Source organism: Lepidochelys kempii, chromosome 2 (genome assembly GCF_965140285.1).
Source record: "Lepidochelys kempii isolate rLepKem1 chromosome 2, rLepKem1.hap1, whole genome shotgun sequence".
Classification (NCBI taxonomy): Eukaryota; Metazoa; Chordata; order Testudines; family Cheloniidae; genus Lepidochelys; species Lepidochelys kempii.
In genome coordinates, this window is record NC_136381.1 from 213981464 (window position 1) to 214125642 (window position 144179).

The window sequence follows — 144179 nt, forward strand, 5'->3', positions numbered from 1 at the left end:
TGTTTGCAGTGTCCTCTCATTGATTTTCCTGTGCCCATGGTTCAGAGTAGTTCAGAAATCCTCACCCCTAGACGCTTCAGGGAGACAGAGCCCACCACAGATCAGCTTTGTTGCCTTCCTTAGCACACAAGACACACCACAGCTCCAGCGACTGGCTGCTTTCTTCCTGTGTGTTACAGGTGGCCCTGCATTGAAGGACTAACAGATAGAACCACTTTTTTCTTAGCTCTCTGACTACCTGGTTTGCTGAATTTCAGTGACTCTCCATCCTGTTAAACCTATTTTCCTTAAGTCAGCAGTGCCAAAACCAGAAAACTTCCTGGCTCTGTGCTATCTGGGATTAGATAATATTCTCATTTAAGTGGATGAAACTCCACTGAGTCAATGGAGCCATGCCCGTTCACACCAGTAAAGTATTTGGCCCATAGTTAATAATGATCTTGTAAAATTACAGTTAAGTCTGTAACTGTGGAACAAACCATGTCATACCAAAAAATAACTGAACATAAAACTAGCAACATTGTTTTTAGAAAGAATTCAAACTCTCATTCTAGTCCAATAGACAACTGGTCCTGAACAGGTTGCCAGGTATTTTCCAAAGAACTTATGGGCTTGTCTTGACTAGAATATAATGTGTGTTAGTTCTAAAATTCTATAGACATGTCAATGCAGGCTTTTGCTCCCTGGTTGAGTTGTAGCCTACTGGGAAGCCCAGCCAGCACATGCTAATGCTTACATAGCCTTGTCTAGACTCGCGTTCTAAAACATTATTTTGAACATGATCTTGTAGATGTTCATGACAGTATCGTAACTGAAATCTAATGGGAACCATTTTCCATGAGTGCATGAACATGAGAGCAATGGCATACACAATTGTGTTTGCATCCAAAGAGAAGACAGGATTACAAACAAACAAACAAAGGGGTTAATAAATAGTTAATCTGAGGTTCTCTGTGTTTTATGAATTGAAGAAAGGACTTTAAAAGCATGGTTATCTCGGGGACTTGCAATAACACATTTGAAAACAAGCTTTTTAAAAGACCATAAATTTTATTAGAACCATGTTTAGTTTTGTTTTTAAAACCAACATTTTGGCCTGTAAACTCTATCTTTATGGGAAATAAATGAGTACTGCTCATAGCTGGATTCAATTTCTAAGAAGCTACAGTAGTTGGAAACTATCTTTTGATGAACAGCTAAAGATCAGTTGTGAATTTATCATGCAGCATTGGTTCAAGTTTGTGCAGGCTCAGTAATGCCTTCCACTATGTTACTGAAAGATAATTCAAGAATTATTTGCATAATTAGTTGCAATGAGTATTTGTATTTTTTGGTTCACAGAGATGATGCTAACTGGACTATGAACAATGTCTGCGGTCTTCAAAGGAGTCTGAGAGAGTTAGACACCCAAGAAGTTCGACACCCAAGAAGTTCAACACCCAACTTGCAATGGGAGTTGTGTATCTAACTCCCATAGGCTTTGCCTTGATTGTCATTTAAATGTGTGCAGTTAGAATGTGTTTAGCTAGCAGAAAAGAATGGTTCACACTGGATGTCAGTTGTGATTCTCTCATGGACACCTACAATGTGTAAGTGGCAGTAGTAGGAAGCCACTGGCTCACAAATAACATCAACATTCTGGGCCCCTTGCTCCCAAACCATGAGCAGGATTGTCAATCTGGGTAACATGAAAGATTAGCCCCTGTCAAGAAAAAGCTCCCCATTCTGCCTCCAGCTCTCTTGGTATCTCTCCAGCTGGGGATGCATGAAGAAGAGCACAAAGGTAGCTGAAAAGATGTGAGCAGAGTGCAATGGTGACTGAGTACACAAGGCTGATCCCTGCCACATCTTTCACAGAGTAATGTGGACTACTGGAAAATATTGTCCAGACTGCTTCCATCCATCATCTAAATTCCCAATAATGTGGGCTCAAGGGTGGGAGAAGAGGTGAAGAGGAATGGGATCTTGGGAATGAGGAGGAGAGATGCTGGATTAAGCCTGCAGGAGGATCTGATAGGAGGTTGATTTACTGAGTCCTCAGAATTTTGATACTTCTTGGGCCCTTCACCTTAAAGTGTGGTGCTACTCTGAAAATATGGCATCATGGGGTTCCATGTTGTAGAATCAGCATGTTTGCTATGGAAATTATGAGACATGAGTAAAAAGATGCTTTTGCTAACCTCAGAGTCAATCTGGAATTTGAAAGTCAAGCTGGGTTTCATCTTGTGCATCATCACCAGCAGTAAAGCTTCTGCAAACCAAATTATGCCCTCATCGCTAGCCATGAAACCCCATTCTCCTCAAATGTGCTCTCTGTGAGATCTGTGGAATCTCAGTCAGCAGAGTTAGACTGGGGTAAGCATATTGAACTTGGTAAACAATTCTGTTGATGATGCTTAAGAAAGACTAGAATCCAGCTGCTTTAGCACATTTTACAGAAGCTAAAAATAATAGATATAGGATGAGGACCTGTGGCTGAAGAGGATCCTAATGGAAGCAGGAAAGGATCCACTGATTGTCCTTCAAGTAGGAACAAATGAAACTGCTAGGTTCTCACTGGAACACATCAAAGGAGACTATGACAGGCTGGTGAAGACACTTAAAGAAATGGAGGCTCAGGTGATCTTCAGTGGGCATCTACTTGTCCCTAGATGAGGAAAGCAAAAGCAGGACAAGTTTATGATGATCAACAGATGGCGTAGGCAATGGTGCTATAAGGAAGGATCTGGGATGTCTGACCACTTGGAGGCATTCATGGACAGAGAACTGTTTTTATGGGCTGGACTCCATCTGAGTAGGGAGGGGAAAAGACTTCTGAGATGGAGGTTGGCACAAATTATTAAATCTGGGGGAGACAATTTAGAGATATTTACATAATCTCCACACCTGATCTGAATATTGAGCAGAAGCAAAATTGGGCAAGGGAGGACACAGCAAGGGAGAAAGGAACAACAGAGGGTAGGAGAATGGACAAGAAGAAGAAAGCCAGTGCCGATACCAATTACAGTAACAGTCAGGAAGGTGATACTGGCAGTAAAATGGCTGTACCTAACTGGGCAAAGAATCTGGGCTAAGCGAAGCAGAAACAACTGTGAGGTCTGTATGCCAATTCAAGGAGCCTTGGAGGAACTAGAATTACTGGTGCAGGAAGTGAAACCAGATATTATAGGGATAACAGAAACATGATGGAATAGGTTAGTCATGACTGGAGTGTAGGTATGGACGGGTATGGGCTGTTCAAGGAAGACAGAAATAAAGGCAAAAGTAGTAAAGTAGCTTAGTATATTAATGAGGAGGTAAACTGTAAAGAAATTAGAAGTAATGGAATGGATAAAATGGAATCTGTTAAGGCCAAAATCAATTTGCCTCAACAGAAGGTCCACTTGGGGTCTACTACAGACCCCCAGAACCCTATTTGGATATGGATAGAGACCTCTTTAATATTTTAATGAAATAAATACTACTGGGAATTGTGTGATTATTGGAAACTTCATTATTCCAGATATAAATTAGAAGACAAATGCTACTAATAATGGTAGGGCTCAGATATTCCTGGACATGATAGCAGACAGATTTATTCACCAAAGAGTCACTGAACCTACAAGACCTGATGCATTTTAAATTTAGTAGTGGTAAGTAACGAGGACCTCATAAAACAGATGGTTGTAGAGGACAACCTTGGTTTGTGTGATCATGAACTAGTTCAGTTTAAACTAAATGGCAGGCTAAACAAAAAAAAAATAGGTCTTCAACTAGGTCCTTGATTTCAAAAGGGAAAACGTTAAAAAATTAAGGGAATTAGGGAAGTAGATTGGACTGAAGAATGTAAGGATCTGAATTGCAGGAGACTTGGAATTACTTTAAGTCAAAGTTGCAGAAACTATCTGAAGCCTGCATCCCAAGCAAGGGAAAAAATTCATAGTGAAGGGTTGCAGGCCAAACTGGATGAACAAGCATTTCAAACAGGTGATTAAGAGATATCAGAAAGTCTACAAGGAATGGAAGATGGCATGGCTCAACAAGGACAGCTACCTCTGAGAGGTCAGAAAGTGTAGGGAGAAGGTGAGAACTGCCAAAGCCAAGCAGAGATGGACCTTGCAAAGAAAATTAAAACCAACAGTAAAAGTTTCTTTAGCCATATAAATAAAAATAAAACAGGGAAAAGAGAAGTGGGAGCACTAAACACTTAGGGTAGGCTAGAGATTCAAGATAAACTAGGCATTGTTCAACACCTAAATGAATATTTTGCCTCAGTTTTTAATAAAGGTAATGAGCTGCTTAGGGGTAGTGGCAAGGTGGAATTATAAATTATCACATCTGTGGTGGAAGTTAAATTCAAACACCTTAATGGGACCAATCAGGGGCTTTGGATAATCTCCATCCATGAATATAAAAGGAACTGGCTCAGGAAATTGCAAGCCCAATAGCAAGGATTTTAATGAATCCATAAACTTGGGGTTATATTCTATGACTGGGGAATTGCTAATTTAGTACCTAGTTTTAAGAAAGGAAAAAAGTGAGCCAGGAAACTATAGGCCCATCACTTTGACCTGAATTGAATGCAAAGTCTTGGAACAAATTTTGAAAGAGAAACTAAAGGACATAGAAGTAAACAGTAATTAGGATAAAATACATGGTTTTACAAAAGGTAGGTCATGCCAGACCAACCTAATCTCTTTCTTTGAGAAAATAACTGATTTTTTAGACAAAGTAAATGCAGTAGATCTAATCTACCTGGATATGGGAAATTATTAGTTACATTGGAGAAGATGGGGATTAATATGAGAATTGGAACATGGGTAAGTAGCTGGTTAAAGGGGAAACTACAACAGGTCATGCTGAAAGCTGAACTGTCAGATTGGAGGAGGGTTACTAGTGGAGTTCCTCAGGGATCAATCTTGGGACCAATTTTATTTAACATTTTCATTAGTGACTTTGGCACAAAAAGTGAGAGTGTGCTAATAAAACTTGCAGATGACACAAAGTTGGAAGCTATTGCCAATACAGAGTAGGATTGGAATATCATACAAGAAGATCTGGATGACCTTGAAAACTGGAGTAACAGAAATGGGATGCAAAGGTCATGCACTTAGGGACTAACAACAAGAATTTTTGCTATAAACTGGGGACACATCAATTGGAAGAGACTGAGGAGGAGAAAGACCTGGTTGATCACAGGATGATTTTGACCCATCAATATGATGTGAAAAAGGGTAAGGCAATCCTTGGATATATCAGGTGAGGTATTTTTGTTACAGATGGGGAAGTATTATTACTATTAGATCAGGGACTGGTGAGATTCCATCTGAAATACCATGTGCAATTCTGGTCTCTCCGTTTTAAGAAAGAAGAATTCTTGAACTGGAACAGGTGCAGAGAAGGGCTACCAGGATGATCTGAGGAATGGAGAATCTACCTTATGAGAGGAAATTTAAGGAGCTTGACTTGTTTAGCCTAACCAAATGAAGGTTGAGGGGAGATATGATTGCTGTCTATAGACACATCAGTGGGATAAACAACCAGAGAAGCAGAGGAATTATTTAAATTAAGGACCAGAGTTGCCACAAGAACAAATTGATACAAACTGGCCATCAGCAAGTTTAGGCTTGAAGTTAAACAAAAAATTTCTAACCATTAGAGGAGTGAAGTTCTGGAACAGCTTTCCAAGGGGAGAAGTGGGGGCAAAAAACCTAACTGGTTTCAAGTTAGAGCTTGATAAGTTTATGGAGGGGATGGTATGATGGAACTGCCTACAATGGCATGTGACCCATCTGCTACTGCTAGTAGCAAATATCTCCAGCGATGGGACAGTAGATGGGGAGGGGTCTGAGTTACAACAGTGAATTCTTTCCCAGGTTCCTGGCTAGTGGGTCTTGCAGACATGGTCAAGGTCTAACTGATCATCACATTAGAGGTAGGGAAGGAATTCCCCCCTCCCACTCCCGAGTCAGATTGGCAGAGACTATGGGTTTCCCACCTTCCTCTGCAGCATGAGGGACAGGCCATTTGCTGGCTTTAACTAGAGTAAGAGGTGGACTCTCTGTAACTTTACTTTAAATCATGATTTGAGGACTTCAGTAACTCAGCCAGAGGTTAGGGGTCTATTACAGGAGTGGGTGGGTGAGATTCTGTAGCCCGTGGTATGCAGGAAGTCAGACTAGATGATCATGATGGTCCTTTATTCACTCTGGTGTGGATCTGAGTACCCACAAAGAGAAATTTTTTAATAGACCTGGATGCAGACCAGTAATTCCAGTTGGGAATGTAAACAAAAACTTTCCAAATTCTCTGCAAAACAGAAATTCAAATTCTAATCCAAAAATTGGGGAGCCAGGAAACTCTGGGAGCCCCAATAGAGCCAGGAGCATGCCAGGGCTTCCAGCTCCCTTGCAGCCTATCTGGCGGGCTGCCCCAGAACCAGGACCTCTGACTGTGAGGTAGTCCACTTTGCAGGTTGCCCTGGAACCACAGACCATGGAAGCCCTGGCAGCTCAGGCTGCTGACTGGCTCTGAGTTTAGGAGTCAGGACTCCCAGGTGTCCAGGCTCCCAGCTCCCTGCCAGCTCCCATTTTTGAGTAGTGCTACACTTTAATCCACCATGGAGCGACAAAGATTCAACTACGCTTTCTTGGCCGGAAACTCACACGCATATTTGAGTGGTCCAAGGTGCAGAGTAGTGTTAGGCATGAATACAGGATTTTTCATCGTTCCTGGTATTAAATGTGAGCATGTTACAAACTTCAGGCCAAGGCCCATATTTGTACAATATATTCCACTTATGTTGAAATAACATCACGTGACCTATTCTGTTCTGAATTACTGACTGGAAAAATCAGGCAGCACCAGTATATTTCCATTCAAAACCAAAAATGGCTCATAGCAAGCCCACGCTCTCATTTCAGATGACTCTCCACATACGATTTTTCACCATTCCCATTACATTCATTCACTTTAACAACAAAAAATAAAACACTGACATGTCTTGACTAGGCAGCTGTATATATTATTTTCCCTGAGATTAAAAAAACAATAACTGTGTCTCAGTTGTGAAACATTAGCTTTAGTTTTTGGCTTTAGTCCTTACTTTATTTATTGTATTTCAATTAAGTAACTTTTCGACCTGAAGGGTAACAGAAAAATTAGTTTTGTTGTTCTAAGGTATTCACATTTTGTAAAAAATGGTTATTCAGTTTGGCTGGTTTTGTGCTTGTCTAACAAAAATGACTAGTTAAAAATATTTTGGCACATTATCAGTGCATAATATAATTTATTGCTTTTGGAGTTTTGGAAAATAAACACTGCTAAGATATTGTGGTCTGAAAATTGGCTATAGTAAGTTTTGCATATACGTATACTTTCATAGGAATTTTGTTATAATGGACCACAGCCAATCTGCATTTGTAATGATGTGATAGTTTGCCTTTTAGCTATATAATATGTCTTAAAAATTGTGGGGAAACTTTTCAGCAGGTGTCAATGGAGTAGCTCCATTTACACGTCCTCAGGATCTGGCCCCATATTGCTATTAAGACTACAAAACTTTTGAAATCAAAACGATGAATCAGGTATTTAGGCAAGAGACCAGAACAGTATTTGCATTTTATAAACTTTCTGTAAAGAATATGCTGTCTCTCAAAAGTTCTGTTTCTCTGAAATATTAAATATAAGAAAGAGAGAGAAATTTCACATGGGGCCATCTTTCTGTTCTGTGTTTGCACAGTGTCGAGCAAAACTGAGTCATGGTCCATGGCTGGGGTTCCAAGGTTAGTCAAATAGTAAAGGTTGGCACCCCATTTTATAACATACTGTGACAGACTGAAATATCCTTAACAAATCTAATGGGATTAAGATAAACTTTATTGAATTAAGCTAAACCTCATTGAATTAGGGTTCGGCCCTTTGGGGTACACTGAATGAAAAATGCAATTGTGTATGCATTATTGTGGCTTTGTATGTGCAGTCTGTAGTTGGGAGGGGAGAATGCTAATGAACTTCCTCTGTTATCAGCCTGTGAAGCTCCTGCCCCCCTTCCCCCCAGGAGATATGTATACACTAGTTCAAAACTGGAGTCTCCAGAGATCAACAGACAAAGAGAGAAAAGTTTTGGATAAAAAGCCTGGATATTAAACTGACTCAGTGCCTTCTTCCTGATCCAGCAAAGGGAGAAGACTCCTTGTCCCTGGAGGGCCCCAATCCTATGGGAAGATTGGAAGGACTTGGCCTACTGGGGCTTCATAAGACTGTGTGCTTATTATGAGTTGAAGCTCTGATGAACTTGTAACCTCAAAAAAAACCAACACCTTAGTGTGGGGTGGTAGCTGGTAGGTTTATTAGTATTACAGTGACCAGACATCCCATTTTTAAAGGGACAGTCCCGTATTTAAACCCTCCTGCTGGTGTCCCAACTTTTTCTTAAAAATGGGCAAATTGTCCTGTATTTTCTGTCTCCCCTCCCCATCAGTACTGGCGGATCCTGCTGCTGGATTGATCCCTGCTCACTAGCCACCCACCCCCAGTGGTAAGTGGGGGGGTCCAGTGGATGACGGTGGGGGTGGTGTGCAAGGCTGGTGGTGGGGTGAAGATACAGTGCACAGGGCTGGCCATGCCCCCTGCCAGTCTGTCAGTGCAGCCCCCACTTCATGCCGGCTCTTGGCCAGCAGGGCCCCACCCCACCCCCCCATCCCATTTCCAGCCAGCATTGGCTGCGATCTGTGGCAGCCAGTTACGTGTTGCCTCTGCTGCCCACTTATCGGTCCTTTACTTGCTTCCCCTCTTGCTATCCTCTCCCTGATTCGTCCCCCACCACCCACCACTATCCCCACTGCTCCTCCATATCCCCACTGGTGGGGCGCATCCTGCTCCCAGCGCTGTGCGGAGAACCAGTCCCTGGTCGGAGCGCTCAGCTCACCAGCAGCCTGGCCTGCAGACGCCTTACTTCCCCCACTGCCTCTGGCTGGGCCGACGCCCAGGGAAAGCCCAAGATCCTCCGGCCCAAGGCGCTGACCAGGAGAAGCCGAGCCCTGCATGTCCCAAAACCCCACACAGTGCTAGCACAGGACGCCTCTCCGCCCCACAGCTCGGCTCTGGAGTGGTGTGTGGCAGGGGAGAAAGCGATTTCCTGCCTGTTCACACCCCCGAACCTGCAGGTTCCACACCAGCCCCCAGGGCAGGGGCTTAGCACCCTCTTCATCTGTGCCAACCTCCCCACCCCTACCTTGGGTCCTGCCCCCAGGAAGCACAGGGCTGTTCCATCCCCTAGGCACCCTCCCCTGCTGAGCCACCTCTCTGGCCATGTTGCCTGAAGCCCCTGCAGTCAGGTTCCCTGGGCCCTGGTGCACAATGCATCCTTAGGGCTTAGGCCCTTCCTGCCCACACTGTAGCTGGGGGACAGGAGGCATTGGGTCATGCCGGTGGCCAGCAGCAGTCTAGAGGTGTTAGCTGCCTTTCAACACTGTGTGGCCAGGAAGGGATAAGCTGCTTCCAGCCACTGGTGTGGTGGTGGAGTGGGGGGAGGGGGAGGGGGAGGGGAGAGAAGTGGGGCTGGGAGACGAGCTCTGCAAAGTCATGGGCCAGGTCATCCTTTCCTCCACCACCTCCTCCCCTGGAAGCAGCTCCCATCCCTTCCCACCCACATAGTGCAGAAAGGTTGCTGCTGGCCACGTACTGGTGTTTGGAAAATCCCTGGAAGAAATCTGGGGGGGAGGGGAGCATATGACCTTGTGTGCCCCCCACCCATGTATTGCCTTGGGAAGACGTGGCACCAGGTACCAGGAGAGGCCAGTCTGTCCCGGGGGCCCAGCCAGGCATGCAGGGCAGAGAGCACTGGGCAGGGAGGGTCGGGTCGGTCAGTTCCCCCTACGCCCATGTGAGAGAGCTGTACGGGAGTGTGTGTGTGACCTCTCCCCGTGTGTGTGTATGGGGGGGAGGAGTAGGGGTGTGTGTCACCTCTCCCAGTGTCAATCCTAAAGCCTTAAAGAAGGTAAATAAAATGAATCCAACTACACAGTATTCCTTTTTAACAGGGACTCAGTCAACTCGATATTAATTTAAATGTTTGCCGTTGAACTTGCTTGAATATGAGTAATTTTACCAGGTGTCCCGTATTCAGAATAGGGAAATATGGTCACCCTAATTAGCATGCATGTAGGTTCTTTTATTGTTTATCACGTGCTTGCTCTGTAATGCTTTTTACCTTAAGAATAAAGAAGGTTTGCTTAGAAAGAACTGTGTGACAACGTATATCTGTAGCAATCACTGTTGTCATTCTCTAAAAAGAAAGCAAGTGGCTCTGTTTAGGCAGACTGTCTGCTTGGAAATACACAGTGAAAGCAGGGAACTAGACAGCCTGGTAATATCCAGGTCAGAAGGGAGAGAGACACTGGTCTCCACCCAGAAAGACAACAACTGAGAAGCTGGTGGCTGAGCCAGGTGCTCTGCTGAACCACAGAGGGAAAATACAGGTGCAGTTGTCCTGAACTGTGACACGTACTAGGTGCCTTCTTCCCTCTGTGATCCTGCAGTGACCTCAACTGCTGGGCCCAGTTTTTTGCAGAGTTCCCTTTATCATTGGTGGGAATTCCTTGCCACCATCACAGAAAAATAGCTTAACAAGGGTAGAGAACAGAGAAAGCAGGAACAGAGATGATAGAAGTTAACAGGCAATGTTCCAGAGTGAGTGATTCTAATAGCATTCTAGAAACAACACATTCTGGATTTCTAGTCGTGGCTGACTGAAAATTTATTTGACTCTGGTGATCTTTGCAAGTCATGGAGTGCCTGATAAAGTGTTTTGAAATACTGGTCCAAAATATATTTGTGCATAATTGAAAGCACTGGATTTTAATTGGTTATATATGGTCCTAGTCCCAGGTGCTAAGTACGTTAGCAGAACAAACTTTTCAAATTGTCAAAAACACACTCAAGAAAAAAGAAAATAAAGACAACCTGGATCCTCTGTCTTTGTATCTCAAGTATATTGAAATATGTGAAATACATCCCAATACATCTAAAATCAAAGATTGCTAATTCCAATTAATATGCTTCTCAAAAGGAACAATATATCTATTAAGCAATAGTCGGCAGCTCATAAAACAGATAGCAGTAAGTTATTATGACAGGACAACAATGCTCCTCTTCTCTTTGAATACTGGTAACCAAGTGAGAATACCGCAAGGAAACATGAAGAACTTGTTAAACTGCTGGTCAAAGACAATGCTCCCAGATCCTATGTAGTTCAACTGCCTAATGGATGCGAGTTTAGAAGGAAACAGAAAACCTGTATTAATTATTATTCTTGACTATTATTGTTATTATTTTATTATTATTTATTTTATGTATGTGTATTACCATAGGGTCTAAAAGCCCCAGTCATGGATCGGGATCCCATTGTGCTACACACTGTACAAATACAGAACAAGCAGATGGTCCCTGCCCCAAGGAACATGCAGTATAAAGCGAAGGTTCCTGTAGACTCAGAGATATATAGCAGAAAAATCACCATCTGCAGTGACAATGGAATCTCCACCATTTACAGTGGAATATAGTGCTATAAATACTGCGACACACAGAGAAATGAGACAGCTGATGTTAAAAGTGACAAGGTAAATCAGGGACTTAGTTATACACTGAAAAAGCTATTGCAGCTACTGTACACAGAACAGCTGAATAATTAGACTTTCTAAAAGTCAATTATTATAGTGTTAGTGGGTGTAAGGGGACGGCTGCCAGAATATAATTGTTTGTTACTGCTTTAAGTTACACTGTATGTAGAGCTGAGGTGCGATATAGATATAGTGGGTGTAACTGGAAACTACTGTGATGATTCTTATAAGTGGAATGTCGCATTGGGGAATACAACTGAGAAAGATGAGATACAAAGGCAAGAAGATATGAGGAGAGTGAACCTGTATATCAAAAGTATGTACCGTGCCAGTCAGATATAATTTGACAATCATATTAGAATAATTATGCTACCCTTTGACACTGGGTCTCTTTTTGCGTTGTGACAGCCACAGCATCTGGAGTCTAGCTTTTTCCCTCCAGCTCTGGCCAAGTTGTCTCTGTCCTGATTCACTGTTAACTCACAGCACAATTAACTGAATGGCCTATTAGTCTGTTGGTTACTCTGTTGTATGATGAACTGCACTGTTGGTTTACTGCTAGTTGATATTTCCTGCCATTAGTTTTCCACCAGGGATACCTCATTCACTGCCTCGTTGTTCCCTCTCCTCTCCTTCTGGTCAGGTCCCTTCCCTTATTCCCTATCAGCTCCATCTCCCTATCCCTTTTACTATCTCCCTTTCTTACTCACACCACCTCTACGCCCATCCATCCGTATTCCCAATCCCCTTCTACTCCTAACAAATTCTAATCTCACTTCTGCATTTTCTGGCAGCAGCTGCTCCAAACCCAGCTCTTCTTGCCTCCCCATTCTTTCCATTTCCCCTACCTTTCTCTGACACCAGCTATGCCCTGCTGGACCCTCCCTTGACAACCTCACACATACCTCCACCGTTAAAAATATACTAAGGCCATCTTTTGCTTTAGGGTTTCATTTATGATTCCACAAGGATTTCCAGGCTGCAGAACCAATTCAGTCTCTGCTCCCCAGACTTTTGGCAGGGCCACTGGCCCCCAGCAGAAATGAGGCATGTCACATGGTAACTGCAGATTCCAAACTCCTGTGCAGCTTTTCTATGAGGTGTTTCCCTCCTGAAAGTGTTTAGGTTTGAGGGGATCACAAGCATCTATATATATTGTACACTATATCAAGTAATTTCATGGCATTATGTATTTTTTCCAGTATTTACAGTAAACAAATCTAGTGCAGATCTTAACCAGTTCCCAACTGTAAAATGCTTTCAATACAGAGCATTCACATTTAACATTATATGTTTTTGCAATAGTTCAAAGCACTCATAATTAACATCTGGTTTTTGTTTTTTCAGATTTACCATTGTTTTTCATGAATATCGAAGCCACCATGACTAAGCTGTGTTGTAATTCTGAAACATAGCTGCTGACAGTATAAAACACTAAAAAGAACATTTATACAAAAAGTAAATTAACTTACCACTAAACCACAGCATATTTTCTAATGAAACATGACTGTCCCTCAAGCCATTCATTTACCACCCTGTGAAATAAAATGAAAATGAACCTAATTAAAACAGGGCTCAGGACAATCTACAAAATAATGATGCTGACAAATTCAGAAGAATTGGCATGATTTTCTTGGGGTTTTGCCCATGTAATTCTATTTACTTCAGTGGAGTTACTCCTCATTTACATGAGTGTGGCCAAGAGGCCATACATAAAGCACTGACCTGGGTCCTGTTGCCATCTCTGGTACTGGCCTGCAAGGTGACTTTGGGCAATTCACTGCCTCTCTGTGTGCCTCAGTTTCTTCATCTGTAAAATAGCAATAATGACACTGAAGTGCTTCGAGATCTACAGATGGACTTCACTGGAGAAGAGCTGGCTATTACTATTATATTTCTGTAGTCAATGAGAAATCATCTCAAAGAATAGCTTCTGTAAACCACATACAGATGCATTCCCACCATATACAAAATGGTGTATTTCTAAAAAAAAATAGTCTATTGGGGCTATAAGGAGAAAGGAGGGAAGGCAAATCATTAGGCTTTTAAGGATCTCCAGAAGAACTGGAAGGGCTGTGTCATTCTCATCAGACTAATAGAAAAAATGTATTAAGACTATATTCTAATGAAAAAGACCGATAATATTGTTAGGGGGTTTATTCCTTCACCCGCTTACTTCCCTGGTCCTTCTTACATGAACAGAGAGCAACAATACCCGAAGTCCAAAGGTGCAAACAATTTGATGTATATTGGGGTGAACTTCCAGCAAGCATGATTCCAGTTTCCTTCCTTAGTGTCCCCCTTCCTAGCTCTGACACCACAGAGCCTTACCTGTGGCCCTGTTCCCATTCCCCCACCCTTAGCAAAACATGATTCCAATTCCCCAATTCCCCCCCCTTACTTCCTGATTGACTGCAGACTATATAGTAAAACGTGAGTTCTGCTTAGCTATACCTTAACCAATCATTTTCCTGAAATTTAACTAACCAATCCTAACATATTGTAACATGATTATTTAACCAATTATATCCCACCACCTTTATTAGTTTACACCCAGCAAAATTAATTATACAGCAGACAGGAACAATCACAGAACCAGACAGAGATTATACAGACAAACAATAGCAAAGTGGGAACTATAATGACAAACAATACAGAAGTGAGGATTTCACATCCCAGCTATTGATAAGTGAGTTCTTGCCAGACAGGATGCTATCAAACTAAGTTTCCTTTTACATCTTCTGGGCACTTCCCTTTCTCTGGAGGCAATAGGCATTATCAGGACAGGATTGTATTCCTAACAGCCCAATAGCACCTTCTTTCAATGTGACTAGTTTGGAATGTGAGGATGTGACCATTTGCTTCCCAGTTTATGGCTGCCTCTGCTGCTTAGCCAAAGGCCTTAGCCTAAGCACAGGGCCTCAGACTGTCACAGTAAGAGAAGACCCTTACACCAGCAGACAGTGATTTTGATTCTTTCTTTTATACCTCTATAACTAGCTAAGTGTTAAGAATACACCTAAATTCTTAGAGTTTGGCCTTTACAGACAGGCCTGAATATGTACATCCTAACAAATATCTTTAACTATTTTCACTGCTGACTTGTCTGAAAAGAATGTGTACACATGCCAATAACGGTGTAGCATATCCGAGAGCATAACACAAAACCCTTAATTAAACCTGAGACTCTTTCAAGACAAACTTTGGAAAACAAATGGAATTTTCCTCACTCTTTGTATAATAAAATTAAACTCCACACTAGGAGCCTGACACTTTCCTAACTAAAACAGCGATGGCTTTTGTAACCTGACTTGGTATGAATTACTACAGATAGACGTTTATTCCCCACCTCACTGAAGCAAAAATCAGAGGATTCAACTTCTTGCCAGTCACCGAATGTTGCTCCAGTACAAGGAATAAGCACTTTCAAAATAGATTCCTATGGCAATATTGAATAGTGGGTTATACAAATCTGGGAGTCTCCTGCAATGTACTAATTTAATATACACTGGTTAAAATGAAGTTAAAAACTTAGGTCAGACAGCTTGCTGACCTGATGACACTTCTTACTGCATTAACTGTAGTAGGTGAACGAGCTGTAACAATTTTGTGATTAAATAGTATCATATTTTAAATCCACAGTTGAGAAAAATTGGAAGGTTCAGCGGACAGGTAATGGGAGATGGAATCTTTCATCTCTATGTAGCTGGTCTGAATCAGGCCAGGTCAGTAATAACCAAAGGTTTTTATGATCTTTGATAAAGATCTCTTGAAGTCTGTTTTCCGAGTAAGTGAAACAAGCTAGTGGTTTCAAGACAGATCCACATAACAAAATAAATCTCTCACTAATCACAGGGCCCTTTGTTGGCTGTCTCAGCAAGGGGACCAAGGGTTCACCATTCATGCATATATATTTACCTCTCACACCTAGAAGTAACCCCTTGAGGATTAATTTTGCACTGGTGGTATAAGGAAGCTTATTGTGGCAGAATTCAGTAGTGAGAAGTTTTACGTTTCCAGCACTATCAAATTGGGGACATTTCACACTCAGTAAATTCACTTTGAAATGAACAAATTACTTCAGGTGAAATATTCTTTATTTTACCTAATCTGTACTGATCCTAGATGAAATTTGGAAGAGTTAATGGGCTGAATTCAGAAGTGATAGAAAGGTTGTAAATTATATGTTGATAAGTGAATGTATCATGCAGAAGAGGAAGCAAACAGTAGGGAGTAAAAAGAAAAGGAGTATTTGTGGCACCTTTGAGACTAACAAATTTATCTGAGCGTAAGCTTTCATGAGCTACAGCTTATGCGCAAATACATTTGTTAGTCTCTAAGGTGCCACAAGTACTCCTTTTCTTTTTGTGAATACAGACTAACACGGCTGATACTCTGAAACCTGCCAGTGGGGCGTAGGAAGACTCTCCCCTGCCTGTTGGTTATTGTTCTGCCAGTCCCTCTATACCTTAGCTTGTAAATTACATGCACTTATTGATCTGTATATGTCAGTTGCCTCTGAATTTAGTCTAGTCAGAGCAAAGGCCAGCATGATAATTTTGAATGAAAAATACACTTTCTTCCCTCAGGGAGAGACAAGTTTTTATGCTTTGATCTTCCTGTAAGCCGCCGAGCTAGAAGGCTTTATGGGGAAAAGTAGCTCTCTGAGAAAGAGTTAAAAATAGCTCTGGCAGGCTTAATTTACATGAATTGTAATATTGCCCAAATGCATTGTTGTACAGTGTTTTATGTTGTATTGTTGGGAGTTTTTGTTCTGTTTTTGGAAATGCTATTATATGGTGCATGGATACAGAGTTATGAGCATGGGGAGAAATTTATAGATTCACATATTCAAAACCCAGAAGGGACCATTATGATCATCTAGACTGACCTCCTGTGTAACACAGGCCATAGAACTTCCCCAAAAAATAATTCCTAGAGCAGATCTTTTAGACATCTCAATTTACAAATTGTCAGTGATGAAGAATTCACTCGTGTTCCAAAGGTAAGTACTCACATCACTAAACATGTATACCTTTTTTTTCAGTCTGAATTTGTCTAGCCTCAACTTCCAATCATTGGATCATCTCATACCTTTCTCTGCTAGATTGAAGAGCCCATTATTAAATATTTGTTCTCTGTGTAGTTACTTATAGACTATCATGCAGTCACCCCTTTACCTTGTCTTTGTTAAGCTAAATAAGAAATTAATAATCATATATCCTAGGAGAAGTGAGTGACTCCCTAAGTTAATGGCTAGTGGACTCTGGTTGGTTAAGAAACCCAGTTCAAAAAAGGGAAGTTGAGAGGCTCTCTCTAAGAGATCAGGGATTGCTCCAGAGTTCTTCCTTTGCACTAGGTTTCCCACTCTAAATCATGCATAAAGCTTGCTGCTGCCATCACCACAAGACTACAATGGTGGTAACGGATCGGTGGAGCTGACTTTGTGAAACTGGACTGCATATTTGAAGGTCATGACTCTGAACCAGTGGGTCTCCTTTGTGGACTGTAGCAACCAGTTGAAAGAGAGCTGCCTTCTGATGCCCACTTGACCATGACTGAGTCTACTTGGATATGTAAGTGGGGTTATAGGTGGTTGGGGATTGCCTTGTGAATAAGTATTCTTGTGACTCAACTAGCCATGCAATTAATTGTAGGAACTGTGGGGTTGGCCATACTCCTAATACACTGTGTTTAAGCTTTCAGATTTTATTTTTATGTAGGTATATAGTGTGTATTTCCCCAAATAAAGAAGTATTTGTGGTTTCTTAAACCCAAAAATTCCAGGGGGCTTGTGGGTGGAGAAGAAAAATGTCAGAAAAGATGACTGGGGAGGGTGGCACAACAAAGGAGGGAGGTTGTTGGGAGCTGGTTACAGATTCCATTTTTCTCTACCCCAGCCCAAGCTCAGCTTGAGTATGATTCTCTAGGAATTTTACGTCAGTTAAAGATAGTCAGCACCTAACATACCATGGCTGCTTTCCCTCCCTTTCCATGCCATGTTCCCTGAACAGGGGACTGAGGGGAGGGAAGCATATGCACCAGCTCTATGCCTATTGGGGATGACTTCATGCTGGAAGTGGTCCCTGGCAGGAGACAAAGGGGAGGTTTCTGCTTCTCTGAGCCACCTGCACCATGGAATGGGCAAGCACTGGAGCAGATAATCTGTTCACCTCTTTTCATAAGGTGCATAGGACAATCTCAGTTCAGGATTCAGGCTTTCAGAATATAAGCAAAGTCAGCAAGGCCTTGAAAAATAAAGTAGTTTAAGAAATTAAGCCAAGTACATAAACAAGCATTTCTGGAAAGCTATTGGTGAAGAAGAGGAGGAGGAGGAGATTAAAGGGTCATTCTTAAATAGAGAACAACATCAAATCACATTTTAAAATGCTAATATATGAAGCTATTACTCTTTTTAAAATGAAAGCTAGAGTCTGCAACTATGCCCTTTGGTGTTCGTGGCTAAACTCTAAGTTTGTAAAAGAATAAATCTGATTATAACAAAGCTGACTCCAAGCCAAGCAGGGAAATGAAAAGAACACACATTAAAAGTATTATTTAGATCACCCTGAACGTGAACCCCATCATGAACTGTAATGGACTCTGCTTTGGCTGTGGTGTTGTGCAAGAACTCATCTGATGTTATATGTTGTATGTATCTGTAATTATAGGTTAAAGTTACATGTTTATTAAAAGAAGAGCTACAGGGCTTAGCTAGTATATGATCATCCTAGATAAAAGCTGATTCGTTTTGGCCCAAGGGCAGAATCGCTGAAATAATTCTTCTAAGCGCTAAAATCAGAGAGAATCAAAGCTTCAAATCTGGCATGCAAGAGCTTTAATCTAGAAGCACTATATACAATGTATTATAGTTTGGATTTTAATGTACTCATTGCTTGGAAAAACATCTGCTTTACATTATGACTGCAGTGAAGATTACATTGATTTCATTGCATTTCTATGCAGAATAAAAATTACTGGACTCTATGCCATTTTTAAAATAACTTTTGATAAGAGTAGAACAACTGCTCTCATATTGGCATGGTATAAGATCCTAAAACAATATTTTGAAACCATAGTTCAGACCTGTTGCAGTCATTTTTAATTTAAGTTAGCCTGTAGTCTGACCACTGGTTATCTGCAATGGCCACTGAGCGATTTGACTGGAACATTTCCCTCATTGTATTGACAATTCCCTAAAGTAATAGGAAGAGAGACTGACCTTGAATAGATAGGTTTTTCAAGCTATGGGGCATGAACCTATTCTTCCCCGACAGAATGTAAATTATAGCAGAATTCAGCACTGTTTTGGATTTTCAAGAACTTTAAACAGTGAGTATTTGTGGGTTTTAGACTTATGTAAAATTAGATGTCAGACTGCTGATTGTAACAGGGCTTCTGAAGCCAACCTTAAAAGTAAATCGAGCGTGTAAAGGGTTTACAAACAAAATAAGCAGCAGCTTCTGCCATAGAGGCAACCATAACTTGCTGGAATTTTCAGGGAGAGTGAGAAAGACTCAATGATGGTGATACTTTGATTATACATGTTACTGTACACATAGTGAATGACTATAGCACACAATCCTATAACAGCTGAAGAATATTTTTATTATGTCACCGGCCAGCGTAGAGAGGGAAAGTAGCCTAGGACAATGCTGCCAATGTCAACCTTACCTTTTATCATAAATTCTCCACTGCTCTTACAGAGAACAGACAAGTTGCTCTGTGGAGTTAAAGTTAATGCACTATACAGAATAATTTGGAGGACTGAAGCCTGGAAGTGCTGTTAGAGTCAAAACTCAAATCTTGAACTATTTCTCCTGTCAGGGGTCAATGCAGAGATGCTGTGGCTAGGATCCCCTCTACCAACACTTGATAATCATTAGGCCAACAACTATTAGCACCGGATCCATATGTCTAATATAGACATAACCCAACTTCATGACATAAAACCATTCATTAGCATTATCAAGACATAGCGTTGGACAAACATGCCACAGAGATTGTAAAAAATAGCCCAGAACAAGGCTGAAACCTTGAGCAAAGGTCACACCCAAACACCACATCACAATAGCTATACAGGTAAAAAATTAGATCTTGTGTATGTTAAGTTGTTTACTGAAGAAGCCCTAGTTTTGATGGAGCTTTTGGCTAATACGTTTGATTGTTTTAACCAGTATCTGGTTATATCAGCTTCTGGTGGATCATTAACCAGTATCTGGTATCATATCAGCTTCTGGTGGATCATGTTTAAAACAGCTGTTCAATGTTAGCTAAACATTTTATGGTACATAAAATGCATAAGTGAGTTTCTTTAAGAAAAGAAGTAATTGGAAAACACTTTGAAAAATGAAGGGTTCCTACCTGGAATGTAAGGAGGAGACATGAAAGCATTTGTTTTGAGTTTACTTAAGGAGGTTTTGGATCTAAGTCCAGAGATAAATGTACAACTAAATTAATCTTAGTAACATGACAAGAAATGTTTTCACAACTAGAAATCTCTGAGGATGGGAGATGTAATTATATTAAATGTTTTCTTATGTCTTATTGATGGAATGGGTCTTGAGACAACACTAAAAGTGAACATTTATATTAGATTGGTTGGCACAGACAAGGCTGATTCATCCATTATTCTGTAAATCATAAGGAAGCTTCAGGCATTCAAAAATATTAGTCCTAGATACTAGGATCTGCAGACATCCTGTAAAAGGAACGTAAAAATGATTCTTCTCCTCATTCCGGATAAAATAAAGGGTTCCTGCATCAGTTTAATTTGGGAACGAATGCCAGTTGCTACATTCTGGGTTGTGTTGGAGACTGGCTCAGTTGGGTGTTTGTGTGTAGTATGTTTAAGTGCTTCAACTATGAGTAACAAATATATTAAAAAAAATAGTCCATGTCCATATTATTTATTGGCTTTTTATTTAGTTATTACAAATGTGTATGTGAATTTAGTGCTGTTCATTAGTAGTGAATTGACAGCATGGGAATTAAGTCTTCTAGCCATGGAACAGATTTAGTAGAAGTACAAGTTTTCCCCTTCACTACCCAGCCATTGTACTGCAACTTGATCTGAAGAATCCATCCATCCATCCAGATGAAAAGGGCAGTTCAATCTCCATTCCAGTTCAGGCCTTTGAGCCTTTTTCCATCTGCAAGTTCTGGTGGCTGTGTTCATGATGTGGTTTTAGATGGAGACCCAGCCCATTTCACAGAGGTCACAGAACAGCTATCTGATGATAATTACTTTCCCTCACTACTGTTATGGGTTCCACAGTATTATTACCATAGCCCATTACAGTGATCCAGCCCATACTTTCAAACATTCATTTTTTTTTCATTTTTTTTCAAACATTCAAATTTTTTTTCTTTCTCTTCAGAGTTGCAGGCCTGTAATCTGATGAGTTCTAGCTCAGCACATATATGCAGTAGCTGGCCACCCTCTAGTAGATCTTATTTTTATGCTGGTATTGGAGTTGAGGTTGTTGGGTGGATGTTACATCCCTCTCACTATTTTCTCCATTTTGCATACAAGGCACAACTCTTGCATTGCACAGGTAGTAAGCCCTACTTTACCAGTCCGCCTATGGACACTACTGGAATATGGTGTCAGGTGGCCTTAAGGAAGACTTACATGCAACCAATGGACCATTCCAGTGATGGCGTGATGTGACATTATGCCCATCTTTATTTGCTACAGAGGTCCCAAATGCCCACTTTTTTTGTACTGTCCTCACAGGCCACTGTGTTATACAGGCAACCTGTGACAGATGAATCAGAATGGATGGAGGGCTGAGCACTGGTGGCAGAGAGCAAACTCTGACTTCCACTAAATGTGACATATAGTGGAAAAATGAGAATCAGGAAGGGGGAGCTCTCACAGCATCAGTTAAGGAGGGTGGGGCATGGCAGGGAGGGACAAACTGCTTACGTAAACCAGGGAGAGGAAGGGGAAATGTTATTCCATGACTATATTAACCATGAAGGATGAGTCTCCTGCTACATACACCAATAGCCTCTGTTACGTCCTAGTCAGCATAACAAATCTGCTGTATGGCCAGCCTGGGGACTATGATGTCACTGTAATGAGCAAATCATTAAGTGTAGAACTTGCAGGTCATTGCAGCATACAGGCTTAAAATAAATGAGCTTTCTGGCATGTAGCACATCTGCATTTAAAGCAAACCTTGTTTTAAATTTTTTTTTTGAAAAATGCACTAGACCCTTTAATGAATTGTGCCTTTGTGTCAGGCTTTGAGCCAGAGAAAATGCTGTACCACTGGCTTTTCAGGGAAAGACCAAAGTTATTATTCATGGGTGTGGGGCAGCTACTATACACTGCTTTGAAGTGAAACCTTTCAAAGACAGTTTAAAGCTTCAGGTAAGCCACATTTATTTTTTAATATAAAATGTTCTCAGCCAGTAAAACTATGTGTAGCGTGTCAGTAAGAAACCTTTAAAAGGAACAGTTTTATCAGAGGCAGGGAGAGGTGGCTTCCATGAGTGGTTCACTTCTGTGGGAGCTGAGAGTAGCCTCAACACCTTGCGGAATCAGGCTCTAGGTCTAACTTTTCCATATGTATTTGTATTTATCTAGAGTGAAATGCACCCCTGAGCAGAGGGCCAGCCCAAAGTCTATGCCCATGGGTCGTGGTAGAAACACCTATGGAGCTCTACGTTCCATTCCAAGGATAGTGTCTTTGGACACAGAAATGCCATCCAGCAACCTGCTGAAATAAGTCTCTGTGATGATCAGATATGCTTGGGGAGGTTCCCCTGCTCTGTCATAGTACCTTGAACTTCCTGAGATCAATATCCTGTTGTCCTGAACATCACTGCTTCAATACGGTGGTGTCATTTTGGTCCCCTGCTGGGTGAGTAGTTGCTTCTGCAAACCAACTTCCAGGAGCATCAGATGAGCATCTGACAAGGCCCTGCTCCCTACTCATGTCCAGGCCACCTGGCCAGTGGCTTGGCATGAGCAACTCTAAGGCTTGTAACTATGATAACAACCTTGCAGAACCTCCTTGTGTGTATGAATGAATGTGTGAATAAATAGGAGATTGAATGGAATGTTATAGCTATAACTAACTGCTTACTATGATTCTTTCTGTAGTCACAATAAATGTGGTATTTTGCCTTTTCCCCTTTAATAAGATCCTGCTGGTTTTTATTTTATTGGTATAACAGAAGGTCTCTGGTTGTCTGTCATGGACCCTCTTCATGATAGCAGCAAACATGCTCTGCTGTCTGAAAGTACAAACACTAGATCTCAGCTGGGGCGTAAACACCCTCCCCTTCTTCCAACATTTCTGGGGAGATTTGGAAAGAGTATTTGGCTGGTGAACTTTTAAATTTTTTTGTTTGACTTTTGAAAAATGTACAAAAAATGAAATGTGGTAGGCGAATCCAAATTCTTCAGTCTCTCTCTCTCCTCTCACTCTCTCACACACACACCCACCCACCCACTCTTTACATCTCAGGAGCTGCATGAACATGGGTTTCCCAATAGACTGAAAGATCCATTCATGGATTCTAAGCACATGTATCATAGCATCATAAATTAAAGATGGGAGAAACCCATTACGTCAACTAGTCCATCCCCAGAGCACAAGATGGTTCAGTCTATTTTTAAATGTCCTAATCGACAGAGCCTCCTTTGCAGACTCTTTCACAACCTAACAGATTTTACTGTTGGGAATTTTCCTTATACTTAGTCTACTCCTTTTTCTTAATTTCATCCAAATATTCCCAGCCAGATTATCTGGTACCAGGCTAATTCCTCCCTTATTTGGTATTTATACCCTTCAAGGAATCACAGCCAGATGTCTCTTCTTTAGTTAGCAGTTACTATGTCTGTTCCTACACAGAGGGGAATCATTGGAAAAAGAAACACCTGTAAGACAGCAATGGACAAAGAGAGGCTTTGGAGAGCAAATCAAATATGAGCTTGCAATGTAATATGCAGTAAACCCAGACCAATGCAATGCTGGCATGCATGAGGAATTATCTCCTGGAACAGGGAGCTAGGGAGTGGTTCTATCCATCCAGATACTATTATAATGTGATGAGTACTTAGGGCTTGTCTTTACTACTGTGCCACATCGGTGCAGCTGCGCCTGGTGACCACACACTATGTTGAGAGGAGAGCACTCTCCCATAGACATAGGTACTCCACCTCAATGAGAGGTGGAAGCTATGTTGGTGGGAGAGCATCTCTGCTGACATAGCATGGTGTAGACACCACTTTAAGTTGATGTAACTTAAGTCACTCAGAAGCATTTTTTTTTCACACCCCGGAGAGCCGTAAGTTACAATCGACTTAAGTGGAAGTGTAGACCTACCTTGAGACCTTCTGTCTGGAGTGACAGTACCTGAAATATCATTTTCAGTTTCAGAAAAACCTTGCCAAAGTGGGGGAGTTTAGAGAACAACAATAAACATGGGTGGGCAAGGGGCAGAAGGGATTTATTTATGAGGAAGATTAAATATGGTTTCTTCTGACCTAATAGGTATTTGGAATATTAACGTTTAAGGTAGCTCTTCACCCAGATTATTATGTTGAGACATGAGGAGAAAAAATAAAAGCTCTCTCTATGCTGCACTGCAGTGCAGACTCTGGGGTGGGGGGGTGAATTGCAGAGCACCCTAAACTGTTCTGCTCCCACTGCTCTATGTGGAGGTTCCTAGCATGAACTAAAAGATAGCTGATCCTGGTTGAAAGAGGACTATGCTCACACAACCTCGGTACCTTTCATTTTGCACAAGCAGCAGCTACATAGGGCACTTAGAGCACAGCATGCTAGTAGTAAAGATCTTAGAGTAAAATATGCCCAGCTTGGCTAAGCAACAGCCAAGTGGGAAGGGCATGAGAACAGTTACATAGTGTGTGGTGTAAATATCCAGGAGAAAGAGGAAACATTTGATATAATGAACAGTGTATAACGAAAGGTAATGGGAAGAAATTAAGAAAGGGAAAACTTAGCCTGAACACAGGGAAATCTTCCTGCCAGTGAGAACTATTAGGGGTTGACAGATCTCTCAAGCGAAGTAGTGGAATCCCCATTGCCTGGCACCGTTAAACTTCTACTGAACAAAGCTTTAGTACAACAACAAGCAATTCTGCACTCCCAGCAAGATGACATAATAGGTTTTTACTATATCTAGATTTTATAATTCATCAGTAACATTTCAGTTTCTTTGATCTGTCTAAAGGCAGTTTAAAAATCAGGTAGATGTGGTTAAGAAATCCAGTGAAATCATAATGTTGGGCAACCTTATTAAAACAGGGGTGTATCACAACATATTCTAACATGGTTTGGTTTTGGCTTACATCTCTGATGTAGGTAACATGGCTGCCTTAATATGGTTTGGACTGGTCTGCATAAATAAAAAAAAATCCATGTTATAAGACAGTTGGAGCATTGTAACGGGGTTCCCCAGTTACACAGTTGTTTAGATAATTCTTTAATTATCAAAGTGAGGCAGCTGGCAAATGGGAACTTTGATTGATGTCTGCCCTAAAATACAAATTAAGCAATGCCTTGATATTTGGCTGAAGCTGAAGTACAACCACCATGAGCATATAAAATGGCATGACAGTCACAGATACAGCTAATTCAAATTAATCCGATAAAGCAGTTCTACTCAATACTTCATTGTGAAACCAAAAATTTAGATTTTCATGATTGTAAGGAGAGATTTAACAGATTTTGTTGATTAAAGCCTTGAAACACTGTTTGATTGTTGGAATTTGCTCTGCAAATGTAGCTACCCTGCAAATGCTCACCCGAAATAATATGACAAAAAGAATTTAAGCAGTGCTATGCTTAGTAAGCACAGTATCACAGTACTTGTGTTTTAGGAATACTGGAAGCTAAAAATACACAAGGCTCTGAGCCATTAAGAGAATCACAAAAATCAGAACAGGATGTAATCTATCCCACACGGTCAAAAAAGTTCTTTTTAATGTAACCTTAATGGAAATATACTAACATTCATCTGGTATGAATGACTATTTAGGCAGATTAAAAAATCCAAAAAGCCACTAACTGATATGTGGTTACAAATGAGCATGCCCCCAAAAAGTCTAAAGTAAATGATCCATTCAACAACATTCTCAGGTCTTCCAACTAATTTCCCCTTCTGCTACTAGGCAAAATGTGCACTTGAACACCAACAAGATTAATTTATGCTGGGTTGTATAAAGAGCAGTTGTGGGACCTTTCAGCTATGCTATAGTCTCCACCAGAACCACAATCATTTTATTTGTAAATGAAGGAGCATATTTGGTTTATAATACCAACTAGCCAGGAATTTGCTTGCTAACATGGGCATTTTATGCATGAATTAGTATGTTGAGTGCCAAGTAATTTTATCCTAAAATATACTATTAAAATACAGTATGGAGAAGCAAAGGTTTTGCTAGATCAAATTATTAATTGACTCATGATTTCAATTCCAGGGGGTTATTTTATTCTTTGTCACACGATTTTTATATAGTAAGGGGTACTATGACTCAGAGAAGGAAAAATTCAAAGTTATAGAGTTTTCTTTATAAAAGAAAATAGATAGTAAGTAATGGAAGTGTTAATGTGAAAATCTGTTCTCTTACTACTTCATACAACTGAAATTAATACCTTTTATATGTATGAAACCCATTTACCACGGATTCGTCTCTGGTTAGACATAGTTCATATCCCAAATCAATAGGTGGATTCTGTTTTCTTATCATAGATAATCCAAGCAATTTATAGAAATATTGTCCCCCAGAAGTAAGTCCAAGAATCATATAGGTGCCAGCTTGCCTTGAGAAATTCAGTATCTGTTGGAGATTCGTCAACAAGTTACTTCAAGAAGCTATTGGAAGACTATTCACTTAAAAAGAGAGGTTACTTACCTTATACAGTAACTGGAGTTCTTTGAGATGTGGGGTCCCATGTTTATTCTTTTTGAAGTGCACATGCACCTGGAACTGGAAGATTTTTCACCAGCCGTGTCCATTAATCCACACCTGAGACTTCTTCCTCCTGGTGTCCAAATTAAGGGTATAAAGAGCAGTGTGTGCTGACTGCTTCTCCAGTTTCTTCTCTATCACAAATAATCTTCAGGGTGAGGATCTGAAGCAGAGGGGAAGGAGGGCAGGTAATGGACTACATACTGGAACCACACATCTCAAATGCCTGTTACTGTACCTGGTAAGTAACTTCTTTCTTGTTTGATTGGTGTGTATTCAGTTGAAGCGACTCTCAAGCAGTGTTCGCTGAGCAGGAGGGTGAAAGGAACCCTGCTGTGCCACGGATTGGAGAACCATTGATCTGAAGGATGTGTATGCTGTAGAAGCTGATACCAGGCTGTCATGTCTTGCTAAGGTACCCACAGAGCCCCAATTTGCTACTCTACAGCCCTCCAGAAGGGGAACATCACGGAGTGAAGCTACCAACATAGCCTGGGCTCTGATCAAGTAGGATCTCACACCTTGTGGGGGAGAGGTTGCAGCAGGATGCAGCCTGAGTTCCATTTAGAGAGTCTCTGTAAAGAGATTGTGATTCCTCTTATGCATTCAGCAGAGACAAATAATTTGGGAGAGTTCCTGAAGGGTTTTGTCCTTTGCAGATAGAATGCTGAAGTTCAATGGCCATCCAAAGAGTGGAGTTTCCTGTCTGTCCTGCTGGCATGGGTTTTCAGATAGAAGACAGGCAGGTGGATGAGCTGGTTAAGATGACATTCTGAGATTACCTTCAGAATAAATTTAGGGTTTAACCTCAAGGAAACTTTAACCTTGTGGGAGACTGCACAGGAAGGGTCCACCATGAGACCTACTCTTCTGACTAAGGTGATTACAACCAGAAAGGCAACCTTCACAGATAGAGGAGCAAAGGAGCATGAGGCTAATGGCCTGAATGGAGGGTTTTTAATACTGAAAGAACTAGATTGAGATCCCATGATGGTATAGATTTCAGCATCAGAGGTAAGGTTCTGTCAGATCCCTTCTGAAATCTCACAGTAGTAGAATGGGCCAAGACCAGAGGGTGAATGGCACTGCCAGGCGTACTTGCAAGAAGCTAAAGGATAGCCCTGACATTTTTAGAGATAGGAGTTAGTCCAAAATAGTAGGGATTTCAGAATAATTTGGGGTCATTTGATGATTCTGGCACCAGATACAGAATCTTTTCCATTTTGCTGTGTCACATTTTCTTGTGAAATCTTCTCTCTTATTGCTAATGATGGATTGCATAGCTTCTGTGCAAGACCTCTTAGATTCATCAGCCATCCAAACACCAAGCTGTTAGCTGGAGAGATGCTGGGTTGGGATGGAGGATCTTGCCCCTTTCCTGGGTCTGGGAAGTACTGGCTGGGGATGTGTGGGCACAAGGACTACTGAGGGATGCTGATGAACCAGAACTGCCTTGGCCACCATGGAGCCACTAGGATCTCCGTCACTGTGTCTTGTTTGATCTTCATCAGGACTCAGGTAAGAGGGGGATGGGTGGAAATGCACATGTCAGCAGTTATGATCATATCCACTCTGGATTTGTGGCCCTTGACTCCTGGATGCTTGGAGTAGGCCAGGCATCTCTTGTTCTCTTGAGATGCAAAAAGATATCCCATGGCAGAAATCCCTACTGTTGAAGGATGATCTGGACTTGTGAATTGTGTAGTTTCCACTCCTAGTCTATGGCGAGAGCTCTGTTGGGGCTGTCTGCCAGAGTACTGTGAACTCCAGAAGGGGCTCTGCTAAGATGGTGACCTGGCGATGGATGCACCAATTCTAGAGATTGACGTCTTCTATGCAGAGGTAAGTCCCTCCCTGTTTGCTTTGTTGATATAATAAACTACTGTCATGTTGTCCAACATGATTTGAATATGTAGGGTCAGAATAAATGGCAGGGACCATTTGCAGGCTTCATGTACTGCCCCCAGTTTCAGGTGGTTTGTGTGCAACTTGGATATTCTTGGGTTCTGTGCTCATCTAGATATGCTCCCGATATGCAGGGAGGCATATGTAATCAATTTTTTCATGGACAGAAGGTGCAGGGGTGGGGAGAAGGAAGGACCCCCCCACACACACACATTCTCCCATCAGCTGAATGAAATCAGAATGCTGTGGTGGAGACAGACCTGTTTGTCCAGACTGTGCTTGCTTGGCACATAGATTATCTGCAGATAACGCAGACAAAATCTCACAGAGGGGCATCACATAAGTGCACAAAGCCATGTAGCCTGGAAAGACAAGGCAAGATCCCACTGTCAACTGAGGGCTCAGTCAAAGATGAGTGATGAGATCCTTCATAGCTTGGAACATGTCTTGAAGTAAGTATGCTTTGGCTCTGATAGCATCCAGAGTCATTCCATTGAAGTCTATAGCAGGTGTGGCCAAACTTACTGACCCACTGAGCTGCATACGACAATCTTCAGAAGTTTGAGAGCTGGGGTGCACCTGCGAGGTCTTGGGGCTTCAGCCCTGCTCCTGCTGAAACCCCAACCCCCAGCAGGTGCACCCCGCTGGGCAAAAGCCCTGAGACCTCCCTCTCCACTGGTGAGAAGCCCCTACCCCACCACCCTGCTGCAAGGGAGGGGTCCCAAGCTCCCATGCAGTCCGGTAGGTTGAGAATGGGGGGCAGGGGGAGTGCCTAGGGGGGTTCCACAAGCCTCACTTTATTGGGAAAAGAGCCGCATGTGGCTCGCGAGCCACAGTTTGGCCACCTCTGGTCTATAGTCTGCATAAGTGGTCTTTTCTATGTTTACTTGGAGTCCTAACCATCATGGCTGGGATACGGTTGCTATCTGCAGTTCTTGAGGACTTCCCTGTGAGCAGCCAGTCATCAAGGCATGGTAATACTGACATATCTTGATGATGCAGGTGAGTTTCCATGAATGATGATGCCTTTGTAAACACTCTTAGCACCGTCAAAAGGCTGAAAGGGAGCATTCTGTACTGGTAGTGATCTAGGCCTATGGTGAATCATAGGAACCTCCTGAGTGCGGGTGGATATCTGCGTAGAAAAAAAGTGACCTTCAAATCAAGAGCTGTAAACCAATCACCTTTGTATAATCCCCTGAATAAACAGGCCAGCGTGATCATTCTGAACCTCAGGCAGTGGATGAAGATGTTCAGTTGACTAAGATCCAGTATAAGTCTCCAGCTCCTTTCTTGGGGATGAGGAAATGTCTTGAGTAAAAGCCTTTCCCCCTGGGTTGCAGAAGCTTCCAGAGGGAGCAAGGCTTCTAATTCCTGTCTGAGCATCTTCTCATTAACAGGATCCCTGAAGAGGGACAGGGGTAGAGTTTTTTGAAGAGGGATAGACAGGAATTATTTTGTGTTACTGGCAGTGATTATCTCCAGCACCCATCTGTCTGATCCTATATGGCGGAGGAAGAGTGAATTAAGTGGCCAACAAATGGGGGTGAAGGAATCTAGTCTGAGTGGATTTGGTAGGAGCACTGATTTTCTGCTCTCAAAGGCCACATCAAAAGGACATCTTGCAGAGAGACTGGGGATGACAAGAGAATGAAGGGAGAACATTTTGCTTACTGAACTGCATTCTTTGGTATTTCCTAGGAGTTCTGTAAGCCCTCTGGTAGCAAAATGGTAGGGGAGCTAGTCATTGTCTGTAAGTGCTGAGATAAAGATATCCAGAGAGCAAAGCAGTGTTCTTGAGTGCTTGACGGTGTGTAATGATTCATATTTGCTCATTAAGTTTATTTCCCTCAGAAGTCAGATCCTCCGTGGTGGATTGAATTTCTTTGGGAAATCCAGAGAATTGGAGCAACGAGGTCTGCTTCATAACCATGGATGCTTCCATCGAGCAGGAAGCTGTATTTGATGCGTCCACTGATGGAAACCTGGAAGGCAGAGCCGGCTATCAATTTACCTTCTTTGATGATTGCTTGGAATTGACGTCTGTGTTCTTGCAGCCCTTTGTTGGTGAATTCCAGAAAACATATCTTAATATCATGTGTGACCATCAAAGCCTTGTAGTTTGCTAAGCAGAACTGTAAACTTGCCAAAGTTAAGCTCTTTTCCCCAAAGAGGTCTAGACATTGGCCTCTTTGTCTGTGGGTGTAGATCTAGGTTAGTGCTGCTTGTTTCTTTCAGTGACAATGTGCATGTAAGAGTTTGGAGCAAGGAGGGAAAATATGTATTCCACCCCTTTTAGCTGGTACAAAGTATTTTTTCTTTGCTCTTTTCAGAGTGAGCGCACAGGTGGCTGGAGTGTGAGAAACCATGATGACCTATTCTAAGATGACCTCACTGATTTGCAAGTGCCACTGTATGAAAGACCCGCACTCTGCAAGATATTCAGTAGCTTAGGAGGGGTTGGCTGTGCTTCCTTGAGGGGGATCTAGAGCATATTCATGATTCTCCTCAGGAGGTTCTGGAATTGTCTATAGTAGTTAGGCAGTGATGGTGAGGCTGGCATGAGTGCCTCATCTGGTGAGGATGATGATAACCCTGCAGGGGCAAGTGGGTCCAGCTGATCAAATGGTTCCTGTTCAAGAGCATTTCTGAGTTGAAGTTCCTCCCCCCACCTAATCATCATCAGGATTTGGAACATCTCATATCTGGATCCCAAGGCCACTGGGAAGGTGTGAGACACTGTACCTCAGAATGGCACCCTGCAACCCCTATATTCATTATTCATATACGGTTGTAATATTTCATACAAAGCCTGCCATGTAAGCTATCCTATGAAAGGTCATGATCTGCTGAAGCCCATTCTGTCCAAATATGTATAGCATTAGTGTGTATAGAGCTATGAGATTATGCTTTATGGTTCTTAGTAAAATGCTGTAAATTTGCTAGTAGCATGCCAAGGATCCCTGCCCAGATAGGTGTTGACTGTCCATTAATCATCTGAGAGACTCAAGTAGGCAAGCCCCACATAATGGGAACTGATCCATCACTGAGACTCAGGGGCTGCTTGTTCACTGTAACTCAGCAAAGCCCACCAGGACATGCCTGGGCTAGTGTCTGCCAGGCACATGGGCCAAGGGTATAAAATAAGAAACAGTGCAGCATAAGGGGGACTTTCTCCTCTACCACCTATGCTGGAAACAATCACAATGCCAAGATGATGACGATCAGCTGAGGAGACTGGTCCAGACTTCAGGAGGGAAGTCTGTGCATTAAGGACTATAATATCTAGCGGGTGAGACTATTACTTGATTCAAATTTTGTTTAGTTTCTAGAATACAGATTAGGTGCTTATTATTTTCTTTGGTGAGCATCTTGATCCTTTTATGCCTACCACTTAAAATCAATTTTTCTGTAGTTAATAAACTGGTTTTATATTTTGCCTAAAACAGTGTGCTTTGCTTGAAATGCTTGGGAAACAAGGCATTCCACTGCCTGTGGGTCTGATCCCATAGGTGTGCTCCGAGCTTGCAGACAGGCTCGGGCTCCCAACAAAAAACATCCAGTAAAGAGCAGGTTGGGAATTTTTGTACGTGTTCCAACAGTCCAGTGGCTAGGACACTCACCTTAGACACGGGGAGTCAGGTTGAAATTCCTGCCCAGACTTATTTTAAAGCAGGGACTTGAACTCATATCCACAACCCAGTGCCCTAACTACTGGACTATCTCAGACAGGTTGGGCTGGATCTTTTGCAAATCTCCCCTGCTGAAGCTGCTCTACTTTGTATAAAATAGTTAAATACTAATTGGGCACTAAGGAGGAGTAACTTCATAGTTGAGTGGCTAGTACACTCTCTTGGGAGACCCAGCTTCCAGTCTACACTCGAGTGAACACAAGTATTTTATACAAAGCAGGAGAGATCAGAAAAGAGTAGGGTTGGAAGAGACCTCAGGAGATCTAGTCCAATCCCCTGCTCAAAGCAGGACCAACTAAATCATCCCAGCCAGGGCTTTGTCAAGCCAGCCCTTAAAAACCTCTAAGGATGGAGATTCTACCACCTCCCTAGGTAACCAGTGTTTCACCACCCTCCTAGTGAAATAGTTTTTCCTAATATCCAACCTAGACCTCCTCCACTGCAACTTGAGATCATTGCTCCTTGTTCCATCATCTGCCGCCCCTGAGAACAGCCTAGCTCCATCTAGATGGAGAGAAACCCTCCACTCAGAGGACTAGATGACAAGAGGGAAAATGACCAGTACCTGGACAAGTTATTGCCAAACAGTTCCCAGTAGTTACATAATAAAGTGAAGCCTAGCATCTTGTGTGTCTTCCTGCAGTGCCTGGAACAAAGGATAAATGGAATGACTCAGGTAACCACAGGCTGATTAGCTTGACATGGATATCAGATAAAACCATGGCAAGGTTAACACAGACACAATCAGTAAAGAATTAAAGGATGGTAGCATACTTGATACCACTTGCCATCATTTAATGGAAAATAGGTCTTCTGAAACTCATGTCAGTTTTTTTGCTTATGAGTTTGGTTGACAAAGTGCATTAACATAAGAGACTTCTGTAAGACATTTGACTTTGCACTATACAAAGTCAATACATAATAAGTGGTCAGGCTGATGAATATTCTCTTTTGATGATTTGCATTCTATCTCATGAGGATGCTTTTAGTGGGGTCTCCACAGTGATCTGTTCTTGGCCCAATGGTATTGAATATCTCTATCCGTGATCTGGAAGAAAATATAAAAGCATTGCTGATAAAGTTGGGGAGTGGAAAATAATCATAAGGTCAGGGCTGTTCTGCAGAGTGATCTGGATCACATGGTAAGCTGGGGCTTACTTGGAGAACATGTGATTGTAATACAATTAAATGTAAGGTCATACTTCTAGGAAGGGAGGCTCTATATTGGATGTCAGGAACTCAGAGAAGACTTAGGGAGGACATAGTTGACAAACAGCTGAACATTAACACAGTGTGATGTGATGGCTAAGAAAGCAAATGCAATCCGTGCATGTATAAATAGAGAAACATCAAGCAGAAGTAGGAGGGTGTTAACACTGATGCCATTACTACAATACTGTATCCAGTTGTGTCCACACTTTAAAAAGGATGTTAACAAATTGGAAAGTATTCAGAAAAGAGATAAGAATGACTTCCTTACAGAACCTAATTTACAGGAAGAGATTAAAAAAGCGCAATCTATTGGATTTACTTTAAAAAAGGTTCAGAACTTACTTGGTATCAGTCTATAGTTACACAATGTGAAGATTTCTGATACTAGACTCTGAAGATATTGCTAGCCTGAATTTGTCTAAGACGGAATTTTTAAATCAAGGTTGGATGTCTTTCTAAAAGAAATGATTTAGCTCACCCTGAAGTTATGGCCTTGATGCAAGAACCACTTATTGAAAGTCTTTTGGTCTTAAAATCTAGTAACCTGATGGATGGCCTTTGAGTGTATTCATTTTAAATTAGCCAAAAATTGTGTTAAAATACTCAGACTGTGGGTTATTTGCAAATTGTTCACACCAACCAGACATCCTTAATTTGCACAAGGAGAGCAATGACTGGAACATGTTAGGATGAATAATCATTTGTGCTAAAATTAGTGAGACATTTGAGATTTATTAACATTTTAAAATGCTCAGCAGCCATCCAAATAGTCAGACAGCCTTACTCCAGGAATATTTGAGATCACTTTCACTATTCAACTAGTTGTAATACTACAGAGCATGGACAGAATATTCTCTTTTTGATAGCGATTGATAACTCCCTTTAATGCTAAGGGCCATATTCCTCTATGTACTGAGAAGCAGAAGAGGGAAAGTACAAGGCTTGTGTATCACTTAAGCCCTCCTCTGTGTGAGGAGGAAGGAAGTGACTTTTTCTAAAAGGAGGCAAGGATGACTATATGACTCACAAATGGAAAACTCATGAGTTGTCATGCCATCTCTAACTCACCAAAGAAAGGCATATTCCAGAAGAATAAATGCATTTTTCCTTTTATAGCAGACTTTGTTCAGTATTTTTTTTTTATTAAAAGAGCACAAGATCAAGGGTTTTTTTTGTTTTATATTTATTAAAAGGTTCTGACTGATTTATAATCTCTTTGAAGACAACAGTTCTCCTATTAAACTCTTTCCTCATATGCACATATCTCTTACTTTAAAATAACTGCTTGTCACTTTGTACATACTCAAAAAAACCTGATTTTTTTCCCCTCAGAGGAAATGTTTACACATTTTTCATTCAGAATATGGAGCCCTATAAAACAAAGTGAACACAAAAGTGTTAAGTCAAATATTGGGCCTATCAAACTCAGGTTTCCTGGTATCAGACTATCTGGTTAGCAAGTGGTGTCTAATCCAACACAACTGTTAATTGTTGCTGACTATTTAAAATGTTGATAAGCTGCCAGTTACCATTCTCTGTGTCATTCTGATACAGAACTACAGTTCAAATGTATGTTTTTATATACAGCACCAAATTGTCTCCATGTGCTTGTGTCTAACACTTTGGAAATTCCAAAGTCCACAGTGGTGAAATCACAAAGCTTTTGCCATAGACAAAGAACTGTTTGTAGTGAAAGAACATACATATCAGCTACATTCATATGATTATTTTATTACCATATATTATGTTTTACAAACATTGCTGAAGGTTAGTAAGAACACTACAAAAAACATACCCTAAGCCAAGAAACGTACAGCATGGCATGTGCAGGCATCGCAAATCAGAAATAAGAACTTAAAGCAAAACAAGCCAAGAAAACTGGTACAAAAATGGGTAATAATACTGATTAACAATGGGTTATATCTTATATCATAACAGAACTGGAGGGCTAATGAAGACATTCAAAATTTCCTGTGCACTTTTGAAGTAATTTGGTGTAGATTAATAGTTCACTAATACACAGTCAATCATGGGTTTGTTGTAGGCACAGCTACAGAAAAAAACTGATATTATGTATAACACAAAACTAATGTTTATAATAAGGTAGTACACTAGTACTGCTGCTTCCTTGGCACTTAGTGATAGAACAAGAAGGTTTTGGTTTAGCTAGACTGATCAGATACATTTTTATTTATACTGATGTAAAAATGTACATTATCCCTTTGAATCTTTCAGTTTTACAGAATTTATATAACAGATTGTCAAATTCACTCTCTTAAAAAGTGATACACTAACTAGAAATGCAAGAAATTGGTTAAAACTTACCTTAAATTAAAAATTTAAATGTTAAAATGTGAATCCAGATGCTATTAAAATCAAAACTTTTTGTTTTCAGCATGAGATATCACAAAGTTTGAAACTTTTAAAATTTTAATTTCATGTCCCAAGCCAATTTCTTTTTAGGGCTTTCCTGAATAATGAAGAGTATTAATACAAGTTATTTCCTTGACATCCGTTTCTCCCTTGGTAACTTTATTTAAAGGAACTGGTAGAGTCATGCATCTGAAATTCTACAACTGAATTTGATATTCTGTCTAGCAGATCATATTACACTATAGAAGGAAATGAGTTTTACTTTTGGAGAGTGTGTTTCAAAGAAGAAATCAAAGAAATGGGATGAAAATCTAATGCACAGTATTTAGCTTTGTAGTTATTTCAGTGCAGATTGCACAAATGGTGGAATGAAAGCTCCCGCATCATATTTTCAACAATTTTGCAAAATATTCTCTCTCCTCAAGTTAAAAAACTCCAATAGTCCTTGTATTAAACAATATGAACATCAACCAGGAGGAAGGTGGTTTATTTTTGTTTCCTTTTTAACAAACTGCCTACACTGTAATTTATATTTATACATAACGAATGTAAACATTTCATCTTTATATATATGATGTAACACTTTAAAATTAACTGTTTTAAAATATTTTACAAAGACATTACATATGAACAATACAGCACACAAGAGTATGCAATAATTTGAACATATACACGTTTCTGTATTTTTCCATTATGCTACTGTTTTGCACCAAACATTGGTGTCTACAATTCTAGCAATTCTCTCAAATAAAAAACCCAAAGCAATATTTTTAGCTTTTCTGAAAACAAAAAATACAAACATCTTTTTCATTACTAGGATAATCTCTAATTTGAACTAATTTTTTTTTCAATTTTATATTTTGCACATAGCTCTTTTCAAGTGGGTTCACAAATGAAAAAATGATCACTTTCTTTAGAGTGCAATTTATCAGGGATAACATTTAATAATAGCAGACCCTCCCTTCCCCCCTGCAATGTTAAAAACTGCAATCAATCGAACTTTGACCATCAGTGAAGACATTTTTTTACAAAAGTAAACCTCAATACTATTTACTATTGAGACAGCTCTTCCCCCATAATTTAAAAGTTAATCCTTTTTGATAACCATTCTAGTGAAAGTATTTGCATAGAGCAGCCTTGTTCTTTTATTTCCGAAGAACATTACAAGTGTTTTAACACAAGATAAGGCACATGTTTTTCAGCCTTGAAAATCTGAAACTAATCTTGAGGAATCCTCCCCCATGCAAAATCTCTGTTTTTACCCTGTTTTACCTGAAGAAAGCAGATGTGTAGTACAGAACAACAAAACCCTTTACTTGAACTAAATGTAAAACATTTACATCTCCAGATAAGTGTTACAACTCTGCAGACTCAGAACTGAGTCTAATTCGAAACAGCAATAGCTAAAAACTTTATAGAAAAAAGAAAGCCAATAGCACTGTATATGTTACTTAAAAGTTCACACAATGTCGATGACTAATTTATGGTGAATGTTTTCCACAACAAGCTTCCTTTCAGAAATAAGGTAGCTAAGTTGTGAGGCACTTAAGATTGTCAGTAAAGGAGGAATGCAATGGATTTGTTTATATAAAACCTCAAATTGCATATCAAATCCTTGTTTTAATCCATCTATTAAAGTGCTAGAACTGGAAATTAAAACAAAAGGAGCTAAAATAACAAGCAATTAATCAAAGGAAAAAGCTTAGTATGCAGTAAAAAATAAGTGCTTCTGATGCTCTTAAATTTAGATCATTCTTTTTAAATTTCAATTTTTAAAAAATAAAATCTGGCAATAATTCAAGCGTGAAAACATTTTCCTTTGTGCCATTACTAGGTAGGTCGTCAAAGTGCCCATTTATTTTCTAAATAATAAAACCATTTACCTTATCTTATGTTCTACAACGCGATGTATGTAGTACATAATCCATATTGCAGCAACATCACGTTTTCAATCTGACTGACAACAGCGCATGCACACTTTTAGTCAAAGTATAGTTCCTATTCCTTCCCCAAAAAGTCAGGTTTTGGTTTACATGTCCTATTGGTATATAGTGCAACCAGCCTCAACTACTCAAAATGTATTCGGGGCTTTTAAGCCCAGTGTCCATAGCCTTATCAAGCTCTCCTTCACAGGCCAAGGTGACAGCCATCAAAAACCACAAATGGGATATTGGCTCTGAATTACATAAATCCATTGGATGCCAAATCTGAGAAAGGTCTGGATTCTGTTGGATGATGAAGCGGCTGAAGGTGTGTAGCAGTCTGTGTGTTATTGATGACATCTAACTGAGAGGGATATGCTTCATGTAAGTTTATTTCACCGAAACCATTTTGGAACTGGAAAAAAAAATTACAAGGATTATGGACTGCTTTCTTTAAAAAACTTCAAAAGCATTTAGTAAAATGCACAAGGAAGATTAGAGATTCCTAATCCTAAAATAAAAAGGGACTCTTTCTGCATTCTCTGCCTAAGCTTCTGGTGGTGTTTACCCGCCCCCGCCCCCCAAAACCCCACTACAATCCTGAAAGAAATGCTTCTTCTATAGGGGCAGAAACTAGTCATAATCAGCTAACCTAGCTCCAGGTCCACAAAGTGACTCAGGTGCCTAAACCCAAGATTTAGGCACCACTGCAATCCACAAAACCCACGATAAGTGGCTATCGAACCATGTAAGTGTCTAAACTTACTTGAGGACTATATTTTTTTCTGTAAAAGTCCCCTAGGTGCCTAAGTTTCTGTACGTGACTGGATGCCTATCTCAGACCTAAGACAGGACTAGATCTTAGTTCTTTGAAAGTGGACTAGTCCTAACTGGCACATTAATGAAAAGTTAATGTGCATCAGCATGGTACCCACCACAGCTAGAGCACAGTAGGCTAGTGCAGAGTAGATTCATACCTTACTGCAAACTAAATACGCTTGTAGACAAGCCCTTTGCATTATGGCTGGGGCCAATAGAGAGATACAACATGTTGGGATGGGTAAAGAGGGAAGTACAGACACAGTAAAACAGTCATGTTTAACATAAGCAGAAGTCACAGCACAGAAGGCAAACTCATGGTCCTGTCAACAAGCCTTAAGTCTATAAGCTACAGGCAGGGATTGTCTTTACTACAGGTGTGTACAACCTCAAGCACAGATGGATCTTGACCCTTAATTGAGGCCTGTAGGCACTGCTGCAATACAAATAGTAAATTAACCATCACCACACTTGGGTATGTCTGATATCTAAAGGGAATGGTCTAGCTATTTCTTTTTGTTGAACTCAGTAAAATATTTCAATCATACCTTTCAATAAAAGTTTTTATGCGATACCCAATAAAGGATTAAAAGCTTAATACTGTATACAGAAAAATCCTATACTGTGTCTGATAGCAACTATGTGTCACCTTATGAATTGGACATGTGAATCCATGAGAGCTATCTATGGAAAAGAAAAGAACTCAGTCCCCCAATAATACATTTTTCATATTTCCATACATCTCAAAGATTACCCTAGTCAGGGGCAAGAACTGCTTTTGCTTAGGACAGAGTTTGTGGACTTATGTTTTTCCCCCACCTCTCGTTCTTCCCCCCAAATTAAGATTACACAAAGATCACAGACAATATTTTAGGATTATGAAAACTTTTCTGGCATCTAAAATTAAAAAGGAGTTGGCCGTTCCAGAAATTCTGAAACTGGTTCTGAAGAATTAATTATCAAACTTCTGAAGTAGTAAAATAAGCTTAGTGGTTTTTGAATGTAAAGCATTCTTAATGGCACAAGACTCAAGTATTTCATTTTATAAATAATAGATATTTAAAATGTTAAAAGTTTATTTTCCCCTATATCCTCAAGACTGTTTGGGGGACTTTTTTTTAGAAAAATATTAATAGGGGTTCCTATATATAAATATATTTTGGTTCTGCACTGCAAATCTGCGGTCATTTTTTAAAATAAAAAATTTTCAGTATGCCTTGAAACTTGTTCAGTTCTAACTTTTTTTTAATAGTAAATACTAACACTGCACATGTTGCATAATAAAATCATAATAAATCCTGATTTCTGTGGTCAGTTGCAAACAGAACACACTGGACTAGTGAGAGAAATGGAAAGTTAAACAAAGATCATGGGCACAATCCTACTTTTGTTGAAGTTAATGGGAGTTTTGTCACGGACTCCAATGACAGAAAGAGCAGACACCTAGGTCTTGAAAGTTTCTCAAAATCAGATTTTTAGTGTGATTTTTTCCCCTCACCTCAACACTACCAATTTCCTTGTCAAGAATGTTACAATTTCAAAATCCACCTAAGGTCCTATTTTTGAGTGTGTGGTGGTGGTCAGCTTTTATGGTTCTTCCGTGAGTGCGTATTCAGTTCACTTATAAATTGGAACGTACCCCACTTAATGCAGTTGGGTTTTTTTGAATGACTGACGATGATCATCACCATATCTAACAAAATCAAGTGAGAGTGCTGAATTTTTTTTATTAGTCTTGACATACTGCATTTCAACAATTCTCTTCAAAAGCATTCCCCCTCACCCCCTGGATTATTTTAATCATTTATATGCAAAAAAATCATTATATGCACAAATATTCCATATATTAGTGGAAAATAAAGCAAAATACTTTAAAAATTACATGAACTCTTTACAAACTAGCCTTGATTTAACAGGGCATGAGGTGCAGCCAAATTAGTTAAGGCCTGCCTTAAAATAGCACATACTTGATACTACAAGCCATGCAAGTGTGCACAGCTCTTTTCACTCTTGAGTTTCTAATGACTACCGGCAGTAGCTGTGGATTTAGCTGATTTTCTGACTGTGACAAATCCTTCTGAGAGTATTTCTCTTTAGAAATATTCACAGAATCTTAAATCAGAGATGGAAAATATCTACTAAGTCACTAGGACAGGATTATTTCAATGTTTTTTACTAAATCCATTTTGTGGTGAGATCACTTAGTAATATGTGCATTGTCTGGCAGACTTTGCTGAGCATATAGTAGTAATTAGTAAGGGGGAGTAGTCCCTGTTTACTAAAAGGACACTGGTCTTACAACCATTGGAAGAACTTTCCAAAGGTTGTGGTAGCTTCTTAATCACTAGAAACTTTAAAATCAAGTTTGAAGATTTTTCTAAAAGACATGCTCTAATTTAACCAGGAATTAATTCAGAGAACTCCTATGGCCTGTGTTATGCAGGAGGTCAGACTAGATATGCTCAGTGTATGACTACACTGTGATAAAAACACCCATGGCACTGAGTCTCAGACCCCAGGTTAGCTGACTCATGTTCATGAGGCTCAGGGGCTACAAAATTGCAATGTAAACATTTGGGCTCAGGCTGGGACCCAAGCTCTGAGACACTCCCCACTGCAATTTTATAGCCCTGCAAGCTTGAGTCAGCTGCCCTGGGCCAAACATAGCTGTGCCATGCATCTGCATGGCTTTTATTGCAGTGTAGACATAGACACAGCAGTCCCTTCTGGACCTTAACTACAAATCTTGTCATATAGAAACTAACTAGGGATAGAAGGATCATAAAAAGGGTAACTGACACAAAATGCTTGTCCATACACTTTTTCCCACCTGTTTTATTACTGTAACCATTGATAACTTCTCCCTATCTACAGTAACCATGTCTCAAATTCATTTTATTTACAGTCATGGTTTTGGAACGGAACTTATTTCATGTCATTACGACTACAAGTATACACCCATTTCTCTCTCACATACACTTGTTTGGAATCATTCACTCTTCTGACAGCCACAGTAAATATAGACATGACATAAATATATTTTAACATAAGACTGTCCTGGTTGCTCGTCTCCCTTTGATGCATTAACATTACTACAAAAAGGTGAAAGCAGAACACAGTATTCTAGCGGTTTAACCATTTTCATGGACTAACAACTAGATTTAATTTTAACTATTTATAATATCCTATTAAGTATGACAGTACATTTTGTTAGTACTGTGACAATCCACTAGAGTACTCTGGCATGATATCTTTGCTGAGGAGCGGGAAGAGAAAAAATTTCAAAATGAAGTTACAAAAATGGGAAATAATTAGAATGGCTATGAGTATTATAGTGAGAAATTAACAACCTACAAGTTAAAAAAGAAAATTTAAATTGGTTATTAAAAATAGGCATCAACATAACAATGCTCAAGAGTATGTGTGTAAATGACAATCCTGTACTATTGGAAGGAGATTAACTTGGATGATGCAGGAGATGCTTTCCAACACTATTATCTAGGACTATGAAGGATTAATAGCACCGACTAGAGTGAGACACAGTGCAGCCAAGTGTTGTGTAAGTTTCCTTACTGAACTTTGCCAAAGTATAGTCATGCTATTCCAGTCATGGGTCTCTCAAGCAAAAGCTATTAACCTTGCAGAAGCATGCTACATTTTAAAGGAAGTTTTATAATTTTATAATTATATTTTATTTAATTAATGAAAGAATTAAGAAACGTAACAAGTCTTCATTTTCCTTCTGATATGATGTAATATAGACTGTACATTTTCTGATTGTATTCTTCTTCCTTGCTCTGTGTATGTTACATGCCAGTTAATGCTTTAATTCTGCAAATACCTACACGCATGTGCACAAGCATTTGTAGGATCATGGCCTTAGAATGTACACTCTTTGGAAAAAGAATCATGCCTTTGTATTTTTGCTGCTATTACAGTCAAATGATTGTATTGAAATTGGAAGGTTTTTTTCCAAAGCTGCTAATGTACTCAATTCTACCCAGGAAGAATTTTGCTGAAGATGTCCTCTAAAGAATGGCTACACTATTTTAATGTGTTACATTATTTTGTTTTGCACTCTCCTTGGCAAAATATGGATATGGCTACCATTTTCAATGTTCAGATAATTCTTCCTTTCTGTTGCATATAAACAAAACAAAAAAGGTAGAGAAGACCTGGGTTTTTAAATCAGTAACTTGAGGAACAGGAAATAATTGTTTTGACCTTTTTCTGCTGCCGTATCATTCCTCTTTCACTGAGGTGCAATATAGCTAGTGACTTTGCACATTCAAAACAATTAGCACATAACTCCTAGTTTAAATCAGTATTCAGTCTGGTTTTGCTTGAATGTGCCCTAAAGAGCAAACTTTTCTGTAGCATTAAGGTATGCTTCTGAATAACCTTTTAACCCTTTTAACAGTTTTCTCTTTTGGAAGTTTTTTAAACTAAAAATTGTATACTCCTAAAGAAAGGAAAATTGTGTTTTTATAGATAGGTGTATCTTAAAATAATTTATGTTCATGCTCTGCTTAGAACTTCCTCCACTAAGATAATTAGTCCCACCAATCAAGGCCTAACCAATATTTAATTTTTATTTTTGTGTGTATGCCCTATTTATGTAGCTTGTGCTAATTTTTCTCATATTCTTAACATTGCTCTAAACGCTGCAAAAGAAATACTTTAAATTTTTACAAAAGTACATGTATAACATATTTATAAGTCTTAGTTCTTAAAAATGTTGTGGTATTTCATGAGTAAAATATGTATAGGCCAGTTTCTCAACTTAATGGTGTACCACATGTTGCCCCACAGTTTGAAACCACTCTCACAATACCTCCACATATGTAGGACAGGGATTCATATGATTCCATGCAAGTTATGTAAAATCAAAATTTGTATGTTAATGTGGTCTTTAAAATATATTAAATTAAGCAGTGAGATTCTGTTGATTTAAAGAGAAGATTTGTATTTTAAGAATCCAAACAATGAAAGTTTACCTTTCTTATTGTAAAGTAATGAATTGACAATTAAATGTGCCAGACAATTGTACAGTCACCAATCTATTTACCTACAAAATAGATACACACATACTCCAAGCTTCTGCCACACTTCTCAGCCTTGGCCTGGAAGAACTAATTTTAGGTTTGAGAGGAAGCATATTTTGTAAGTATAAGTTTGACAGAGGTAGAGGTTCCTGTGATATGGACACATCCCCTGGGACCTGGACTGAGCATGGCTCATGTCAGGCTAATGAACAGAAGTTACAGTACCTCTCATTCATTACTACAACTGCATCAGTTTCAGATCCAATGACTTATAAGGTCTGTATCCCATAAACCATCTAGTTTCCTGCTAAAAACTATTAGAACATGGAAGAAAATTTAACAATGCCCTTTATCATACCTTATTTAACAATAGTTGACCCTCCATCATAGAATTATATTGCATTTGATCCATAGGGTTGGGTTGAGTTTCTGGAACACACTGGTACATAGACACAGCACCTGCATAGCTTGTTTGAGGAGTTACCATAACTGGCTGAGAGTTTATTCCACACTCTTGATTCTCGGGGACTTGTTGTGAACAACTGAGAAAATCCTCCATGCTTGAAGAACCAGGATAGATTGATCTGTCAAAATGTCCAATGGGGAAATCTATTTGGGTAAAACTAGAGAGCTGTGCTACAGGGGTTGTGGGCTGTTTATAAGGCATAAACTCCTGCCTACATTCATGAGGTGGAGGGTTGACTTCTGATTTGTAAGCGAACTCTTGAGTAGTACCATGCATGTCAGAAAAAACATATTGCACTGGCTGCTGCTGTGAACAGCTAAAAGGCACACTACTACCAGAGTTCCAATTTGTGAACATCCCATTGACTTGCATATACTTCATCTTCTGACATAACTGCTGCTGCTGCTCAACCACTTGTTTTTGGTGCTGATTAAGTTGCTGCTTATCCAAATGTTGCTGTACCAAACAGACAGAGTTCTGAACCGTTGTCTGTTGCTGATGGCAACCTGAATACAAGAAGTCAGGCTTATTATTTAGAGAATCCTCAACATAGGTCAGGATTTCATCAGTTATGTTGATGTCTCCAATATCATCCACACAAGAAAATTCAGCTTTAAAAAACTCCTCATCCTGCTGAATACATTTTATATCTTCAAAGTCAATACCCAGACTTCTCATGATGTTGTACAAGTCACTATTTTTATTATCTTGAAAGAGCTCTGCACTGTCCTCAGTAAGCATTAAGTTGCTTTCCTGGGGACAGTTGGTTTGTTCCCGTTTCAGGATGTTATTTCCAGTTGGTAAGAGATTATCTTGCCAGTCACTGGTAACAATGTTGCCCAATTCATCGGTGGTGTCCGTAAACAAGTTTCTCTCAAAAGAAAGTTTATCTGAAGCGGGAGGACAGAGATATACAGACTCATCTTGTCTTAACATGACACCCAGAAGTGAGTTTGGATCAACATATTCTTTATGTAGTGTAGCTTTGGCAGGAGGTCCTTTCACCTTGGTGCTTTTAACCTTTGTCTGCAAGGGATCCATTAGGCCAGGCAAAGGGAAAGTTACCTCATACAACACAGCCTCACCAGTTGCAAACATAAAAGGCACCATCATGTTTCGCTTCCGTAAATGCTCTTCCCCTTCTTCTTCTCTGAAATTGACAAAAAAAATACAGTACTTTATTACAGTATTGTAGTAATTACAATAAAATAGTATAGTTTGTTTCCTCGAATTGATGCATTAAAAAAGTGAACTATTCTATTTGTAGGCACTTGAAAAGTGCCAGTCATGAAGGAATCTATTAAAACTTAACTTTAGTGGGTAAAATGAGCAACAGATCTTGGTAGAAGGAGTTTATTTACTGTAATACTTCTACATAGGTTAATCAATATAATGTGCAATTCAATAAACCTAAATGACATACTTCATATTCTACTATTCTTGCCTTGCTGGGAGTATGGATCTTTTCAGCACTGAATTCTCTCGATATTTTTCATTTCTCGTGTCAAGTAAGTGTTGGGTTTGTCTGGATGATGCTAAATAATAAGTGGAATGGAATTCAGTAGGTACTCTACTCAAGTTAATTCCTATGAGTAATATATGAGGTCTCTGCAGCTGGATTTCTTCCAAGAGAAAAAGGGAGAAAAATAGAGGTAGGGTGGATGGAACAATTTTGTGCCTTTGTTTCATTAAATTTACTTCCTGAGAGGAACACCATGGCATCTGCCATAATTAGTGCTACATACAATTTGAGATTTCAAGGGAGGGATTTACAGATGGAATTACTGCAACACTGGCAATTTTTAACTCTTTTAAAGAAAACAACAACAAAAAACCAAAGCTCTTTGCATCAGGTAGAGAACATTCAAAAACAAAAACATAACCCCCAAATCCCTGCATCTTAATAAGATCTATGTCAGATGGTAGGTTGGTTATTTTCAAGCTAAGCTGCCATATTGTAACAATTACTTACGTAAGAGGTCTCTGTGTTGAAATGATATAATCAGGTCTTCCGTTTTTGTAGATCAGGCGTGCATTTGCTTGAACCCAGGCCCATCCATTTTCTTTGGTAAGAAGTCTAAACACAGTCATGCCACTCTCTCCAGTTTTTATCACTAGAATTAAAAAGGTCAAATATACTGCTTAATATTTTTTCCAATTAAGAAATAAGCAAGAAAACTTGGCATGTTATAAAAATAATTCCACTTCAAAAGCAATTTAAGTCTCCAATTACCTACTAGTATAAAAAGTACTTAATAGTATGTTTCCATATTACAGAATTATGTTCTCCATAAACCCATTGACATACAATAACCGAACCCATTTGGACCCAAAAAGTAAAACAAAAACAAAATGAATATATGATCTGCCTGCCAAAAAGCTTTACCTAGGCTATGGGTAAATACAAGAACAAAAATCACAATGAATTCTAAGATATTCATATGACACTGACAAACCAGCACAGTTTAAAATGAACTAGCCAGTCCACCTGCGTTTAACCTTTAAAGGCATGTCAAGAGGCACTGCAATATAATCAGGTCAATTCAGTGTGTGCTAGTATCAAAGCGATATTAAATGGGCTAGCAGACACCAACCCATTCAGTTATGTTGATAAGAGATCAAGGAAAATGTTGATGGAATTGTTTTTGTCTGAGTGTATCCTGTACGCAGTCAACCTTAAGATCAAAGATATGTATATACAGCATGAAATTAATATTACCTGCATTGTCTTCAATTATCTATCTCTGTTAAAATGAGTGGCCGGCAATTATCTTATATAAATCAATGTAACTTGATTATTTCTGTATGGATGGGAAGTAAAAGGTTAACTTCAAAGCAAGGGTCCTTCGTTTAACAATGGAGATTCACGAGCTGTCTGCATTACCTATTCTTGCTCAGCAGGCGAAAACCCATGCTGCAACAGTGACACTCACCAAGCTGTTTGCAGCTATAAGCAGCAGCACTGGGAATGATCCTGCCTTCTCTGATCTGCTGAACTCTCAACTGGGGAGTTTTGAGCCATTGGACTGAGATCCCCAAAAAGCTAATTTTGGGAAAGCCCTGAGACTCTTACCGCCATTAGCAGACATTACATCTCTGCTATCAACTGGGCTCATATATTCTGATTCAATTGTAATGTATTTTATCTGCTTTTAACCTTTTTAGTAACATTTTATTAATTAATAAATCTGTAGTTAGTTTACTAAGGATTGGCTACCCGCATTGTTTTTTGGTTAGAACCTGAAGTATCCAGTAACCTGAGGTGAGTGACCAAAACCTAGTGTGTGTTAGTTTTGGTTTTAATAACCTTACACCAGAAAGTCCAGTTTGGCTGGGTGGTAAGTAGGGGCTGGAATGCCAAGGGGAGATCTGCTGAGAGTCACTCCAGACACTAACAATTCAGTACAACCCCCCCAGTATTTAATGGCACCGTGGTCCATTATCTCACCAATAGCAGGGACTGCTAAATACAACAGCACATAAATGACAAAATTCTAAACTCTGTTCTAGCACAGTGGTTCTCAAAGTAGGGCCGCCGCTTGTTCAGGGAAAGCCCCTGGCGGGCTGGTTTGTTTACCTGCCGCGTCCGCAGGTTTGGCTGATCGCAACTCCCACTGGCCGTGGTTCACCGCTTCAGGCCAATGGGGATTGCTGGAAGCGGCATGGGCCGAGGGATGTGCTGGCCGCCCTTCCGGCAGCCCCCATTGGGCTGGAGTGGCGAACCGCGGCCAGTGGGAGCCACAATCGGCTGAACCTGCGGACTCGGCCAGTAAACAAACCAGCCCAGCCCGCTGGGGGCTTTCCCTGAACAAGCGGCGGCCCTAGTTTGAGAACCACTGTTCTAGCAGAAAGGCAACTGCAAATACAAAAACACAAAATAAAATGATCACCACCACCACACACAGGGCATTTGCTTTGAGTCAAGGATGGAAAATGTTTAGTTGTTTTAGATCTCTAATATGATGAAAATATTATAACAGTGAGTATTTCGAATAGCAATTGTAGCTTTCAGATGCTATCTCAAAAAGTCTATCTGCCACTGCTTCATCTTGCAGTCCAATTGTCACTTTTATAGTACTTACAGTGATGAAATAATTGCACAATTGCATTGTGTCTAGACACAATAAATAATTTCATTCCTAGACACAAACTGAACTGAAAATAAAGAAGTAAAAGTTTGTAAGAGTCCCTAATAGAAAAAATCTATTTTATAAGGAGGCATTTAATATACTTCGCACCAGAGTGGGGAAAACCAATGAGAAAAAATTATTCCATCTCTTCCCTGAACCTTCTCCCATTTTAAAAATTTTAAAAAACCTCCCATCTTTTGAGGTTCTGAAATGTTTGAGAGAAATTTCCCTTCGGTGCCACCATTTTCAATCCTGGTCTCAGCCAGAAATTGGAAGTAATGAAGCTACCTTTGTAATATTTACATTCATTGCATGATCGGATTTGGGTGGGGGTGATTGAGTGTGCCACCAAATTGTTCTTTAAGGCTCCCAAACCTGCAAGCTGATCTGCGTGGGCAGATCTGACAGATTATTAATGGGGCTCTGAACAGACACAGGGGTCCACTTACACATGTGAGATTTCACAGGTCAGGGAGGACTGTGTGCCTACTGGTCACCCCTTCGGTATATAGAGTGGGGGATAGCTAAACAGTTTGCTTTACAAATGATCAGTGGAGAGCAGAGTCTAGGTGATTTACTACAGATGTGTAAGGGGATAGCAGGAAATTATTAAATATTACCTCCAAAGAAGAGTAAAAGAGACAGTGCCTGTAGATCATAGAAAGTTTTCCTGTAAGAGGCTAAATTGAGAACTATCTTAAAATCCATCTCCCTAGGAGAAGTTGTTGAAATAGCAGCAGCTGGGCTGTGGAGAACAAGAACTGTGAACAGCAGGACATGACAGGAACCAGGATATTTAACCAAAATGGGTCCAGATAGGAATATTAAATATTTCTTCTTCCAGTATAAACTCTTATATGCAGCAGAAGGACATGTATAAAGAAAAGTGTTTATTTTGTAAATGACTAGATTAATTTTGCTTGTGTTTCATAACATTTAGTATAAATGTAATCTTTGCTTTGTTTTAGCAGCCTGCCTTACACAGATGCCAAATTACACTTACTTCGGATATGATTCTCAGCACAATAAAGCATATCAGCTGCATGAAGAAACTGATATCCTGTTCCTCTCATACACAGCTCTGCTTCAGTGTATCCCAGCACAATTTTTCCTCTGTAAGACAAAAAGGAAAACAAACTGTAGCACTACTGATGTATCAACGTACAGTATGAGCACAGGAACTAATCAATCTGGGCTAAACATTTCTGCTACAGCAGAGTATGTCATCAGTATTTACAATAAAGATTTATACAAGATTTTAATGCGATTCTTCTTACAAAATTTAGCAAATACATCATGAGCCATAAGGCCTTTATTATTTACCTATTTACCTTCAGAATCCAGAAATGCTTCCACAACATGAATTGGGATATTCCAAAAACAGACATTTAAAGTTAGGCTCCTAATTCTGTATTTTGTTACATATGCAAAGTGGGCTAATTTTCAGAATTACTGTGCATGCAGTAGCTCCCACTTTCTGCAAAGGGACCCCTAGTCTGCTTGGCACTTTTGTGTGTGTGTGCGCGCAAATCAAGCCATGTTTTTACTGGTAGGTGCCTAAATATGGCATTACATTTCCTTGCTAGTTAGAGAAGTATTCTAGGCAATTTTCTACATCTATTCTAGTCAAAAGTGTGTCCAAGAATATGCCACTTATGTGACTGATGAGTCTGGGGATGCTCATAGTGCAATTAGGTGGTTGCTCAGAGCAAAAGGAGGCTGGCACTGTGTGCTCTTGTTCTGCAGCACACAAGCCCATGTCGTCTCTAACCTCCCACTTCTCTTAAAAAAAATGGAAGCACCTCCTTCCTCCAGTTATTAAACACCGCTTCTATCTCCTGCATTTCACGCCAGCTGCCACTCACCCGAGCTGCTCAATATGGGAGTGGACGTGAACGCCACTGTACTAAAGGGAACACAGAAGAGTTGTGCTGGCAGTAGCACCATGCTCCATAGCAGTCAACAGGATTCTATAAGAGCCCTTCGCGGCCACAGCAGGATCAACAGGATATTATCAGGAATGGGGGAGGAAGAATGGAAGAGGCAAGAATTTTGAAGGAGCTGGGAGTATCTCCCAGCGACTTAGACAGTGGAAAGCTCAGTGGAAGGAAAGACTAGGGAGGAAGACATCTGGGGCACAAATTGAAGATGCAAATAAAGGAAGATGCAGTAGAAGGAAAAGGGAAAGAGATGTGGATTAAAAAAAGAGAAAATAAAAAGGAAAGGAAACAACAGACAAAATAAAGAATAAATGGTTTGTGAATGAAAAAAAGAAAAATGGGAGATGGAAGGTAAGACAATAGAATAAATACAAAAACAAAAATGGAAAGAGGAAGAGATGAAGTTAGCAATCTCATGGCTAGTAAAATTTTACTTCTCTTTTATTTATTCACATATTCACTTTTCTTTATTGGGATTAGTAGTAGTTGGGGGAACATGGGAAAAACACACTCATATACTGACGAAAGGGTGGAGGATAGTCTGGCTGTACATTGTGCAGCATGGGTTCAGGGGAATCTGACCAGGGCTACCCAATCATAAATGGAAGTGAAGATTTAAAGCACTGACAACACTTGAAAATCTGACCTCAGAAAGGAAGGGAGAAGGGAAAAAACTTAGGAGAGGCCAGAGGATTTTATCTTGTAAGAGGAATCAACTTAGTGGGCTTTTTGCCATGCTTGGGGCATGGTTGTGCTACTTTGATCTAGAAATGTAGTAGGGTTTATTTTTTTTTTAAATGAAGAAAAAAGAATGGTTTGGGAACTGGTCCAAAGCACTGTGAAAAATAGTTATTTCATGTGGTTAATTTCTGTAGAATTTCGTTTCATTTATAGCTAATTTGCAATAAATCACATTTCCATAGTAGTTTACATCTATTTGAATTGAAAAGGTGTAGTGGAGGAGCAGGAGGAGGAGGAAGTGGTGAGAAAGATGCTTTGATCTGGGTGAACTTCATCTTCATCAATGGAGAGTATTCTAAATCATCCCTCCCAGGGGTTACCTTTTATCTCTAATTCATAAAAATACTTCTTCAGAACAATTTTTTGTTTTGATAATGCTCAGGAGACAGGTATCAAAGAGTTTCTGAGCGGATACCCATAGACAGTACCCCTTCTATCTACAAGTGCTTTATATCTTCCAGCAGTGGAGGAGAAAAACCTAATGATAAAATACTACTTACCACCCGAATACACAATCACATCCAATGCTCACCTAAAGGTACCCATTTAAACACTTTAAAGGTGCAGAGATCCATTTCAGCTGCAAGTGTACAGGGAAATGTAACATGCTACGTAGATGACCGTGTACCTACTTTGCATCACAGCCTGTAGGTGTGAAGTCCAGTTTGTGCTTAGTTCTGAAAATGAAGTTTTTGGTTCGTATCTCAAGGATGGATGGAAGCTGCAGTGGGGTAGCCACTGCAAATAGAGCTAGCTGAGGAGAGACAGGAGAGCCATCCTTCCCTTTCTTGTTCTGTCCATGAAGAAACTTTAATCTCCCTTGAAAATTCATGGCCTTCAGATGAGGAAAATATATAGTGATGACAGAGATATTTACAATTCAAACTTTATTTATTTATTTTAAAAAAAACACCTCTCTGAAAAGTGGCAGATTTTAACTTATTTTAACGTCCATTAAATTCATGCTTTGGGCCTTGCTATTAATATATATATATTTTTAAATAGAGTTATGCTGCTATACTTAGATGTCTGTCATTTAGAAATCTATTACCCCATAAACCCATCTCAAAAAGCAAATACAGAAAACCCAGTGTAAAACAGAACATCACTAGTAAAAAAAAAAGCTGAATTGTTTTGAACCCTATGTAAGCAGAGATGGATTCAAAGAACCTTTCATTTTATTCCTAGGCACCATTACCACCATTCTCTAGTTTTATACACTTTAGGCAACAGTGGAAGCCTTTATATAATTGTATACTCACCAAGAACCCAGATGAATTATCCAGGAGGCACCGTAATCTGCAGACGAAATTTCTTTCCATAAAGGAAGAATTCTCTGGAGGAAGCTGTTCTGGCTTATAATAGGCTGCTGGCTGTGAAAAGCCATTATCTCCTACAGGAAAAGATTATTTATAAGGGTTATTTTTAGAGCAACACCTAGTCAAGGCTATCTAAAACAAATGATCTTCCACCCCATAAACAAAATCGCAGGTCATGACCTGAACATGAACAATGTAAATTGGAAACATCCTCAAGACCTACATTGACTGTACCACTAGAAATGGTTTAAATATCAGTTCTCTTGATAGGATCGTGTTTAATTGTTTATCATACTGTAGAATTGTGTCTAGCACACCTCCTAGTTGTTCTTTAGTAGTCCTTTTTTTAGTTTATGATTCAGATTTTGAAGCAGTCTTGGAAAATTAGATTTCTCCATGGGGAGTGTCCACACTGCCTTACAGGTGGGATTTTCAACAGGGAGTTTGGCAGTCAACTCCCATTTAATTTCCTTGGGAATTAGGCACTTAACTCCACTGAGTCCTTTTGAAAATCCTACAGCATTTCCTGTTCACGCCTAGTATTGCGTTAAGAAATCACAGCTCTCTACGCATCTAACAAAATTCAACAGGAAAAGTGCCACAGATCAGCTGCTCTGTTTGTTGTGCATACTGCCACTTGTTAAATGCTTATTTTTATAGAAACAGTCTCATATTCATATATTGTGATGTCTCAATAGCATGTGCAGAACAGAAACAACAAAAACAGCAAGATTTGTTATGTACAGTGCTGATCATGAAATCAGTGTGTCATTTTACCCATCAGAAGTGTGTGCAACTTTAGGATGTGTAACTGAGGTGGTAAAACGATACTGTGTTAGCAATTTAGGATAACTATTTGCTGTTGAAGTGACATTCAGGCATTAATTTATATTTCAACCGTTAAGGTCCAAGAAACATAATGCAAAAAACACTGCATCAGTAACCTGCAAACTGATCATATGATCTGCATGATGTTACACATTACAATTACTGTACTATGTCTGTTCAACGTTAGTTAATGAAGTACTCTCTGCAGGCAATACATCCCCCCCCCCCCCATTCATATGCATGTACAGGTGAAATTGAGAAAACTGCCACAGTAAGAACTACAAGATCTCTTGTAGTTGTAGATCATCCCACCTGATGATCACTTTAGATAAGCTATTACCAGCAGGACAGTGGGGTGGGAGGAGGTATTGTTTCATATTCTCTGTGTGTATATAAAGTCTGCTGCAGTTTCCATGGTATGCATCCGATGAAGTGAGCTGTAGCTCACGAAAGCTTATGCTCAAATAAATTGGTTAGTCTCTAAGGTGCCACAAGTACTCCTTTTCTTTTTGCGAATACAGACTAACACGGCCGTTACTCTGAAAGATCTCTTATGCCGTATATATGCCGTAGCTTTGGAGTTGTGCAAACAGCTTGATTAAAATAAACTAATCAGGTGCGTAAAACCTACACAAAATTTGCTCTGGCATTTACTCTAATAGAAATTCAATAACTAACAGTATCAATGAAAAATTACACAAAGTCAAGTGAGGGAACTGATTTTGATGTATGAAAAAAAAGCCAAACATTAAATTCCAGATCTCAAGCAAGATCTAATTTGTTGTTTCTCATATATCAAAAGTAATAAAGTAAATGAGTTGCACATTAGCTACAGTACCATTCTCTCACACTATTTTGGGAGTAATTTTAGACAGTCTTGAAACACTGTTCGACAATCCACATTTAACTATCCATGGTACAGCTGCACTCAAGAATGTCTGAACATTTCTTCTAACTTCCTTAGAAATAGAAGAGACACAAACGTACACATTGGCACTTCTTTTTTGGATCCAGTGATCTGAAAGGTCATGAAATCTGGACTCTAATTTCAAGGCGTTAAAAAAAAAACACCTTATAATTAACTATGAATGCCAAAAACGGCAATATGAACATTAACACTAACAACTCAGGTAATTCATCGAAACATTCTGTAACAGAAATCGACATAGCGTAACCTGAATAGTATGGTCTGGGGTAGTCAATTGCTGTCCTGTTATTTCTTAGACTTAATCTTACTCTTAGTACTAACACAGCAGGCTCCCTCCACAGCAGAACTACATCTGAAATTTTGAACATATTTCATGAAAACGTGTTAATAATCCAGATTACCACGCTATACACACAATTTACAATTTAAACGTGAAATGTTTGTACTACACTGAAAACTAATGGTTTCTAACAGAAACTAAATTTTCTGATTTACACGTCCAGTAAATGGATGGCTAGTTGAATGAACTCTTCCTTTCCATTCTGCCCTTAATTCCAGCCATGCCTCACAATAGGTAAAATGTTTGTTCGGTGTCCATAGCAGTTTTATTCTGTTGGTCACTAAAAGTACAAATCAAGACAAATATATGTATACGAGATGACTGAATTAAAATGCTTTCACTAACATTTTGGGGTCCTCGTGATCATAAAAGTGACATCTGTTTTGTATCTGAATTAAATAATAATAAAAAAGACCAAAGAGCCGAAAGTTGTATTTTCCCAATTTACAAGTAATCTGGCATGAAAACCGTTAAAATTTAAAGTAAACTAGAAAGTACTGCATAGCATTAATATTCCTGCTCTGTTCTTGCATTACTTCCATCATTCAAGTGAAAATTGATGCTGAGTTAAGCTATTGTCTTACCTTTTCACACATTTTCACACATTATTTATAAATTGCTCTGTGCTGTTAAAAGGCATTTTTAATCTTGGAATGCTTTTTCACTCTAAAGTAAATCACTCTATACAAATATGTCTTCTGACAACAGCTGTTTGCTAAATTAAGTCCCAACACTAAATCAAAAGACATGTTCACTGTAGAATGTTTTCAGCTAGATGTATAAATTGATCCAGATCTGGTATAAACACTATAAAAACCTAGTTGAGTCACAAACACAAATTAACTGTTTTGTACTAGGCACAAGAACAACTGTGAGGCACACTGAGCTTTAAATGAGCCAAGACCATAGGTCAAGGATATTTGGTCTTCTCCTACCTAGCTTAGTGGACATTTATCTTATTAAATATTTAAGTATGCCATCTGTTTGCAATTGAAGAAGGTTAAAGGGAAATTGGAAAATTTTAAATCAAATTTCCTTATGTAGGTAGATTGACCACAATATGGGTTATTCCTTGTTTGCTGGATTCAAAGTAGAAATAATCCAATAATAAATAGGAAGAGGGGACCTGGCCCACACATTTATAAAACTACAATGCCAAAATACACTTCTCCAAAATGTTTTCAACCTAACAATGGTCTTTGTCCTCTTTGTCATGCAGTTTCAATGGTGAAGGCCCAAATACCATTTTCATTGCTATAAGAAGAGCAGTACGAAAGCCTTATTAAAGCTCAATCTAAGAGTATCACTGAAGCTAGTATATATGATAATTCAAATATAACTTTTGGATAGTTTTCCAAATAATACAAATTGTAAAAATGTTAGCACCAAAGAAAGTATCTCCAAACATGATTCAGTTGTGGGTGGTTGTGCTTTGAGCAGGGGGTTGGACTAGATGACCACCTGAAGTCTCTTCCAACCCTAATCGCCTGTGATTCCATGAAACCACATGGTTACCTGGATACTGACTAGTTTGGTGGCTTTACTAGGAAGGATTCAGTTCCTTTGTTATTACAGGAAGCCAGCCATAAAGGCAGCTCTCCCAGTCCCTATAGGTAGGAGATATATTACTCACTAATTGCTTCTCAATCCAACAGATCAAATTGGCACCTACCCCATGAGGCCAGTTAGGATAGTCTCTGGTCTTAAGGGCCATCCCTCTTGTGTATTCAGCTACCTTTTGTTCTTTTGCCTGCTCCCACCCAGGAGGGGGTGCACATGGGAGAGACTTCATATATGTATGGGGAATAAAAAGTCACTCTTCCACAGCCACCAATGCACTTTTCCAGTGCTAAGATGTGACAAATGCACTGATTCAGCCATCACAGAAGATAGGTCAAAAGTGCTAAAAAGGGATGTCACACAATTTCAGTGACGTCCTAACTGAGCTAACAAATTTGATGTCAAGCTCAGTATCAGGAGAGGATGTGTAATAAATGCATAATTTCATGGAAGGGACACCGCTTCATTTAAAGAGAGATGATTAAGACCTTTACTCCCTCCTGACAGAGATCTTTAGATAAATTGATTGGTTGTTATGTGTGTTCCTATCCTCAGTTTATGAAATAAAATCACATTTGGGCACTTTTGGATACATAGTATCCATCCTAGGCATCACATTATTTCACCCCAATATGAAATTAACAAGTAGTGATGCGATGCACAAGGCTTGGGATCTGCACTTCAAAACAATGATTTTCCACCTGTAATTTTCATTTAAAGTGAAACTAAAATCTTGTTTATGTAAGTGTCATGTTAAATGCTATAAATGGTTATCAGAAATAAGAATTTATTATTCAGAATACAAATACATGAAAGGCAACTAAGCTAGCTGATTGCATTCTCACCTTGTATTCTCTCTGCAGAATCTGAAGGTTGTGCAGGGTTTAACGCCCAATGAAGCTGATGCTGAAACTCAGGTCTGTCTTCTGTATGAATCAATTCAAATACACTCTGGTGTATAATATCAGACTATACACAAAGAAAAAAGTTGAGAGAATAAGACATCTCTGATGACGGTACCAAAGTAGTCATCTTATTGACTTCAATGACATGACTGGTTGCTGAACTGGATATTACAATCCATCTCACTAGAGGTACAATATCATCAATTTGTATTTAAGAAGAAAAAGTTTCATTAAATCATTTGTAAATGCTCAAAAGAATCTAGTCTTGCCCATTAGAATTGAATTCCTTCTTGTTATATTTTGGTTTTCTTCTGACAAAAGCTCAGCATATCTTAATTTATCAAGGTTTTACTTTTCAGTCTTCATTGTCCATGACAGCCTAACAGAAATGTAAAAAAGAAAAAACAGCTTTGCCATATTCAGAAATGACAATGGTAAATACGTCTCCCTCTTTTTTAAAATAGGAGATGAAGTTTAGACTTGAAATTAGACCAACGTTTCTAACTATCAGAGGAGTGAAGTTGTGGAATAGCCTTCCAAGGGAAGCAGTAGGGGCAAAAGACCTAAGATTATGGAGGAGCTGGTATGATGGGATAACATGATTTTGGCAATTAATTGATCTTTAACTATTCACAGTAAATAGGCCTAATGGCCTGTGATGAGATGTTAGATGGGGTGGGATCTGAGTTAGTACAGAGAATTCTTTCCTGGGTATCTGGCTGGTTAATCTTGCCCACATGCTCAGGGTTTCAGCTGATCGCCATATTTGGGGTAGGGAAAGAATTTTCCTCCAGGGCAGATTGGAAGAGGCCCTGGGGGTTTTTCGCCTTCCTCCGTAGCATGGGGCACAGGTCACTTGCTGGAGGATTCTCTGCACCCTGAAGTCTTTAAACCATGATTTGAGGACTTCAATAGCTCAGACATAGGTGAGAAGTTTATTGCAGGAGTGGGTGGGTGAGATTCTGTGGCCTGCATTGTGCAGGTGGTCAGACTAGATGATCATATTGGTCCCTTCTGACCTTAATATCTATGAGCCTAAGATGAAATGGATTTTTTTTAAAGCACATTCCAGTTTATATAGGAGCAAAATAAACACAGTGCCAGTCAGGACTTGAGCACAGTTGCGCTAGGAGACAAGGTTCCGAAGAAACTCACAAATATAAGACAACTATAAACTATGAACGTTGGTTTTGTTTGCCTGAAATCTTTCCCTGTCTAAGGTCCATTTTTATCTTTAATTATTAAACTGCCTTATCTGCAGTAATGGTGACTAAGAATGGGACGTGAGCCAAAAATTAAGAACTTCCTGCATCAGGGGGTGAGAAAGAATTGAAGGAAAACTTTAAAGCTAAGAAAATAATTTCAAAAGCAGGATCAGTAAATTAAGATAAATTTCTGTGCTGTAGGTTCTCTTAGAAAAATGTTTGTTTTCTGTGGTACCAACCATTATATCAACTCACAGTATCTAACAAAGACATAAGGGATATAAGATGGTTTTGGCAGAAGCAACAGTTTAGCTCAAACTAATTAGTTCTTTGATTTATGCATGTTTTATAAAAAAAGTATATATATATATACACACAGAGTATAAGTTTTAAACAAACAATTTAATATTGGTACACAGTGATGATGATTGCGAAGCTTGGTTGAGGTGGAGGAGTCAGAGGGTGGGATATTTCCCAGGGAATGCCTTACTGCTAAATGATGAACTAGCAATTGGCTGAGCCCTCATGGGTTAACATTCACACTCTACAAGGCAGGAGGAAAGGAAGGAGGGTAGACAGAGCCAGAGACACACACCCTGTGTGCGTTTGAGAGACAAAGATGCACTTTTCCCCTTTAAGTATGAAGAGTGGGGTCAGAAGTACACTCTTTGTTAAAAGAAAAGGAGTACTTGTGGCACCTTAGAGACTAACCAATTTATTTGAGCATGAGCTTTCGTGAGCTACAGCTCACTTCATCAGATGTTTACCGTGGAAACTGCAGCAGACTTTATATGATTTCTGTGTGTATATAAAGTCTGCTGCAGTTTCCACGGTAAACATCTGATGAAGTGAGCTGTAGCTCACGAAAGCTCATGCTCAAATAAATTGGTTAGTCTCTAAGGTGCCACAAGTACTCCTTTTCTTTTTGCGAATACAGACTAACACGGCTGTTCCTCTGAAACCACTCTTTGTTAACTAGCTCAACAAGCTGAGACCTGACTGCAGCTGCTGCCTAAGACAGCAGCTCCCTCTGTCCATGTGTCCCCCCTGCTCTATGGAAGATGGGGTAAGCGGGGTGCAGGAGCAGGGGGGAGGAAGACACCCTGACATTAGCCCCCCTCTTCTTCCCCTCCCCCCCACACAGCAAGCAGGAGTCTCAGTCTCCGGGAGAAGCTCCAAGGCAGAGGGCAGGAGCAGCACATGGCAGTGGGGGGAGGGACAGCTGAACTGCCCGCAATTGATAGCCTGCTGAGCAGCTGCTGCATAGGGAACTTAGGGGAGCAGGGAGCTGATGGGGGGCTGCCAGTTCACCCTGGTTCCAACCACCCACCAGGTAGCTCCAACGGGCTGCTCTTCCTGCAAGCAGTGGACAAAGCAGGCAGCTGCCAAAAACTTAGAAGGGAGCATTGCACAACTTTAAACGAGCATGTTCCCTAACTGATCAGCAACGTAACAACGAAACAACGTTAACCTGGATGACTTTAAGTGAGGAGTTCCTGTATATCCAGCACCCCGCAAGACTGAGATCTGTATTAATCCCAGGTGGTGAAGAGATTAAGTACAACTGTACCTTCCAGATATCAGTACGATCATTTTCCACGAAACAGGATTTTTTTTTATTCTGCAGCACAACTTAATTTGTTTGGCTTATATATTAAGTGATATTATCATTAAACAAAAACTCAGTTCCTTCACTTACACAGTGAATTGTTTACAAAAAAGGTACTATACTTAAGAAAAAGAAAAACAAAAACTCAAAGGAACTAAAAAAAACCCAGTAAGCTAACCCAATATATAATTAAACTAACCTTAAAGCATATGTAGTTCATTTTATAAAAGTTTCTATTGAAATTACCTTTCTAGTGAATTACATACCATTCAGCTCCGTAAATTGTGCAGCATTTCATATGACTTCAAACATTTATTCCAGTACAGACAATTTAACTGTGAAAGTTCCCTGACTTGCTTAACATGTTGGAAAAATATTCCTATTTTGCTTGGTGCAAGATCCCTTCTCTACTATATCAGCTAATACTAAAGAAGTATAGTACCAAAGTAATCCAACTCAAAATATTCAATTTAGAGATTTTCCATGTAAATTATCAAAGACTAAATATGAGCACTGAAGCTTTAGGAAATTAAAATCTTCTAGAAATGAATAAAAACTTGTCAGGGCTGGGGAAGGGAGTAGTAAGAGGAAAAAGAAAAAGAAAAAAAGACATACTTGCTGGAACCCCAGATAGTCCTGGATGGTCGAAGAGACATAAAAGACTAGCGCATCTGCTGTAACAACCAGCACAAAGCCATTTAATGCCTGGAAAGAAAAAAACACCAAATCTGTTAGCTTGAAAGACAGAATTCCAGATTAAGTAGTGTTTCCATAAATTCCAGTGTTCCTATAAACCTACTGGCTGCTTTTTCATCTCCAGCTTTAGTTTGAACTGCAATGCATTAAAACAAAGTATCACTTTAAAAGAAATAAAAAATTTCCCTACTTACACTGTTAGACAATTAAGTCCTGATTTTACCAGTACCTTACAAAACTATGCAATTCTGTATAATTCTGAATCTGAAAGAAAAGATTTCATATAAAAAATCTTAAGTACACATTTCTGCATATTGACTTTTTATGCAATAGCTTTAGAGCCATCCTCCTCCAAGCACATAACACCACCACCTAGTTCCTATCTAGCACTTTTTATTATTGCGCAAAATAATAATGTAGAGATGTGTTTTTATAAACTGAGAGGACTTGGTGCTATAGTAATGAACTGTAGTTAAGGATGCAAATATTTATCAAATAACTTCAGAGTGGAAAACTAACAGGCCACTCTAATTTCAAAAGAAAATAAATGCCTGAAAGCCAGGAAATTAACTTAAGTTACATCTTAAAACCTCAGATATTCAAAAGTCCATAAATGCAGGATTAAGATAATCAGGTCACCTCTAACTCTGTCCATAGATCCCTCCTACCCTACACCACCAATCACAAGATAGTCATACCTCTTCAAATCATGTACTGACGATGACTCATGCACCCCAAATAGGTATATGGTAAGTGTAAATTAATTTCTAAAAGGTTAGTTGAAATACTATACTTATACAGTCTATATATTTGAGTTTAATTAATTCCTGATGAAACACCACTAAGGGAAAACACTAAAGTAAGTCCTCTGAAGTTATTTACACCAAGGATGAATTTTGTTCTTGATGTGTTTTTTTTAAATAAAGTCCCAATAATAGAAGAAATAAGGCAATAATGCAGGGTTAGCTCAGACTGCATAACAAATTCTCAATTTTAAGTGCATAACAGATAAACAATTTAAAAATTACCTTTTACTTATTTATAGGCTTGTCCACACCACACTACAAGTACCACAATGAGTGAGGAATTAAAAATAAAGACATAAATACATAAAAACAAAACAAAAAGAACACATTATCTCAGAGTTTTAACCCCAAAAGGGATAAGCACAAAGCAGAAAGAAGTTCACTAGTAACTTCTCTAATGCTACTGATTTTTTGTTGAAGATGTTGAGTTACTATGGTAATGGGCAGTACTATAAAAACCAATATAGATCTAGTTACAACACAATTCTCCCAACCAACGGGTGGTGCAGATGAAACTTTAGTAAGGCTTAGATAGCCCAAACCTTTTACAAAATTAACAGATAAAATCCCATATGCAGTACAAAATGGAACCAAATCTATTTTACTTATAGTGCATAGAGGCCTCACATGGAGAAGCAAGTAAATCAACAAGCTCTATATGATTAAAAAAGCATTTTGCAGATCATTTAAAATATGCAGCTGAAAACCTCTGTACTAGCAGACGCTGCAAGCAAACAATGTTTTTAAAGAGAGTTTCCCCTTTATGAAGAAGTAGACAAAGTGGCTCCTTATTTAAAGTCATGTAAAGGGTAATTTATCTGAGCTCACAATCAATATGGTTCACAGCAATTGTTGTGACAGCAAACAGAACATTTGTGACTTGGCAGCTCATCTAAAAGGTGCTGATTTACTTCCATGGATTCCAGTCAAGATTTTAACAAAAGGTTGGCTCAAGGGACTGAATTAAGTATGTTTTGCCATTTAATTACCATAGTTGCATTTAGAGTTAGACTTTGTCAATGTGTTCAAATAAGCATATTTCAAAACTTTGTTTAGTGTGAAAAATTATTATTTACAACTTCTGGATTACAAAGTAAATGAACGATAAAATACTGTCATGTTTACAAACTAAAGTAAGAGAACGAATCTCACTACAAAGAATTATCCACCACCCCTACCCATTTGTGGTCCTCGGCACAACTGTTATTTCATGAATTCACCCTCCTAGGGTGCATTTACTACTTCAATTTGATCTTCCCATTACCAGGGTTTAATAAGGTCAGGTTAAATAGTCCATTAAATTACCTTTTCGAAGACTCTCTGAACACCTTACATTTAAAAAAAAAATAAAAAATTCAGAAATGTCACGTTTAAAAACTTTTCAAAAATGAAGTGCCCTCCACCTATAAACAGGATATTGCAGTTCTAATCCTGGAAGAATAAGTGACAGTATGAGTTCAAAAGAATCCAGAGTTAAATTAATAGTACAGTCAATCCAAGAGGTCTTCAGATCTCATATAGCTGTCATTTAGTCAGCTATGAGATATATGTAAAGTGCCTTTGTTAAAAGATAATATAAATTAAAAGGGAATACAGTGCAAAAATGTCATGGCCTTTGTTTGGGTGCTCTTTTGATTTGATTTATACAGTACTAATACACCTAAAATTAAAAAATGCTGTAAACTGTACAGTGATTAAATTCTGGCCCAGCAGCTAAAATTAGTAATTTTAGTAAAATTAGTAATTCTGGCCCAGCAGCTAAAAGGTAATTCTATACCTTTTCATCCAGAAGTCAAAGAAAGATTCTTTGCTCACTGTAATATGAAGAGGTCATCTCTCCAGTTTGGAGCAACATATTTTATAGTAAAAGGAAAAGGAGTACTTGTGGCACCTTAGGGACTAAAAAAATGTATTTGATCCTAAGCTTTCATGAGCTACAGGATGAGCTTTCATACTCCTTTTCTTTTTGCGGATACAGACTAACACGGCTGCTACTCTGAAACCTGTCAGATTTTATAGTGGTTCTGATGCCTAGTTCAGAGAAAAATGGCTGTTCATGCCAAAAATGGGTTATGTTAGGTAAGTGGCAACTTCAGTTTCTATAAAATACAAAATAAGTCACTTTCCCAAAGCTTTTATTAGAAAAATAATACTTAATATTCTGTAAACATACAGGTGCCCTACATAAATTTGAACTCTTCTATTTCTTGTTTAGTTACAACAGTTTAATCAGGTCATTTATCTGTTTTTAAAAACTGGATAAAACAAAACGAATTTCACTTTAAACCTAACACCTGGATGTCTCTAGTATAAGTAAGTCCTTTATGTATGGGTGTGTTTTGCTCCTTAAAAGGTAAACTGGTGGCCTTAATACTTCCACATTTGTTCACTATATCTGCTTAGAGTTAAAACAATAATATACTGAAGTACCTTCAATTTTGATTAGCTTTTCTAGTCATTGAGGACATTACTTTTCATCAATATTAATTTATAGTCATTGTTTAAGGATTCTCTCTTTCACTTTCATTTTTTTTAGGGATTGTTTTCAAGACGACAATATCTAAGACAGTATAGACAGAAACAGCGGTAAAGAAAGGGAAAATGTTGGGGGTCATCTTTCTTGATGTTCCTATTGAAAAAGTTGGTGAAGAGGAAACGCCAATTTTTTAAAAAGACTCCGGAGGCAATCCTTTCAACTTCTGTACCAGGCAAATTGGTTGAAACTACAGCAAAGAACAGAATTATCGGAAACAAAGATTAACACGGTATGCTGGCAGAAGAGCCAACATGGCTTTTTTAAAGGGAAATCATGCCTCACCAATCTATTAAAATTCTTTGAGTGTCAACAAACATGTAAACAAGGGTGATCAGTGAACAGTGTACTCGGACTATTACAAAGCCATTGTCAAGGTCCCTCACCAAAGGCTCTTTAAAAAGTAGGCAGTCATGGAATAAGATGGAAGGTCTTCTCATGAATCAGTAACTAGTTAAAAGATAAGCAACAACGGGTACGAATAAATGATCAATTTTCCACAATGGAGAGAGGTACAAAGGGATCCCAGAAAACGGGGTGACTAGGCCAAAAAATGGCAGATGAAATGTAATGGTGATAAGTGCAAAGTAATGCACATTAGAAAATATAGCTCCAATTATACATACAAAATGATGGGGTCTTAATTAGCTGTAACCATTCAAGAAAGATCTTGGAGTAATTTTGGATAGTTCTTGGAAAAATCTGCTCAATGTGCAGCAGCAGCAGACCAAAAAAAATAAAAAATAAAAAATAAAAAACAAAAAAAATGTAACAGTATGTTGGGAACCATTAGGAAAATTATATAAAGTCACTATATAAATCCATGGTGTGCCCACATCTTGAATACTGCATACAGTTTTGTTCACTCAATCTCAAAAAAGATACATTAGAATTGGAAAAGGTACAGAAAAGGGCAACAAAAATGATTAGCAGTACAGATCAGCTTCCATATTAAGATAGATTAAAAATACTGACCAGCTTAGAAAAGACACAACTAAGGATGGATATATATGTCTACAAAATGATGAATGTTGTGGAGAAAGTGAGTAAGGAAGTACTCTTTACCCGTTAACATAATCACTCAATAAAATTAATTGGTGACAGGTTTAAAACAAATATAAGGAAGTACTTCTTCAAACAATACACAGTCAGCCGGTGGAACTCCCCGCCAGTGTATGTTGTGAAGGCCAAAGTATGGGTTCAAAAAAGAATAGATAAATTCATGGAGATTGAAGGGTCATTGATGGCTATAAGCAAAGAAGGTGAGGGACACAATCCCATGCTGCGTGTGTCCCTAAACCTTTGGCTGCCAGAAGCTGGGACTGGATGATCAGGGATGAATCAATAGATAATTGCCCTGTCTGGTTCATTCTCGCTGATGCACCCTGCATTGGCCACTGCTGGAAGACAGAATACTGGGCTATATGGACCAAGGGTCTGACCCAGTATGGACATCTTATGTTCTTATAAATAAAATAAAAATATCAAAATTCAAAGTAGTATATAAAAAACCCAGTCTCGTTCACAACACTTCCCCCTGCCTCCACCTACTCCCTGATACTAAAAAAGTGAATCACAAATTTTAGGTTTTACAATGTGAGCTGAACTTGTATTGCCAAATTTAGGCTTTTTCAAACCACCAGAGAAGACAGGATCTTTCACTCTATACCACCACCTATAAACATTTAAGTCACAGGAAGTACTGCCTAGAGCAGCTCAGCAGATGGTATATTTCATTACACAACTCGAGAGTGTAAGTTTTAGACAGCTAGGTCCAAGATCACAAATTATTATAGGTTTTAACCAATACTTTGAACTACACCTGGAACCACATAGGAAGTCAGGACTGGGTCCAGAAGACTGGTGCTCTGTGGTAACAGGCTGAACCAAATGAGACAAGATGTCGCTTTTTATGCTAACAAGCTTTTCAGTCATTGAAAGAGTACGACCAAGTGACATGTATCACCAGGGTCAGATTGATACTTTGTGGTCCCCACACCGTCCCTGGTGGCTGGGCAACTGCGGGGCCCCAGCTCCAAGCTCCCTCCGTCTACAGGGGCCTGGAACCAGCCGGGAGCTGCGGGGGTGCCCCTGCCAACCAGTGGCAGAGGGAGCTGTGGGGTACCCCCACCGTCCACAGCAGCTCAGAGTTCCTAAATGCTGCGGGGGTACTACTTGTAACTTTTAGGCACCCCGCCGCGCCCTCCTCCCCCAATGCCTAGTGTCCCCTGCACACCCCCTACTGTCCAATACCCCAACACACATAGACCTCCCCCACCCTACACTCTCCAGAGCCCCCTCCACAAATCCACTCTCCCATGCCCCGCCCCACGGCCGCACTCGCCCGTCCTGCTGGGAAGTGTCTGTGTCCGCCGGGCTGAGCGAGGAGTGCTCCAGCAGGGCTGTGTGGAGCTGTCTCCCTCTTAGCTGGCCCTGCCCCGACGGGACCCGGGAGCAACAAAATTTGAATTTTTAGGCACCCCCTCGGCAGGCCTACAGTTCCTAATGGGAAATCGGCCCTGTGTATCGCAGTAATTTGGCTTTGAAAATGCACCCATGGATCATCTACATCAGACAAACAATCCAAGCCCCACAGCCAAATACATATGGATAAAAATTGTTCTAAACTGTATAGTTAAAAAAAGCAAAACACTGTTCCTAGACTCTTTGAATATAGTTGTTCCAAAACTGATGAAATTGTAGCGCTAAAAGTTTCATAGGTATCTCCAAAGAAAGACATTCTCACAGCCCTTTCCCCATTCCTTCTAGTATTAATCCAGTTGTTCAAAGAATTTGGGAAGAAGCCCCAGGGAAACAGACAGTTCTTTCTATAAGAACTATGTTTGATCTTTTGGTTCTTTTTTTTTTTTTACCAGAGAATTGTAGCAGTTCTTTTTCTAACCTTTAGTCAGCACTATTCTCTTTAATTGTTTTGCATTCCCTTCAAGAAATAATTTTGCATTTCTGCTTAACAAAAGAAAATGCTTTTTCTGTCAGATCTGTTCTTTATACAGCTATGCTGCTTTCTGTTTGTAGTCCCATAATCTTCTATATATAAGGACGTTTGTCCCATTATTTTACTGGGAACAGACATTTTCAGTTCCATGATGGCTTCTTCTGCAATCCTCTGGTAAGATCAGTCATGTGAATTTTCAGTAAGTGTCAATGGTTCACAACTTTTGTTATCTAATTCCGTAATACCCAATTATGTATGTCATATGGGCCTGCTGATTTCTACATTAGTAAAAAACTTGGAAAACTAATACTTCCCAACTGGCCAATTTCTGCCTTTAGAATTAAACAAGGAAAGATTATGCATTACAGCATCTATAATGTATTTGTCCCTTCCCCTCACTTCTTATGTTTGTTCCTTACTTTCTCACTCACATTTTTAGTCTGGGAACAAGTTCCCCTTGCACTGGAACTGAGAAGAGAGCTGAAGGCTGTCTTCTGAGGGCTACTTTGCAAATTGTGGTGTAGGGGGGATTCTGCGAGTGGGACTTCAACTTGGTGGAGTCTGCTGGGGGTGGGGGAGGTGGAGCCAGAGCCACAATGCATAATGTTGCATAGACCCTGGGCAGGACAGCTGCCCATAGACAGCCAGGGACAGAATACCATAGTTTAGACAAACCCACCAGGGTAATAAGTTACATAGGCAGTCACTTCAGCCCCTAGATCAGCCCAGAATTTGGAAGGTTGCTTTTAAATGTCAGCTGAAGCCTGAGCTCTGGGACCCCATGAGCCTGCGTTAGCTGATCCGGGCCAGCCAGCGGTGTTTTATTGTACTGCTGACATCCCCACAGAAGCACAGCATGGAATCTCACCCACAGCATCTTTTCTGGATTTTCCATTAACTCTTTTTTGCTTCTAGAACTTGGTCTCATTGCACCAAATTACTTATAGTTCCTCATTCCTCTAAAATTTGGAGAGCACTCTCCTATGGAGGTTATGGAATCTTCACTATTGGAGATTTTTAAGAACAGATTAGACTAACACCTTTCAGAAATGGTCTAGATAATACTTAGTCCTGCCATGAGTACAGGGGACTATACCAGATGACCTCTCGAGGTTCATTCCAGTCCTATGATTCTATGATTATTCCTTATGTGTGCCACTTAAAGGTACAATTGAAGCCCTGCTTTGTATTGTATTCAATAACTAGCAATGGTATCTTATGCTATTATTCACATATTCTCCACCATGCATCTTTAAATAGGTCCACATCAGCCTCCTTGATCAGTTAGAACTATTTTTTTCTTTTGTTTTTAACACTGACCAGTTTAGCTTTATTAGTTACCCAACAAAAATCTGAGCAGAGTTTTGGATCAGTGTGGTATTCTGTGGTTTTGAATACCTTAAGAGTTGATATAGAAAATTTCCATTCTTGAGTTTCTGCAGTCCAGATGGTTTTTAATAGACACCTACTGTATTTTCTCCCTGTTCATTCTATTATAAGCCAAGTAATTTAGCAACAATTGAATTTACAATAGAAATACAAATCAAAACTAATTACAACGGCACTTAGAACACTATAGTTGTTCATAAAACATGGCATGCAAAATAGTTTGAACCCAAAATAAATTCAAACATCTTGAGTATGAAGGTATCAAAAATATAAAAAGTGTTCTACAATGTGCTTTTAAAAAAGTAATGAAATGTTTAAATAAATTCTCAAGTTAACAGCCTCTAAGCTGGGTTACAGATGGCTAGCATTTTAACCCTCCATCAATACAAGGCATGGTTTTGTGTATTTGTTGGGCTTTTTCTTATTTTAAATAATCTGTTAGAGATTAAGGGGTAAGAAAGAACTGGAAGACTATTGGCTGACAGCAGGAAAATAGCCATTGCTATGCTGGATCAGACTAGTGGTTCATCCAGTCCAGGAGCCTGTCTCTTAAGTTAGCTAGTACCAGATAACTCAGAGGAAGGTTCAAGAAATCCCATAATGACAATTACATAGTAATTTGACTATAAGAAGTTTCGTCCTAAACCCCATCAGTTAACTTTTGTAAACGTAACAAAAGGCCTTTCTTCAGCAATTATTATATCCGCTGTAAAACATACCTGTAATAAAAGTTCTCCTTCTAGTAGATGTATGCCTTCTCCAGGCTTAGTTGTTCTGCAGCTGTCCTGAATGCCATTTATCTCAGGTCTGGTACAGTTGGAAGATTTTAATGCAACTATGGAAACAAAACAAAAAATAAAAATCAGTTTTTCTTTGAAGGTCTTAGTAAGCCATGAAAGTGTTAAACTGTAGTTAAAAAACAAAACAAAAAAAACCACACACACAATGAAAAGTTCTTATGTTTTAATACCTTTGTCTGTTTCTATCCTCTCAAAGGCACAAAGTAATAATATGAAAAACAACGTAGATTTTTCAGGTTTTGTAAAGGCTATTTACAGAGTAGAAACTTACACTGCACATCAATGGGACTTTTTTAATAAATCAAAATCTAGTTGTCACAATGGCAGTTTCCTGTTTTGTTATTTAAGACATTTATTTTTCACCACCTTTGCAATATGCATCTTTGCAATATGTGGCAGTTTTCATTTAACATACATTTAAGCATGTGTTTATATGTAAGCACATGCTTAAGTGTTTTCCTGAACTAGGACCCCAGTCCTGGTGGACATCAGGGCATAAATGAGAGCCAGCTACCTGAGTCTCTATCTGGATAAGACAAAAGAGAGATTGGTAGGCTGGGAATAACAGATGGATGATTACGTGGAAATTATATCTGCTGCTATTATTGAGGTTATACATCTGCAACTTATTCCCTGAGTTCATATCATCAGGTGTCATTCACCCTGTGGAGAGAGTGGAATTCCATGTTTAATTAAGATCTGTGGGCCAGGGTATAAATTTCTAGCTTTCACATATGTGAGGATAACCTTCCAAATGCACTGTTGTCTTCCCAAGTCTACAGAAGAGGGTTCCGAGAAATGATTCAAGCATTGGAAAAATTGCTTTATAGTGAGACTCAAGGAGTTCACTATATTAATTTTATCAAAAGTCTATTAAGGGGTGACTTGGTCATGGCCTGACCTACATGGGGAATAGAAACGAGGAGTCTTCAGCGTAGCATACAGAGGTATAACAAGATCTAGATTCATCGATTCCAAGGCCAAAGGGATCACAGTGATCATCAAATCTGACCACCTTCATTTACTAGCTGGAAGTTACAGCTAGACAAATTCAGACTTGAAATAAGGTGCAAATTTGTAACTGATGGTTCCAGTGGTTGGTTTCTATCTATTAAGGGTAATGGTGGATTCTCCATCACTGGGAATTTTTAAATCAAGGTTGGATGTTTTGCTATAAGACATAGTCTAATTCAAACAGGAAAGGCCTATGGCCTGTATTACGTAGGAGGTCAGAGTAGGTGACCACAATCATCCCTATAATCTCCAAATCATTAAATGACAGACTGTTTCATCTTATTGTAATTTGACTATCCAACTCCAATCTTCCAGCAAAAAAGAAATCAAACCTGATCATTCTTACATGGATTTAAAAGAAAAAAATAGAAAAAATAAATTATGCACTAATGTTTACATATTAAAAAAGGAACAAACAAGAGCACAATTAATGTGCTTCTCTGCAATTTACTTTTAATGAAAACCTTCAACAACTTTACAAATAGCACAAAAATAAATCATCCAAATTTTCTTTTTAACAATTGAGCTTCAGGCTAAGCACTTTTCTACTTTCATATGAAGCTAAACTGTAAACATAAGCTATGCAAGCGGGTAAATACAATTTATAATATCTGCATACAGGATTCTTTTTATATAAGAAAATAGGTCCTATTTATAATCTCAAACTTCACTGGTTGTCACGTAATCCTGGATTTATCATCCAATAATAAATCACCCTACCATTGCCAGGAATTTTCCAATGCCGGTAAACACTAAATCCTAGATGTAGTAGAATGAGGTAGTGACCTTTTCTGGCTTTTCTAAAACACAGCAGCTTCGTGATTTTGTGTGCATTTGTCTTGAGTGTGAAATGCGATCTGCTCACACTCATACCAGCAAATGTAAAAGATATTAACTTGATTCAGTTTGTACTATGTCTACAGAAGACAGCAAGTTAAATACAGACACTTTATAGGAGAAGTAATTAAAATGCCCATGTTTAGCAACCATAACCTCTTATCTTTAATTTTAAGTATATGGAGGAAATTGAGTTTAAGTTAGATAAAACTGTGTTGTAGGTAGATGCTGACTTAAATGGTAAATGGCAAATTAGTTTTAAAATCAGATGTTTGCATAGCTAGAAGTACCCATGAAAAAATGAACTGGCTCTTTATTTTCGCAATGGAATTTCCACTTTGAGAAGCCTTGTTTTTTGGTATATTCTTGTACTGCTTGAGATAAAAGAATCTTACAGAATCAGAAGTCAGACACCACAGAGAAAAACACCGCATAAATTGTAGCCTCACCTATCATAACTGTAACCCACTGGTTATGATTCAGAAGAGAGAGGCATGTATGGGGGCTATCACAATTAAAGAGCAGTTGCATTTTTGACCCCTCTCTGATTTCTGAGTACCTGTCCTCAAGCGTTAGGCCCTGTGAGCTGACTTAACTCAGCATGGAATCCCATAAGTCTCAGACTTATAGATTGGGTCCCCAGACTACAGAGCTCTGTGTTCCAATCCTGATAACTCACCAGGCTCAAATGGATTCAATACCTGCAAGTCTTCCCTTTGGGAGGTGTGGCCAATGGTTAATACAGTGACCTGAAAACTTCCATAAAGCAAGTTATTATTTAATCTTAACAGTAGGAACACAAAGCATAAGAGAAAAAGTATTTAAAAACAATGAAAGCCCTCACATACCTATCTTCCCAGTGGCTTGCCATCCCTTGAAGGCCCTAGGGCATCCATTTCCTTCAGATCCCTGGCCTCTACAGCAACCCCAACCACCATTCTCCTTCTCCCTCAAGAATGTCTCATGTCCCCACCAGCAGCCCTTTATCTTGCTTCTTGGGCTTTTGATACTCCTATGATTACAAACTGTGATTCTCCCCCTTAACAAATTGGCCTAGTGAGCTCAACAGGAGGTTAGAAGTCAGATATCAAAGCAAATGAGTATAATATTGTCCTTCAAGTGCATAAATAAATGGGTGGCACTCTGAAGATATTTACCTTGTTCGTGCTGACTCCTTGTAGTCCGACCATAAACCCCTTACCACTGTCAGACAAGCAGAGCCCTATTCCTAAGTGATTACAAAGCACCTCTACATCCATCACAGAAGCTTCGAAAACTGATCAGATTTAAAGGCAGTCCAAACTTATGTGATAGTGAAAAGACCTCCCCCTGTACTGTGTGGAGTCAGATCCCTCGCATCATTTTGGAAGAGAGTCTACCAATGCCGAGATATGCTGTAACGTGTTGTACTATGGCAAAATTCAATGATGGATGTACCACCTTAAACTCTGCCTGCTCTGTACTTTTAATCAGAAGTAACAGTATGAAGACATACTCCTCCTTGGAAGAATGACCACAAGGCTTTTTGGTTAGTAAAACAGGGTATTGCTTATTTTGCCCACACTTATGCGGAGAAGATCCAGAAAACCAGAGAAGCAGCATGGTTTGATGGACTGGATGAAAATGAATCTTAAATTACAAGCTCAGCTCAGCCCCTGACTCAGCATCTGGGTATGTTTCTGAATTTGTCTCCATTTCCCCATCTGAAAAAACCTACCTACATACCTGACAGGGGATTTGTGAGAAACTTTAGCACCAAATCACTAATCTCAGCCTCTTGGACAGATCTCATCACCTTTGCAGTAGCTCAGACAAGCCATTTTTTGTTTCAGGCAGTCCTAAATTTGAGTCTAAATACTTAATTTGAAGAAAGATATGTTCTTGCAAGGCACCAGAAATAACCTCTAGGAATAACAGAATTGTGAGTGTTGAGTGGCTGAAGAAAACAGAGGCCTTCAGTCTATGGAAGTCAGTCAGGATTAAACAGATCTCTGATCTCAAACTCTTCCAAAGCCAGAAAAGCTTTGTGAATGCAGATTGATCCTACAACCATTGGCTGAAAAGCTGAATGACAATCATACAAAACCCCTTCTGTGAGTTGAGCTTTTTCTTATTATTGCAGATGAAGATGCAACTAGAGGCAGCCTGACTACTCGCACTGAGGTGGGAAGAAAAGTCTTAAGTTGCTAACTCCTAATTGAGCATTTTTAGAAGTCATTGCCAAGTTTCTGCTTAAGTTTGAGTCTATGCAATTTTACTATTAGGCAAATGATCTATTCAAGCCTAAAAACGTATAAGGCAAGTATTACATCAATCACAAGTAGATCTTTAGCGCATCACTCATGCAGCCCTGGAATTCAATACAAAAGAACTTCCCAGAACTGTTTATCATCAAATTTTGGCACAACTCTCACAATTTGATAAAAAAGGTCAAAGTTATAGTTAGAGCCAGTTTAGTCTGTTTCATAACCCTTTCAATAGTGTCATCAGTTCAACTAACGATCACTTTTAAAAATGCTCTGAAGAAGGGGAGGTTCTTAGTTGCTTGAGTAACTACCACCAAACACCCAAAATAAAGTTAATCAATCAAAACCAGGCTTATTTCAAAAGACCTAAAGGAAGACACTATTTGGAACACTGAGTTAATATTAAACAACTGCTTAAATCATGAACATACTTTAAACAGTTTATGCTAAGTTTGTTTGTTTTTGTTTTTTTAATTTAAACTGATCTTTTCAAGGTGTTCCAGTAAAGGCTATACTAAAAATTGATTTCACATTAAGTACCAGGCTGACTTGAGTTAAATCAGCAAGCAGGAAACACTGATTTAAATCTTGATTTACATTTGTACTTTTTAGTTATTTTCCTAAAGCAAGGTTGATCATCATTGGTTGTTACCTGTTAAAAACACATTGATCTGCAACTACATATGGTACATTTTGCTAACCAGGAAGACAGAATGTATCAATACACATTTACTTAAGCAAAAATATATATTCAGATTCTTAATTTTTTACTTTTTGTAGTATGCTAGAAAATGGTGAATGATGCTTTTCTTAAATTTTCCTTTGTAATTTGTGACAGCTGTACGGAAATTAGAATCCAATTAAAAATCCAAAATTAGCATTTTAAAACTGTTTTTGTTAGTTAATGTGACACAGAAGAGGTATTTGTTATTAATATTAAATGTGCATGAGAGAAAAATAAGGTTATCAAAACATTTTACACTTAACATTAACTGTTTTATTGAATAAAAAAGTACTCTATAGCTAATGAATTGAATGATTGTTTCTGAGCAGTCCTTCAATATTTTAGAACTAGCACATCTCATCCTTTCACACCTAATTCCTATTCACAGATAGAAAAAAGTAAACAATTTCCTGCTTTTTCGACTCACTCAAATTCTTAAATTTGACTGCACTAGTCATTGCATTGAACTAGTTCAATCAACTGAAATGAAGAAAATGTGCTCTCTGCACCTAACTTTAGCACCAAATATGTACTGTAATTTTTTAAATTTCATTTATATTATTTTAACAGATTATAGTGATGGTGATGGATTCTCCCGTAGCTTTGACAGATGAGCATTCAGCTAGTATATTAAGTTCTGGGTTTATTTGTTTTTATGGCTTCTCACATGGAAACCAAGTCCAATCCACGATTTTCAAATGCAGCTGCATTTGGTAGTGGGAGGGTTTGAGGCATCGACCTAATGATGCACTCACTCTCTTCTCAAGCAAAGACTTTGCGTGCCACTCCTCAAAACTGGACACAGTCTTATGATGCATACTTCTCCAACCGGGGCTATCCTGTGCAACTTATCCCCCAAGTTTTAATGTCTATCTTGCACACTTTGATGGTGGCCTTCAAGGAGTCTTTGTATCAGAGAATGGGTCGCCTCTTATTGTGGGTTCCTATGCTCAACTGGCTGTAGAACATCACTTTTGATATATGGGAAGCCTCCATGTGGATTGTGTGTGGACCAAAGTTGAGCTCTGATGAGCATGCTCTTGATGTTAGGGGTCTGGCACCTCTCAAGGACTTTGGTGTTGGGGATCTGTCCTGGCACTTGACACTGCAGATAGATCTTAGGCAGTGAAGGTGGAAGACTTCCAGCTGTTTGATGTGGCTTTGGCACAGCGTCCATGTCTCAACCATAAAGGAGAGAGATGAGTACATCAGTGTGGTAGACTTATCTTAGTCCTGAGGCAGACTTCATGGGCCCTCCAGAGCCTGCCAAATGCCAAACTGCCCTTTACAGTCGCTGAATGATACATATAACATGGTGTTGCTGGAAAGCACGCTACGCAGATAGCTCTGTCAGGAAATTCTACTAAGTGACAATGGGATCATGATGCTTGTGATCTGGTTCTGGCTGGTACACCACCTCCATCTGTTTCAGGATAATTGTGAAACAAACATTTTGAGGCACAGGTAAAGTGATCCACAATAAGATGAATATCCTCAAAAGTGCATGCAATGAGGGCACAGTCATCAACAAACAGCTCTCTTGATAGCTGTTTGATTACAGTAGAACCTTAAAGTTATGAACACCAAAGTTACAAACTGACCAGTCAACAACACACTTCATTTGGAATTGGAAATATGCAATCAGGCAGCAGAGACCAAAAAAAGGCAATTACCGTACAGTACTGTGCTAAAGATAAACAAAAAAAAGAAATTTAAAAAAATACTCACAAGGTAAGGAAACTGTTTCTGTGCTTGTTTCATTTCAATTAAAATGGTTAAAAGCAGCATTTTTCCTCTGCATAGTAAAGTTTCAAAGCTATAATAAGTCAGTGTTTGGTTGTAAACTTTTGAAAGAACCATAACGTTTTGTCCAGAGTTATGAACTTTTCAGAGTTACGAACCACCTCCATTCCAGAGGTGTTCGTAATTTGAGGTTCTACTTTATGAACGAGTTTCCATAGGCTCCTGTGATTCACCATGTCAAAGCCTTGGTCAGATCAACAAACACCAAATGGAGTTCCTTGGCTCTGTTCATGAGCCTTCTCTTGTATTTGTCAGACTGCCAAAATCATGTGCATCCACAGCCAGCACAAAAGCCACACTGACTCTGCATTATAGTAATTTTAGGTCTAAACAGTTTGTCATGTTTTCAGATTTAACTTTAAATAGTTTTTTTTTTAAATTTATTTATATTTTTAATATATATCTCCAATTTTATTGAAAATAATTTTCAATCTCCCTTGTTAATAAATGTAAATCTATAGTGTAAAACTATAGTGTATTAGGTAGGAACATGCAACAATGTAGGAAATGCAAAAATTAAGGTTGCATGTGGAAGCTAAACTATGACCCCTTAACTTAGAGATGTATGGAGCATTTTGAATTACTCTCTACTGCTGAATCCATGTAAGACAAAAGGAGTTTATGAAAATACTTTAATATACATATCTCATCATGGAATAGGAATTATAAATTCTAATTTTATAGTATGAGACAATATATTCATGTAATGTTTAAAAAAAAGTTACGTAAATGAGTTCCAATAGTTCATAGATCAGGGACCCAATCTTATGGGGCTCCAGGGGCTTCTGTATACGTTATTTAGGTTAATCATTCTATCTCCCAATGGGACTCAGTGCTCAGTCTAGAAGATACCATCACAGATGCTTAGTTTTGCAGTTCTCAAACTGTGGATTTGTGTTAACAGCAAAAATATTTAAAAATAAATAAATATACAGAGGTGAGAAATCACAGACCTCAACCCTATTGTCCTGCTGCAAATTTGTGTACACAGAGTCAATCCCTTACCGCTCTCTAAAAAGTGCAAAATTTCAAAAAATACAATGAATAGAAGATTATTGGGGGTGGAATAGATCTGTACAAGGAGAAGTCTGGAGATAACTGTGAGACGGGAGGGACAGACAGTTGAAACAATAGTGAAACTGCTGAGCAGCATATTAAAAAGTCTTGAGGTCTTTCTGAGTGCAGCCTTCTTTGATTTGAGATCTACCATACCATTCTCTCACTAAAAGGGAAAACCTATAATGGCAGCAGGCCGTAAAAGAGACCCAGTTTGGGAATAAGAATCATTCAAGAAATATATGCTTGCTGAGGACGTTTTAAAGGAAGTCACACCAGTGAACTGGTGAAAGTTACCAAAGCACTTGGATTCAGAGACTGTTGAAGTGATAATCTCACTTTTAACAGCAGTAATTTCTTCTGCCGGTATAGACAGAATATTTTCTTCCTTTGGAATAATTCGTTCTAAATTGAGAAAAAGCAGGAAAGCTTGTTTTTCTTTTCCAGATTATGAACAAACAGGAAAATGAAGGCGAACATGACCGAGTTAGCTGCAGAACCCAATATTTTAAGTTTCTCATGTTGACCTGGCTAACAGTCCATTTAATTTTTGTTTTTTTTTTTTAAAAAAAACTATTTTAAACAATTTTAACAAAAACCAATCTGATTTTAAAAAAACTTGAATGTTTAAATTCAAAAATTCATGCGCTTGTTTTGTTAAAATATTATATATTTTCTGTTGAAGAAAAAAATCCAGAATCCATAATAATGTTGTTTCAGTTAAATAAAATAATTTAAAAGTCTGTCTGGTGATGTTCTCCTCCCAGTACAACATGGCAAGAAAATCCCCCAAATATTAATGATTAACCTGCTGAACTGGAGATAGTTCACCTCCCAATGACTTCATAAATATCTGCTTCATTTACCTTTGGTAAATGAAATAACCAATCATTCATTTTCTGATATAGCTGTAAAACTAATCTGAAAAGTTTTCAAAATAAATCACTTTAAAATGTATAGTGTGTACATTCTAAAAATGAAACCTATATCTATCTCTGAGTTATAACCTTAATACATATTATTGACAACAACCAACAAGAATGCACTTTTATGTAGAAAACCATGATTAAATCAAGTCTTCCTGACTAGTGATTTAAATCAAATCCACCCTGATTATTTGACTTAACCTTAAAGTGGAGTACAACACACTATTTTTTGTTTGTTTAAAACTTCCACTCATTGCATATTGCAATGAAAACTTCTCAGTAGCAGCAGCCATGTTTTAATATCGTCATGATGGCTTCCAATTAAAGGTAAAGGAATCAGTAATGAAAGCAATCAGCGAGCCACCTAAGGCATAACTTTTTGATTCTGGACATGTGCCTGCCTGGTCTGTGAATGGACTGTATAAGGTATAGTTTTAAAAATAAGGATTGGTGGGAGGAGGATAGAGGTCTCCCTCTTGAAATTTTGTCATTGGCCAATAGGTGGTCAGTCAAAACTACATGGGCTGTGATCTGATGGGAGGGAAATAGAATCAGAGACCTTCGGGTATCAGTAAGAAAAGACAGGTTGGAGCCCAACAGTGTTAGTGGGCTTGGAAACAAACACTGTGTCCTAAGAGTCTTGTGGCATGGCACAGAGGCTCCTGAACTTGCTTCCAGCTAGTCTAGTATCAATGAAAGACAATGACAGTCTGAGTCAGTTACTGGGTGTCAGAGCTGGGCATCATTATTTATTTCTGGAATCACCCATAATGTGCTAGACACTTTCAAAAAGTTATCTGGCTTTTTACTGGTCCAAATGGTGAAAGCTCCAGAAATTCACTTTGGGGGAATGAAGGGTGTATCACTGGGCATGCACTTACAGAATTCAAGAAAAAGTATACGGTTCCAACTAATCCCTCTCTCAATCAGCAGCATAGCTTCTCAGCTACTGCAACTGGGGTTTAAACTGAAATGTCTGCAATATATGTGCAGTCCTGCATTTTCATTCACCCAAAACATTTTTTTAAAAAACCTCCTCTAAAACTGAGTAAAGCACATACTCCTCAGTGAACACTATGCCCATGCCTTATTATTTTTATTATAATAGAAGTATAGCCAGTTATGAGCACATACTCTACTCAGAAAAACAAAACAATTTTCTCTTTGCAAATGGGAAACATGTATTTTGTCACTCTTCCATAGTAAAAATTGCTAGAGAATTTGTTCAAACTTTGCAAAAAAAATTCAAACTCAGAACAAAGAAGGAAAATTTTAGCTCTAAAAGTGAAAGAATCAGATATTTAATAGTGTGTGAACACAGAGGGTTTCAATGGAAACGATTTTGCAATGTTGATTATAGGGGTTGTCACTAAAAACAAACACTAAAATAAAGCACTATTTGGTTGCTAAAATAAAAAGTGCTTTGCATATTTGCAGTTTAGTCAGGATAAAGCACTGCCAATATTAAGGTTTTATTAGTAATTGTTGAACGTTTTAGAGAATACAGATAGAAACAGACTTACAAAACAAATAAAATAGTAAATATTTTCTCAGTATTGTCTTGAAAATTACTCAACATACAGCTACAGAAAACCCCCAACGTCCCGAGTGCTTGAACTTTAAAAACATGTCTTCGTACATATTTTAAATTAACATGGAAAAGGAGTAGGCACTCTTTAAATTACTTCAGAGTCAGCAAAAAATACTCCTTGACTTAATTCATTATATGCACACTATACACACACACACACACACACACACACAGAGAAAACAAAATAGAACAGACTCATGACCCAGGCATAAAAATATATTTTAAAACTGCTTACATTTTCATGAAAGCTGACTACTAATAGTTTTTTTGTGGTGCTTTAGAGTCATATACTACTAATGGTTTAATTTTAAGATAACCTTGGGTCAAAAGAAAATGTAAAATTAATATTTTTTCTTTAGCTGAAATCAAATAGACTTAATTAATTTAGCACAAAAACTATTTCTGTCATAAGGAAGTCTGTTGCTTGCCCTTTCAAAATTTACGTGTTTGTGAGCTCAAACCACTGCTACTTGGTTTCCAAGTCTATGGGAGGAACATGTAGGTTTATAAATCAGAAGACAAGAGACAAGAACTTGGCAGAAGGAACCACCTTCCCCACCCCCACCCCACTCCCCATTGAATTTCACTGGCTAAGACCAAAAAGCAGCCCACAATTTCCCAGAAATTACATTTCAAGATCACAAGAATCCCAGTAATAACATGCATTTTTACTAAACAGAACTCAGAGAACTCTTGTGTTTCATTCTATGTACAGTATCCTCATTTATTAAGTATTCTACTTGATATGGCTTAGTAACACAAATGAGGAAACATTAATACAGGGGTTCTCAAATTGGGGGTCAGGACCCCTCGGGGGTCATGAGGTTACTACCTGTGGGGTCACGAACTGTTAGCCTCCACCTCAAACCCTGCTTTGCCGCCAGCATTTTAATATATTTAACAGCATTATAAAAGTGTTTTTCATTTATTAGGGGGGTTGCACTCAGAGGCTCAGGTGAAAGGGGTCACCAATACAAAAATTTGAGAACCACTGCATTAATAGAAGTAGAAAAGCCTTTTTAAAAGGTTTTGATTAACTACTCTATACTCTTAGAGAGCTAATAAGCAACCTTATCTTACAATGGTCACTGGTGCTTTTATTTCCCAGTCTTCCCTTCTATACTCTGTTTTTCAAATTCTCATTCTTTATTTCATCTTAGTATTGAAAGCTTACTCAAAGATGTATTTCCATATCAATAAGACGCTGTAATATATTCCACCTTAAAAACAGGCACAATGTTGGAAAATTTTGACAACTGCCTCTGACCAAGATTATAAACACTTCTTTTCTCATATTAAAAGACATTTATTTACATAGGTAAACCAAAAGCATTCAAATATACACCATATCTTCATTAAAAAGCTGAGATTTCAGTCAAAAAACACTTAGCATTAGACTAGTAGAGAAGCGACAGGTGGGAGATACGCGTTAATGTTTTCCTGTAATGACCAGAATACATACATCTGCTAGTACATAACTACATGAGGGTATGTTTTGAAAGAGAGGGAAAACCAGAAGCATAAGCTCCTCCTTTCAAACAACCTAAGCCAGTGGTTCTCAACTAGGGCTACATGTGCCACTGGGGGTACGCAGAGGTCTTCTGGGGCCACATCAATTCATCTAGCTGATATTTCCCTAGTTTTAAAACAGCCTATATAAAAAGCACTAGTGAAGTCAGTAAAAACTAAAATTTCATACAGTGAAATGTTTATACTGCTCTATATATGCTGGAATGTAAGTACAATATTTATATTCCAATTGATTTAATAATTATATGGCAAAAAAAGAAAAGCAATTTTTCAGTAAGTGTGCTGTGACACTTTTGTATTTTTGTTGTTTGATTTTGTAAGCAAGTAGTTTTAAAGTGAAGTAAAACTTAGGGGGTATGCAAGACAGATCAGATTTCTGAAAGGGGTATAGCATCTGGATCTGTTGAGAGCCACTGACATAAGCTATCTGCAGACTTCTCATATTAAGATGCTTCAGCTGCCTCAGTACCCTTTCCTGCAGTGGAAAATTTCTTAGTTAACACAACTCAGACAAAAATAATCTTCACTCACAAATGCAGCACAACTAATTCTTGGATGAAACATTGCAAATGTTACAACACACAAGGTTGGACAGAAAGTGAACCTTATTCAAATAAAAGTATGGGCTAAATTATTCAGGCAGATTATAAAGTAAATTTCTGAATCAGAACTTCGCCAAGACAGCAGGGTTATAACACCTTTATTTTCATGAAAAGGGCCACAGATATAATAGCTACAGACGGTCAAAGAATAGGTTTTAGACTACATGTAAAATACTGCAGCTGACCATGAATGATAGAGCAGTGGTTCAATATTGACTCTGAAAAGAATGCTACTCAGAGGCCTTCTACATGCTTCCCAAGATACACAAACAAGGCAACCCAGGCAGACCCATCGTATTTGGCCATGGTACTCTTACTGATATTCAGACTCCTATAAATTATTCACCACACAAAGGGCCAGCTTCCTACAGGACACAACCGACTTCTTCCACAAACTCCACAACATAACAAGCTCCCTCAGAATATCATCCTTGCCCCCATGGATGTCACCTCCCTGTACACCAACATCTTTCACAATAACAGCTTAGCTGCCTGCCTCAAATATTTACAAGACAATGGACAACCCTCAGATATCCACCCCAGACTCATCCCTTTCAGCCTCACCCATAACAATTTTACATTCAAAACACACTTTGTCCAAACCATGGGAACAACCATGGGTACTAGGATGGCTCCCCAATATGCCAACCTCTTCATGGGCTACACTGAAGAAGAATTTCTGGACAAATGCACCATGAAACCAATGAAATACCTGAGACATATCAAGGATATTTTCATTCTCTGGACAAACGACTTGAACTCACTCAGAATTCCACCACAACTTTAACCACCACCACCACCACCACTCACCCATTAAAGTGTGTCTGGAACATTCCCACACCAACATCAACTTCCTGGATACTACTATCAGCTCCAAGAACTGAACCCTACTGACAACCGTACGCAAGCAACTCCTGGATCACCACACCTATCTTCATGATACAGTAACCACCCCAAACAAACCCAGAAATCTTATCTCCAGCTGGGCCATCAGACACCGCATAATATGCTCCGAGGAGAAAGTCTGTGATATACACTTTAACACACTCAAAACTGCCTTTGCTAAACAAGGACACTCCACCAGAAAAGTAGATCGCAGCATGGAACAGGACAACCAAATACCCTGAGAGAACCTGCTTCAAAACAGAAATAAAAGCCCCTCTGACTGCACACCCCTAGTTGTCACCTGCCACACCACAATGGAATCCATATGGGGTATCAAACAACTACAACCCATACTTGATGAGGACCCCATCCCAGGAAAAAAAAATCTTTTGAGCCCTCCCCCCCACCCCGTTCTGGCCTTCAAAAACCAACAAACCAACCCCCCAGCCTCTTCAAGTTCATCGTCAGAAGCAAGTTCCCCACAGACCAGACACCAACTCAAAGCGGCACCAGACCCTGCCAGAACAAAAGATGCAAAACCTGCAGACATGTCTCCACCACTAGAGTGATCAACACACTTTTCAAGATCCATGGATCCAAAATCCTATCACATGTGGTATACCTCATCCAGCTCACTAAACGCCCTAATAAAAACTATGTGGGTGAAGCCAGACAATCACTACACTCTTGAATGAACTCACACAGGAAAATGATAAAAGGCAAAAACACCACAAACGGTGGTGAACACTTTTCACAAAGCAATCATTCTATAGCTGACAGATTTTATAGCTGATCCTCAAAGGAAACCTGCACAACACTTCCAAAAGACAAGCCTGGGAGCTTAAATTCATAACTTTGCTAGACAATAAAAATCATGGACTGAATAAGCACTGGATTTATTACAGAAATCTATAACCCACTAACCCAGATACAGTAACAGCTTTGTTATCCGGTATGTTGGGGCAATTAGTGTCAGTTAGTCAAAAATTCCAGTTAACTAAGAACTATTACCAATGGAGGGAGGGAACTGGGGGTATGGGGTCTGGGACGGAGTTTGGATGTGTGGAGGCTCAGGGCGGTTAGGTGAGGCGTGGTAGGGGTTTTGGGGCGCCAAAAACTGGTGGCACTCACCTTGGGCAACTCTCTGAAAGTGGCAACACGCTGCTCCTAGACAGAGGTGTAGCCAGGCTGCTCCGCGTGCTGCCTCCACCTGCAGGCACTGCCCCTGAAGCTCCCATTGGCTGTGGTCCCCAGCCAATGGGAGCTGTGGAGCCAGCACTCGGGGTGGGGTGGGGGCAGCACAGGGAGCTACCCAAGGTGAGCACTGCCCGGATCTGGCACCCCAAAATGCCAGTTTCTAGAGCTTCCCGGGTGGACGGAAGAACCCAATGCACAGCTACAGACTAGGGACCGAATGGCTAGGCAGCAGTTCTGCGGAAAAGGACCTAGGGCTGACAGTGGACGAGAAGCTGGATATGAGTCAGCAGTGTGCCCTTTTTGCCAAGAAGGCAAATGGCATTATATGGCATTACATACATAATGGGATGTATAAGTAGGGGCATAGCGAGCAGATCGAGGGATGTTATCGTCCCCCTCTATTCGACATTGGTGAGGCCTCATCTGGAGTACTGTGTCCAGTTTTGGGCCCCACACTACAAGAAGGATGTGGATAAATTGGAAAGAGTCCAGCGAAGGACAACAAAAATGATTAGGGGTCTGGAACACACGACTTATGAGGAGAGGCTGAGGGAACTCGGATTGTTTAGTCTGCAGAAGAGAAGAATGAGGGGGGATCTGATAGCTGCTTTCAGCTACCTGAGAGGTGGTTCCAGAGAGGATGGTTCTAGACTATTCTCAGTGGTAGAAGAGGACAGGACAAGGAGTAATGGTCTCAAGTTGCAGAGGGGGAGGTTTAGCTTGTATATTAGGAAAAACTTTTTCACTAGGAGGGTGGTGAAACACTGGAATGCGTTACCTAGGGAGGTGGTAGAATCTCCTTCCTTAGAAGTTTTTAAGGTCAGGCTTGACAAAGCCCTGGCTGGGATAATTTAATTGGGGATTGGTCCTGCTTTGAGCAGGGGGTTGGACTAGATGACCTCCTGAGGCCCCTTCCAACCCTGATATTCTATGATTTTAGGATTCTATGAAAAGTGCTGGATAACACAGCTTTTACTGTACTGCTCCCCCACCCTTTCTTCCCTGTGACTGGAAGAGTGTTAATAGAGCGCTCTCCTGTTGACTTAATTATTCCACCTCCATGAGAGGCGGTAGCTATGTCGGCAGGAGAAGCTTTCCGGCCAACACGCCGTCTACACCAGCACTTAGGTCGGTGTAACTTACGTCACTCCTGGGGTGTGGATTATTCACACCCCAAGCGACGTAAATTATACTGAAGTAAGTGGTAGTGTATACAAACCTTGAGTTAGTTTCCCAGACCTGAAGAAGAGCTCTGTGTAAGCTCAAAAGCCTGTCTCTCTCACCAACAGAAGTTGGTCCAATAAAAGATATTACCTCACCTACCTTGTTTCTCTAATAGCACTGGCACAGACATGGCTACAACTACACTGCAGGCATACATATATATGCCTGAGTCACTTGCCGGTCTCCCACTCAAAAACTAGACTTCTCCTGACATTGTTAGTTTCAGATTGACAATATTAGAACAGAAGATAGCATGGCTGCAGGCCAAATATATAGGTACTTGAAAAAAGGAAACAGATAATAGAAATATTGTTGCTCAACCCACAAATTTCCACATTAGCATAAGTAATGTTTTATACAATGGAATAGAAAAATCAGACATTGCCTAGATACTTATATTTAAGTAATCAATTTTAAGCAATTAAAAAATGTTGCCAGCGCAAGTGTCATTATAGCAGTCACAGTGGTAAATGAAATACTTGTATTAGAATACAATAGAATCCAGTTATGAAACAGTCAAGAATATTTATCAGAATAGAGAGGAAGCATGGTCCAGTAGTTAGGGGAGTAGCTTAGGACTTAAGAGTTCCTACTTCAGCACCAACTGCCTGGGTAACCCTGGGCAAATGACTTAAGCTGCTCTGTGACTCAGCTTACCATTTGTAAAATGAAGATAAAAAACAGTTCTCTATCAAAATTATACCAAAAGTTTATGTAGAGAGAACAATACAACTTTTTAAGCACTCTTGGTTAATTTGGTGAGCTGCACTGAACAATGTATTATGAATGGTTACCTTGTGCCACATGCTCTCAAAGAAACTGCGGAATCACCTGATCAACATCCTCTACAGCAAACAGGGAAAGATTAAGAATGAGCTCTCAGAAATGGATACTCTCATAAAAAAACAACCTTCCACACAAACTTCCTCGTGGCTGGACTTTACTAAAACTAGACAAGCCATTTACAACACACACTTTGCTTCTCTACAAAAGAGAATTGTTTTGAAAACACTAACTTTAAAGCCAGTAGTATACATTTCTTTAGGGTTACACAGAAGCAGAGCCATCTAACGCTGCACCCAACTCAGTCTGCAACAGAGGTTCCAACTACACGTGTGGACATTCCCAACAGTTATTCTGTGCACAAGAAGGAAGAAACAAGAGAAATCTGGTCCAAATTGATGTGTAATCCTTTTCCACCCAGTACGTTTTTAGTAGTTCAACATCATAAAAGTTGAGACAGAATTATAGAAATGCATTTCACTTAAATGTATGAACATAAATGATCCCTCTGGGGCTTTTGATTTTTTTGAAAATGAAAGGCATTCATAAAAGCTATGAACATAAATAGTTAATGTGGTTCTCATCCCTAAAAAGCAAACATAAAACAGGGAATACTGTTATAATATGGGAGTCTGCTGTGGCTCCAAGCCACAGCACAATAAAGGATTGCATAATTCAACAACAAAATATATAGCGTTTGGCACATTAGTGTGGATTTTAAATACTCTGCCTTTAAGATACTTTTATCTAGCATTCCAAGTTTAATGTAAAGTATTTACAATTTGTTATGGTTCCACGGCTAGCTGTGCCTTTGTCCTCTCCTATCAGGCTCTCTGTGGGCACCCTTTCCAATAGACTTCTCTGCGAGTGGAATCCCCATAGTTCACTCCACTTTTCAATTTTAGGTTACCAAACTCCTGTTTACCAACTGTGTTTCCTTAGCAGGCCAAACTGGATTTGGTGCCTACCAAAGACTGGCCTTTCAAGTTTGCAATCAGCAGGTAAACACTCCAAAAAGCTTCTGTAAAACAAAGTATATACTTACCCATAAGAACACAGCAATCATAGAGAAAAGGATTAAAACAACAACAAAAGGTCTACACATCTATCATCTTAGTGAAAAGCTTTGCATTTCTCTCGTTTGTTCTCTTTTTTAAAAACAATATTTATGGACTGTAGACTAAGTAAGCTTCTTTTAAAATATAGAACATATATAATTTAGCAAGTCACTTCACTGAAAGTGGATCTTAACATTTACCATTTTCATAGAATCATAGAAGAATCGAGTTGCAAGAGAACTCAGAAGGTCATCTAGTCCAAGCCCCTGCTCAAAACAGGACCAACACCAACTAAATCATCCCAGCCAGGGCTTGGTCAAGCCAGGCCTTAAAAACCTCTAAGGATGGAGATTCCAACGTCTCTCTAGGTAATGCATTCCAGTGCTTCACCACCCTCCTAGTGAAATAGTTTTTCCTAATATCCAACCTAGACCTCCCCCACTGCAACTTGAGACCATTGCTCCTTGTTTGGTCATCTGCCACAAGTGAGAACAACCTAGCTCCATCCTCTTTGAAACCCCCCTTCAGGTAGTTGAAGGCTGCTATCAAATCCCACCCCCACCCCGCTTCTTTTCTGCGGACTAAATAAGCCCATTTCCCTCAGCTTCTCCTCATAGGCCATGTGTGCCAGCCCTCTAGTAACTTTCGTTGCCCTCCACTGGGCTCTCTCCACATCCTTTCTGTAGTGGGAGGGGGGCCCAAAACTGGACACAATACTCCAGATGTGGCCTCATCAATGCTGAACAGAGGGGAATAATCACTTCCCTAGATCTCCTGGCAATGCTCCTACTAATGCAGCCCAATATGCCATTAGCCTTCTTGGTAACAAGGGCACACTGTTGACTCATATCCAGCTTCTCGTCCACTGTAATCCCCAGGTCCTTTTCTGAAGAACCGCCACTTAGCCTGTCGGTCCTGAGCCTGTAGCAGTGCATGGGATTCTTCCATCCTAAGTGCAGGACTCTGCACTTGTCCTTGTTGAACCTCATCACATCTCTTTTGGCCCAATCCTCTAATTTGTCTAGGTCCCTCTGTATCCTATCCCTACCCTCCAGTGTATCTAACCTCTCCCCGCAGCTTAGTGTCATCCGCGAACTTGCTGAGGGTGCAATCCATCCCATCATCCAGATCATTAATGAAGATGTTGAACAAAACCGGCCCCAGGACCGACCTCCTGGGCACTCCGCTTGATACCGGCTGCCAACTAGACATTGAGCCATTGATCACTACCCATTGAGCCTGACGACCTAGCCAGCTTTCTATCCACCTTATAGTCCATTCTTCCAATCCATACTTTTTTAACTTGTTGGCAAGAATACTGTGGGAGACCATATCCAAAGCTTTGCTAAAGTCAAGGTATATCTCATCCACCACTTTCCCCATGTCCACAGAGCGAGTTATCTCCACATAGAAGGCTATCAGGTTGGTCAGGCATGACTTGCCCTTGGTGAATACATGCTGTCTCTTCCTGATCACCTTCCTCTCCTCCAAATGCTTAAAAATGGATTCCTTGAGGACCTGCTCCATGATCTTTCCAGTGACTGAAGTGAGGCTGTAGTTCCCCAGATTCTCTCTCTTTTCCTTTAAAGATGGGCACTACATTTGCCTTTTTCCAGTCATCCACGACCTCCCCCGATCGCCAAGAGTTTTCAAAGATAATGGCCGATGCCTCTGCAATCACATCAGCAAACCCCCTCAGCACTCTCGAATGTACTGCATCCGGCCCCATCGACTTGTGCATTTCCAGCTTTTCTAAATAGTCCTTAACATGTTCTTTCACCACTGACGGCTGCTCCCCGCCTCCCCATACTGTGCTGCTCCAGGCTGCTGCACTGGAGCTGACCTTGTCTGTGAAGACCGAGACAAAAAAAGCATTAAAGTACTTCAGCTTTTTCCACATCTGTCACTAGGTTGCCTCCCCCATTCAGTAAGGGTCCTACATTTTCCCTGACCCACCTTCTTGTAGCTAACATACCTGTAGAAACCCTTCTCATTACCCTTCACATCCCTTGCTAGCTGCAACTCCAGTTGTGATTTGGCCTTCCTGATTTCACACCTGCATGCTCGAGCAATATTTTAATATTCCTCCCTAGACATCTGTCCAAGTTTCCACTTCTTAAAAGCTTCCTTTTTGTGTTTAAGCTCACTGAAGATTTCTCTGTTTTCTCACTTTGTAAAGAAATATAATTAATGACGTATTAGGAATGTAAATATGCAATATGTGCATCATCTGAGGAACAGCATTCATCAAAGATTTTGGCTTTTATAGGAGAAAAAGGATGACAAACTAAGTTTACAGTCAAAATTCAACTACAGTTTTAGTTGTAATCAATACGGTAGTATATATGAATTTATCCGAGTACACTGTCAAAAGCATAGTTTTATATATCAAAATCATTATTTTGTATTCCTAAGGATTGGATCCAGAAAGTTTTATTTTGGCTGCTTTGCTTTATATTTCACTTTTAAAATCTGGTCCATGTCCATATCAACTGCACTCAGATTGCTATTTGAGTAAGTGCAAATCAACTTGAATTTTAAGGGTGCTGCCATTCTTTTTGTAATCTTGCTGATAATACACAAAAAAGCAAAGCAAATGAAACAATCCAAACATGAGGTTTCATTTCACTTGCCACAATGAACAACACTCAAGGGGGCAAAGACAGATCTGTTCAATAATTATATATTTTAGTAACCCGTTCCAAATGCTAAGAATATGTGGGATTCAGCCAAGAAGAAAAATAAAAGTAATAGGCGTAGTCAAGCAGTTCCTCACAAACTAGGTATAAAGTTATCTTTAGACAACAGTTCTTTAAAGTCTCTATTTAACATTTCTGCTGGATACTGAGCCCTTGTATACACTGCAAACTTATATGGATATAACTATGTTGCTCAAGGTGTGGAACGCCCTGACTGATGCAGTTATACCAACTGAACGCCTGGTGTAGACAGCGCAATGTCGATGGAAGGGCTTCTTCTGTCAACAGAGCTACAACCTCTCGGAGAGGTGTAGTACCTATGCCAAGAAGAGAAGCTTTCCAGCTGGTGTAGATAGCATCATCACTAAGCGCTGCAGCTGCACCACTGTGCTGTAAGTGTAGACAAGCCTTAAGTTAATGTATAAAAATCCATTTCAGAAGTGAATAGGAATATGGTTAACATGCAAGAGATACATTTTCAAAGAAACTACACCTAGTTTTAACCCACAACTGCTATTTAAAACGATAATAGCACAAACAAAGCTATACATAATGCTTCTAAATATTTCACTGTCAATTTCACTTTGTTGGTTCTATAGTCCTACAAACACCTTTAAAAACATTAACAATGCACTCTATTCCACTGTTTTTTCATTGACAGTGAAACAATCCAACCGGAATGTTTAATTACACTTATTTATTCACTACTTATAATTAGCGAATGGAAATTAGGTTTAACTCCTTGATTTAATATTTAGAGTTTTTTGCTCTCAAACTGACTGTCAATACATTTAGAGGTATGAATTTAAAAAAATTAAAAAACAATGGTGTTCTTAGAACACTAAAATTTGTTATAGTACAAAGAAAAAAGATGGCGTAAGTACATACAAGATAGTCAGGAAAATTGCATACAAATAGGAAAAACCAGAAAGTGAATATTATAATAGGAAAATCTGCATTACTTCCTTCCCTCACTCCCATGTCCAAGAATCTCTCTTAATTAGTGTCTGCGGCTATATCTACACTGGAACAAAACCAAAACCAAAACCAAAATAAAAAAAAAAATCCACCCTCCATCAGCAAGTCTCAAAGTCCAGGTCAATCAACTCAGACGTACGACACAAGGATAAATATAGAAGTGCAGACCTTCCCACCTGGGCTGGAACAACAGCTCTGAAGTCCAGCAAGGTGGTGGTAGGTTTCAGAGCACAGGCTCCAGCCCAGGCTGAGACTTGCTATCATGGGGGGTTTCTTTCTTTTTTACAATGTAGATGTACCCTTTAAAGATAATAGCTCCTAACACTACTTCCTGTATAGAATTATGAATTGCTCTCTAACTTACTCATGGGTTCAAAATAACACTTATTTCCCAGTCTGAAGCCTTACTGAACATTGTGCATTACATACAACACTTCAGGATGGTCTAAAGCACGAGTAGACACAATTAAGTCAACACTTCCCAACTTTTAGCACACTTGGCATCTACAGTTTTTCCCTAAGCTTAAAACAGGAAACGACTGCAGCGTCTCACAACAGTACTGGCAAATGAAGATTTTCTCATGGTGACTTATGTACTGTAAAAATCTAAGTTTGATTTGAAGGAGAGCTGAACTAGAGGTCAACAGCAATGCTGATCTAGCAGAAAAAACAGAACGTGGAAGGGACGAGCCCTTTCTACAAAACCCTGTGTTTATTCTCCAGATATAAACCTAGTTTTGTTTGCAGAGAAAAGTGGACCCTTAACTGAGAGCCTGAGCACTACAATGTTTACAGCGTTTGTACTTTTAATGCACTTAAACCATGTTAAGGGGCAGAAACTTTTAACTGCATTCCTGGCTCCCAAACTGCTGTTTCTGTAAGAAAGTTTTTGATAGGAATTTAAAGACTGAATGTTGCCATTACAGTTAGTGTGTCAGCTAAAGTTATACCAGTTAATGGCAGGAGTTCCCTAGTTAGTCCAGTAAGTGTAAGAGCTTTTGATGTGGACAACACACATGCATGGAATTAAGCAGCAAGCCATCACTTCTGTTAAAAACTTTTAGCACGAGACGCACTACAAGCCCATCACCCATTCTCTCCTATATAAGGTATTTAATTGGTTCCAGTATGGGGATTACAAGGCTCCATACCATATAACCCGTAACTGGCACCTGGGTTACGGGGCTCCTTGTCGTATAACCCATAAAGCAAGGTAGGCTCTCCTTAACCTACCCGTTAGGACTCAACTCTCTCTGCACCCTAGCATTTCCCCTCCCTGCCCCCTCTCGCCCCCGAGGTCTGACCTCGGGCCACAAAAGCCACAAGGTCTTACCCTATCACATCAGCCAAAGGCCCATCAAGAAAACCCCAAGTCTTTTACCTCTGGGAACTGTTCATTTTATTCTCTCAACCAGCTACAGGGGGTGCCAGCAACTAGCTTGGTCCCCCTTTCTGCCTGGTATCACAACTTGACTAGAACAGATTTAAAGGAAAAGAAAACTGATCAGCTATTTCCGTACGTGGTGGTGGGGGACGTGGGGTGAGCCTCTGGATTTCATTAGCTTGCAAATAAGAAAAGAGTCATGTCATTTTAATAAGTTACACTGATATGCCCTCCTGACCTGCAGGAGACATACAGCATTTGATGAAGTAATTACCCAGTACTACACTAGCAGCTGAAAATTCTTCTAATTTGCCTCTAAATATATATATAGATGGTGAAACAAAACTACAGTAAGGTTCCTAAAACACTGTAAAGAACTTTGCATAAAAATCTATTCTCACTATTACATTTTAGTACTTTAGGCAAACATACTATGACTTTTTATATTAGTCCTTTTCATACATTTTAGTCAATTCATTTGTCCCTCTTACTTGACATCAACAAAGAAAAACAGGAAAAACTTGCATCGTTTCAAAGGAATGGGATATTTTAAAATTTTATAATCCTTCTGTTAAGGTAAAATAAAACTATTTCTTGCTTAGAACGGAAGCATGACTAGACCTTATATGGACAGCCTATAAAATTGTGAAAGACTATCACAACTGAGCTGCATAAATGGATTTTTAATGCAGAAATCAATTATCTACCATTAATTCTTGTGACAAAATATGGCCACCAAAACCATATAATAGGGGGGAAAAAAAGTATGTTCAATCCCTTAAAAGACAATTAAGTCTTGTAGAACCATAGTGATAGGCTAATAGCCATTCGGAAGGAGTAAAGGGTATGTCTACACTGCACACCCCTTGTGGCGGTGCATAGAATTCCCATAGCTACATTCCACAGTGAAAAGCGGACTACGTCCACATTGTGGTGTGTAGTTACATACATCAGCAAAACGCTCTGGCAGAGGGGGAGGCAGTAAGGAGATGCCAGAGCCTTTCCTCACAATGGGAGAAAGACTCCGGCAGGTCCCTGTAGTGGGGAAAGGCTCCCACAGCAGCACACTTCACAGCTAAAAACAGCAGTTTAGATGGGAGACACTGCTATTTACGCCTTTGTTAGGGCATGCAGTGTATGCCAATGTAATGTTGTAGACAAAGGCAAAAAGCTCTGTTTTTCTACGGCTAAAACAGAAGTCCCAGATACCTTTAACAGAAAACTAGGCTGTGGGAGCTGTCTCCCAGAAAACGTACTTCAGGTTTACCAGGGTGAGGTCCCTGCATGGACTCTTGTTTTTCCACAGGTAACCTTTCCCAAGTCAGCTGAAAGAGTTGTCAACTTATCCTGTTGAAAACATTAGCTATCATACGATCACTGCCTCTATTTTGTGGCTGAAGAAAAATACCGAATATTTTTCTTTCAGACCATAAATATCGATCATAAGCCGGTTAGTTTATAAGCCTGGCTGGAGCTGCTCCAGATTATCTCTATCTTTGGCTGTATTTATAGGATCAGATTTGTTTTCCTCCTCCTATAGCTAGGAGCAGGTAATCTACCAGGGCAGGGCAGGTTGCAGGAAACACAGGTGCCAACTTCTTTTCTAAAACATACATTTAACATGGGTTAAGGTAATTTAATGATAAAATACACAAACTAGACAGAGGCTTTCCTAAACAATGCTTTCCATTAGAATCACAAAAAATATGCTTGGATGTCTGGAAAATTCAGTAATAATTTACTCTTACATTTATGTACCCGACTGCATTTCCTCCCTCAGAACCTGGTGCCAGAACACCCATTTATTTCACTCCAAACCTTTATATAAAAAAGGTATAAAAACCATAGATGGTACCTTTCTGGAACCAGTGCAACTGACGTAACACAAATACTATATACAATGTGTTGACATTCAACTTATTTTCTTAGCAGGCTTTCAAACAAAACTGACCCTGTGGACAAATGTAACAATTTTCATTAAACCACTTCAGTAATAACAAGGAAAAACAGTCAACCAAACAAAATCTACCCTTCAGAATCACATTCAATTACTTTATGAATTTTCTGCAAGAATAATTTGTCATCTGTCAAAATACAAAGGCAGATTTATTGGCTGGTTTTCATTTGTAAGTCTAATTAGTTATATGGTTCATCTTGCCTGTTCCGTTCAACATTTATGGATAAAACTTTATACATTTGGATAACTTCACTGTGTTGAATGTGTCTCTATTTCATCTTTTAGACTTACCAGTCACTGAACTGATTACTTTTAGTTATATATAGGTAAGGTGGAAACGGTTACTTTTAGAAAAAGTGCACTGAAAGATGTGATCATTGTAGATTAGATAGTTTCATCTATGTTTTTCTTGATAAAAGTTCATTATTTTTCTTGAATTGCTGGAAACTATGCAAGTTTATAATTTAGATATGGATTTCCACAAGAGGAGGAATTTAATTTACTTGCATGGTTATTGGTAAAAAAGAGTGGCACCTATCAAAGTTTTATTAGGGCTGTACAATAATAGGCTTATGACTGCAATAATAATTTCATCACAAATGATGGTACTAATTGGGCTCTCCTGGTCACCTTTGCTCCCCAGCTAACTGGTACATTCTTACATATTAAGACTGTCAAATGAGCCACACGATATGCCAAGCATTAACTTACTAAGTAAAGGAGCAATAATCCTCCTGTATTACAAGGTACTTTTAGCACTGTAAGTGATCTTTGCTGTTTATCTCTCTATTGCTATAAAAAGTATACTTTTGAAGGCAAAGGAAGCATTGCCACAACTTGAGATATTACTATTAATGTTATAATTTGCATTCTGCCCAATACAGAGACTTCTCGTTTGATCCATATAATGCAACCATAGTTAGCTTTGTTTCTGTCATGAATTGTTATTAGCACCTAATAATAATAGAGCAGGGGTTCCGAAACTTGGTTCGCGGCTTGTTCAGGGTAAGCCCCTGGTGGGCTACACGATGCTTTGTTTACCTGAGCGTCTGCAGGTACGGCCGCTTGCAGCTGCCAGTGGCCGTGGTTCGCCGTTCGGCCAATGGGAGCTGAGGGAAGCAGTGGCCCGGCCCATGCCGTTTCCCACAGCTCCCATTGGCTGGGAACGGTGAACCGCGGCCACTGGGAGCTGCAAGCAGCTATGCCTACTATAGCTAGCAGCCCAAAGGAGCTTGTAAATCAAAAATAAGACAGCAGACCAACCTTTAGAGAATCAGGGGAATGAAGATTGAGAATTTCTCCAAGAAATTGGAACGGGAACGGCGAACTGCAGCCACTGGGAGCTGCGGGCGGCCATGCCAGTGGATGGTAAATGTAAACACTGTCTCGCAGCCCACCAGTGGATTACCCTGATGGGCCGTGTGTGGCCCACAGGCAGCAGGCTGCCCACCACTGGCTTAGAGGAACAGATCAGATTCTAATAAAAGTTGGAGATAGAGCAGGAATCTTACAGATATTGTTGAAAAGCTTTGCAGAGGTTATTTGACAGATTTGAAGGAGGAAAGGTAAGTTGTTTGTGAACTAATATGGGTCAATTACCCTATAATTCTTGAAAAAACCTGCTAATTTATTACCTATAAAAAGTTCCACTCCTCACCCGTGCACACTTTTTCTTTCCTCCCTATGTCCATTTACAATCCTTGATCAAATGATCCTTTCCCAGTAATACATTATTTTGTTTGTAGTGGTGAGGGGCAAGATTAGCACAGTTGGATTCCTTTTTAAGATGTCATATGCTCAAGAGGAAAATTAAAGGCGAGAAATTTTTTCATTTTCAACCTGAGGTGTGCAGACTAGGGCAATGCACCAAGACCGGGCAGAAGTCTATCTAGTTCAGTCCTGCCTCCAACAGTGGCAAGCACCAGAAGTTTCAGAGAAAGGGGCAAAAACCCTTTAAAAGGAGGCTTATGGTGGGAATTGTCAGAAAACATAAGCAGAGCTACCAGTCTCACTTCCCCTCACCCCTCCCAAACACCTTCATCTAATCAAAACTGATTGGGAAGTTTTCAATTAAATGGTTTCTCTTTGATATAACTTCTTCACTAGACTGTACCACTTTTGATAAACTTTTCGTCAGGAAATGGTTTCCAATGTCCAGCCTGGAATATCTAGTCAAAATAAGAGAGACAACACCTGTCCTGAGAACAGCTAATAGACTGCTATCTAAGCACACATCTGGAGTTGAGAGACCCAGGTTCAAGTTTCTGCTCTGCCTGATTCGGACCTGGGACTTGAACCTCAGTCTCCCACAACCCAGGTAAATGCCTTAGCCACCAAGCTGTTAAGTGTTGCGTGGAGTGGATCTGTATCTATCATTTTGATCAGAAAATTCATCCTATACTTAAGAAACCGTTCCCAACAGGTGGGGGTTTTTTTGGTTTGTTTTTGGTTTTTTTGGTCAAAATTGGTACACTCCTAAAAAGAGTATGTTTTGATGAATTAGCATTTTCTGACAAACCATTTCAGTAAAAATCTCCCAGTGAGCTCTATATCTGTTGTCAGTAATAAAACTAACTTGTGTACTTCTCAGCTTCTGTGGATGTCTCCCCAGCTCTTAGTTTAAACACTCCCCCAAAATATATTTGTTTTTTGTTCCAGCAGTCTGATTCTGTTTTGATGGAGACTGAGTAGGCTCCTTCTTCCCCAATTGTTTCCTACTGCCTAATAAACTTAACCCCCCTTTTTAATTTATACCATCTTATCAATCTCACTTAGGCTTTATCTATACTAGCAACTGAACGACAAAAGTTGTCATTCAGAGGTGTTAAAAAAACAGAAAAAACACCACGAAAGACCAAGTTTATAGACGAAAAGTGCCAGTGTGAACAGCGCTTTATCGGCAAAGCTACTGCCACTCGTTGGGGGTTTAAGGTTTTTGTCGGCAGGAGAGCTGACAAACAGTGGCTACACTGCGCACCTTTTAGCAGCACAGCTGTAACGACACAGTCACGTTGCTAAAAGCTGCAAAGTGTAGGCAAAGCATTAGACTTGAAGTCCTTGTTTTGCTCCTCAAGCCAATTCAATGTCTAAAAAAAACCCAAACAAAAAAGACCCTCCTACGAGATTTTTCTGTATCTACACTTTTGTGAACACTTTCGTTTAACAAAGCAAAAGGAGAGTGTCTGAGAAGGAAACCACTTGTCTAGCACAGTGCTCAGAAGTCCAATCAGCCACAATCTTCTCCTAAATGAGTATTTCTTTCTAGATCACTGATATAGGAACTTCAACAGCAATGCAACATAACAGCTTATTATGAACTGAAACTCTATTTAAATCTTATTACAAGAAAAAAATGTTAGTCACCTGCAAAACAGACATCCAGTCATTCCTGAATGAAAGAGTAAGTTAAAGGCACTTCAAAAGTTTTGCTTTTAGTTAAACCACAAAAAAAATACACAAATCAGATTGAATATACTTGTAAGATATTGTTCAGTAAAAAGCTGTATACTTGTTTTTGTGCAACTACCTGCAACAGAGTCAGATTTTTAGCCTAAAAACCAGACATTTAAATCAGGCACTGGATTTCTTGCGAGTTTGATGGAAGTTTCCAAGACTGTCTGGATCTGCTAAGATGGAGAAGAATGGCCAAGAATACAAGACTTGGGTTTCCACATGGTTACAAACCTGAGAATCTTTCTGCCACCAGAACTGAAAAGAATTGTTATGACCATATCCCCAGTGCTGAGATTATTTGAGTCATGCCACACTTGTAATTGAATTTGGCACCACCAGGTTGTAGACGAGTATTCTAACTAGTTTGCAAAAAGAAAAGGAACACTTGTGGCACCTTGGAGACTACCCAATCTAAGGTGCCACAAGTACTCCTTTTCATTTTGAGAATACAGACTAACACGGCTGCTACTCTGAAACCTGTCAACTAGTTTGGCATTTTGTGCCAGTTTCACCCTCAGTAGGGAATGCTTCCTACTATGTATGTATAATACAAATTTTTGGTGATAAGTGATTTTGAATAATCATATTTATAGTGCATTTCTCATACTATATCTTTTCCTCTATTCTAAATATCACTGAGTCAGGTCTGTAAGGCAAAGGGCAGTTCTATCCAACTAAAATCTCATAGTTCCCCGCCCCCCCCCGATTTATAATTTATACCACAAATAACTGCAACCGTCATTGATGGTTTACAGAGTAATGCATACTGAAGTTTTAATAACATGCTGCACTAATATTATAATAAATGGTAGGGGAAGTGAATCACTTTCTTTATATCACCACCAGTAACTAGAACCTTATTTTTACAGAGAGAGAAAAAAAAATGTAGCAGCTATGAAATTCCTCTGTCATGTAAACCCACTGACAAGACATGACTGAAGAATTAACTTTTGACTTTTTTTTTTCCCCCATGGAGTGTATTTTGGGATTTTGCAAGCTTTACTAATGCAAATATTCTGAAAATTCCAAGGGCTTTATAAAAACCTGAAGCTACAGCAGGTGTTGTAAATATGTTCGTCTGCAGAATACTCTTTCCTTTGACTCACTCCTAGAAGGACACAAATCTTGAGTCAAAAACTGTCAAAGCAGGTAAGTATTTTAAATATATTTATTTTTTTAAAATGTAAAACAGGTGAAATTCACCTATGTGCTGAGGACCACACAAGGCTCATATACAACTGAAGCCCTTGCAATATGGCTTACATTGAACTTCACTGGTGCATAACTCTTGCACACAGAGGAGACTTTCATTTAAAATGAACATTATGGACACTGGTTTATGTGTGGGGGTTTTTATGTAACTAGTATTAATAACTATCGAACTCTACAATTAATGCTTATTTAAGGAACAGTCTCCATTAAAAGGAGAACATTTATCACAATATGGTAATTAAAATAGGAAACTAATATTTTGGATACCATTTGGTAAGAGTAGTGTTCATTTTTTAATCATTGAGAGTGTGTAGTACTGCTAAATGTAGTATTAGTTTAGATCTGGTATCTGATCAAGTTTGCAGTCACTAGATTTTTTTCAGATCTATTACAAAACTTCAATAAAATGTACAAACAAGAATAGACATTAGGGCAGGCAGAACTACTCAATTCCTTTGAGGGTTTTTTTTTTTTTTTTTTTTAAAAGCTTTCCATGAAGAGAAAGAAATTAGGATTTCTATATGCTGCTGCAATATAAATTCATTACTGAATGAGGATGTGTATTACAATATACCATGTATTACCTTGAACAAATAAATCATTTTACCTTTCTGTAACTCAGTTTCTTTGTTAATAAAATAAAGATATTTACTGTACCATACAAAGGTTTTGTGAGACATAAGCCATTTGCTGTTGTAAAGCTTGTTGAAATCCTTGAACTGAAGGTGCTACAGAAACTCAACATGTAATTTTTACTGGTCTGATTTTTCAGATGTGCTGAACACCTATACAGTCACCACAGCCTACAAATACTCACCTTTGAAAGGAAGGTCATTTATGGTATCTGAGTTTTAGAAACACGTACTATACCTCTTAGCCCAATCAGAGGTGGCATCCAGCAAATACGACTAAAAATGATTAAATTGTTATTTACAAAGTAAGCTAGCTGTAATTTCCTAGAGCAGTTTCAGATAACCCTTTTTGTCCAAATTTAAAAAGATTACTTCATCTCATTTTAGTCTTAATGGTAAATTTTTGTTTTGAACAGAATGCCTTGTGGAAAAAGTTGCAGCTATTCTTGGATGGCTGAAATCTTTTACCTTGGGGTTTGCTGATAAGATATGTGTTATGAACTAACCCATAACTATTTACTACTTAGCTAAACTAATACTTCTAAAATCTATACATATAAATTGATCTAAAAGTGTTTATTAATGTTTTTGATCATCTTAATTAATGAAGTACTTGTCTGGGATTGTTCTAAACTTTTAAAATTTTTCACAAAGCAACCACTTTTTAACCAGTAACAGCTTCATTAAAACATTTACTGAGTAGCAACTGTTTTAAGGGTTGAAGTTTTTGTTTCATAGGGAAATAGATTGTGTTATAAATGGCCAGAGTTATAAACTACAGAGCTCAACCATACAAGCAAATGTCTTATTTCCTTATCAGAGTATAGATAAAAATCAAAACAGGAAAACTCAGACATTTCGGTTAACAAGTACGTGTGACAGGAAAATGCTGAATCATAACAGAAACGCAAAGCATGAAAAGGTGTTTCAGCCTTAACTGCTTATTATATCTTTAAAATTACATAAGATACTAGCATTTTTAACACTATTAAGTGTTTTTCCTGCCTTCTCTTCCTCCCCGCAAAGAGTGATCTTTAGAATTACAAGGAATTCTTTTTAAAACAGTATTCAACGAAAAGTTCAAGGTGTGATATCCTGGCACAAAGTCAATGCGGAGTTTTGACATGGAATTCAATAGGACCAGGATTTCAACAAGGATCTTTATGTACCATGACATTTTAGATTTTAGACACCTCTTTGGAGTAGGGGCTGTCAATTATGATTTGACCAACAAGCACAAGGAGAGCTAACCTGGTTGTGTTTTTAGGTGCTACTATAATCATCAATGCCATGGAAGTAGAAGATTTTCGTAGCAGCATTTTGGTAATATTGGACTGAGGCAAGATGAGAAATGAGGTGCAAGAAAGGGGACTACAGTAATTGACACAGAAGATGACTTAGAAATAGACAAGGCTGTTTGTGCCTGAAGAGGAGATACTTTGGAAGAAGCAACAGAGCTGGAGAGAGGCTGGATGTTTGAGGGAGGAAAGAGTATGAAAGAAAACAGGTTGTAAGCTTGGGTGAAAGGGAGAATACTTAATTTGTCACCAGTGAGGAAAGGAGAGCATAAGGAGTGTTGTGGAACAAATTGAAAGGTCTAGTTTTTACAGCATTGGATTTAAGAGGGCATCAGCATATGCTAGTGCTGATGTCAGAGGCAGTAAAGTGTCAAACTCAAATAAGAAGAAACAAATCAACTTGAATTTAGGATGTAACTTTAAATTTAATCAATGAACCCAGGAAATTAACTTTCAAAAAGGGGAACACAGTCATGGGACTTTAGGCCTAACAACCTGAACAGTGCCTGTAAACAAAGTGTTTATTTTTAAAACATTTCCAGAATTACAAATAAAATCCAAAGCTGTAACTAAGAAAGGAAGATGAACAGATGCTAATATAAGTCGAGGACTGCTTGCTAGGAACAGCTCTTTGGGCTTCCTCTACAGTGAGGAAGGAAAAAATAGAGTGTGAACCTCCTACCCGCTTAGTTTGCTCATTAGGCTCTCTGGCTCCCGCCTAGGTAAAAAAGAGGAAATCGAGGGGCTACTTACCTAAGGAGTTTATGAAGTGCTTACAGTTCTTTTATTTGGAATTTATGTTTCATTCTTAGAAATAGTATTAAAAGTGTTATGTAACCCTGATCTGGAAGTCAGGCACAATACGAATAGAGGAGACACTTCTTCTGGAGGCTTTTGTTCTGGTGAGAGAGGCTCTATTCCACTCCAGCATCATATTAAAGCTATCCGGATTGGAGCCAACCTGGTGAAATGGCAGCTGCAGACTGGACAAGAGCTGGCAGTAGAGGACGGTGGCTGATTGCTGTAGGCTAGAGAAAGTCTAGGCTGTACTTGGTAGAGGTGGACCAGAGGGGAGACTGTCCATATTGCACCCCTTTGACTACTATCAAGTTAAACTATATTTGAGAATGTGGTTTAGATTTGTGATGGGTGTGCTTTGAGTAAGTGCCTTAACAAATAGCTAATACATAAGGCTAAGAGTCTGTCACATATTTTTAGTAAAAGTCAAGACAGGTCATGAGCAATAAAGAAAAATTCATGGACGTCCATGACCTGTCCGTAATTTTTACTAAAAATATCCCTGACAAAATGGGGAGGGAGAAGGCTCCAGCACCCATGGCTGCTGCTGGGGCTCTGGGGTCACCCCATAGCTCCAGAGGCTGGGCAGCTGCAGGTCCCAGTTGGAAGCTTCATGGCACTTCGCAGCTCCGCACTGCTACAGGCTGAAGTCATGGAGGTCTCTGGAAGGCATGGATTCCGTGATTTCCACAACCTCAGTGATAAAATCGTAGCCTTACTAATAAATAACAAATGGAACTGGAGAAGCTCCTCGCTCTCAGAAGTGTTTGGTGTTGCTGAATTTCATTTTAAAATTCATTTTTTTTTAGCCCAATATAAGTAGTTGTGTTTCAGGTTCCCACAAGACTTGTGTGCACTTGTAAGAGCAAAAATGATACACTGTTAAAGGTGGCCAAAGTTTTAGCTTTTGATTTCCTGAATCTGAAGTGCAGAAGTGTGGGAAATCATCAAATCGGGGCATATCTAGTGGGGTTCTGCAGAGACTGGTACAAAGCCTGATACTATTCAACATTTTCATCAATGATCTGGAAGTAAATGTAAAAACATTGTTGATAAAATCTGCCGATGACACACAGATTGGTGGAGAGGCAAATAATGAGGAGGGCAGGGCAGTCATACTGAGCAATATGATCATTTCATAACCTGGGCCCATTCATACAAAATGTGTTTTAGTACAGACAAATGCCAAGTTATCCATCTAGGAACAATGAATGCAAACCAAGCCTACAGAGTTCAGGGCTGCATCCTGGAATGCAGCGACTCTGAAGAGGACTTAGAGGTTATAGTAAACAAGCAACTTAACATGAGCTCCTAATGCCATGCTATGTCAAAAAGGACAAGGCAATCCTTGATGTATAAACACGCTTAGTCAGCAAGATGACTTTACCTCTGTATATGGCATTGGTGAAACCAATACTGGAATACTGCACCAAGTTCTAGTGTCCACATTGTAAAAAGGATTTTGAAAAACTGGGTACAGAAAAGATCCACGAAAAATATTTGAGGGCTAGAGAAAATGATTTAGTGACAGATTTAACCAGCTCAGTCTGTTTATCAAAGACGATCTGAGTGGTGGCTTGATTACAGTGTGCAAGTACCTTCACATGAGATAATCCTGGGTACTAAAGGGCTCTTTAATTGAGGATAGAACGGCATAACAAGAACCAATGGCTAGAAGCTGAAACCAAATACATTCAAATTAGAAATAAGGCACACATTTTTAAAACAGTTAAAGCGATCAGCCACTAGAACAAGCTACCAAGGGAAGCGGTGGATTCTCTACCTCTTTGTCTCGAAATCAAGGCTGGATGTCTTTCTGGAAGATATGCTTTAGTCAAGTACAAGTTATGCTTTAATCAAGCACAAGTTATTAAGCTCAATACAGGGATAACTGTAAAATTTAATGGCCTGTGATATACGTAAGGTCAGACAAGTTCTAATGTACCTTTTTGGCCTTAAACCCTATGAATGTGGGGGAAAGGTGGAGACCTGAACCAATTGTTTTATATATTTTCAAAAGGACCCCAGCAGTAATCCTAGACATCATATTGAAATCAGCCCTTTATACAGTCTAACACCTGACAAAAGTGTTATATCTACCAGTTAAGCAGCTAAAGTGGTGAGATCGCTCATGATGCTCTTAATAGTTTCATTGTTACCTTGTGCCCATATCTGTTGTACACATCTATTGTCTCTTATCTTAGATTGAAAGCCCTCTTGCTGATGAGGAACGATGAAGTCATCCTACACTAAAGAATGTGTGTGTTAATTATTACATTTCAGAGTAAAATTAGGAAGTGCAACTTTAATGAAAAAACACCTTGAAGTAATTACTTTATGTTGTGCTGGGCTTGCCAAAATCACTTGCATAAGAAACTAATTCTTATGCATATGACTTGCATAAGAAACTAATTCTTATGCATATGACTTGCATAAGAAACTAATTTTCAACAGAAACTTTCTTCAGTGACAGCAGAATACTGTCCAATGAGCAACAAAAAAAAAAGAGTGCCTATTAAAAACCACAGGAATTTATAGGAAAATGAAATAGACACCAGTCATATAAGCAACATGCTAATGTTTCTAAGATATTTTGATATACATATCTAAAATTACAATTCAACTAACAGCACAGTGCTTTTGTATTATGCTGGCAACATAGGCAGCTTGTTCCAAGTTATGCAACTGTCTCACCCTTATAATGAATTTAATTATAGATAATGCAGTCAACAACTGCCTTTGGATATTTTTGGTTATGACTAGTGGGTTACTTGTTCTCCATTCAGATTGCTGGCAGCTCATTACGTGAATGTGACCAACTGCTGAATATCATCAGACTTAATTATATCATCACTTACAAAGCTGCAGTGCCACTTGTTTAGATGAAATAAAATCATCATCACTGAGGCAGGCACAGGAGACTACCCTCTAATTATAATACTGTAGAAATTAAGTGCATCTTCTCAATTAGTTCTGCAATAGAGTACCTTTTTACGTAAATCTGCTGAGTTCAATGGTTTCTTAATTTCAGGACTATTGGAATGACTCCCACAACTTTAATTATGGAAGCACTACTGCATCTCCTTAATATCTGAGAAGCAAACAAGTACATTAAAAGCTTCTTGCCCTCAATCTTTCTCAAAGCCATGGCTGAACAGTCTAAAAGTTAAATAAGATGATCTTTTATACTTTATTTCTACTTAAGATGACTTTTTTAAAAAGTATAAAAATAGTTCCGTCTTTCACAGATTTCCGTCTTCAGAAAACAGACATCCACTCTGGATTATTTAAACTTGGAAAAATGCAAGTGTTTTCTTTGAAAAAATATCTATTGTTACAGCAAAAAACTTGGGTTTCCTTTCAAGCAAGATCATATGATTACACGTTTATATTTTACTTTCCGCAGGAATTCACATACACCCCCATTTGCATCCTGTTATTCATTTAACGTTTCCCTTCACTTCAGCATGCTGTGTTAATAACATGACAATCACAATGCTAACTTTTGCATTTAACAGGTTTGTTTTATACACAGAGTATTTCAGCTCACTGCACAAAGATTGGTTCTTCTTCATATTCTATGAGACACTATAAAGGGCACCATTGTTTTAAACTGCACTTTACATCAGAAAAAACTCATGTGGTACAGAAATCCTGACCTTTTCCTTTGGTGGATCAATCTTTGTTGCAACTAGGGTGACCAGATAACAAGTGTAAAAAAATCAGGATGAGGTGGGGGGTAATAGGTGCCTATATAAGAAAAAGTCCCCAAAATCGGTACTGTCCCTATAAAATCAGGACATCTGGTCACCCTAGTTGCAACTTCTATAATAATACACACAAAGTCTTTTAAACAGTGAAAAGATTAGGGTTGTTCCCTACTCCTAATATTGCATCTGTCTGAATCTTAGACAGTTAGATTTATTTGTACTCTTCACTTTTATTAGTAACTATAGGTGTAAACCTTTAAATACTTTGAGACAGATTCTGAGTTACCAACCACACAATGCTCTTAGAATGTCTTAAAGACATATTCAGTCAGTCGGTATGTGAGTCTTAACAAAAATGGTACAAAAAGCCCTATGCTCACAATTCCATCCGGAGCGATAAATGAAGACACCTGTCACAATTTAAGATGAACCACCACAAAAGATGAGCAATATTCTTAACACAGGTCTTGCTTCTCTTTTCACATCTAACAGAGTTTAAACTATAGAATAAATGGGTGCTATTTACAAAGACTGTGTTGAAGACTAGAAGGTCAGAATTTCTTTGTTGTTCACTTAGTTGCTGGAATTACAGACTGCCAAGCACAACAGGATAAAAATTTAAATTTTTTTTTTTTAAATCCTGTAATGTAAGGAACTGTTTTTTTTATACACACACACACACACACACAGATGCAAATTTGTACAAAAGAGCCTACACTCCATTTCACATATCACAAAGCCCTTCATTTATAAAAGTAACACTAATTGCCCTGTTGTAGGACTCTACAAAAAAAAAAAAAGTGTTTATTATTCAGATTGGTTAAAGACAATGTTTTATTAGCCATGTACATATCTCTATAGTCTTCTCTAACAAAGAGAAATGTAAGTAAAACTACAATTTATTTTCGTCACCAGAGATAGTCATGAACATTCCAAATGTGCAGAGATTTACACACTTCAGTAGAAATTAGATCAGACACTGTTCAGATGACACTTCCTCCTCCCCTCTATTCTCCTCAATTAGGACAAGGAGTTAAATACCCAACTAGTTGAGCCAGAGGAGTTTACCTAAAGTCTGTCTAACAATACATGAAAGGAGTTTGAAAACTTTTTAAAAAACATATCAAATGCAACAAATAGCAGCCACACTAGCCTTTTCAAGCTTTAAAATCCAAATAGTGTGAACTCTACTCCTTTATTGGGAAGCCGCAAGATATTCAGTGATAAAACACACGTTAAGCTAAGGTGAGCAGAAAGAGGGGTAAGATTGCATAAAAATAAATGTTTGCAACAGTAAATCACCAGCATAAGAATAATAGGAGTTACCTGGATTTCATGAAAAATACCATTTTTCAGGGTTACCATCCTTATAGTATAGTCAGATATCCTTAAATTTGTTCTTAATAAAGATAATCTATATCCAAAAATGATTCCTCTCTTTTCAAATTTATCTCCCATTATCAATTTTTTCAAGACTTCTTTCAGGACACCTTAATGTTGTACAACGTGCACAAATTTTTCAAGTCTCAGATAATTCTAGTTCCGAATATGAAAAAACTAATTCAAAGTTACTGCTGTAACTTGCAGTACATGCACATATTTCTTGTAGCTTGAAAACAAACAATTCATATTCACCACAGACAGGCAAATTAATCAAAGCTCTGCTAAAGAACCCACTACTATTCAACAAGATTAAATACAAAGCATATACCTGCAACTGTTCATCTCTAAATATAGTACAATGTGCTGAATATATATTGTTGTGTGAAATGACTTTCATCCCAAAAGATGGGATTTTCTGTTCAGTGATATACAACCCTGCTACAAATCTGGATCTATTTATAGACATGTTACATCCAAAAGTGCATGCAGGCTTTTTTTGGTGCCAAGAAAACTATTTCCAATTAATCACTTGAATGGATGGAAACTACCTCTATATCCAAGCTAGTCAGACACAACCAACATATATGAGACAAAAGTAGGGGGCTGAATATGAGGCTTTTGGCATACTACTATACTGTGTGAACTTGGATTAAGACCCTGAAGTCTGTGCAGGATTCACAAAAATCCTGGGCAATAACAACAGCAACCTCAGCACTCATCTCTGGACCTCGAAAGACCACATAATGTTCTTGAACAGGCAGAAAACTGCAAAAACTGCACTGGGAAATTCTGAAATCTGGTTTTGCCCTAAATCAGGACAAAGCCAAAATCCTGGAATTTTGGGTGAAACAAAATATTCAGAAACATTTTGTTTTGATGAGGCTGAAGTGTTCTGTTTCAACTTCTATATTATAAATAATAACAAAAGTCAAAACAAAGCATTTCTACCTTATCAAAACGAAGCATTTCAAAAAAACTGCTGTGAAAGTTTCAATGAAAATTGGTATGTCCTATGAGATCTTTATTTAACCTAAACAGCATTTTCTAATATGTCATAGACCGGCTGCCCCCCAAGCACTCTCTCATGGCCAAGGATGGCATAATGCCTCAAGTAGCCGAGGGGTGGCCATGTTAGTCTGTAGCCACAAAAACAACAAGGAGTCTGGTGGCACCTTAAAGGCTAACAGATTTATTTGGGCATAAGCTTTCGTGGGTAAAAAATCCACTTCTTCAGACACATGGTGCCTCAATTTCCCTTCTCTCACAGGGCTCCTCAATAGCTCACCACCATAGTCCAAAGGTAATATACACACTCCACTTCTGGTTTCCAATTTATTTAGTCCTAAGGCACTGGCCGTCTAGGCCCCCACCCCAGTTCAGGGTCTCTCTCCTTGAATCAAAAGTCCCCAGCTCTCCTTCACAGAGCTGGGTTCAATTCAGTTCTGTCTCTCAGTTCAGTGTGTCTCCTTCCGAGTCAGGAGTTTGGTCTTCCAGGACCCAATCCAACTTCCTTTACTCTCCGCTAGAGTCCGTCTCATTCCCTGAAGCACGCACTTGCTTCCTCAAGCCAGCTACAGCTTTCCAAACTTCTGTTGCACTTGGGCCTCCTAGCTGGAGTGCTACCAGCTTCCACTTGAGCTCCCTTCCACAAAGACAGACTCCAGGAGGAGTCTGTTCCTCCTTTATCTCCCCAGCCCTCACCTGAGTTAACCACATGACCTCATTCATGCCTACCTGGAAAGTTGAACTGATCTTAACACAGGTGGGTTGAGGCACCATTTCCCCTTAAAGGGGCCAGCCCCCCGTGATAGGATGAGAAATTGTTCCACCAAACTTTTCGACAACCTGTAGTGCTGAACAAATGTCATATGCTGTACTATCCTGATTTACCACAAAAAGCACTGCATCGACTGTTTACTCAGAAAAAGAAAAACAACACCTCAACTTTTTTTAAAAGGACACTTTGCAAAATTTACCAGGATTAGTTACCAATAATAATATACACACACACTATATGTGGGACTGCTAACAATCAGTCAAGACAACCTAGAGCAGTGGTTCCCAAACTGTGGGTCACGACCCCGGCTCCATTAGCAGATAGGGTGGCAGCAATCCCGAGTGGGTGGAGAACAGCATTTTACAAAATACGTGCAAGGTCATGCCTCATGGAGGATGCGGTTTTGCTCAACAAAATGGAACCCTCCATACAGTGTGATCTCGCACACAGTGTGTGCGTGCAAGGCCATGCTGTGAGGAAGACACCATTTTGTAAAGGAAAATGGCACCCTTTATGCAGTCTGATCTTAGGTGTACAGTGTGTGCAAGGTCTTGCTGCATGGAGGATGCCATTTGAAAATGGTGTCCTCAGTGCTGTCTGGTGTCACAGAAAATAATACATCTGAAAATGAGGTTATACAGAGAAAGTGTTTGGGATCCACTGACCTAGAGGAAGTACTTTGATGAAAAGAAAAAGGCAAAACTATTTGGAAGATAGACTTCAGTAGCATGATTATCAATGGTAGTGAGCAATCATATCTGACCACATTACACTTGTAGTGTGGTGTTAAAGACAGACGTTAAAATGTCACAAAATTTTGCTGAAAAGGCTTTCAACTAAAAGATTAGCGCCATTTTAAGCTCAATTCCTATATTAATATGGATGATAAACTTTAATTTTACATGTAATCAGAACTTCAATACTATCACAGCAAGTGATATAACAATCAACCATTTTTTTTGTGGGCATGGTTCTTTTGCACTGCCGCAAGAGAGCCAGATTCTGGCCACAACTGGACAGATAAGAATTTCTACAGTACGGGAAGCTCTCAGCTGGCATTAAGCCAACCACCCCACTTCAGCCAAGGGGGCAGGCCAGGGAATGAAGGAGCAGCACAGAGCTTTGTTCCACCAATTCTCAGCTGGTGTGGGGAATCGTATGTTGTTGGCCCAACACAGAATAGCTCCAAGAATGCTATAACTCAAACCAGAGCCAGGGTCAATGCAGACCGGCCCACAGAACTAGGGAATCTTAACTAATTCCTTATGTTTCCCTCTCCCCTCCATTTTCCTTTGCCAAGCACAGCTTGAGCACAGGAGAGAATATGCCTCCATCAGTTTCAGTAATTAGCTTCCTCAAGCATGTTAGATGATAAAACAAATTATGTGATGGGGTTGCAGGTGTTCAATCATTTTATTCATAACAAAATTATCTTTGCAGCATCAAGGAAAACATTCAACTGATGGGAAATCCGTCTGAAAAAGTGTTAAGTGAGGAAAAGGTCTGGAAGACTCATTAAAGGTAATATTGCTTCGAAACGCAAGCTGATGAGTTAAGTGAAATGTAAATAGATACATTTGGTTCTCAAGAAACTGGACAACTGATTTTGTACAGTTACACTGTACCTCGCTGCACAACTTGACATGTCACTGAAGTATAGATACATTCAACAATTTTAAATATGAGAACAGGTGAAAGTAATATACAGCACCAAACAGTATTTTAAAAGCACTCCAAGAGAAATTAAATCTTAATCTCTTACCATCAAAGAAACTTTTGGCTCTCAGGTAACTCACACTAAGCCTAAGCACAGACAGTTTATCCAGTTTGGCGATAACATCTTGTGGGAAAGGCAAGAGGCTAGCCAAGCGATCTAACTCTGCATTCAATCTGTCTCTGTGTCTCTTGGATGGATTGGACTTGGCTCCTTCAGATGGGGACGGCTTTACCCTGTGGCAAAGACAAAACACAGCATAAACGCACATTTTTTTCTCAAAATGATCATATTGTCTTAGTAATTATATATATATTTTTTTTAAAAAACAGAAAGGTAGTAAAGCTTTGCCATTAAACTGATGCCCACCAGCACAAATCTTTTACATTTTAACATGTAATATACTTCCCCAAAAGGACTTGCACATTCCTCAGCAAAAATTAGCTTAGATTGAAGCTAGGAAAAACATACGTCACGTGGGCATCTAAGAGCCCTGTTCGCGCACCAGAGCATTTAGTTAAAAGTGTTTGAAAGTTTAGAGATACTTAATAATAATCTGTTCTATTGTTCAGAAAAAATAATTAAATGTCACTTGGAATGTGCCAAATACTTTATAGTGTACATTAATACTGGTATTTCAGTATGAATATTCTGTGTAAAATTGTACTCTCGCATTTACACTTGTTCACTTTTAGTGCAACATTTCTCAACATATGCTTAATTTTTGTACAGTTTTTTATTTTCTGCTCAACACTGCAAGAGTTCTAACAATTTGCTGGACACCAACAGTAAGATGGCCCCTGCCCCAGATATCTTGCCATCTGGGAGAGAGACAGGTCCAAGATATGTTGGGGAGTTCCTGAGGAAGGCGTCACTATGAATGCTTGTAATGAGATTTTGAGGGTGGGAATACGTAGATCAACTCATTAAATCCACTTACAGTTCACAACATACTGAGCACTAAAATACTCTTCAACTCTTAACTAATCACAACATTTACAGTAAGTATGGCATGACAAATTGGTGAAATATACTATCCAAAACAAAGCAATAGCGTTCTTCTATGAATTATATTACGGTGTTAATGGAAACTAGAAGCAAGATTACATAAACACCCACCATAAATTCCTAGTGCTCACTCCAAAGTTTCCTACATGCAAGGCTGTGAATAGGGAACATTAATCTTACCTGAAATCATACTTGATCATTAGAAACAAATACATTCTGAGTCTTTCAACAGATTAGAAAAGCTTATTTTAAGCATACCTGGCACATGAGCAAAGCTAATTACAAAGGGATCAATCATTGATTCATTTTTGTGTAATAAATTCATAAAGTCAGTTTGCTACTACTTAGATTACCTTTACATGAATGTTGGCTGTGTATGATATGCTGTCTGCAAACTCTGTTCATGCCTACGTGCTTCATTTAGTCCAAGTAGTCTTGGCAGTATTTATTTCTAAGTATTGCATTCAATCAAATGCATATTTTTCACTGGCTAGAAATTTAAAAAACCTCCCGTAATGAAATTTAGATACCACTATGTAAAACGATTTCATTACTTCCAGTTAAATGCATGACAGACAGAACTGACATCAAATAGTGAAATACATCATGTGTTTTTAGACTTCTCTTTCTTCCAGTTCCAACTACTAAGTATCTGCTGGAGGGGGGTGTGGGTTTTTTTTTAATAGAGGGGAAAAAAATTGTTAGTATTTATTTAAATCTAAACCTTCCAAATCTACTTTTAAGAATCATGTCTTCTTATACCCGTATCACTTGTCCACTACCTCTTGATTGGGGAAAACTTGAATTTGTCTCCTTAACTGTTCACTCTTACTATGAAAATGATGTTGTGTTGCTGTTATACACTGAAGGGGTGTAAACACTCCCCCCTTTTCTTACTCAGAGTTTGTAATCTGATAGGGGCTACAGTCCAAATGTTGACAACACACACATGAAAGCCCCAGGAATAACAACCATCATCACACTTATAAACTCACTGCCATTAAAGCTAAGTTTGTTGCAGATGTAAAGGGTCAGCTTCCCCACCGCTCTGATGGAGGTTAATGGTACAGAAATGGGCAAAACGGAAGTGATGGACATAATTTTCATAACCGTTTTTATTTTTCCATTAAATAGAGAGTATATCCAAAACAAAAACAGCACACCGTAGATGGGTGTGCCATCAATTACAATATACAGTGAAATAAATCTGGTTAAGGGCAGTATTAGAACTACCTCAATTATGAACCTTGACTTTCTGAGGGCCACTCTGAGCCCGACATCTCTCTAAGGCCATTTGATGTCAAGATACCTGCAGCTCACCACAACCCCAGATATTAGTTTAGAAGTCATTCTGAAAAGCTTTTGTTCAGATAAAAGAAACCAAACAATGTTTACTTATTCTAAGGAAGCATTTGTGTACCCAGACCATGACAACTGGAATAATTCTTTAAAAAAAAAAAAACAAAAAAAACAGCCTACACAACAAAAAGCTTGGATTTCAATACTGGCCAAACAACAAATTATAAGTCACCCAACATTTCCTTAACAATCCCTATTAGTAACACTAAGCCTCACTGAGTGTGAGTTGTTAACGTGCACTACTATCAGTTAATACAGAGCCAGATTAAAACACTTATTTCTTGAAGTACAACCATTGGATTTACAGCAGGACTGAACTATCCCACTCATACACTTGTACACTTTTAAGTCAATCAACCAGGTCTACTATTCCTGCATAATAGTTTGTAGCCTCCGATTCCTGGTAGTCAGGCTTTGTCTACATTGGACTTTTGTCGGTAAAACTTCTGTCATTCAGGGGGGTGGGAAAAAAAACAAACCTCTGAACAGCACTTTGTCACTTTTGGCCCCCCTGCCTGGGGCAGCACCACAGCATGGCTCAGGTGGGCAGAGGCTTCAGTCCCCACTCCTGAGGTCATTTAGTAATTTTTGTTGTCAGAAGGGGGGTCACAGTGCAATGAAGTTTGCGAACCCCTGGTTTAGATAGAGGGTGCAGCACTCTATGCATTACAGCAAGTTACCTGAGTGAAATTTTTGCGAATACAGACTCACACGGCTGCTACTCTGAAACCTGAGTGAAACTGAATGCTATGTCAAAATTAATCCTTGTATATGTGCTTTATACAAAAACAGTCCAGAAAGCGGGGGCAGATTTTCAGATTGTTAAAACTACTTTAACAGTAGACTGCCCTTCCAGTCCTGCTACTCTACTCTACAGTTTAGGTACAACTGTAGATCTGAATAAAGCGAATGGCCAGAGGTCCTTGTTTAGTTAATATCTATTACAGCTGAACTAAAACCTTTCAATATTTCAATTCTTGAGAGGCAGACGAAAGTGCGGTCATAGAAAGTCAAAATAAAAACAGAGTTGTCAAAGCATGATTTGAACTGTATTTTCACTGTTCTTCTATGCCGCGGAGTCTTTAATCACATACAGTCTAAACTCACACATAGTAAGGTATTTATTTTTTTAATACACACATATACACACACACACACACACACGTACACAATATATACATACACAATAAAACCAAAGCACTGTAGCCTTAATTTTTACCAGGAGGCCAAAGCAGTTCTGGTATATACTTCCTAATTTAAGAATAAAAGCAAATTAAAATACAATTTTGAATAAAATCAGTTGCTGAGCACCTAAAGATAAGTGAATATTAGCAGGGATCCTAAAAATCTGTTTTACACAGAAAAACGCAGAAATTGCGTTTTTACAGAGAATCTTATTTTTTCACAAAATGAAAAAGTAAACACATAACTATTAATTATTTTACACTTATTCAATGCGCACAACCTCCCCCTCGTGATCTATTTTTGAGTACATTTTAAATTTACAGTGGAACCCAGTTTATTCGTTCTAATTGGGACCAATGCCAGATCGAATAATGAGAAATTGGGATAATCAGGAGAATTGGCAAAGAGCTTTCTATCCCTTATTTTATATGGGGTGGGAGGGACTCGGAGCTGCAGCTGCCCACAGCTGACCACCGGATCCCCCAGCTACTGTTAGCCCGAGGCTGGAGAGCTGGATAATGGAGGCTCGAATAAATGGGGTTCTACTGTATATCAATAAAACATTGTGTTCAAAGGATACTTATGTATATTGTGGCTAGGGAACTTGAAATTCAGTGTTTCATTTTAAATAGCAAAAAACCCATGGATTTTTATTGTAGAATTTTGTTCATTTGGTTTTTTTTGGTCATGAAAAAAGGGATCCCTGAATATAATGCACAACTGTTTTACCCCTCAAAAAAAAAAAAAAGAGAGGGCCTTGAAGGAGATTGATAGCACAGGCATCTGTCATATAACTGACAAACTTAATCCTTGGGGTAGTATGTGCTGCAGATGTTTTTCAACCCATCCTTAACGTTACAAAAATGGGGGTGTTATTTCTGTGCATTATTATTTAGGGCAGACAATTCAGGACGTGAGAGAAATGTGTCAGGTACATACATCATTATTTTATTTTAGAAATGAAACCAAGCAAGACATTTTGAGGACCGTGAATAAACAGCATTGAAATGGACATAAAATGCATGGCCATCGAAAAAACTCTATATTTAAAACAAAAAAGCCCTTCTAAATTAAAATAGGATGTCGTCTCCCTATAGTCTCAACCACATATGCAAAGACATGTTTTTTTCCCCAAAAATTGTTATTCACACCACATCTGTCTATTACCAAAAGTGAGGCATGTTCACCATTCTCAGACAATACCACTTCACTCAGAGGAACTGAAAACTAAGCATGATTTACTTCTTTTATTCTCCCTACCACCATATTCAACATTAATAATACACTGGTTCTGATGTGTGGGGTTGGAGTAAAGAATGATAGGATGGATGTTATCTCATCTCTGTAGACTGCTGACCCCTTTATTTGAAGTTGGGGCACACCTGTCTCAATGGTGCAACAAACCTGTTTTGTGGTTTGCCCTCAGGGGGGTGACAGAACCAATGAGCTTCCAAGTAGCTTTAAAGGATCAGGAAGAGAGTTCCAACTCTTCTGTCAATGGTGTGGTAGGACCCTCAGTGCATCAAGAGGTTATTATGTGTGGGGTTGTGAGCTGTCAGCCTCCACCAAAAGCCCCACTTCAACTCCAGCATTTATAATAGTGTTAAATATATATTTTAAAGTGTTTTTAATGTATAAGCTAGAAGGGTTGCACTCAGAGGCTTGCTCTGTGAAAGGGGTTATGAATACAAAAGTTTGAGAACCAAGGCTGTAACCTTTTGTCCTCCGCTAGGGGCTATGTCTCAACACCAGCCCACTCTGTTGGCTTCATCTTAACAGATTATTTTGATTTAAAGACTGCCTGCAACAGACAGAGCAAGAGGAGAGACTACTAGAGTACTGACAATGGAAGTTTTGTGCCAAGTTCAACAGATTGCAATATATAGCTTTTAAAATCATATACCGTGGTTGCGCATGAAGGAAAGAATTTTCTTTGCTTCCCAACATAGTGTCTTTCGCTATATTTAGAAAACATTCTTAATATGCTATGTAAATTTTCTTTTTAATGTCTCTCTGAAAGAAGCAGAGTACATAATAAATCTGAAATTAAAAATATGAAGTATCTTAAAATGCTATCTGCTACAAACCATCCATCTAAAGTACTGAAACCGTAAATGAATGTACATTGTTTCTAAATAGAAAGACTGTATCCCCAGGGTGGCCAAACTGTGGTTCGCGATCCACATGCCACTCTTATCATTGAAGTGCTGCTCGCAAGCCCCCTCTGCACCCCTCCCCACATTCTCCACCTACCAGTCTGGGGGAAGAGCTTGGGACCTCTGCCTTGCAGTGGGGTGGTGGGGTAGGAGCTTCTGTCCACTGGGGAGGAGGGTTTCGGAGCTTCAGCCCTGCGGGAGGGCACCTGCTGGGGCTCAGAGCTTCAGGAGGAGTGGGGCTGAAACTGGGCTACCAGCAGGCATGCTCTGGCTCTCAAACTTCTGAAGATTGTCATATGTGGAGGGCCAGTAAGTTTGGCCACACCTGCTGTATACTAACTCTTTATATTAAGTGCAATGACAGAGAAAGAAAGGTACCAGAATAAGCCTGGAAAGTGAACACCTATCTACACATGAAGAAAAAGCAATGACAGGGAAATGATCTCTATGCTGCCTCTTGAACCACTGTATATTAATCCTAGCCTGAAGGGTCACCCAGACAACCAAATAAAGCAAACATTTTTCAAGTACATTGTATATGGAGAATCCATGTAAGTAAGCATTGGACAAAGCCAATCACTTATATTTCTTGTTCATTTTTCATTATCTAACATGCAATTAGCTTTAACTGGCATTCTAGTTTGTGTATATATGGCAATTAAACTTCTTAAAGCGCCCCCACACCAACATACCATTTTCCCACTTGTTGAAATAAAATACACAATAAGCACTAAAAAAAATGTTAAAGTATATTAAATACAAAATATTTTGAGCTAAAACATTATAAGGATTAAATATATATAAATTCATAACATCAGGGGAAGGGCATTAAATGTACATAATGATCTATTTACAATGATCTATTTAAAATCTAACTTCTGTGGATCTTGCATTCCATCCTGTTTGGCATTAAATGAACTCTATGGCTTGTTATGTATAAATGAGATTCCAGTGATTAATAAAAACCCAGGAAAATTGATAATTTGAATTCAATGTATATGAAAAATAAAAAAGATACAAGCCTTGGTAAATCTTTGTTAACACCCATAGGAAAATGACCACAGGGGGGTGTCCACATCATTCAATCAATAAAAGAGAAAGAATTACATGGAGGAAAATAAACATAAAAGTAGAAAAGGTTCTAAGAAACTGCGTGTGCCCTAATGCATAGCAAGATTTAGTTGGGTGTAGGTGGTGAAATCACACTTTGTTTTCCATGCATTTTTCTTCTTTAACAAAAGACGTGGATATTCCTACATTTAAACTATCTATTGTATTTCTCCAAAAATGCAGTCAGTATCTTTTCCTTTGATACACATTAAAGTGATAGGATAGCTCTCTACAGAAAGGATTATATTTTATACTTTATAATGTCAGGGTAATAGCCCAAGATTTCCTGTGGGCTTCTGTCCTGTACACTGCAGATAATAGGAGTGTTTTTTTCTGAACTGGCTTCAAATTATTACCATGATTTTCAATTAGTTATTTTCCAGATAAAAATCAGAGTTTTTCCCATTTAGATTTTCTTGTGAACATTACATCATTATATAGATGACAAAAAAAGTTGTTCACACAAATGGGTTGTCTGTATTACAGACAATATATCACTCATGCTCCACTCAGAATTGTGGATACAGCAAGTGAAGCACAAATACACAATTCAACACAAATTTACTCTCTTCCTTATATGAAAAAAAAGTAAAAAAGCTACATTACCTCACTAAACATAACAGTATGTCAGCTCTTCTATTTTAAACTATTTTTTCAAGAGGTTTGAAATTTGCTTGGAAAAAAGCTAACTTCAAGGCAGTTATCCCAAAAGTGTCCTATATATTAATTTGAGGAGAATCAGAGGCAAACTAGATCTTTTTACAATAATTAACAAGCTTCATAACCGCTTTAAAAGTCAGATCTGATAATCTGCTGTTACTATAGCATTTTCTCTCTTTTTGGCCAAGAGTATGAACTATGATCAGTTTTTAACTGGGCAAATCAGAACCCTCAGGCCTGCGGATAATGCGTCTCCCAGGACTGCTATCATAGTATAAATGCAAAATCAATGTAAAACTAAGCATAAAGAGAGGGAAATAAGTATGGTACACTGAACAAATAGAAATTAAGCCTGCACAAATTATTGGTCAATCCAGCTGGGTAGCAAATAATATGATTAAAAGGAGGGTTTTGTTTTTTTTTTAAATCTGTTATAGGTGAAGCCAAAATTACAGCCAGATTAAAAACAAAAATATTTACCTTAAATTAAGAAAGGTTTATTTTTCCCTTTCAGTCCTAAAGAGAGAAGTTATTTTATGACAAGGACACCTCAAGACCAATATTAAACTTTTAAATTTAGTTTCCACCCATATGTTGATAGACATAAAAAAGAAAATATTCAGATTCAAATAAGGTAAGTGTGGCAAATTAAAAATAAAGAATATTAAAGACTAAGCAGCTTGAAAGTCAGACATTTTTATATAAAGGTACAAAAACAGAAACAGTTTTCAGATCTGACCAGAATTTATTAGGAAACAAAGCATTAAGACTACTCTGATCAGAAAGAGTGAATAGCTACACAACAGTTCCTTAAATGAAGATTTCTGTGTACTTTAAAAAGGATTAGTCTAAGAAAGTATGTAAACAGAGCGGGGAAGCTATCTGTGCTTGCACACAGCTGTAGAAAAAATAAGCATTTCCTATATACTTGTATATCTTGAAATAGGGCAAATATGTTCTTTCTAAAACATAGATTTATATTGTTGAACTGTTTTAACACTTCTATACGTTAGCATGGAAGAGGCTAGCCACAAGTTATATTCACATTTACTGCAGCTTCTGCAGAGCATTGGTAGAAACCATCATTTATATATATTGCTTTTACTGATTTATTCACTTCACAAACATAGTAAAATTTCATTTAAAGCAAAATACCCATTTGTACAAATACTTTAATAGCAACAGCTGTGATTGAACACACACTCAATTAACTGATCTAAAACAGGGAGCTGAATGATATAAAGGAACTTGCTTACACGCAGTGTCCCAAAATGTTTTTCTCTTTTACTAGTATGTTACAAGGAACAACTCTTTCAAACTTAGTGTATGATTTTACTTTTTAAATACAGTTTTTTTCAGTAATGCTATTTGAAAACAAGTGCAATTAAAAAAAGAATAAAAATGATTTTTGGCCATGAGTCAATAAGAAATAAGCTGCTGGGGGGGAAAAGCAGCTAATTAGACCACTTATAAAAGCAGCTAATGTATGCATCTTTATGTAATAGATAAATGTAAAAGTTAATGATTTCCTCTAGGCTGAAAGTCATTTCAGTTTAAAGTAGTTCTTTTAGTGAAGCAGGTACAGCCTTGGGCCCAATCCTATCTATACTTGGGTAATGTAATTAGCTTTACTCATGCAACTAAGGGTTTTCAAAATTAGGCCCTATTATAAGAGGTAATTTTTTTTCTTTTTAAGATGTGGCAGTAATTTCTGACTTTTGTGTTTGTTTGGAGTTAAATGAATAAGTACCATAAAATATAATCAAACTGTTGACAGAATAAAAATATTAAGAAAAATTGTTTTTTAAATATTCCCAAACAGGATAACACGATTATACATAATCTACTGTCATGCCCTTTGTTGAAATGTCCCAGGCACCTTGTCAGAGACATCCACATTCAGAAACACCACTTCAGGAATGTTACATTTTAGGGGGGTCCAGGATCTGATGTGTAAGACTTCATACAGAGTTGAAGTAATAAAATGTGCTTTATTAGTTAAAAATCACAGTACCGACTGTGAAATACTCTACTGCAGAGAGTGAATATTAACCTACAAGCCCATCCAAATGGGGACAACCAGTCAGGGGCAGTGCACCCAGCACAATGTGCTTTCTGCACAGAATCCCACCACAAGTCCTAAGCAGCACAGCTAAGCACTGCACTATGATCAGTAAGACATTTAAAAAGCTGCATTTGTCATTTAACTACTTTTAACAATTATTTTAGCTGGTGGGGGGCTTTGTAGCCATCGCTAGGGAACTGCCACCTTAAATGCCTCCTAGTCTAGATCAGGTAAACCAGCCACAATAAAACCTAGTTATTTCTTCTCTCTCTCTTTCTTTCTTTCTTCCTTCCTCCCTCCCGTCCCCAAGCCCTCATTCTGCCTTTTAATTACCATCCTTATACAACTGGGTCATCAGTGCCTGTTAACAACAGGTTTCAGAGTGACAGCCGTGTTACTCTGTATCAGCAAAAAGAACGAGGAGGACTTGTGGCACCTTAGACACCAACAAATTTATTTGGGCAAAAGCTTTCATGGGCTAAAGCCCACTTCATCAGATGCATGCAGTGGAAAATACAGTAGGGAGATCATATATATATATATACACACACACACACACATATATATACACACAGAGAACATTTTTTCATGTTCTCTGTATAGATCTTCCTACTGTATTTTCCACTGGATGCATCTGCTTTAGCCCACGAAAATTTATGCCCAAATAAAATTTTAGTCGCTATAGTGCCACAAGTACTCCTCGTTCTTTTTGGTCACAACAGGACTCCGAACATAGCTAACTACAGACTTCCCTGTGGGGGGTGGCGAGAGGAGTCTGAAAAGGGACCTCCTGGATCCCCACAAGTCGCGCGCACGCCCAGCGCTGCTGCCGGGGCTCCCAACCCAAAGCCGCCGACAGACAAGAAAAGCCCCCGCGAAAGGGCACCAAGCACTGCAGCAAACAGCCCCCTGCCTCTGGGGCCGCGTCCCCGGGCAAAACCCAAACAGCGCCCTGGACAAACAAGGCAAACCCGTAGCTGCCGAGGCCCACGTGGAGCGAAGCGCAGAGCCCCGGGGCTGCGCGGAGGCCGGGGGCTGCGGCAGGAAGCAGAGGCGGGGGCTGCAGACACCCACCCGGCGCTGGGCAAGCGGGGAGCCGCTGCAGAGCGGACACTCCGGCTAGAGGGAGAGGAGGCTGGGGGCGCAGAGCGCAGCCAGGGACCGGTTTGGGTGAGCCGCTGACCGCCCCGCAACGACCAGTAGCGAAGCCGGCCCGGCAGCTCACCCCACCCCACCCCGCGCCCCAGCTCGACTCTTACATTTTCTGCACGGGTTTCCGCCGCTTGCGATTGGCGTAGGTGATATTGGGGTTCATCTTGCTGCTGCTGCTGCCGCCGCCGCCGCCGCAGCCCCCCGTCCCGCAGCCGCCGCGAGTCCCCGGCGAGCCCGCTCGGCACCGCAGCCCGCAGCTGCCCGGCCCTGCCCGTCTGCGGCGCGGCTCCCCCGGCCGAGAGAGGGCGGGGAGCCCAGGTGATCAGCGCCGGCGACACCCACCAACGTCTCTGTGCCCCCGGAAACAGGGGCGGCCGGGGCTTTCCAGCTGCCGCTGCCCGGCCGCCGGCAGCGGCGGCTTCTCCTGCCTGGAAAGGTCGGGGCCTGGCCACCACACCCCGAGGCTGCTGCCGCTGCCGGCGGCTGCGACGATCCCTCTGTCCCAGCGCGGCTGCCGCAGGCCGGGCAAACGTCTGTCGCAGCTCGCCGCCCCCGGCCGCTGCGGTCTCAGAGCCAGCCAGCCTCCCCCTGCTCTCCCCGCCCCGCGGGGGAGGCTCCGCCGGCTGCCTACGTGAGGGGGTGGCGTGCGCCGCCATGTTGGGTAGGTCCCGCCCAGCGACAAGCCGCCGGGACGGGGGAGGTGGGAGACGCGGGCCCCGACGCCCGGCAGAGTAGCTACCGCCGTCAATGAGAACAACAAGGGAAGGCACAGAAATCAGGGCATTTCCCGTCCAGACAGGCACCGGCGCTGCCTGGGTGCACGGGGAGAGCTGTGCGCCCCGCATCGCCGCTCCTCACCCCCGCCTACATTAACTCGGGGGCCGCCCGCCGCTGGGACAGCAGGTGTGAGCCCACCGCAGGGAGGAAGGAGCAGGGTGCTGGTGAGGCCTGGACCTGCCCTGAGTGGAGGAGGAGGAGTGTGGGGGCGGCTCATGCCCTTCCCTACGAGCAACCCGTGACTGCACCTATGAAATTCTGCAAGATAAGAGCCCAGGATATGGTTACGGTCTTGCTAAGGGGGAAGGCCATTATCGGTCTACATTTTAAAGGAAAAACAAAATTACAAGCGACGTGGGCTGCTAAAGTGCTGCTAAGTCCCGCTGTTCAGTCAGAATCATCATGCATTTTGACTAGGGCAGTCAACCAATTAAAAAAAAATAATCATGATTGTGAGATTAAAAATATCATGATTAATTGCCGTTTTGGCCTCACTGTTAATAATAGAATACAATTTATTTACATATTTTGGTTGTTTTTACATTTTCAAATAGATTAATTTCAACTGCAACGCAGTAATACAAAGTGTACAGTGCTCACTTTATATTATTATTTTAGTACAAGTATTTGCACTGTAAAAGATAAAAGAAACAGTATTTTTCAATTCACCTCATACAAGTACTGTAGTGCAGTCTCTTTAGCGTGAAAATAATTCTACATTTTTAAGTTGCACTATTATTTTTACATAAACTGCACTCAAAAATAAAACAATGTAAAACTTTAGAGCCTACAAGTTCACTCACTCCTACTTCTTATTCCGCCAATCACTAAGACAAACATGTTTGTTTATATTTATGAGAGATAATGCTGCCCACTTCTTATTTACAATGTCATCTGAAAATGAGAACAGGCTTTCCCATGGCACTTTTGTATCCAGCATGGGCGGTATTTACATGCCAAAAATGCTAAACATTCGTATGTCCTTTCATGCTTCAACCACCATTCCAGAGGAGATGCTTCCATGCTGATGACAGGTTCTGTTCAATAATGTGCCAAAGCAGTGCGGGACTGATACACATTCATTTTCATCATCTGAATTAGATTCCACCAACAGAAGGTTGTTTTTCTTTTGGGGGGGGTTAGGGTTCTGTAGTTTCTGCATTGGAGTGTTGCTCTTTTAAGACGTCTAACAGCATGTTCCACACCTCGTCCCTTTCAGATTTTGGAAGGCATTTCAGATTCTTAAACCTTGGGTCCAGTGCTGTACCTATCTTTAGAAATCTCACAGTCACCTTCTTTGCATTTTGTCACATCTGCAGTGAAACTGTTCCTAAGCTGTAGCTCACGAAAGCTTATGCTCAAATAAATTGGTTTGTCTCTAAGGTGCCACAAGTACTCCTTTTCTTTTTGCAAATACAGACTAACACGGCTGCTACCCTGAAACCTGTTCTTAAATTGAACAACATACGCTGAGTCGTCATCGGAGACTGCCATAGCACAAAATGTATGGCAGAATGTGAGTAAAACCACAAAGCCAGAGATATACAATCCTCCCCCAAGGAGTTCAGTCACAAATTTAATTATCACTTTTTTTTTTTTAAACAAGTGTCATCAGCATGGAAGCATATCCTCTGGAATGGTGGCTGAAGCATGAAGAGATATACAAATGTTTAGCATATCTGGCATGTAAATACCTTGCAGCTCTGGCTACAAAAGTGCCACGCGAATGCCTGTTCTCCCTTTCAGGTGACATTGTAAATAAGAAGTGGGCAGCATTATCTCCTGTAAATTTGACCAAACTTCTTTATCTTAGCGATTGGCTGAACAAGAAGTAGGACTGAGTGGACTTGTAAGCTGTAAAGTTTTACATTGTTTTGTTTTTGAATGTAGTTATGTAACAAAAAAACTACATTTGTAAATTCCACTTTCATGAGAAAGAGATTACTATAGTACTTGTATGAAGTGAATTGAAAAATACTGTTTCTTTTATCTTTTTACTGTGCAAATATTTGCAATAAAAATAATATAAAGTGAGCACTATACACTTTGTATTCTATGTTGTAATTGAAATTAATGTTTGAAAATGTAGAAAAGCATCCAAAATATTTATAAATTTCAATTGGTATTGTATTATTGTTTAACAGTGTGTTTAAAACTGATTGATTAAAAAATTATTGTAGTTAAGTTAGTTTCTTTTCAGTTAATCACTTGAGTTAACTGCAATTAATTGAGAGCCCTAACTTTGATAATTTTTTCTTCCCTCCTCCTCATTTTCATCTTTTCATTCGCTACAGCTCAGCAAGGTTCTTCTCCCCCTAGGTAACAATACAGTTTGTGTCAGAACTCTGAGGCAGGGGCAGAAATCTGCCAACGTAAAACAAAATATATACAAGTCTTTGCTGAAACAAAAGCCCTGCTGACCTGTAGGGAGAGAGAAGAGGAGTCCAGTCCTACTCCCATTGAAATCACCTGTAAATTTCTCAGTAGTTTCAGTGGAAGTATGACTGGGCCCCAAGGAGGGAAATGAGTCAAAGAGAAACACGTTTTCCCTTTTAGCAGCTTGGAGGGAAATTTTCTTTGCCTTTGGATTTCCCCAGCACTATTCATCTTGGAGTTCTCTACTTCAGCTACAAGGAGTGAGAAGCTGAGGCAATGTCTTTTTTTGTGTGTGTGCTGGATAAATGGCTTAAATCTGACTACAAGAACGAGCCAGAGTGTAAGGGGGAAAAACAGCCAGTAACAACAACTGCATATTCACTCGATGGTTATTAAAAACAATACAAGATTATGCAAATCCTTCTATTTGGATTGGCTGATAGATGTAATTAGCTATAGTACAGGTATTAATATGCTGTGTAATTACTGAGAAATAATGATACAATGATTATGCTAATCAGACAGCCAGAACCAATCAATGCATGGAATTCCATAACTGCAAGACTGCACAGTTATGTTTCAGTAATCCTACAGCTTCCCTGTAGCTGATTGTTGGTACAATATTTGTTCAGTATTGACAGTATGAAGAAAAGGAGTACTTGTGGCGCCTTAGAGACTAACCAATTTATTTGAGCATAAGCTTTCGTGAGCAACAGCTCACTTCATCGGATGCATACTGTGGAAAGTGTAGAAGATCTTTTTATACACACAAAGCATGAAAAAATACCTTCCCCCACCCCACTCTCCTGCTGGTAATAACTTATCTAAAGTGATCACTCTCCTTACAATGTGTATGATAATCAAGTTGGGCCATTTCCAGCACAAATCCAGGTTTTCTCACCCCCCCCCCCACACACACAAACCCACTCTCCTGCTGGTAATAGCTTATTTAAAGTGACCACTCTCCTTACAACGTGTATGATAATCAAGGTGGGCCATTTCCAGCACAAATCCAGGGTTTAACAAGAATGTCGGGGGGGCGGGGGTAGGAAAAAACAAGGGGAAATAGGTTACCTTGCATAATGACTTAGCCACTCCCAGTCTCTATTCAAGCCTAAATTAATTGTATCCAATTTGCAAATGAATTCCTATTCAACAGTTTCTCGCTGGAGTCTGGATTTGAAGTTTTTTTGTTGTAATATCGCAACTTTCATGTCTGTAATCGCGTGACCAGAGAGATTGAAGTGTTCTCCGACTGGTTTATGAATGTTATAATTCTTGACATCTGATTTGTGTCCATTTATTCTTTTACGTAGAGACTGTCCAGTTTGACCAATGTGCATGGCAGATGGGCATTGCTGGCACATGATGGCATATATCACATTGGTGGATGTGCAGGTGAACGAGCCTCTGATAGTGTGGCTGATGTTATTAGGCCCTGTGATGGTGTCCCCTGAATAGATATGTTGGCACAGTTGGCAACGGGCTTTGTTGCAAGGATAGGTTCCTGGTTTAGTGGTTCTGTTGTGTGGTATGTGGTTGCTGGTGAGTATTTGCTTCAGGTTGGGGGGCTGTCTGTAGGCAAGGACTGGCCTGTCTCCCAAGATTTGTGAGAGTGTTGGGTCATCCTTCAGAATAGGTTGTAGATCCTTAATAATGCGTTGGAGGGGTTTTAACATCAGCCACACTATCAGAGGCTCGTTCACCTGCACATCCACCAATGTGATATATGCCATCATGTGCCAGCAATGCCCATCTGCCATGCACATTGGTCAAACTGGACAGTCTCTACGTAAAAGAATAAATGGACACAAATCAGATGTCAAGAATTATAACATTCATAAACCAGTCGGAGAACACTTCAATCTCTCTGGTCACGCGATTACAGACATGAAAGTTGCGATATTACAACAAAAAAACTTCAAATCCAGACTCCAGCGAGAAACTGTTGAATAGGAATTCATTTGCAAATTGGATACAATTAATTTAGGCTTGAATAGAGACTGGGAGTGGCTAAGTCATTATGCAAGGTAACCTATTTCCCCTTGTTTTTTCCTACCCCCGCCCCCCCGACATTCTTGTTAAACCCTGGATTTGTGCTGGAAATGGCCCACCTTGATTATCATACACGTTGTAAGGAGAGTGGTCACTTTAAATAAGCTATTACCAGCAGGAGAGTGGGTTTGTGTGTGGGGGGGGGGGGGGTGAGAAAACCTGGATTTGTGCTGGAAATGGCCCAACTTGATTATCATACACATTGTAAGGAGAGTGATCACTTTAGATAAGTTATTACCAGCAGGAGAGTGGGGTGGGGGGAGGTATTTTTTCATGCTTTGTGTGTATAAAAAGATCTTCTACACTTTCCACAGTATGCATCCGATGAAGTGAGCTGTAGCTCACGAAAGCTTATGCTCAAATAAATTGGTTAGTCTCTAAGGTGCCACAAGTACTCCTTTTCTTTTTGCGAATACAGACTAACACGGCTGTTACTCTGAAAATTGACAGTATGCTTAGTCCTGTACAAAACAGAGGAGAAAATATAGACCTCATACTGATGAAATTGCGATCTAAATAGCACAAAATACACGAGGCAATTATCAGTCTTTTTTGGTGGCTCAATTGTTTACCTCTCAATCTATGTCTGAGGCAAAATATAGTGAAGCCACTATATTGATTGGAATTTGCTGCCTCTTTTTCATTTTATTTTAGCAATCAAAAGTAAGTTATAAAATTATGTTTAGAAAAATATATATATGGCAAATAAAGCTTGCAGAAACTTAGTTTAAATGAAGTATTACAGAAGAAAAGGTGTTTCCTGAGCATAAGTTTGTTCTCATCTCCATTAGTTTTGTCATATTCCTAGCCAAACAGACCTATTTCTCCACTCAAATTGATTGCCATGTCCATGATAGCTGTTTCCTATTTACCACCTTCTACTTCCTCCTCAGACCCATTCATCCATGTCTCTCTCCGCACAAGATCTTCCCAAGATTTTTCAATGAAAAGGTGAACAAGATGCACTATAAACTCCTTCTTTCCTCGTCTCCCACCTCTTATACCCCTTTCTCTTTCACCCCGTGACCAAAACTGAGGTATCTTACCCGTTGTTGTCCTTTAAACCCTCTATCTATCATGAGCCCCCCCATTCCTTTCAGCCTACTAAACTCCAATACCCCCCTTACAGCCTTCTCCCTCCTTAACCTTTCATTATTATCTAACTCCTTCCCCTCTAAATACAAGCATACTGTGATCTCCCCCATCCACAAAATAAATTCCTTGACCCAACCTACCTCTCAAACTACCACTTTATCTTCATTCTCCTCTTCAACGCTAAGCTGTGGTTACAATCATTGCCTTGAACTCCCTTCCCAACTCTTCCCTTGATCTCTTCCAGTCTATTTTCCACATTCACTCCATTTAAACTGCTTTCACCAAAAAGTCTCTAACACCCGCTTCTCAGCTAGGTCCCAAGGTCTGTATTCCATCCATGCCCTTCTTGACCTCTTCGCTACCTTTGACACTGTCAATCACACCCTCCTTGTCATCCTTCATCCTAGTCTTCTACAATTCTGTTTTCTCCTGGTTCACCTGCATCTGACTGTTCCTTCTTCATCTCTTTGAGTGAATCCTCCTCTCCCACTGTTTGTAACGGTATCACAGAGCTGTGCCCTGCACCCCTACTTTTATCATTCTTATTTTTTTTCTTTTTGGGTGATCTCATGTACTCATATGGTATCATCTGCCATGTCCATGTAGACAACTCTCAAATCTACCTCTATACTCGTGCCTCTTTCCATCCAATCTGGCATCTCAGTCTCTCTTACATTGCCTGGGTGTTTCACAATCAATTTAAGCTTAAAATGTCCAAAGTCAAACTCCTTATCATCCCTCCAAAACCCTGTCTACTGTGCTTTCTCTGTCACCATCAGTATCACTAGCATTCTCCATGTTACTCAAACCTGCAACTGACTCATCTGTAACCCTTGTCCTACTTATTCAAGCCACATTCAAATATCTGTTTCTTCCAGCTAGCATAATGCAAGCTATAGAAATTAATCCATTTTAGTCATGGTGGGGAGAACTAAGCACATAGGAAATGGGTAGGGGAGAGAGGTCCAAGGTGAATTTAAGCCACCGTTGTGCTCCCCGTATGCTGGGGCTATCTTGGGACATATCTGACTTATGTTCTATTCTCCATGGAACCTGAGAAACAGAGAATTTCTATAGTGTGGTGGGCTCTGGTCACTCCCTTGACACACACCCAACTCAAGGAGCAGGGATATGGGCTGGGAGCAGGGCCAGGCCAGAACCTTTATGCCACTTCTGCACTAGCCAGGGAGGTCCTTTGTTCAAGGAGGATTGTCAAGAGCCATTTACAAACACTTTTAGTTCCTTTTATACTCCCAAACACTGTAAAAGACCCTTAATGTAACCAAGAGCCAGGCCCAGAAGCCCTAAGCTTATTGAGTCATCTGGGATGTGGAAAGAACCTTTAATTTTAAAAATTAAAAAGGAAAAAGATGTGTATCTAAAGATAGAAAGATTTCTCTCAGTGAAGGAACAAACAAGTTTACTGATGTGTCTACTACACTGTACTGTGTTGCTCTATGACTATTTCCCTTATAGAATCTCTTATAATAGTTAGATTGCAAAATAAGCAACTTTTGTGTAAGTTATATAGTCATGAATTTTTAAGATAATCACACTTCTGTGGGCACAGGAGAAAAGCAGTTCCCATATGCCAATATTTAAAATAATGTCTGTTGTCTTCAAAACTAAGGGCTTGTCTTCATTACCGCAGTAAATCAACCTAAATTATGTGATTCCAGCTACATAAATAATGTAGCTGGAGTCAACATAGCTTAGGTCGACTTACCCCAGTGTCTTCACTGTGCTGCATCGATGGGAGATGCTCTCTGGTCGACTTCCCTTACACTTCTCGGAGAGCTGGAATACCGGGGTCGACCGGAGAGCGCTCTGCCGTCGATTTAGCAGATCTTCACTAGACCCGCTAAGTCGACCCCTGCTGCATCGAATGCAGCAGCGTGGATCTCCCCAGTAGAGAAGACAAGCCCTAAGTAGCATACTTATGGAGAGGAGAGGTATGGGGTAAGCGGATGGGAGAGCACGACGGGATGTATAAATCCCTCAGTAGTGCTGAAGGAATTAAATACTGGGCCCAGATAACCCCGCCCCTGCAGATGCGCAGAGCATGTGTCAATTGGAGAGGAATCTTAAAAGTGAGCAATTCAGTTAGAAGGGAAGGAAGACAGATCTGTCCTGAGGACTCCTGAACCAGGGGGCTGAAGACACCTTATTGGGAGGAAGACAACTGCCTTAGTTGTGTGTGGAAACCAGAAGCATTTGATCACAACAGTAAAATCATTAGGCCTATCAACAAATAATGAGCAACATATGATTCAGGCGCTGCTGTACCAAAAACCTGTACACCAAGATACATCAGTAATGGCAATTATTTTTATTTTGTGCTTTAAAAATACTGCTGAATTACTTTGACTAAAAAGGCTTTCTTGCCAAGTAGGCTTCTAACTTTGACAAAATGTGTCTTAGAGAGTTTAACACAAGCTTACATTTATGATGTCCCACTAGTGGGCTGCAGTTTCCTTTCTGCTCTCATTAAGAGGCAAGTGTATAACACACAGCAAGATTAATTATATAAAAATAATTATCTAAATTAGAAATGATAAAGTAGTTAATATCCTGGTGTTTCATTTCTGTAACAACAAACCTGAGCTAATTTAACTAATTATAGTATAGGTTCATGAATTTTAACCTGACCATGATTACCATTATAGTAAAATTTTGTTAATTGAAGTATCACAAACTGCAGGTAATGTATGAATGACAAACATTGTCTGTTTTCTACTGGAGTTCATATGAAGCCAAACAAGTAAATATCCAAAGTGAGAATATGGGGAAAATGACAATATAGACATAGAGATACAAGTCAGATGAGCTAATATCTCTGATTGGACCAACTTCTGTTGATGAGAGAAACAAGCTTTAAATAGTAAGCTTGAAAGCATGTCTCTCTCACCAACAGAAGATAGTCCAGTAAAAGATATTACCTCACCTACCTTGTCTGTCTGATATCCTGGGGAAAACATGGCTACAACACTGCATACTGTATAGATATAAAGATGTAATCCATAGGGACCAGCCCTAAAACCTAACTAAACATTGGTATTTTATAATATGGTAAGTGTACTCAGTGTGTTACCTACCTGAGAGGAGTGCCAAGAAAGAGTGACTTGAAGAAGATGAATTGAGGAAACAGCCTGCTTAGGAACAGAGAAAAACAATTCTCAGGTATCAGAGTCACCATGGAGTCAAGTCCATGGATCCGTCAGTTCTGAATAACTATTTTGTTTAAAGGCAGGTGTAATTGGAACTTTTGAAGATGATAACTGGGACTCTAGAAGAGAAGATACTCTTTAGATAGTAAACTTTTTGGGGTGGGGACCTTCTTTTGTGTATGTGTAGTACCTTGTACAGTAGGGCTACTCTCTGGCATGGATGGTGGGTACAGTGATCCATGGTGCCTGGGATAGCCCTCACTGCAAATGCCAAGGTCAGGGCAGGCTGAAAAAGGAAAAGCAGATTCTCCCAAAAGTGGTGGTTAGCACTGAAGTTAGACTCACCAATCAATCACAAACTATGCTCCTGATTTCCCACACTGGTTATTAAGAAGCTAAAATAGGAATCACACACACCCTCTATTGCATTCCACTTCTCTGGCTCCCAGTCAGAACATAGGTCCAATACAGTGAGAAGTTATTTAAAAATTCTGCTCACTATACAAAATATTCTTCTGACCCCAAAGGGCCAGCCACATTACCAGATCAATATTAGTTTGGATCTTATCCAAAATAGCATTCAGCCAGCCAATCCTTTAGTATTTAAAGGTTTATTAGAAAAGAAAAGAGTAAGGAGAGAGTTGTTCAATGGCAAAGCAATCAGATACATGCATAAGACTTCACAGAGCATATATCAGGTTCTTAGCAATGTTGGTGAGTATGCTAGCTTGACAGTCCCTCTGGAACACATCCAAAGCATGGATGGGTCATTCAGTCCTTTGTTCAGAACTTCAGTTTGCAGAGAAGTTATTTCAGAGTTGAGGAGCAGGATTGAAGACAAAATGGAGGTGATGCAGCTGCCCTTTAGTGATGTTTCCCTGTGGTGTTATCTGGACCAGTGATCTGCTAGGTCACTCCAATCCTTGACTCTGGGAGCCAGCCTTACCCTGCTCCGCTGTGAGAACCCCCACTCCTGTGCTGTTCATGCACAGCATCCAGCACGTAAGCTGCTTGGACTGTGCAACCAAATGACACTAGCCAATATCTCCGGTCTCAGACACAACCCTAGGAACCTCCGTCTTGCAGTGTCCAGTTATGCCCATTAGACGCTGCAAGCTTATATGAGTTCGTCAATTTAACAAAGAAATTGATATGTACCAGGCTTGTTATCCCAAGGGGAGTCCCTGACATGCTTCAAACCAAATGCACTGCTTCAGATAAAATAAACAAACAGATTTTTTAACTACAAAGATAGATTTTAAGTGATTATAAGTCAAAGCATAACAAGTCAGATTTGGTCAGATAAAATAAAAGCAAAATGCATTCTAAGATGATCTTAACACTTTCAATGCCCTTACAAACTTAGACGCTTCTTACCACAGGCTGGCTGGTTGCCCTTCAGCCAGGCTCTCCCCTTTGATCAGCGCTTCAGTCTCTTGTGGTGATGCCTGTAGATGGAGGTGGAAGAGGGAGGAAGAGCTTGGTAAATGTCTCTCCCTTTTATCATGTTCTTTCTTTCCTTTTGGCTTTGCCCCCCCCTTCAGAGTCAGGTGAGCATTACCTCATCTCAGGCCCAAACTGACCAAAAGAAGGGGGTGACTCACTCAAGAGTCCAACAGATCCTTTGTTGTTGCCTAGGCCAGTGTCCTTTGTTCCTGTCAGGCTGGGCTGGGTTTGTCGCATACATGTCCTGAAGAGGTGTGAACTGCCCCTCTGCTCTTGGGGAGCTTTTGCCTGGGTTTGCTTTAAGCCATGAGGACACATTTTCAGCCTCATAACTATACACATGAAATTACAACGTATAATATTACTATAACAATGATTACTATAACATTACCATAACAACAATGCTCAGTACATCATGAGCCTTCTGAAGACACCTGACATGACAAACTTTGCATTAGATCCCACGCAATCATATTATAAGGATGAACATGGGGATATAGGGTGTTCCCATGAGGTACAGAATGTCACACCTCCCCCATTAGTTAACTGCAAGAGAGTTAGTCACTGACTAGCTCAAAGGCAGTTTGTGTTATAGTTCTCTAGGCATCCAGCCATTAAGGCCATGAGGCAGTGTGCCTTGGTTCCCCATTCACACAGGGCAAACCACGTTTTTTATGGTTTCTCTGCTGTGATAATCTTTAAACCTGTTTACAGGTATTAATTGAAAAGTAGTATTATCATATGGTTAAACATCCATGTCAAAATTCTTATCCACAAAACTTTACATTAATACCAAAATTTTTATCACAGATGGGTGTATACTTTCATCACATATGGGTGTATCTTTATAATACCACACCCTCTGTTCAGATAGTGTAGTTTGGTTAGTTTGTTCATTACCCATCTTGTCCTTTGACTCTCTCCCATGTAATCAGTCACTGGCCGCCTTCTAATCCACATATCTCTACAGCAGAGGAATTTTCAACTGCCCAGCTGCAGCTAACATGATTTTCCTGATTCTTTGCATCACTGGACAATGAGCTGTACTGGTTTCAATGTGGACTCTCAATGTTTATTTGCGAAGTGTGATTTCAAGAATTAGCTGTACGGTAGAAATTAGACACAAACGTTTAAGAGAGTATATATATATATATAGTATATATAGAATATATAGTAAAGCAGATAGCCAGACTATTTTGTTGCTTGCTAATTCAAATTATCTTTAATCTCGGGGTCAATGTCCAGACTAATGTGTACTAATCAATTAGTGAAGTTAGTGTCTCCTTTTCTATCATTTTCTGAAGGTTTCTGCAGCAGTCTATGTATTCAAAATAGAATAAAGAGTCCAGTCTATCATTTAGTAATCCATATAATTTCATCAATAGTGAAATTTCCAAAGTATAGTAATGTATATCATAAAGTAGACCATAAACTCCATAATGAGCTAATCACATTCCAGGCCTCTAAAGTTGACCTGAAAAAAAGAAAAGAAATGTTTTGTCCTTTAAAAAATTTCTATAGGATATATAAAGAAAAACTGAAAACACACTGTGAGAATCATCTGTTTATTAAAGCTTTTGTTCCATAATCAAAGTGTTTATATATTGTGGGGTGGAATAACTAAAAGAGACTTAAGAAAATGTGCTAGCATCCAGCTAATACACCAACGCAATTTCTACACTTCTTTTTCAAAAAAATCCAAATATTAGAATGTCTGGAAATGAACAGTTAAGAGAGTCAGTCTGTTCTGTAATTAATTACTATATTGCATCATTCAGTCTTACTCTACCTCATTCTCAGACTCCATGCAGTGTTTTTGCTAACAATTAAATTACAGCATAGGAAAAAAGATGGGGAAAAAAGTGGGGGAGGTTGTTTGTTTTCTTTTTCTTTTTTTTTTTTTTTTTTTTTTTGTCACTGGGTATCTTTGAGAATGAGTCTAAAAGAACCCTGAGGTTACGCTCCTCTTTCTTTGAAAACCAGAGGCCAGGTACTCTGAGCAGGGAGGTCACCGCTTCTGTTAGATTGTCATACTTCCTCTCTCTATTTAAGGTCAATGCTGTTTTCTGAAGATTGAGTGTGAGCCTCCTATTTTTCATCTGGTCTCCTAATTCCCTCTAGACTACAAAATCAAGAAGACAATATTATCCATGCTAAATGAGAAGATGATGTAGATCTAGGAGTCATAGGTATATTAACAACACTGTAGCCCATAGTGTTTTACCCAATGGCCTTATAAATATGTGGAACTACAAATAATGAGTCTGTTCATCATATTTTTCTTTATGCTGCTGATAGAGCTCTATTAATTCAGTATCTTCTGACCTGAAATTTTAGCCACAGACAACAGATTCAGCAATATCTTTAGTTCAAAGACAAATTGAAGAAAACAGATTATTTTAACAGTTCGGGTGGATGCCACTGTATTCCTGCTATAAGTGACAATCTCCTTTCAGATAATTGAGCATAGATCTGTGATGACTTCTATCTCAACATTATGACTTACAAAATAGTTAATATATGCAATAACCAAAGATCTAACTAGATAGGCCACCTTCAACTTTCCGTTCTTAGGATGTATCAGTGTGATAAAATGAATATGTTGCCCAAATGGTTGCCTTTATGTGAGTCTATAACTTATATACAATATATAGCATTATTTTCTATTGTGATCTTTTGTGACAATTTGGCAGCATACGCAGACAAGGAAGTAGTGGGGCACCTTCATGGCTGCTTTTGACCTGTGGACTGAGACATCTCTCATCTTTTCTCAAAAATGCACTGTCATTCAGTTACCGCAATATATTAATCCTGATAATTTTCCCCAAGGATGCTCATAAATTCATGTAAAAACACAATCATGAGAAATTTCTCAAAAACACTTAATAGTAAGGAACTTTATAAGCATTTAAATGTATCATATCTGCTTTTATTATGGATTCGCTCTTAGGATTCTCCTGTGAGGGAGAGTAGTTTTTAACATACCTGAAGTTCTTCAAAAAGTTGCATTCAAGGGATGGGAGTTGAAAGGAGTGACTTTGTGAGAGAAAGATTCCCCACCATTGGGTAGGGGCAAGAAGTAACTAGGATCATGCGCATTGTAACATTCCAAACTATCCCAATAACTACAGTCTGGAATTCAGCCTTAAAATTCATTTTGTCATGCAAGAGGTTTCCTGCCCTCAAGGATGGATTACATTGAATAACAGTGAGTTTGTGTGTATATAAATAGATAAAAGGTCAAAGCTTTCATGCAGTTGGATAGAAATTTCAGACCCTAGGACTTCAAAGTATACATTTACCTCCGGAAGTTAATGAGACAGTCATAGACCTTCAGAGGACAAACCCTCGACTGCTAGAGGTACCCAGAAAGCAACTGGGAAAGAGAAACCAGGAGCACCTTTAGGGAGGGATCTACCTTTTTACTAGCTGGCTGAAAGACAGATGACTTTTTCACATGGCTATGGAAGCTTGTCAGGGAGAGGCTGATAAAAAGCTGGGGAGTCTGCCAGAAGGAAAAGAGTTCCTATCTGCTGTAGCTGTGGCAAGGTGGGACCCTGATGGAAGAAAATAGTGACCAGGAGCTGGACCCCATAAAGCCAGGATAAATTAAACTCAAGGGTGGATTAAGGTTTTGTGGGGCCCCTCCCCATCCCTTCTACCTGCAGCCCCCCTCCCCGTCCACTCCCAGTGCTCCCATGCCCTGACCCCCCCCCTCCCAGTGCTCCCATGCCCTGCCATGGCAGGAGCACTGGGCAAGCGGGCAGCTGGAGCAAGGCAAGCCCCTGTGCCACAACCCTGCTCGCCGGCAGGAGCACTGGGAGTGCGGAGTAGGTCGGAGCGCTGGAGCACCTATTTTTCTGGGGCCTTCCAATTGGCTCAGGCCCTGGGCACGGGACCCGTTGGCCCAGTGGCTAATCTGCCACTGATTACACTCTCAAGTATATAACAGCACTTATATACTCTCAAGTGTATAACAGCAGTATTATCTCTATGCCCATGCTGTTGGTAACACCATAAAGTGTCTGTGTTTGTTGGCTAAACATCTTGTGTCCTGGATTCTTTGAACCAAGACCCATGAACCCATCACACATTCCTTCAAGATATACTTCTCAAGACAAATGTTTTGATCAACTGACTGAAAGATTAATGTTGCTGGATAAACAGCTTTTTCAGCAGTTAAAAATTAAAAATTGTATGGCCACTTTTCTCTTCATGCACAGGAGTAGACCCATTAAGACTTTCCTGATAATCAGAACCTCTTTGAAATGATTTAGAATGGTGCAACAGCACACCCAATTCTTCAAGAATGTATGTCTCAAAAGCTGATATGTCTTGCCACACAGGGAACTGCTTTCCCAATCAATATTACTTCCCCAAATAAGTGTGTTACCTTTTCTCTTAACTAAAAAGATTTTCATACCTACTAAACACAGGTCAGGACATGATCTGTATTACAAACAAATGGATAGACTAAAACAAATGTATCTAATATTTCAGAATTGATTAATATGCTATATGTTTAACTCATATATTTTAGGATTGTCTCAACTGCTTAATTATTGGGAAACAGCATTTGGATCAGTCATGGATCCACAGGTCTGATACTCTGGGACAGTCCCTGGGAGGACTCCTTTAGTGTTCCATATCACTCTTTCACTAGGGTTAGCCACTTGGCTTCGCATTCTCCTTGGTCTGAACCTAAATGCCTTCAGCACCCCTGCTTCACACTGTGAGCTCCCTCCAGCAACTCCTCCTGAGTTGGGCACCTGAGAGAGACTTGTACACCCACAGAGAGCAATGCACCCTACCTTCAGCATCTGTAGTGATTTTCAGCCAGTGTTGTAAAAGCAGTAGGGTTTATTAGATGTCTGGAACAGAGTGTAAAAAGTCCTTGGTTAGCACAGAGAGCGGAAAGTTACAGCATGGTCTATCTTGGTCAACCAAGAGCCCTCTGACGACTCTTTTGTCCCAGTTCAGGAGAGACTCAACCTTCGAGCAGCCCACACTTAACAACCCCCCACCTTGCCGGTCCACAGTCCTTTGTTATTCATGAGCAAACATGGCTGGCTTCCTGCAGAGGGGTGGGCCATCCAGTATCATCAGTTGCTAGGTACCAAATGTCCAGGCAATTGGAGTGGCCAGTGCCTTCTGACTCTCCATGGACATGGGGCCTAGGCTGCAGTCAGCTAGGTATCAGTCACACCTGTATCTCTGATCTCTGCAGAGAGTAAACAACCCTTTCCCACCACCTAGTTAACAAAACAGCATATAGTGGAAACTGGGTCATACACAGTATTCAAACAAAATGTTACAGAAAATTTCCATTCTGTCACAAGAAGTATTAGTGGCATGGTGCAAATGACAATATAGATACCTCTGTGTTGGGCACTGGTTTTTTTTTTTAAAGTCTAAATAGATAAATAAGGACAGATAAAGACGGAGACCCAAATGGAGCAGGGGTGGAAGCCTGGGGATGGATAAGGGTATTAGAAGTGGAACTGCCTAGCCAGGAACAGAGCACAGATGAAGAAAGAGTGAAAGAACAAACTTCCAGTGCAGGAAGTCAGTATAGGTTTGGAATTGCATCCCATGACCTTAGATTATAGGGTAGACAATGCATAAAGAAAACAAGCATGGAGGACAGGGGAGAGATGAAGTGATCATCGAGTCAGAGTGAAGGGTGATTGCGAAAGAGAGGATGGGGAATGACAGTAGTTGAGGATTTAGAGAAATTTGACTCCTTAGGAGGCTGAAAAGGAAGAAAAACCAAACAAACACTAAAGAAAAGAAAATATAACATAATTTCAGTAGAAGCATACAGACTGATGGAGACTATTATTTCACTCACAGAGCTAGATTCAAATAGGAAAGCCTGCACAGGACCTGATAGAGACTCCCACTAAGGCAAAGTCTGCAGTAGGGTGGTTAGTAGCAACACAAGCTGTTCCAATCTCCACAGCCAGTCAGTGCAGTCCAGAAAAAATGGAGGCTGGGGGAAGGAGGAACAATAATTTGGTGGTCAGGGGACGATCTCCCTTGGTAGCACCCATCAGTGGCACTTTAATGGCAAAGATCATCTGGTGAAACTTAAAAACTGCCCTCCCTCAGTAGAACCTTCAGGGGGAGGCATGCATGGAAAAATATCTGCCTCTCCCCAGGTGTGAATCCCCCTGCAACCAGCTAAAAACAATGGCTTTGTTGTAAAGGAAACTTGAGAACAAACTAAAAGGGTGGGGTATTTTCTGCATATACTGTGTATCACTGCAGCTGTGCGACTGTCGCATTTCAGTGGAGACACTACCGAAGCCGACAGGTGACAGGTTCTCCCATCAGCATAGGTACTCCACCTCCCCTGCAGCATTAGCTATGTTGAAGGGAGAATTCTCCCATTGACCTAGTGCTGTCTACGCCAGGGGTTGGTTTGGTTTAACTGTGTCGTGTCAGGCTGTGGATTTTTCACACTCATTTCGACATTGTTATACAGACCTAGTTTCCTAGTATAGCCTTGGCCTAAATAAAGGTCTGGCTGTGACTAGCGGATATTCTTCTATGGCCTTACCAGTAGTTGTTACAATAACAACATTTTTTACACAAGTGATTAGTGACATTAATCTTGATTCTGAAACTGTTGATTATTTAAATTAATGCTAGTCAGATAACTTCTTCTGGTCCATTCCAGCTTTATTGTAACTGCTGCCTGTAATCAGTATAAGCTGCATGATGTATATGTAACAAGCCATACTTCACTGATTAATATGTGCTGACATTCAAACGGAAAAGAAAAAATAATCTGAACTCTTTCTAATGTCAACCAGCATTCTGTATAGAGACGTGACTTAGAGCAGACTTTTCAACAAATGGACATCCCCTCATTGCCAATGCATTCCTGATTTATGTCCAAAATTTTTGGAAAAAGTAAATATAATATTTCTGTAGCCATTAATGATTTTATTACTTGTATGCATTTAATTGACTTCCTTGGTATTCAAATGTCCTAAGAGCAGGCAGTATTACCAGTATTTAGAATGTTGTACAACTTTCAATTTAATTTCTTCCACACTGAGGACATGACATACACATACACACAGAAACACACACGGATGCATGCGCATAATATTTATAAAACTCACATATGAAAATGAGAGAAATGATAAAATTATCTTGGAACTGTATTCCTTATTATAACCCACACCACATCCCCCTGATTTCCTGCATGCAAAAGAATTCCACTCTGAGTAGTTAGATCACATGCATCTATAAAAAGCATAGAAATTATTTGTGTTTAGTCCAGTAGTATTTCTCAATCCCTTCAATCTGTGTAGCTCAACATAAGTACAGAGGCACACAGATGCAAACAAATCTGTTCTTTTCAAGCTTGTTGCTTAAAAAAAATAATCAGACCAAGTGGGTGGCCCTACCCATGTTTTCTCTTGTAACTGAGATCATTTTATAGGTAACATGAGGTGAAAAAGCATAGCTATTATCCCCCTGCAGAAACCTATGGTATCTTACTTCTAATTCCCCTCATTCCCAGAAATAATTTATTTAAGGCCAGATTCTGCTTCTCCTGCTCACAGTGAGTAGTAGTATCTTACTTTGCCAATAGTCCTACTGAAGTTAATGAGACTACTTAATGAGACAAGGAGTAGAATACTACTCAGTGTAAAGATGGCAGGATCCAGTGCTTAATGAGTACTTTTGCAGTTTAATTACATTAGTTGGCGCTTTGCTTAAGGGTTTCTGTAACAGTTTCATCAGCTGTCTCTTCCTTTACTGATTTCTGCCCATAAACATTTGTGAAAGTGCTCACAACCAAAAACAACTGCTGGCTTTCTTTTTTCTTCAGTCTGAGCATAGTGCTGTTGTGTTTTAGAAACATAGAACTGGAAGGGATCTCAACAGGTCATCTAGTCCAGTCCCCTGCACTCGTGGCAGGACTAATTATCTAAACCATTCCCAATAGGGGTTTGTCTAACCTGCTCTTAAAAATCCCCAATGATGGAGATTCCACAACCTCCCTAGGCTATTTATTCCAGTGCTTAACCAGTCTGACAGTTAGGAAGTTTTTCCTAATGTCCAACCTAAACCTCCCTTGCTGCAATTTAAGCCCATTGCTTCTTGTCCTATCCTCAGAGGTTAAGAACAAGATTTTTTCTCCCTCCTCCTTGTAACAACCTTTTATGTACTTGAAAACTGTTATCATGTCCCTTCTCAGTCTTCTCTTCTCCAGACTAAACAAACCCTGTTTTTTCAATCTTCCCTCATAAGTCATGCTTTCTAGACCTTTAATCATTTTTGTTGCTCTTCTCTGGACTTTCTACAATTTGTCCACATCTTTCCTGAAATATGGTGACCAGAACTGGACACAATACTCCAGCTGAGGCCTAATCCATGTGGAGTAGAGAGGAAGAATTACTTCTCATGTCTTGCTTACAATACTCCTACTACTACATCCCAGAATGATGTTTGCTTTTTTTTGCAACAGTGTTACACTGTTGACTCATATTTAGCTTGTGATCCACTATGACCTCCAGATCCCTTTCCGCAGTAGTCCTTCCTAGGCAGTCATTTCCCATTTTGTATGTGTGCAGCTGATTGTTCCTTTCTAAGTGGAGTACTTTGCAGTTGTCCTTATTGAATTTCATCCTATTTACTTCAGACCATTTTTCCAGACATTTTGAATTTTAATCCTATCCTCCAAAGCACTTGCAACCCCTCCCAACTTGGTATCATCCGCAAACTTTATAAGTGTATTCTCTATGTCATTATCTAAATCATTGATGAAGATATTGAACAGAACTGGACCCAGAACCGATCCCTGCAGGACCCCACTCATTATGCCCTTCCAGCATGACTGTGAACCACTGATAACTACTCTCTGGGAATGATTTTCCAACCAGTTATGCACCCACTTTCTAGTAGCTCCATCTAGGTTGTATTTCCCTAGTTTGTTTATGAGAAGGTCATGCGAGCCAGTATCAAAAGCCTTACTAAAATCAAAATATACCACGTCTACTGCTTCCTCACTATCCACAAGGCTTGTTACCCTATCAAAGAAAGCTGTCGGGTTGGTTTGACATGATTTGTTCTTGACAAATCCATGCTGACTGTTATTTATCACCTTATTATCTTTTAGGTGTTTGTAAATTGATTCCTTAATTATTTGCTCCATTATCTTTCCAGGTACAGAAGTGAAGCTGACTTGTCTGTAATTCCCCAGGTTGTCCTTTTTTCCCTTTTTATAGCTGGGCACTATATTTGCCCTTTCCCAGTCTTCTGGAACGTCTCCTGTCTTCCATGACTTCTCAAAGATAATTGCTAATGACTCAGATTATCTCCTCAGTCAGCTCCTTGAGTATTCTAGGATGCATTTCATCAGGCCTTAGTAATCTGAAGTGTTTTGCAGTGTTTTAGGCAGTGTTTTGGGAACTGGACAATCCTTTTGCAGAAGTTCAGCCCCCATATTCATGTGAGTTTGCATCAAATGAGATTTTAAGATTTGTTAATCTCAAAACATTTTAGTATCAGTGCTTCAGTGCTAACTTTTAAATATGTCCAAAAACTCTTCTCTTGCCAGTCACCACATTGCCATTCTATATTGTTCTCTAGTAGTAATCTGAGTGAAATACTTAATTGTGACAAGTTAGTGATGTTGTAATAATTGTCACAATGACCTGTTATATAAAATTATTTAAGAAAAGATATAAGAAGGAGGCAAAGACTGAACTAACTTAAACAGAATGGGTTTTACTGACACCACTCAAGGACTCTGATAAGATTAGGACTAGTAAACAAGAGGAGTGGAAGTCAATGGATCAAAATTGGTGCTTCAGAAATTAGGCCTTATTGGTGGACAAAATAATAAGAAGATGGACCATTCCATCCATTGCCCTTCTGGGGGCCCTTGAAAAGAAGCTTTGGGGGAGAAAAGGGGAACTTTTTACTTTCACTGCAGCTGCAGTGGAAGTATAGTTTCTGTGACACCAGATTTCGATACTCCAGTGGGAATGCTTCCAGTGGCACCAGAACAGGGAGGGCCAGGGGGCCATGCCCCCCCTTTTTACCAGCTGTAAGGGCGAGCAATGTGGGAGGGGGGCGAATGGAGAGGAGGCATGGGAGTAGGGCCTTGAGGGAAGGGGTGGTGCGAAGGCAGGGCCTCAAGGGGAATGGGTGGTGTGAGGGCGGGGGCTTGGGGAGAAGGGGTGGTGTGGGGGTGGCACCTTGGGCGCTGCACAGCACAGTGCAGCACAGAGGGGTGCGGGGCCATGTTTCAGGTGCCTATGTCCCCCCCCACACACATACTTTTAGGGCACTTCTGCTGCTCCTGTGCTTGACCACCATTGCTGCACCAGCTTGGTAAATGTGAGCTCCTGCTTGGTTTTCACCTCTCTCATGTATTCCTTTCCGTTCCCTACACAATCTTCCTCCTGCCCTATCTCTCTCCACTTTTCACCTCATCCAGAAATCAACTGCACTGTATGGCACCAGCATGGTGGAGATGAGACAGCCTGTCCTTAGAAGGACCAGAGAAGAACCAACCAGATGATGTCCCTGAATGGAAGGTTAGCCAAGGTCCCAGCAATAGCTGTTATGGCTGACCTACCAGCCTAAAGCATCCACTCATGACTGACCAGCCACACAGTATCCTGAGAACATCAACAAAATGCTGTATTTCCCCCATCTTTACGATCCTCTCTCTTCTCCCCATTCTTTGTCTGTATGTTTGGTCTAAAGCAGGAAAGTGGCTATCATTTCCAACCCAAAATAAGTTTGTCAGAATAAGAGACTTTACCCAATATTCCTTCTATAACAAGAGACTTCCAAGGGTTTTGATTAAGCTTGTTTTGCATAATCACTCAATTCCAGTTTCAATGCTTTGTGCCTTGATTTATTTCTTTTCCATTTGTGTGTTTCAATTAATAGATTGCTAATCTTTGGCATGAATATCATAATGTGTTTGCTTTGGTCCTAAGCAGACTAAGTTCTCTGTACACCAAACCCTGAACCTGCTTAACATTGTTTCATGTGGGACAGTGACAAGATTATGTTTGAAGGAGTAAAAAGTGCAGTCTTATGGATCAGTTCAGGGAGGGCATTCTGTAAGTAAAGAGTGGCATGGAAGAAGGTACAGAGACAAGCGTGAAAAGCTGTAGATGAGGCTGGCAGAGCAGAAGGGGAAATAATGATGCAACAGGAAACACGATCGATCAGATAAGTAGGAAATGTCAGAGATATGAAGTGCCTTGAAGGGGAGGGCAAGATATTTAAATCTGATGTGGTTGGAAGGGGAGACTGGGTGATGTGTTTTGTGTGAATGAGAGATCGGAGGAGAAGTGGGCATGAGTAAGATCAGAAAATCCTTCTTTCCAGCATCTTGTTGTGCATTATTTAGCAGTTCTAAAGGAAGGAATGTTAAAAGCTGGTAATTTCATGAATACACACTAGAACTCCTCTTTCTTTATTAAAAAACTTGTTTTCCTGAAACATTTGCTATGGATGTGATATTACAATACACTGGCAAAGCCAGCAGATTGTGTAAGCTCTACAAGCTGAATCTCAACAATGCAAACAATTTATATGTTCAACTAGCGAAACTGTCATGCTCTTCAGGCTGAATATTAAGTAACTTACAAGGAAGCATGCAGCAAAGATGCCTAATTAAAGATCTCTGTTAGCAGTGCTGCTTGTGGAAATCACAGGCACTCAGAAACTGTCAGGGAAAGTTCCACCAGGCCACGGAAAACCTCAGCATAGGTCAGGACTCAAGACTAATGAATTTGGGAAAGCAAATGAAATGTGTACACACCATCAATTACTTAGACTGTAAGTTCATTGGGACAAGGAATAGGGTTGTGAAAATTAAATATTTTCTGGTTCACTGGAAAATCTGAAAAATTGAAAAAAAATGCATTTAGGGTCAAACCAAAAATTATTTTTTTGAAATGTTCAGTTAATCAAAAAATTGATTTTTTTTGTTTCAGTGTTGAACAAAAATTTTGTTCAAAATTAAACATTTTATTTAGATTTAGAGCATTTAACATTTTAATGATTTAAAAATATATTTGAAGGAAATTTCTGAACAAAAAGTCATTTCACACTGACAACCTGAAATATGTCATGTCAAAAATGTCAAAATGAATCGGCTGGAGTTTTCAGAATATTTTAAAAGACATAAACATATTGGTGAAACCGACCTGAATTTGCAAAACGTTTCAGTGTTGTTCCCCTCCCCAAAAGCTTCAGACAAAAAATTTCACCCAGCTTTAACATGAATCAACTTTCTTTTGTTGTGTTTGTATAGTGCCTTGCACAATAGGAACCTAGTCCAAGGCGGTTCCTGCTACCACAATACAAATAATAATAACATCAACAGTAATAAAATAATCATCGAATCCAGATAGAGAAACGTATTGTACAAGCTCTGACTGGAGAAGAGCTCTCTAAGGCCCCGTCTACACTGACAAGTTTCTGTGGCGTAAAGCAGCTTTGAGCGCTGTAACTCCCAAGATGTACATGCGGCCAAGCCACTTCGTGCGCAGAAACTGTGCAGATGCAGTGCTTTAAAAAAGCCACCCTGCCAAGAGGCGTAGAGCTCTCTGCGCTGGGGCTACAGTGCTGTGGTGCCAGCATAGACACCAGGGTGATTACAGCGCTGCGATTGGCCTCCGGGAGGTGTCCCACAGTGCCTGTTCTCACCTCTCTGGCCATCGGTTTGAACTCTACTGCCCTGCCCTCAGGTGACCAACTGTCATCCCCACCCCCTAAATTCCTTTGCAAATTTGGAAGTCCCCTTCCTGTTTGCTCAGTGGCGCATGCAGTGGTCTCAGGGCATCTTTCGAGGTGGCCATGCCTGCTCCACGCACCAGGCGATCCCCCGCTTGGAGCAATGCCGAGCTGCTGGACCTCATCGGCATTTGGGAAGAGGAAGCGGCACAGTCCCAGCTGCGCTCCAGCCGTTGGAATTATAATAGCTACGGACAGATTTCTAAATGCATGACAGAAAGGGGCCATGACCGGGACACGTTGCAGTGCAGGATCAAAATGAAGGAGCTGCAGAACACCTACCACAAGGCACGAGAGGCAAACCGCCACTCCGGTGCTGCGCCCACGAGCTGCCGGTTCTACAAGCAGCTGGATGTGATACTCGGAGGCGATCCCACCTTCACTGCGAAGGACCCTGTGGATACTTTGTTGGCTCATGTGCCAGTCAAGAGCGGACTGAGCCAGGAGGAGGCAATCTTGGATGAAGAGGGGGAAGGGGACCCAGAGGCAGAGGATGACTAGGAGGCCAGAGATGCATGCAGTCAGGAGCTCTTTTCTACCCCGGGGGAGCCTAGCCAGTCACAGCAGGTGGATCTTGGAGAAGCGCAAACAGGAGAGGAGGCCCCTGGTAAGTGGATCTGATTTTGGGAATTGCTG

General features: G+C 39.6%; 1 protein-coding gene across 1 annotated transcript; it reads right to left on the reverse strand.

The window, feature by feature from the left end:
- Positions 1 to 35077: 35077 nt before the first annotated feature.
- On the reverse strand, positions 35078 to 120453 carry AHR (aryl hydrocarbon receptor). The gene is made up of 11 exons (XM_073333784.2): positions 119949 to 120453; positions 109195 to 109382; positions 68595 to 68710; positions 60111 to 60200; positions 56622 to 56745; positions 52064 to 52194; positions 51434 to 51636; positions 49124 to 49233; positions 45963 to 46104; positions 43883 to 45140; positions 35078 to 38075 (listed from the first exon to the last, which is right to left on the reverse strand). The coding sequence occupies exons 1-11, from the start codon at positions 120002 to 120004 to the stop codon at positions 37920 to 37922; spliced, it is 2574 nt and encodes an 857-aa protein (XP_073189885.1). The 5' UTR covers positions 120005 to 120453; the 3' UTR covers positions 35078 to 37919.
- Between the last annotated feature and the right edge of the window lie 23726 nt (positions 120454 to 144179).

Excerpts from the sequence above, each read along its gene's own strand:
- AHR (XM_073333784.2), bottom strand. The coding sequence starts at position 120,004 with ATGAACCCCAATATCACCTACGCCAATCGCAAGCGGCGGAAACCCGTG. Across the intron at positions 51,637-52,063 it reads ATAATTCATCTGGGTTCTTG|GCCATGAATTTTCAAGGGAG; the intron begins GTGAGTATACAA and ends CCTCATCTGAAG. Across the intron at positions 38,076-43,882 it reads GTCAACTATTGTTAAATAAG|TTCCAAAATGGTTTCGGTGA; the intron begins GTATGATAAAGG and ends TTTTTTTTCCAG.